The 106,329-nt window shown below is 47.1% G+C and overlaps 1 protein-coding gene across 3 annotated transcripts; it reads right to left on the bottom strand.

Annotated features, from left to right (window-relative positions):
* Positions 1 to 9,734: 9,734 nt before the first annotated feature.
* Positions 9,735 to 93,408, bottom strand: radil2a (Ras association and DIL domains 2a). Of its 3 annotated transcripts, none has more exons than XM_048555438.2 (16): positions 93,024 to 93,408; positions 73,677 to 73,991; positions 71,097 to 71,332; positions 70,099 to 70,421; positions 68,776 to 69,486; positions 67,964 to 68,001; positions 64,936 to 65,099; positions 62,858 to 62,970; positions 53,616 to 53,838; positions 52,761 to 52,933; positions 46,263 to 46,407; positions 44,887 to 45,086; positions 27,653 to 28,298; positions 16,601 to 16,701; positions 10,932 to 11,071; positions 9,735 to 10,533 (listed from the first exon to the last, which is right to left on the bottom strand). In XM_048555438.2, exons 1-16 carry the CDS (start codon positions 93,149 to 93,151, stop codon positions 10,434 to 10,436), a joined length of 3,756 nt encoding a protein of 1,251 aa, XP_048411395.2. In that variant the 5' UTR covers positions 93,152 to 93,408; the 3' UTR covers positions 9,735 to 10,433. The 3 variants fall into 3 exon arrangements, with proteins under 3 accessions (XP_048411395.2, XP_048411398.2, XP_048411396.2); XM_048555441.2 differs by lacking the exon at positions 93,024 to 93,408 and adding an exon at positions 77,320 to 77,478; XM_048555439.2 differs by lacking the exon at positions 93,024 to 93,408 and adding an exon at positions 74,902 to 75,001.
* Positions 93,409 to 106,329: the final 12,921 nt, after the last annotated feature.

Below are 106,329 nucleotides of genomic sequence, written 5' to 3'. Positions count from 1 at the left end.
CCGTACCTCTATTTCCTACCTACTAACCTCATCCCGCCCCCTTGACCCGTCCGTCCTCCAACTATCTTCTCCTCTATCCATCTTCAGTCCGCCTCCCCATCTCTCCCTATTTATTCCAGAACCCTCTCCCCATCCCCCTTTTCTGATGAAGGGTCAAGGCCCAAAATGTCAGCTTTTGTGCTCCTGAGATGCTGCTGGGCCTACTGTGTTCATCCAGCTCCATACTTTGTTATCTTGGATTCTCCAGCATCTGCAGTTCCCATTATCACTGATACTGTTTGAGAGATTCATTTGAATCCAGTTGTCTATTTCTAATATATGATTTGTATTTATTGTTGACTAGAACCTCAATATCTTTATTCATCCATTGTTCTCGAATCCTGCCAGCCTCACCTTTCATTCTCACTGAACATGGTGACTCTGAACTCTTTTATTCACACTTTTGAAAGTCTCTCAGATGTCCCTTCACCTGCAAACAGTCTACTCCAATCAATTTTGAAAGCTCTTACATAGTGAGCTTCACTCTGTATCTAACCCCGTGCTGTCCCTGCCCTGGGAGTGTATGCCGGGGACAGTATAGGGAGAGCTTCACTCTGTATCTAACCCTGTGCTGTCCCTGCCCTGGGAGTGTATGCCGGGGACAGTGTAGGGAGAGCTTCACTCTGTATCTAACTCCATGCTGTGCTGGTCTGATGGGAGGAGATTGAGAAGAGGACTGACTGTAAGATCTGGGGGGACCCAGATGTTTGAGGAGTGGAGGAGAACTGAGTTAGTGTTTGAATTCAGTGTGTTTGTTGATGCCTGGTTTCTCTGTCTGGAATGTGATCTTGCCTCTCTGATTGAGTATCTTTAATTTCAGCACTTACTGTTTATGTTCCTGATTTTGAAGGTTTTGTTTCACTTCCTGTTTCTCAGGAATGTTCTGATTGCTTTGAAAGGGCCTTTGTTCAAAATCACAGCAACTACTAATTGTTTATCTCAATACAAACAATCCTCTGTGTGATAATGGCTAGTTCATGGAACAATCATATCACATTTCATAAAATCACAGAAACATGGTGCAGGAGGGGGTCTGTTCAATGACAATGTTCAGAATGGGATGTTTCACAGTCCAATCACCTTCACTGCTATCCTGGTCATCAGGGTCTGAAGAGACCTGACTCTTCATTGGGCCGGCTGGGATTGGCTCTGGGGCATTGCCACCTGAAATGTAATTCTGGCTTTGAAGGGGATGCAGTGAATATTTGAGAGGTTACAGTGGAGATTCGAGAGATTACAGTGAAGATTTGAAGATACAGTGGAGATTTGAGAGATCACATTGAAGAGTTGAGACGATACAGTGAGGATTTGAGAGAATACAGTGGTGATTCGAGAGATTACAGTGAGGATTTGAGGATAGAGTGGAGATTTGAGAAGATACAGTGAATATTTGAGAGGTTACACTGGAGATTCACTGGACTGATTCTCAACACGAACTCCTAGGTCCACCATGAAGCAGTGATACCGGGTACTGTCACAGTTTGGAAGACAGAGGGTGAATAACCTCCACTGGGAGAGACTATTGGATACAGAACAAAGTTGAGTGAATGGATTTGGAGCACAAATTGACTGTGATCTATTGGAATGATAGAATTGGCTGGAGAGACTAAATGGCGTGTTCCTCTCAGCCTCCTGGTGCCAATACTTTGGGTCACACTGGGGTGTTGGAATAGAGTTGTGTGGACAGTTCCTCTCGAATCAGTGTCTCTGGACAGATTAGAGGTGGATCTACTGTAAATGTGAATCTGTGCTACACATAGACATTTTGTTTGTACACATGCAGCTGTTGCAGATAACCGTCACTTTGTTCATCTTGACACTGGGGGCAGAAAACCACCTCGCTACCATAAATCCAAGGAATGATCAATGTCACGCTGACAGGACAGGAACTGTGTTTAAAATCAAATTCAAAAGAATACCATACAAGGGGCAGGACACTAGGAAGCTGAGCGGAACAGGGGAATCTTGGGGTGTTTCTCCTCAGATCCCTGAACATGGCAGGATAGGTTAATAGGGTATTTGAGAAGGCATATGGGACACTTGCTTTTATCAGTTGCACAATAGATGATAAGAGCACGGAGGTTATGTTGGAACAAAAACAGAGTTGCTGGAAAAGCTCAGCAGGTGTGGCAGCATCTGTGGAAGAGAAAATAGAGTTAACGTTTCAGGTCCGGTGACACTTGCTCAGAACCTAGCTTATGTTGGAGCTGTACAGGACTTTGGTAAGGCCCCTGCTGGACTAGTGTGTGTAGTTCTGGTCACTGCACCATAGGAAGGGTGCGATAGTACTGGAGGGGGTTCAGGGGAGATTCACCGGGACATCGCCTGAGATGGAGCAGCAGGCTGGAGAAGCTCAGGTTGTTTTCTTTAAAGCAGAGAGGCCTGAGGGAGACAGATAGAGATAATTACAATTATGAGGGACATGGATAGGACAGGGAGGCAATGACCTCGTGGTATTATCACTGGACTGTTAATCTCTAGACAGGGTAAAGTTCTGGGGACCTGGGTTCGAATCCTGCCACAGCAGATAGTGGAATTTGAATCCAATTATAATCTGGAATTAAGAGTCTAATGATGACCATGAATCCATTGTCAATTGTCAAGGAAATTCCATCTGGTTCACTAATGCCCTTTAGGGAAGGAAACTGCCATCCTTACCTGGTCTGGTCGACATGTGACTTTAGACCCACAGCAATGTGGTTGACCCTTAACTGCCCTCTGGGTAATTAGAGATGGGCAATAAATGCTGCCTGGCCAGCGACGCCCTCATCCTGTGAATGAATAAAGGAAAACAGAAGAATAGAAAGCAGGTGTTCCCCTCATCTGAAGGGTCAATAACAAGGGAGCATCATTTTAAAATGAAAGGCAGGAGTTTCAGACAGGGAAAGTTTCTCCATCCTGCCTGAGGTGGGGGATTGGAATGAATGGCCCGTGAGTGTAGGTGAGGGGAATCTCACAATCTTTTAGAAGTACTTGTGTAAGCTCTTGTAAGGTCATAACACTGAAGGCGAGGAACCAAGTACTGTACAGTGGAACTAACATTGGTAGGAGTTTGTTTTTGGCAGCACACGCAGTACAGGGTCAAAAGGGCTACTTCTGTACTGTATGATGCAAAGATATTATAATAACCTCTCCGACAGTGCCCACTCCCTCAACACTGACCCTCCGACAGTGCGATACTCCCTCAGCACTGACCCTCCGACAGTGCGATACTCCCTCAGCACTGACCCTCCGACAGTGCCCACACCCTCAGCACTGACCCTCCGACAGTGCGGCGCTCCCTCAGCACTGACCCTCCGACAGTGCCCACACCCTCAGCACTGACCCTCCGACAGTGCGGCGCTCCCTCAGCACTGACCCTCCGACAGTGCGATACTGCCTCAGCACTAAACAATTTTTCAAATTCTCTCCCATTTTAAGTGGACGATTCTGCATCAAATCAATACGTGTGTCTGAGATTGCCAGATTTCTTTTGAACAGGGCACAAAGCAATGTTGAGTGGAGGCAGTTGCATGGGTACGGGACACAAATTCACCATGATTTTATTGAATTGAAGGGCAGAATGGCCTCCTCTTGGTGCTCCGCTGATCTTTTCTGATTTGCCAGCAGGTGGCAGCAGTTAATCTTTGCTCTCATCAACAAATGCATTTCGAATCAGCAGTGATACAAATCACAGGGATTGCACTGATTCAGGATTTGTAGGTGTCAGTAATTCATTCGCAGCTTCTCTGGGGCCATTGCTGTGTGAGTGTCAGGATGAGAAGCTAAATTCCCCATTGCTTTTCTTCTTTCCCTCCCTGATTTGGAATCTGTCCATCTCGGTGACAACAGGGGCTCACACAGATTTCTGGGAGTTTCTGATAGTCGCTGACAGATTCTGATAATTTCCTGCAGGAATGAGACACCTACGCTTGCCAGACAATGTGACCAGTGATGCCATTCCTGAGGCAGGAAGCATTTGTTAGGAATTTTTTTATTTCAAAGCCCAGTTTGAGGAATAGTCCAAATGTTCCGCAGTGATTACTAGGATGCAGGTGCTACTGTTTGGGTCAATGTTTAATGGGCCTAGAGAAGGTCCTAGAGAGCTGCCTTCCTGACCTGGTGTGTGTATGTGCAGAGGGTAGTGAGGGTGTGCTATTTGGTCTGTAAACATATCAGTCTCCTCTGAGGAAGACTGTTCCGATGGATTGCATTTAGTTTCCAGGGATGGGGAAGAGGGAGACTGCAAAGGCACAGTTTGAAACAGGGGCCATGGTGTGTCACAGCGTAGGCAGGACTTCAGTGTCGATGGAGAAGGGATGAGGTTGGGGTCACAGAGGAGCCAGCTATAATGGGAACTCACTTCAATACTCCTGGTATTGGACTCAAACCTCGATCAAGGCTTAATTGTGCCCTTTCATCTTCAAGCTTTTAGATCGCCACAGTTCCTAAACTGTCCCAAGGACATGGGTGATAATGGAACAGTGTAGGTTAGATGGGCTTCAGATTGGCCTGTACTGCGCTGTAATGTTCTCTGTTCTAGTCCCAATCAGGGAGGTGACGGCCTAGTGTATTATCGCCAGAATGTTAATCCTGACACCCAGGTAATGTTCTGGGGACCTGGGTTTGAATCCTGCCATGACAGAGATTGTTCAATAAAAATCTGGTGTCAAGAGTCTGATGGTGACTGTCAATTGTCAGGAAAGTTCCTTGGAGTTCACTAATGTTCCTTAGGGACGGAAACTGCTGGCCTACATGTGACTCCAGACCCACAGCATTGTAATTTACTTTTAATTGCCCTACAGGGTGGGTAATAAATGCTGGCTTAGCCAGAGACATCCTCATGCCATGAATGAATATTTTTTTAAAATACCCCTATGACAGCTACAACACTCAGACCCTACAGCCTTCTCCTTTTTCCAGGATTCAGCTAAAATTACAGCAGTTGGACAGTCAGAAAATTCCATCTTCGAGACAAATCGCCCCAGTGACAGCAAAGGGAATAGGCTGAAAATTCCAGTGCAGAAGCAGAACTGTCGGAAAATGTCTATGAGGGAGTGCAGCACCATCAAAGGGTGAATACTGGGATCTTGCTGTGCACAATTTGGCTGCTTTTTGTAAAATCAGAAGCATAACAATGACATTTTCAAAGTATTCCATTGCTGTGAAATGCTTCATGAGGTTCAGAGGTTATGACAGCTGCTATCAAAATGCAAGTGCTACGAAAAAGTGTTACCTATTTCTCTCTCCACGGATGCTGCCACACCTGCTGAGTTTCTCAAGAATTCCCAGTATTGCAGATTTCCAGCTTCCCCTGTATTTTGCTTTTCTTCCATTTATGTTTCACTGAGCAGTTATTTCAAGTTCTCCCTGTAATCCTGTTCATGATTTGATAACAATAGCTACATTCTTTCAGAAAAAAAAAACATCTGGCTGTGTATATGAATAGGAGAACTTTACAGAGATATGGGCTAAACGCGGGCCAGTGGGACTAGATCAGACTGGAATGTGTGGTCGGTGCCTTGGACCTGTTTCTGTCTAACACTATGACTCTTATCACATTTGTGAAACACTTCACAATCATTTCACGTTGCTTCTCAAATTACTGAATTCACAGAAACATTCTTCCAAAGTCATAAGTGCTGATGGGTGCACAAGGAGATGAGCAGGAGGAGCAGCATTTTCACTGCCCCTGAGCAGCTCGGCAGCACATCCCAACATCTCGCGTCTTTGAACTTCACCCAGGGGTTTCTGGGAGGTCACTCTGTAAAACAATTACAGCCTGGACACTGCAACAGGGAGGGGTCATCTATAGACCAGGCTCACAAAGTATAACTCAAAGAATAATACTAAATAGACAGTCCACGGTAACACAGGGTCGGGGCAAGGGACCCACAGGGTGTGAAAAGCACAGGGTCAGCGACTGAGGGACACAGGGAACGAGAGACAAAGAGTTGGGGAGTGAGGGACATACGGTCGGGGAGTGAGGGACCACAGGGATTGAGGGACACAGAGTTGGGGAGTGAGGGACCACAGGGTCGGGGAGCAAGGGGCCACAGGAGTAAGGGCCACAGGGTCAGGGAGCAAGGGGCCACAGGGAGTAAGGGCCACAGGGTCAGGGAGTGAGGGGCCACAGGGAGTGAGCAACGACAGGGAGTGAGGGACACAGGGTCATGGAGTGAGAGACCACAGGTAAATGATTCCTGTCTGTTACTTTTGAGCTATTGGAGCCTTTTGTATCCCTCAGGGATCATTGAAGGAAGGTGAACTCGGGAAACACCGTAGCAGAACGTGAAAATCTCTGACAGTCTCAGAGTTGTAGTCGCTCCTTTGGAGATTGTAAGGAGTGTCTGGATATCCAAGAACAGAGTGACCCTCAGTCTGATCCCGGAGTGACCGTCAGTCTGACAGAGACTAGAGTGGCCATCAGTCTGACCCCAGGCTGATTCAGTGACCTTATGATTTTTAGCTCCCTGAAAGCTCATGTGTGTTACAGCTGCAGCAACTCAAACAGTCGGAATGGAACCTGTCCTGGGAGGAAAGTGGAAGTTACTGTGAGGGAGAGTTGAGATAAGCAACGCATGAGTCAGTCACACGTGGAATTACAGTTTCTCAGTCTAATCATCCTTTCCCGACTCTGTCCCTTTCTGTAAAGCTTTTCAATCAGTTCAGAGTGTCGTTGGAACTGGGAGTGGCTTTGTTTTTCTGACACTGACCAGTATCCTGGCCTCCAGAATATTTCCCCAGTCCAGTGAAGATGGACAGGTCAAGGAGGCAGGATGAGGTGGTAGGTAGGAAATGGAGGTGCGGCTTGAGGTGGGAGGAGGGGATGGGTGAGAGGAAGAACAGGTTAGGGAGGCAGAGACAGGCTGGGCTGGTTTTAGGATGCAGTGGGGGGAGGGGACGAACTGGGCTGGTTTTGGAATGCAGTGGGGGAGGGGAGATTTTGAAGCTGGTGAAGTCCACATTGATACCATTGGGCTGCAGGGTTCCCAGGCGGAATATGAGTTGCTGTTCCTGCAACCTTCGGGTGGCATCATTGTGGCACTGCAGAAGGCCCATGATGGACATGTCGTCTGAGGACTGGGAAGGGGAGTGGAAATGGTTCGCGACTGGGAGGTGCAGTTGTTTGTTGCGAACCGAGCGGAGGTGTTCTGCAAAGCGGTCCCCAAGTCTCCGCTTGGTTTCCCCAATGTAGAGGAAGCCACACCGGGTGCAATGGATACAATATACCACATTGGCAGATGTGCAGGTGAACATCTGTTTGATATGGAAGGTCATCCTGGGGCCTGGGATAGGGGTGAGGCAGGAGGTGTGGGGGCAAGTGTCGCATTTCCTGCGGTTGCAGAGGAAGGTGCTGGGTGTGGTGGGGTTGGAGGGCAGTGTGGAGCGAACAAGGGAGTCACGGAGAGAGTGGTCTCTCTGGAAAGCAGACAGGGGTGGGGATGGAAAAATGTCTTGGGTGGTGGGGTCGGATTGTAGATGGCGGAAGTGTCAGAGGATGATGCGTTGTATCCGGAGGTTTGTGGGGTGGTACGTGAGAACGAGGGGGATCCTCTTTGGGCGGTTGTGGCGGGGGCGGGGTGTGAGGGATGTGTTGCGGGAAATGCAGGAGACGCAGTCAAGGGCGTTCTCGACCACTGTGGGGGGAAAGGTGCGGTCCTGGAAGAACGTGGACATCTGGGATGTGCGGGAGTGGAATGCCTCATCCTGGGAGCAGATGCGGCGGAGGCGAAGGAATTGGGAATAGGGGATGGAATTTTTGCAGGAGGGTAGGTGGGAGCAGGTGCCTTACCTGGTCTGGCTCTACATGTGACTCCAGACCCACAGCAATGTGGTTGACTCCTATTGATCTCTGGGTAATTAGGGATGGGCAATAAATGCTGAACCAGCCAACAATGCCCACACCCCATGAACAAATAAAGAAAAACTTCTCCCTTGCCTCTTTTGCACCTGAGCCATGTGGCCAGGCTCAACTAAAAGGGCTGAATCCCTGCTCAGTTGCACAGGAGGATCCCAGGCAGCTGACACTGTCTCTGAAAGGAACTGAGGGAATATTGTGCCCAAAATGACTGGAACAAGCCCACACTGTGAGGGGAGCACAGTGCCAGCTCCTGACTGTAACGGCGGGGGGGGGGGGGGGTCCACAGTACCAGCTCCGCACTGTGAGAGGGGGCACAGTGCCAGCTCCTGACTGTAACGGGGGGCACAGTGCCAGCTCCACACTGTGAGGGGGGGCACAGTGCCAGCTCCTGACTAACGGGGGGCACAGTGCCAGCTCTGCACTGTGAGAGGGGGCACAGTGCCAGCTCCTGACTAACGGGGGGCACAGTACCAGCTCCGCACTGTGAGGGGGGGCACAGTGCCAGCTCCGCACTGTGAGAGGGGGCACAGTGCCAGCTCCTGACTAACGGGGGGCACAGTACCAGCTCCGCACTGTGAGGGGGGGCACAGTGCCAGCTCCGCACTGTGAGAGGGGGCACAGTGCCAGCTCTCCGCACTGTAAGTGGGGCACAGTACCAGCTCTTCGCACTGTGAGAGTGGGCACAGTGCCAGCTCTCCGCACTGCGAGAGGGGGCACAGTGCCAGCTCTCCGCACTGCGAGAGGGGGCACAGTGCCAGCTCTCCGCACTGCGAGAGGGGGCACAGTGCCAGCTCTCCGCACTGCGAGAGGGGGCACAGTGCCAGCTCTCCGCACTGTGAGAGGGGGCACAGTGCCAGCTCTCCGCACTGTGAGAGTGGGCACAGTGCCAGCTCTCCGCACTGTGAGAGGGGGCACAGTGCCAGCTCTCCGCACTGTGAGAGGGGGCACAGTGCCAGCTCTCCGCACTGTGAGAGTGGGCACAGTGCCAGCTCTCCGCACTGTGGGAGTGGGCACAGTGCCAGCTCTCCGCACTGTGAGAGGGGGCACAGTGCCAGCTCTCCGCACTGTGAGAGTGGGCACAGTGCCAGCTCTCCGCACTGTGAGAGGGGGCACAGTGCCAGCTCTCCGCACTGTGAGAGGGGGCACAGTGCCAGCTCTCCGCACTGTGAGAGGGGGCACAGTGCCAGCTCCGCACTGTAAGGGGGGCACAGTACCAGCTCCGCACTGTGAGGGGGGCACAGCGCCAGCTCCGCACTGTAAGGTGGGGCACAGTACCAGCTCCACACTGAGAAAGGGGGCACAGTGCCCACCCTCCCCAATGCGAGGGGGGGCACAGAGCCAGCCCTCCGCACTGTGAGGGGGGCACAGCGCCAGCTCAACACTGTAGAGTACAGAGGGCAGTGAGTAGAGGTTGTTTCCTCAGAGTGTAGATAATTTGACTGACAGCACTACCGACAAGTCAGTGGTGTAATTTACTGGTCAGACAAACCTCAGTTACAAACAGCGAAAAAGAATTTCTTCCATCCTGCTGGTTTGAGTCACCGTGTACTCATGGGGAACAGGAGGAAGTCAAACAGGGGAACTGATTGCTGAAGTTAAATCAGGCTGAGCAGGAACCCAAGTGAAATATGTTGGAAAAGCTAGTCCTCAAATTTTTAGTCTGAAGTCATCAGATTATAGTGCATGCCATCTGTTGCTGTAGAAACTGCTCTGGATTTGGAGTTTGACCATGTCATAAAGAATAAAAAGACTTGTGTCCGGATTTAGCTTACAGCGTCTGAATGGCAGACTGACACGGTGCCGCCCGGCTGCAATGTGCTCTGTACCAGGCTCTGTGACCACTGACACCAAATAACTTGACAGTAACATTTTATTAGATACATGGGAGGCCGGGGACTGGGGATTATCAGATTCTGCGTCAGTGTTAAACATCAACATCAACAGCAGGCAGTAACAAACATGTGAAACAAGATAAACTTCAACTTTTAAAATGTTCTTCCCAAACAATTGGCACCAAACTCCAACCAAACCCACCAGCTCCGAGCTCCTGCCCACTCTCACCTCCTCTCCCTCCCTGTTACAAACTCACTCTGAGCACAGCATCGCACTCCAGGGTAATGCAGGGGGGTGGAGAGGGGGCTCAACAGGAGCCAGGGGTGGAAGGGATGTGGGTGAACAGGTGCTGGCTGGGGGGTAAACAGGAGCCAGTGATACTATCATTGGGGTGGGGTTACAAAGTATCCTGTGCTCTTCCAATTGAGAATCCTGTAAAATACCCCTCAATCCCAGGGAATGACCCCTCCATAATCCTGGGGAACCCTGCTCCCTACTTCACTGGAGTTCCCAAGCTCAGCACACTGGTTAAAGGCAGTGATACAGTGAGTGGGCAGGTACTAACACTAACCCCTCAATGGATATGCCCCAGTTCAACACAGCAACTGGACTTAAATACTGAAATATATATTTGCTCTCCGCAAGCACCTCCAGGCAGTCGCAGGGTCTGTACTGTCCCTCACTGGCTTTAGCTTTTACCATCTCTGCTTCACTCAGACTAGCAATTCAATGTTAACACTTTCCTTGCCATCTCCGAATCAGACTTTGCCACCAGGAGACACAGTTTGTTTCCAGAAGATCTGAGCAGCTCCCGACCCCTATGTTTACAAAAAGAAACTGAGTGTGAATTGAAATGCAACACAGATAAAATCAGAGACTGAATCAGTACGCACCCCCACTCAGCTAGCACCTACCCATTTAGCAGTACCATCACCTACTCAGAGTAAAGCTCCCTCTACACTGTCCCCCATCAAACACTTCCAGGATAGGGTCAGGACGGGGTTAGACACAGTAAAACTCCCTCTACACTGTCGCCACAGAAACCCTGACAAAATGACGAATGCCAGGAGCCCTCCATTTTATCACGATGGGATGTTTGTGGAAACCATAGTGAATACTTTACCCAAAGGACCTGAAGCCAGAGAGCTACTGCTGAAACAACCATTGGCTGCCTCTCCCTAGCCCCTTCCAAGCACAGCCTTCCTGAAACACTAACCGCTGGTAATCCAGGCCCACCAAGGTGGTACCATTCACAGCCAGGATCCGATCACCCCGGCTCAGCTTCTGACATCCTGCAGCTGGTGAGTCAGGCACCAGTGACTTGATGTAAATTCCACTCCGATTTAACGGGGTTCTCTGTGAGGTGAAAAGAAATAGAATATTCAGCTCTTAAAGTGTCACATTTCTCAAATGATTCAGCTGCGTAAACATGTCTATGTTGGTACAGTCAGACAGAGGGACACTACAGCCTGATACAGCCAGTCACTGAGGGACACTACAGCCTGATACGGCCAGTCACTGAGGGACACTACAGCCTGATACGGCCAGACACTGAGGGACACTACAGCCTGATACAGTCAGACACTGTGTGCACAGTATAGACTGATACAGTCGGACACTACAGCCTGATACAGTCAGACACTGTGGGCACAGTATAAACTGATACAGTCAGACACTGTGGGCACAGTATAAACTGATACAGTCAGACACTAAGGGACACTGCCGCCTGAATACAGTCAGACACTGAGGGACATTGCAGCCTGAATAGTGAGACACTGTGGGCACAGCACAGCGTGATACAGTCACACACTGTGGGCACGGTACAATCAGCACTGTCCAACCAGGTACACTTAGAAACACCAAGGGACAGCGCAGTCCAATACATAAACAGAAACATAAAGCAAATGCTGATGATCTGAAATAAAAACAGCTCCTCATTTCCCTTTTGTGCACCTCACAGCCTTCAGGGTTATCCTCCATTTTCCAGAGAGCCCTTTACGCCACTCCCCACCCACTCCCACATCCCAGTGAACTGTCTTTTTGTAAGGTGGGCACTTTGCAAGGTGGTTACAATCCAGGTGAAGTATGCAGGTTAGAACAGGTTGGTACGCAGCTACAGTAAAGGATGGGACAGTTGGGCAGTCTGTGGAACACTACAGTCTGAAACAGCTCGGCACTGAGTTACTGGGCTTTAACTCCCAAATTGAAGTGACATTGGACAAAGGTCAGAGTTGACACAACAGTCTTCATGATATTAAACAGTTAGACTTTATACACACGTCCCTCTCCTCTGCCAGAATCGTCCTCCAGACATCTGGCTCCAAGCTCCGGAAATCAGCCCCTTCTCCAGTTCCTTCTCCGGCCCCTCCTCCGGTTCCTTCTCCGGCCCCTCCTCCGGTTCCTTCTCCGGCCCCTCCGGTTCCTTCTCCGGCCCCTCCTCCAGCTCCCCCTCCGGTTCCTTCTCCGGCTCCCCCTCCGGTTCCTTCTCCGGCCCCTCCTCCAGCTCCCCCTCCGGTTCCTTCTCCGGCCCCTCCTCCAGCTCCCCCTCCGGTTTCTTCGCCGGCCCCTCCTCCAGCTCCTTCTCCGGTTTGGGTAAAGGAGAGGATCAGCAACTGTCCCTTTCCCAAGATCTTCCCTCAGGACCCAGAGTCAATTTGTCTGTCAGCTGATTATCATTTGGAGTCAGGTTCGTGGCCCTGCCTTTCCCTCAGAGAAACAGGAGACCTTCCCCAGAACATCCCAGAGATTATTCTCAGCCCTTGGCTGAATCGTATCATGGCTGATGGTCTGGAAGAGCGAGAGCAGGGGCTAGAGGGAGAGATTGAGAGAGCCTGGGGATAAGGGGGGAGGAGGGAGTAAGCGTGGACTGGAGGAGGGGTAAATGGGAGAATGGAGAGTGAGATCGGCAAGGCTGAACTGTAGGTGGGAGTTTATGGGGAGTGGGTGGCGAGGGGATGATGGCAATGGAGTGATCAGCAGTATTCCCACTGTGAAGTCTGGGTTGTGTTCCTGTGTCACATTCAGGCTGGGGATCTGACAGTTCAGTTTTCTTCCTCACTCTACCCCTTTAAAGAGCAAGCACTAAGCAAACAAACGCCCTCAGATTTTGTTGGGGGTGAAGGGTTTTTCCTCGGCTAGTTTGCTCTCCTGAGGGCTCCCGGTGTGTGGAATTTGTACAATGTACGTGGAAACATTAACTTGAGCCAGAGCCTGTCTCCCCTACAGCAGCAGCTTCTCATTCTCTCAGTGATGGGGCCAGGGTCCAGACAACCTCCGTTAGTTATGAAGCAGCTTATAAATCACCAGGAGGACGGAATTCCGTTAGATTCCAGATTCGAACTCCAAATCGGAGTGTTGCCAAGGTAACAACTTCCTCCAATTCACAATGGAAAATTTTGCTCACAGGCCAAGGTCTGGGACAGGAATAGAATGTTCTATCTGATCACTTACTCCCAACACATTCCAGATGCTGTCATCCTCTCCACCTTTTCCCATAAACCTCATGGAGCAGCTCTGGGAGAGTAGGGAGCCTGCTGTAGGTACCCAGGGAGTATTACAGAGAAAGGAACGCACAGCCTACACTGGTAGAAAATCAGGAGGCTTCTCCCCAGAGGCCTGGCCAACATTCCTCACTGAGCCACGCTGACAAAAACAAATTCTGTGGTCACACTGCTCTTTGTGGGATCTTACTGTGCGCACACTGGCTGGCACTTTTTTACTTTACCTTACGTAGTGTCTACACTCCAGAAGTACTTTGAGACATGCTAAGGTTATCAAAGGTATTATATAAATGTAAGTGACTTTGTAACAGCACAGGCCTGGAACTGAGCTTGGCTCCAACCCAAGCTCTCACTCAGAAACACAAATTTGTCCCAGTGCAGGAGGAGGCCATTTGGCCCGCTGCGTCTGTACTGGCTGTCTCATGAGCAAATCATTTAGCACAGGTCACTGTTTCTGCTCTGATCCTACTCCCAGTTGCTGCTTGCTCAGACCAAAGGAGTATGATTATCTTTGGACCAGTACTGGTCTCCATGGAGATCACAGTACTACCTACCACACAGACAGATACACACAGACACACTTGTCTTTCCTTGTACACCTGGCTCAATGTTCACATGGACCCCAATGTAGCCTGACCCTATACCCACATACACTCAGGCCCCTTACACAGTCAGTACCCGTGTACACCCAGGTCGCATATACACCTGAATCCACATATAGCCAGGCCCTAAATACAGCCGGACCTGTTCACCCCAGGCCCCACATCCTCCCAGACCCATGCACATCCAGGCTCCCTAAACACCTGGGCCCTGTACACTCAGGCCTCACACACACCCTGTCCCTCTGAATGTCTGTGGCCCAGGCATCCTGAATGATCAGCAGGAGCCTTGCACTCCCCCCCCACCACCCCACATCCTTCTGTCGGTTGGAGATGGAGTTTCTAGGGAACAAGACAAGGGCTCTGTTGTCAGCTGAGTGCACACAGCACCCACTGCCTTTAATGAAAAGATCCCACAACAACGATCTGAAAGCAGGATGAGGGAATGTCCCCAAGCCCTGACTACCCTCAACTCAAACTGCAAAAGCTGGTTTTCTGACACTGTCACACCACCATTCCTGGAAGGTTGCCATGTACAAACTCACTGCTGCATTTTCTACATTGTTAAGATAAACTGGAATGTAAAATTCAACTGGCATATGAATAGTAACAAATAGGACCAATAAGGGACATCGCATACGGGATGAGATTCCGAAAGGAAAGTTTAAGGGGCTAGGAAAGGGATGGAAAGCAGGAGCTCAATGGCAGTATTCCTGGGATCAATCCCATCACCACATGCTCACTACTCCGAAACCTGGAAGAGTGATCCAGCAACAAAATGGAGAAGGTGAAGCAGGAAGGGCTTGAGATTTATGGGGCTTTGAGACTAGTTCAGAAGCAGGTGGGACTTACACAAGGTGAATGGTTACACCTTTAAAAGATCAGGAGGAATTATTCTATATCAAAGTGATAAGTCATCATTCTGTGACCAGGAATCAAGCCGGGCCTCAGCAGTGAGAGCACGGAATCCTAACCACCAGGCCAACAGGGAAATTAAGACAAGGAGAGATATCCACACAGGTGGATTTTCAGCTATTTGAGAGGGATTCCCCTTGTGTCCTGTTAGGAAGGCAGCAGCCTGAGAGAGGATTCAGACAGGAGAAAGCTGCTTTTGGGATGGCGAAACGTTGTAAACAAAGTGAAATGCAGTTAAAACAACTGCCAACACCAAATAGAGTTAAAATATGGAGCAAGAGTATTTTTGTTAAAAAGGGAGAATTGACCTTAACATGAAGAATTTGTCATTTAAATTTGTAAATGATGTAGATCATTCCAAAACCAGGCTCCTAATTCTAAACAAGGAAAACTGTGATGGTATAGGGGACAAGCTGGCTGTGGTGCACTGGCAAAATACAAGAGCTACTGTTTAAAAAAAAGGCATTACTCCCTTTAAGACACAAAATCCAACAAGAAATGTGAGTCGACCAGAACTAACAAAGGAGGAGGTTTACAATTACACCAAACAAGTAGTTAGCCTGAGATCAGGAACAATTCGAAATACAACAGGAGGATCAAGAAACTAAAGAACAGGGAATAGAATATGAACATAGGTTATAAAGAAATCTAACAATTGGCCGTAAAAGCTTCTATAATTTTATAAACAGTTTAGCAAAGACAAATGTGTCCCTTGTAAGCACAGGTGGAATAATTTATAATGGGAAATAGCAGTAAATAATTGCTTTGCATGTGGAGAAAGGAATCTGCTAGGAATGACAGATTCAAGGAACCAGTGTGAATGAGGAACTGAAAGAAAATTACATCTGTTAAAATGAAACTGAGATACTAACGGTCTTATGGGGCGCAAGCTGAAAACCTGTTGGAACGACCTACACGTTGAAACAGGTTGCTACAGAGAAAGAAATGCATTGATGACCGTCTTTCAAAATCCTATTGGTTCTGGAGTGGTGCATGCAGAGCTGTTCATTATCATCATGGCCGTCAATCCAACTCAGTTACCAGTTCCTGCTGCTCCCTTGATCTGCGCACAGCGTGCAAAAGCAAGGAAACGATGCTCATCAGATTATGTTCAAATCATGAGCAATGCTCTTTTCAGCCTCAAATGGAGCACTGCGACCAATTCTGGACACTGCACTTAAGAAAGGATATTAGAGAGATTCATGAGGACTGTTCCAGGGATGACAGACTTCAGTTATGTGGAAAGGCCAGAGGTGGAGACATTGTTTCCCTTCGACAAGATGGGAAATGGTCAAAATCATGGAAGAGTCGATAGGGACAAACTGTTCCCATTGGTGGAAAGATTGAGAACCAGAGGACACAGATTTAGATGATTGCTAGAAGTAGCGAGGAAAACATTCACACAGCACGTGGTTAGGATCAGGAGGATGAGGCCTGAGAGCATGGTGGAAGCAGTTTCCATTGTGGCTTTCATGAAGGAACTGGATAATGAGCTGAGCAGAAGGATTTCGCAGAAATGTGGGAAAAAAGGTAGTGAGGGGGACTTGATGATCTGTTCTTGCAGTAGGCCAGCATGGACGCAACGAGATACTGAATGGCCTTCTTTTGCACTGAAACAATTCTGTGCTTCTATGATTATAACAGCGACTGCAGGTCAAAAAGTTACCCTAACCTGAATTAGGAGGAACATTTGTAACTGTGATACAGTGAGTGACACACTCTGAATAATTACAGACTGTATGCAGTTTGCCCAGTGAGTGACACTTATTCTGCTTGAGTTTGAGACATACAATTAGGGTATTTATTGCCAGATTACTGAATTAGGTCAGTCAATTAGAAAAATAAGGCTTGTAGTAATGTGCTTTTCTCACCAGCCCATCCACTAACGCCAGACCCAGGCCATGAGGCCCTCTTTCTAAGTCAACAGTGAACACCTCATCACCAGGCTCGCTCTTCTGTTGAGTGCAGCTATCTGGGGAGAAAGAACAAAGTGAAAGTCAATCTAACCACAGCTCATGGTGCAGTTCACTGCACTTCTCAGCACTCATCATGGAGTAGGATTAGAGACACTTACAAAGGGAAAGATGAATGAAACAAAAATACACAGAAAAACAGGGTAGAAAAGGCCAGATACTTCCAGGAACATACTCAGGGAGGGAGAAAAGATGGCAGGGGAAATAAAGGGGAGAAACAGAGACAGAGAGAAAGTAGTCACTGTGGGAATGCAGGAAATACAGCAGCCAACTGTCCAATGTCCAGGTCTTGCTGCATTTGGTTATGGACAGCTTCAGTATCTGAGGAGCTGTGAGTGGTGCTGACCACTGAATATTAACCGTATCAGTGTTACCACTTGAACAGCAGCTAACACTTTGACAAAGAAAGAACAAGAGATACAGAATGAAAGCTGTCTCGGACCATGCACATTTTTCAAAGTGAATCAGAGTTGAGCAGAAAAGGATGAGAGGATCAAGGTACCTGCCCTTTCGCTTTCTGGACGTATCTGTGACTCTGCAGCTAGCTGAAACCTCTAGTTCCGTTTAGGCAATAGAATGAACCAAGGTCCATCTAATGTCAGCTTTTCCAACTTTAATAATATTTCAATAACCTCTCTCACAACCCAGCCCAGCTCCAGCTTCAAATTCACTAAAACTCAGCCCAAATTCTTGGCAGTAGAAGAATAGAGATGTTCACTCAGTGTTTGTTTCTGGAATGTTCTGAATAGATAATCCCCACGATATTCTGGCAATAATGTACACCCCACTGTTTCAGAGCCTCTCATCCCTGTTGCTGTTGGCTTCTCTCCCAGGTTAAAAGCTCCAAGTTCCAGTTTGGAAAACTTTCAAGTGGCCTAATTCCTGATAATGATAGTTCTTGGGACAAGAGCACATTCCCAGCATTGTAGACATCGAAGACGAGTTCAGAGGTGAGCCTGACCTTGGCTGTACACTGTGTATTCAGCTGTTCCACACAACCCTGACAGCAGCCAGAGGCGCTGCAGTCGAAAACATTCTCTCCTTTAATCAGCAGAGGTCCTTCACTTTGGGTTTCTCAGCCTTTCTCCCTTAGGCACTTTTCACCGCTGGGTACAGTATTGGGGGATATCCCCTGAGTTCCAGTAGTAGGAGTACAGTGCTGGGGATCCCCTGGGATCCAGTAAAGGAGGTCATCATAGAGTACAGTGCCAGGGAAGTAACTCTGAGGTATAGTATTGGGTGATAAGCCTGCAGTACAATACTGGAAGGATGGGTACTTCCAGACAACAGAATTCGGTAAAGATCCTTTTCTATCTTGCCAAAGCATTTAGGACAGAGATAAGGAGGAACGTCTTTACTCAGAAGGTAGTGTATGTTTGGAACTCTCTGTCCCAGAGGACTGTGAAGCTCAGTCATTGAGTGGTTGAAGAGAGAGACTGATACTTTCCAGCCATGACTGAGTCATAGGGCCACAATGTCAAGCAAAGACGGGATGGTACAGGAACACGACGTTGAGACAGTGGGTCAGCCATGGTCTAGAATGGTGGCACAGGCTCAGGGGTCGAATGGCCCCCTCCTGCTCCTGTGAATCGATCCCTGCATCGATTCTGTGCTCACCACATTATGGCCGTGATGGGTTAGATTTTTTGGAGGCCAGCAATTGCCATGTGCCAGGACCTGCTAGTGAGGGGTTAAAGAAAGGCACAGCAGCAGCTGAGCAGACCTTGGGACTGACCCCAGTCTCATACTGATTTCTTTTAAGGTTAATGTGTGACCAAGCGTCAGGTGGGTTTTGTTGACAAATAGTTTGAGTGAGCCAGATTCTGAATATTCCGTGAAGGTACTTTCTGTATACATTTTTGCTTCAATTGCAACTGAGGAAGATTAGTTTAGCCTCGTAGTTTGATTGTGTGTTGAATTAGTGGATTGCAGACAGTACAGAGACTGACAACAGAGTTTAGGGCAGGGCCCACGAGCTGGAACATTCCTGCTCACCTACTGCTTCAGCCTGTCCATGAAGCCTCTCCTTGTGGAATACCCAGCGGGCTATCACATATGACACTGGAATACAAGCATGGGCACTTGGGAACGGCACTGAGAGGGCATTGACTAGGCAGACCCTACTGCAAGAGACTGCACCTCCAGCTGAGGTGGTGAGTCTCATGTATCATGCTGCTTATTATTATAGTTCCTTCTTATAGAGGGTGGCCAGTGTGCGTCAGTGAACAAAGGACAAAGAACAAGGAAAATTACAGCACAGGAACAGGACTTTCGGCCCTCCAAGCCTGCGCCGATCAAGATCCTCTGTCTAACCTGTCAATTATTTTAAGGGTCTGTATCCCTTTGCTCCCCACCCATCCATGTACCTGTCCAGATCCATCTTAAAAGACGCTAACGTGTCTGTGTCTACCACCTCCGCTGGCAACGCGTTCCAGGCACCCACCACCCTCTGTGTAAAGAACTTTCCACGCATATCTCCCTTAAACTTTCCTCCTCTCACTTTGAACTCATGACCCTAGTAATTGAGTCCCCCACTCTGGGAAAAAGCTCCTTGCTATCCACCCTGTCTATACCCCTAATGATTTTGTAGACCTCAATCAGGTCCCCCCCCTCAATCTCCATCTTTCTAATGAAAATAATCCTAATCTACTCAACCTCTCTTCATAGCTAGCACCCTCCATACCAGGCAACATCCTGGTGAACCTCCTCTGCACCCTCTCCAAAGCGTCCACATCCTTTGGTAATGTGGTGACCAGAACTCTACACAGTACTCCAAATGCAGCCGAACCAAAGTCTTATACAACGGTAACATGACCTGCCAACTCTTGTACTCAATACCCCGCCCAATGAAGGAAAGCATGCCGTATGCCTTCTTACCCACCCTACTGACCTGCGTTGTCACCTTCAGGGAACAATGGGCCTGAACACCCAGATCTCTCTGTTAATCAATTTTCCCTAGGACTTTTCCATTTATTCAATTTTCCCTTGGACTTTTCCATTTAGTGGTTAAGGAAAAGTTTAAAATTTCTCCTCAAAAGGCCACATTCCAAAAACTGCTCCCTCCATTGACAGACAGGACAGGCTGGAGGCCTCTCATTGTTCTTGTTTCTCATTAATCCACTTGTGGATCATGGGTGCCAGTGGACAGGCCAAAATTTATTGCTCATCCCTTGAAAAGGCAGTCGTGTGCTGCCTTCTTGAACTGTTGCAGTCTATGTGCTGTAGGTTGACTCAAAATGCCCTTAGAGAGGATATTCCAGGATTTTGACCCAGCAACACTGAAGGAACAGCAGTATATTTTGAAGTCAGGATGGTGAGTGGCTTGGTTAAGAACTGACAGGTGATGGTGTTCAAATGTATCTGCTGACACTGTCCTTCCAGATGGTTGTGGTCACAGGTCTGTAAGGTGCTGTCTGAGAATCTTTGGTGAATTTCCGCAGTACATCCCTGTAGATGGTACTCACTGCTGCTACTGAGTGTCGGTGGTGGAGGGAGTGGATGCTTGTGGATGTGGTGCCAATCAAGTGGCTGCTTTGTCTTCAATGGTGTTGAGCTCCTTGAGTGTTGTTGGAGCTGCCCCCATCCAGGCAAGTGGGGAGTGTTCCATCCCACTCCTGACTTGTGCCTTGTCGATGGTGGACAGATGTTTGAGAGACATGGGGTGAGTTACTCACCAAAGTTCCAGCCTGTAACCTGCTCTTGTAGTCACTGTATTTAAATGGTTAGTACAGTCGAGTTTCTGGTCAATGGTAATCCTCAGGAATGTGACAGTGGGAGATGCAGCAATGGTAATGCTTTTGAACATCAAGGGGCACAGTTAGATTCTCTCCTATAGGAGATGGTCATTGCCCTGGCACTTGTGTGGCATGTATGTTACTTGTCACTTTTCAGCCCAATCTGAAACATATTGTATGTGTTTGAACCCAAACCAGATAAATTGACATCAGTGTTACAGTTAACACTCACACAGAGCTCACTCCACCTTCATGGATTCTGAAGCATTAAAGCATACCTGGAAGTCCATAAGGCTATGGACCTTAAGACTATAAGATACAGGTGCAGAATTAGGCAATTTGACCCATAGAGTCTACTCCGCCATTTGATCAGGCCTGATATGTTTCTCAACCCCATTCTCCTGCCTTCTCCCAAAAACCCTTGATCGCTTACTCATCAAGAACCTATCCACCTCAGTCATAAAGACACTCAGTGACTTGGCCTCCACAGCCCATGAGTTCCACAGATTCACCAACTTCCAGCTGAAGAAATTCTTCCTCATCTCAGTTCAAAAAGGTTGTCCTTTCACTCTGATATGCCCTCAGGTTCTAGTCTCTCCTACTAGGAGAAATGTCTTCTCCATGTCTATTCGATCCAGGCCACTGAGTATCAATACAGTGTGAAGCTGGAGGAATGCAGCAGGTCAGGCAGCATCAGAGGAGCAGGAAAATTGACATTTCGGGTCAGGACCCTTCATCAGGAAGAGTCACCACCTGATAGAAGGGTCCTGACCCAAGACATCAGCTTTCCTGCTCCTCTGATGCTGCCTGACCTGCTGCTTTCCTCCAGCTCTGCACTGTATTGACTCTGATTCCAACATCTGCAGTTCTTGCTTGCTATGAGGCCTCTCTGTATTCTGTAAGTTTCAATCATCCTTCTAAACTCCAACAGAGTCAGAGTCCTCAATCGTTCCTTATATGACCAGCCCTTCATCCCTGAATCATTCTGATAAACCTCCCCTTTTTCCTCGGATGGCAATGGCTAGCACGAGGGGACATAGGTTTAAATTGAGGGGTGATAGATATAGGACAGATGTCAGAGGTAGGTTCTTTACTCAGAGTTGTAAGGGCATGGAATGCCCTGCCTGCAACACCAACACCTTCCACCCCAACCTTCAGTTCACCTGGGCCATCTCCAGCACATCCCTCACCTTCCTGGACCTCTCAGTCTCCATCTCAGGCAACCAGCTTGTAACTTATGTCCATTTCAAGCCCACCGACTCCCACAGCTACCTAGAATACACCTTCTCCCACCCACCCTCCTGCAAAAATTCCATCCCCTATTCCCAATTCCTCCGCCTCCGCCGCATCTGCTCCCACGACAAGACATTCCACTCCCGCATATCCCAGATGTCCAAGTTCTTCAAGGACCGCAACTTTCCCCCACACAGTGATCGAGAACGTCCTCGACCACATCTCCCGTATTTCCCGCAACACGTCCCTCACACCCCGCCCCCGCCACAACGGCCGAAAGAGGATCCCCCTCGTTCTCACACACCCCCTACCAACCTCCGGATACAACGCATCATCCTCCGACACTTCCGCCATCTACAATCCGACCCCACCACCCAAGACATTTTTCCATCCCCACCCCTGTCGGCTTTCCGGAGAGACCACTCTCTCCGTGACTCCCTTGTTCGCTCCACACTGCCCTCCAACCCCACCACACCCGGCACCTTCCCCTGCAACCGCAGAAAATGCTACACTTGCCCCCACACCTCCCCCCTCACCCCTATCCCAGGCCCCAAGATGACATTCCACATTAAGCAGAGGTTCACCTGCACATCTGCCAATGTGGTATACTGCATCCACTGTACCTGGTGCGGCTTCCTCTACATTGGGGAAACCAAGCGGAGGCTTGGAGACCGCTTTGCAGAACACCTCCGCTCAGTTCGCAACAAACTACTGCACCGCCCAGTCGCAAACCATTTCCACTCCCCCACCCATTCTTTAGATGACATGTCCATCATGGGCCTCCTGCACTGCCACAATGATGCCACCCGAAGGTTGCAGGAACAGCAACTCATATTCCGCCTGGGAACCCTGCAGCCGAATGGTATCAATGTGGGCTTCACCAGTTTCAAAATCTCCCCTTCCCCAACTGCATCCCTAAACCAGCCCAGTTCGTCCCCTCCCCCCACTGCACCACACAACCAGCCCAGCTCTTCCCCTCCACCCACTGCATCCCAAAACCAGTCCAACCTGTCTCCGCCTCCCTAACCTGTTCTTCCTCTCACCCATCCCTTCCTCCCACCCCAAGCCGCACCCCCATCTACTACTAACCTCATCCCACCTCCTTGACCTGTCCGTCTTCCCTGGACTGACCTATCCCCTCCCTACCTCCCCACCTATACTCTCTCCACCTATCTTCTTTTCTCTCCATCTTCGGTCCGCCTCCCCCTCTCTCCCTATTTATTCCAGAACCCTCACCCCATCCCCCTCTCTGATGAAGGGTCTAGGCCCGAAACGTCAGCTTTTGTGCTCCTGAGATGCTGCTTGGCTTGCTGTGTTCATCTAGCCTCACATTTTGTTGTCGTGGATTCTCCAGCATCTGCAGTTCCCATTATCTCTGATACTACAGTAGTAGACTTGCCAACTTTAAGGGCACTTAAATGGTCACTGGATAACCATATGGATGATAGTGGAAGATAACAAAGTGTGGAACTGGATGAACACAGCAGGCCAAGCAGCATCTCAGGAACCCAAAAGCTGACATTTCGGGCCTAGACCCTTCATCAGAGAGAGCTCTCTGATGAAGGGTCTAGGCCCGAAACGTCGGCTTTTGTGCTCCTGAGATGCTGCTTGGCCTGCTGTGTTCGTCCAGCCTCACATTTTATTATCTTGGAATCTCCAGCATCTGCAGTTCCCATTATCTCTGATACCAGCATGAGGCATGTAGCCCAGCTTTGCTGAACAGAGTGACTGCAACATGGCATGACCTGATCAGATTTCTCCAGAAGTGACCAGAATCTGGATGGCCAAGGCTATTGTTCCTGCCACTAGCATTAATGAGGGCACTGGTTCATGCCAAGGAGTGGTGGTAACCTGTTAACCGTGTGCTGCGACACATAAAAAGGGAGAGAGATACAGAATGGCAGGAAGAGAAAGAAACAACAAGAGAGATTGGGAAGACAGAGAGCAAGCGGCAGAGATCCGATCAAGAGATAAATAGTGTTGGAAGAACAGTCCGAAGATCAGATTAGAGAAAAGAAAATGGAGAAAGAGAGTAACAGAACAAACAGAGACAGAGGGGGGATTTAGAATTCTTTGCTAATTATTCAGTACAAATTGAATCTGGGATCCATCTCAGACAGAAATTTCCTCTGTATCTAATCCTGTGCTGTCCTTTCCAGAGAGTATCTAAATCTAATGCAGTTAAAATCATGAAATGGTCACAGCAGAACAGGCCAGTCAGCCTACTGTTTCCTTGTTAACGCTCTGTCAGAGAAACTCACTGTTTCCCCACAGTTCTGAGAACCTTTTCACTTCTTTTAACTGTCTGATTCTTTCTGTCTTGGTGACCTCAATTAAATTTGCCTCCAGCGAACAGACCAGACTTGAGTCCCACAAGCTGATGCACAGAAAATGCGTTACAATTATTGGAAGCAATTCCTGAACTGAGAAGTCATATACTTCAGGATAGATTGAACAGGCTGAGGATGACCTTACACAGTTCTTTAAGATTATGGGGTTAAATAATGAACTAGTGAATATTTCTGTACCCTTTGCAGTTCCTTAACTCTACCTGTTGGGAATTGTGTACAAGACTCCTAGCAGTAGTCAGAATGTGGGAAAGAAAATAAATCAGGGGATAGAAAAGGCATCTAAAAAAGATGTCATTACAACAACCATTGGAATGGTTCAACATGCAGGTGGACTGGGAAACATCAGGTTAGTAGTAGATCCCAAAAAGAGGAATTTGTGAAATATCTACAAGAGTTTTTTTGGAACAGGTACAGCCCACTAGGCAACAAACAATTCTAGATCTGGTGATGTGTAGTGAGGTAGACTTGGGTAGGGAGCTAAAGATGAAAGCACCCTGAGGGACCAGTGACCATAATATGATGGAATTCACCCTGCAGTTTGTGAGGGAGAAGGTAGAATCAGATGTAACACTGTTACAATTAAGTAAAGGGAATTAAAAAGACATGAGGGAGGTGCTGGCCAGAGATGATTGGAAGGGGATCCTCGCAGGGAAGAGGGTAGAGCAGCAACGGCAGGAGTTTCTGGGGGTAATTTGGGAGGCACAGGAGAAATACATCCCAAGGAAGAAGAAACAAACTAAGGGGCGGACACGTGAAGGCAGGGAAAATGAGGCTGGTGAAGCAGTAATGGGGAATAAAGAAATGGCAGAGGAACTGAATAGGTATTTTGCATCACTCTTCACAGTGGAAGACACCAGCAGCATACCAGGACTTCATGAGAGTCGGGGCAGAGGTGAAGCGGCCATCACTAAGGAGAAAGTGCTGAGAAAGCTGAAAGGTCTGAGGGTGGATAAATCACCTGGACCAGTTGAACTACGCCCTCGAGTTCTGAAGGGGGATAGCTGAGGAGATTGTAAAGGCATTAGTGATGATCTTTCAGGAATCTCTGGAGACAGGGATGGTCCCAAAGGATTGGAAAATGACTCAATATAATGTTTAAGAAAGGAGGAAAGCAGAAGATATAGGCTGGTTAGACAGACCTCCACCATTGGTAAGATTTTAGAGATCATGATGAAGGATGAGATTATGGAGTATGTGGAAATACACAATAAAATAGGGCAGTGTCAGCATGGCTTTGTCAAAGAGCCGTCATGCCTGACAAATCTGTTCAAATTCTTTGAGGAAGTAATGAGCAAATTGGACTAAGGAGAGCCAGTGGATGTGATCTATTTGAGTTTCCAGAAGGTGTTTGACAAGGTGCCGCACAGGAAGCTGCTAAATAAGAGAAAGCCCATGCTGTTAGGGGTAAGGTACGGACATGAATAGAGGATTGGCTGACTGACAGAAGACACACAATGGGGAAAGAGAGATTTTTTACAGGATAGCATCCTGTGGCTAATGGAGTTCTGCAGGTCCATGTTGAAACCAATTCTATTCACATTATACATTAAAGATCTGAATGAAGGAACTGAGGGTATTGTTGCTAATTTTGCAGATGACACAAGCATATGTGGAGAGACAAGTAGTGTTGAGAAAGCGGGGAGGCGGTAGAATCACTTGGACATGCTAGGACAGTGGCAAAGAAGTGACAGATGGAATACAATGTGGGAAAATGTGCGGTTACGCGCTTTGGTAGTGAGAACGGAGATGTAGAATATTTCTAAACATGGTAAGGCTTTAGAAATCTGAAGCACAAAGGGTCTAGTTCGGGATTCTCTTAAAGTTAACAGGCAGGTTCAGTTGGCAGTTAGGAGGTCAAATGCAATGTTAGCATTAATTTTGAGAAGGCTGGAACACTAGAGCAGGGATGTACTGCTCAGGCTGTATAAAGCTCTGGTCAGGCTACATTTGGAACACTGTGAGCAGTTGTGGGCCTCAGGAATGAAATACTTTCACATGAGGACTCTGTGTCTGTACTCAATGGAGTTGAGAAGGATTTGGAGAGATTTGATTGAATCTTACAGAATACTAAGAGGCCTGGATAGAGCGGACATGGAGAATCTGTTTCCACTAGTAGGAGAGACTAGGAGCCTAGGGCACAGCCTCAGAGATAACCTTTTAGAATGGAGATGAGGAGAAATGTCTTCAGACTAATCTGTGGAACTCATTGCCACAGAGGGTTGTGGAGGCCAAATCACTGAGTGTTTTTCCTTCAGAGATAAACAGGTTCTTGATTAATAATGGGGGTTAAAGGTTATTGGGAGAAAGAGGGTGATTGGGATTGGGAAACATATCAGCCGTGATCGAATAGTGGTGCAGACTAGCTTAGTCACAGGAGACAGACGGTAACGGTGGGAGGATGCTCTTTGGAGCGGAGGGATGTGACTAGTAGTGTTTCATAGGGATCAGCGCTGGGACCTTTGCTGTTTGTGGTCCACATAAATAATCTGGAGGAAAATGTGCCTGGTCTAATTAATAAGTTTGCAGATGATACAAAGATTGATAGAGTTGCAGATAGTGAGGAAGATTGTCAGAGGATACAGCAGGATATGGATCAGTTGGAGGCTTGGCCAGAAAAATGGCAGATGGGGTTTAATCCAAACAAATGTGAGGTGATGCATTTTCAAAGGTCAAGTACAGGTGGAAATTATATGGTGAATGGCAGAATCCTTAGAGGTATTGATATGCAGAGGGATCTGGGTGTGCAGGTCCACAGGACACTGAAAGTGGCAGTGCAGGTAGATAAGGCAGTAAAAAAGGCCTTCATTGGAAGGGACAACAAGGTTCTATCTCTGAATCAATTTTAAACCCCCTTCATCGGAAGGGCATTGAGTATAAGGATAGGCAAGTTATGCTGCAGCTTTATAGAACTTTAGTTAGGCCACACTTGGAATATTGCATACAGTTCTGGTCATCAGACTACCAAAAGGATGTGGATGCTTTGGAGAGGGTACAGAAAAGGTTTACCCGGATGTTGAGATAGTAAGAACTGCCGATGCTGGAGTCTGAGATAACAGAGTGTGGAGCTGGAGGAACACAGCAGGCAAGATGATGTTTCAGGCCGTGACCCTTCTTCAGAAATGGTCCATTGAGGGGTGACCTGACAGAAGTTTATAAGATTGTGAATGGCATGGATAGATTGGCAAGTATGAGGTTTTCTCCCAGGGCGGAGGCTTCAATTACTTGGGGACACAGGTTCAAAGTCTGAGGAGGGGTGAGGTTTCAAAGTGATGCGCAAAGCAAGTTTTGCATACAAAGGGAGGTGAGAGCCTGGAATGCACTGCCAGAGGAGATGGTGGAAGCAGACACAAATAGCAGCATTCAAGAAACTCCTGGTTGAATACATGGATAGGAAGCGAATAGAGGGATACTGATCCTGTAAGTGGGGACAGTTTTAGTACCATAGGGCAAAATGTGTTGGCGCAGGCTTAGAGGGCCAAAGACCCTGTTCCTGTGCTGTACTGTTCTTTGTACTTGATGAGCCAAATGGCCTAATTGTGCACCCATATCTAATGGTCTTCTGTTCTAACTGGGAGGACCTTTTTTTAAAATTGGCCCTGGGGTCAGTAACCAGGCCTGATCAGCGGTCTTACCTTCCAGAGTGCTCCCATTACATGGCTCCAGCCGGTCACCATTTACCATCCTCCTGCAGGCCAGCTCCATGGGATCATTCTCAGCCTCAGCCAGCTCCAGTATCTGTGGTGTGTTTGGTGGGGTCAGTAGGCAGGAGGGATCCAGTGCCAACTTCTTCTGACCAATGTCCTGTTGCCCAGGGAGACTGTTCTGGAGCTCAAGGCTCTTCAGCTTTTGTGCCAGCTCTGCCTGGCAGGATCGAAGGCTACCTGGGGCATGGCTGTGGAACAGAGAATGGCCCATTTGTCGGTACTTCCCTTCACACACGGAGCTGGAGCGATGGCTGGTGTCCTGAATGGCACACTGCCCAGAAACATCTGCAGAACTGGGCACCTTCACACCTGCCCCAACTCCCACTCCAATTTCAGGAACTGTTGCTCCAGCTCCTGGTGTTCCTGTTCCTGTTCCTGCTCCAGCTCCCAGTGTTCCTGTTCCTGTTCCTGCTCCAGCTCCAGGTGTTCCTGTTCCTTCTCCTGCTCCAGCTCCCTGTGTTCCTGTTCCTGCTCCAGCTCCAACTCCCGGTGCTGCTGTTCCTGCTCCAGCTCCTGGTGTTCCTGTTCCTGTTCCTGCTCCAACTCCCGGTGTTCCTGTTCCAGCTTCTGCATTCTGAAACAGAATGGATGACATTACAAAGAGTTACGAATTCATCAGTTAAACCTCACTTTCTGGAACCAGTCCTTTCAGGATTACTGGTCTGACTGCTCAGTTATGGCGTCTGAAAGCATAAGCTCCACATATCTGTCCATACGCCTCAAAAAGGGATCCTGCAAGAAATGTCAGGATCAGATGGGTGGTGGTAGATCCGCTGTGGGATCCTGTGGCCAAGACTGACCTCATTCAGAAGAACAAAAGAGGCAGGAGCAGGATTAGGCCATTCAGTCTTTCGAGCCTGTTCCACCATTCAATATGATCAAGGCTGATCTCATCTTGGCCTCAAACTCCACTGTCCTGCTCTCCATAACTCTTTAGCTAATTATTAACCAAGCCGCTGAGTAAATTTAAGGAGGAGATACAAAATGTCCCAGCATCCACTGCAAACTGGGGGAGTGAACTCCACAGGTTCACGATCGTTTGAGAGAAGCAATTTCTCCTCAATAATTAACTGATTTTGCCCTACAGTGCGGATTTTCTCCTCACTCAGATGAGTGCTTTAACAGAAGTCAGTTTTTGAGACGAGCACCAGCCATGTTTGGAATCTCACAGGCCTCATGAAGCCTGTAGGTCAGCTCCTTGCTGCTAACTCACTGACTGGGTACTACAAAGTGTGCTCAGGAATTCGATGGGTGAGGGAGAAAGGGGTCCCTCAACATCAGCTACCACATTCTCTGGTGCTGAATGACCCACAAAATCAGAAAGGGAAATCAAATCAACTCGCAAAATGCACGGCATCAGCTTCAACGTTACACCTCTGACTATCCCAGTCCAAAGTGATGACACATTAAAATGAATAGTATGAGACTTTTAAAAGATTTGCTAAGTAGATCTCGATGAAATGCAAGGTTTAGCTGTCTCTTAATTCACGCCCAATCTCTGATCGCTCATCCTGTCTATCTCTATCTCTCCCTCATGGAATAGTGTAGGTTAGATGGGCTTCAGATTGGTTTCACAGGTTGGCGAAACATTGAGGGCCAAAGGGCCTGTACTGCATTGTAGTGTTCAATGTTCTATGTCCTAACCGTTGATTTTTTTCATAGTTATAAATCTGTCTATTGTAGCTTTAAATATACTTATTTACCCAGCCTCGACAACCCTCTGCATTAAATAATTGCACAAATTCACTACCGTCTGAGAGAAGAAACGTCTCCCCATCTCTGTCTTAAAAATGCACCAGCTAAGTCTGAGGTGATACCCTCTGGTCCTAGACTCTCTGACGGGGGAAACAACTTTCCTGCATCTACACTGTCTGGTCCCCTAAGAATCTTGTGTGTTTCAATAAGGTCACCTCTCATTCTTTGATATTCAAGGCCAACTTACTCAACCGCTCCTCATTGACCAGTCCCTCAATACCTGAGATCAGCCGGGTGAATCTTCTCTGATCTGCCTCCAATGCCAGTATGTCATTCTGTAGAGATGGGGCACAAAACTGTTCACAGCATTCCAGCTATGGCAATAACTAGTGTCTTGTGTCATTTTGCAAGACCTGCCTACTTTTACACATCATTCCCTCTGAAATATAAGCCAACATTCTATGTCTTTTCCTTATCACCCAATGAATTTGGAAATTAACGTTTTGTGATTCAGGCACAAGGACTCCCAAATCCCTCTGTTCTGTAGCTTTCTGCCATTTTTCTCTATTTAACAAATATTCAGCTACTCTATTCTTTCTGCTGAAGAGCATAATCTCACATTTCCTCACATTATATCTCATCTGCCAAGTTTTATCTGTCTATATCCCTCTGCAGAGTCTTTGTGTCATCTTCAGCACTTGCCTTCCCACCTATTCTCCTGCCGTCTGCAAACATAGCTACCGTACATTCACTTTTCATCGAGCCATAGAGCTGTACAACATGGAAACAGACCCTTCAGTCCAACTTGTCCATGCTAACCAGATATGCTAAACTGATCTAGTCCCATTTGCCAGCATTTGGCCCATATCCCTCTAAATGTTTCCCATTCCATATACCCATCCAGATGCTTTTAAACTGTTGTAATTGTACCAGCCTCCACCACTTCCTCTGGCAGCTGGTCATTAATATATATTGTAAATAATAGTGATCTTAGCACTGTGTACTCCATCAGTTTAAGGTTGTCATCCTGGAAATATCCTCCAAGCCCAACTCTCTGTTGTCTTATTTGTTAGCCAATCCTCTACATCACCTCCAACACCATGGGCTCTAGCCTTATTAAATATTCTAATGTATGGCATCTTATCAAATGCCTCTGAAAATTCGTATACATTCCATGCAAAGCTTTCTGTTTGGCCAATTCTCTTTTTCTTCCCTATGTCTCAGTCTATGCTCTTGGTCTCTCTCTCCCGGCATCTCTGTTGCTCATGAATCTTCCCTTATTACAACAATGGCTACATTTCATTAACTGCCAAGTACTTTGCAGTATCCTGCGGTTTGGAAGGTACATTATCATTCCTCGACTTGAAACCTCTTCCCGTAAAACTCTGCACTGAGTGGAGTTTTTGGTTTATCTCACTTGAGGTGCTATTTCTAATATTTTGTGAATCCAAACCCTAAATCCTTCCAGTGCCCAGAGTGTGAAGATTGCCCTATCCATTATGTGCAGATAGTCCTCGAGCTGCAGTAGGTATTCCTTTGAAACATACATGTTCAGTCTGATCCAATACTAATGGTAATCTTTCAAATAAAACTGGCCAGTGTTCTCTCTATCTGTGGCCAATGCCTGAGCAGTAGCACTGAGAACTTAGAGGACTTGTCTGAGGAACACTGAAGTGAAGCTTGGAACTTGTTCAACTCATCTAGACCATCATGAAAGAAGGTGATGGAATTCCTGCTGATACAGCAGTCCAACTCCATGCCCTTATCCTCCAGATGTGGAATGAACAGGAAGCCCTGAATGATCTTAAGGACATCATAATTGTGGCAGTCTTCAAAACAAAAGCAAACAAATTCAACAATGGAACTTAGAGAGATCTTGCTGCATGTCATTGCAGGCAAGAGCATTACAAGAACCCTCTGAACTGACTCAGAACACTTGCTAATGAATTCCTCCCCAATCTGTATGCCCTAGAGCTTTAAAGAATAGTGGGGTGCAAGTAGAAGAGAGCACTTGTCAGCAAAAGTTTTAGAAATCTGCAGGCCAAGGGCGGCACAATGGTTCAGTGGTTAGCACTGCTGCCTCACACTGTCAGAGATATGGGTTCAATTCCAGGCTTGGATGACTGTGTACAGATTGCACATAAAAAGTGAAAGAACTACGGATGCCGTACATCAGGAACAAAAACAAAGTTGCTGGAAAAGCTCAGCAGGTCTGGCAGCATCTGTGAAGAAAAATATCGAAGTTAATGTTTCGGGGCCGGTGACCCTACTGCCAGATCGGCTGAGCTTTTCCAGCAACTTTGTTTTTGCACATTCTCCCTGTGTCTGTGTGGGCTTTCTTTGGGTGCTCAGTCTTCCTCCCACAGGCCATAGATGTGCAGGTTAGGTGGATTGGCAATGGGAAATACAGGGTTATGAGGATAGAGTGGGGTCTGCCTGGGAATTTCTCTGGAGGGACATGTGGTCTCAGTGGGCCAAATGACCTGCTTCCAAATGTAGGGATTGTATGGTTTGAAGTAGGGTTGTGATAGTTAGTGATTTCAATAACCTAGGGTAAACTGGGGGAAAAGGTAGAGTGGGGCATGGAAGGGGAGAAATTCCTGCAATGTGCGCAGGAGAACCTTATGAGGGCAGTGCATTTCCAGTCTTACCTGCAAGGAAGTTGTGCTGGATCTAGTCCTCGTGGAGGCCAAGTGGAGAACCTCAAATGGGGGACCATTTGGGAAATAGTGATCATTACGTAATGAAGGTTTAATAAGTCAGAAAAAGATTTTAAAAATCAGTCAACAATTAAGGACTCAGACTGGAAAAGGGCAGAGTTTAGGGAACTAAAGTTGAAAAGGAGCATGTTGATTAGAAATGCATTTTGGTGGATAAACAAGTGAGATTTCCAAAAGAGAGGGTGCAAGTTAAGTGCATACCCATAAAAAATAAATATATAGTATCCAAAGCTAGAGGATCCTGGATGACTCATGATATTAATGAGAAAATAAGGCAGAGAAAGGGAAGAATATGATGCACACCAGAATAATAACAGTAATAGGGAATCAGGAAGAGTATCTGAAATGTAGGAGAAAGGCTAAGGCTGGAATAGGGAAGAGGAAACATAAAGACAGGGTGTCAGGCTGAGCTAAGACAAATAGTAAAATGTTCTACAAACATATTAACAGTACCATATTAGTGATGAATTGAATGGGGCCCATAAGGAACAAGCAGGGTAAGCTGTTCCCTGAAGCAAAGGGTATGGCAGAGATACGAAATGAATATCTTGTTTCTGTTCTCACCAAATTAGAAGATGGTGAAAATGGCCTGTAGTGGGTGTTGAGCAATTGAGCAGTATAGTGATGGATATGGAAGAGGTGCTAAAAATGCTGGCAGCACTCCAGGTCGAGAAGTCACCAGGTCCGTATGGGATCAATCCTAGATTGCTGACAGGTAGGAGGCAAATTGTGGAGCCATTGACAGGAATTTTCTCTGAATACAGGATTAGTCCCAAGGGTCTCGAAGTTTGCTAATGTGAAGCTGTTGCTTAAGAAAAGGGACAAAGGATAACCCAGGAAACTACAGTAGTGCTGCAGATGTTGTATATTTGGACTTCCAGTGCCCCATGGCAGGTTGGTTGGCAAATTAGAAATGTTTGGGACTGGGACTGAGAGGTCCTTGGCAACATGAATTAGAAGTTGGCTAAAGGATAGGAAACAGAAGGTTAGATGTAGATGGGCATTTCTCAGATTGAAAGTGTTGAGTTGAAAGCCATATTCCCCAGTAATTGGTATTGGGACCCTTGCTTTTTGATTATTTTAAAATTTTGGAGATGGGTGTCGAGGACAAAATCTCTAAATTTGCAGATGATATTACGCTAGGGAGAATAGTGAATTGTGAGAATGATGCTGAGCCACTTCAGAGTGATATTGACTTGTTGGCAAATGTGCAGAGAGATTTCAATACAAGGAAATGTAAGGTAAAGCATTTTGGTACAAGAAACACACAGAGACAATACAGGCTTAAATAGTATAACTGTGACAGGAGTACAGGAGCTGAGGGACCTCAGGGTTCATGTACACAATTCTCTGAAAGTGGCCAGGCAAGTTGAAACAGTTGTTAAGGTTTATAGGATCCTTGTGTTTATAAATAGAGGCATAGTGTATACAATCAAGGAAGTGATGTAACACTTCTACAAATCATTGGTCAGACAACATTTAGAGTAGTGTGTTCAGTTCTGGGCACCTCATTCAAGGAAAGATGTTAAAGGTCTGGAGAGCATACAAGGGAGATTTACTAGAATGATACCAGACATTTTGGACTTTCGATACAAGAAAAGATTAGAGAGATTGGGTTTATTCCCCTTCTAGCAGAGGAGACCTTATTGAGGAGTTCAAAATGATGCACAATTTGGACAGCATAAAGAGGATATTCTGTTTCCACTAGTTGGTATGTCAGTAACCAGACAGTCACAACTTCAAAAATGTCAACAAGAGAGCTAGGAGTGAGATGAGGAGAAACTTCTTTACTCGGAGAGTTGTTAGGATTTGGAATGCGCTGCCTGGGACAGTGGTGCAGGCTGATTCCATTGGTAATTTCAAAAGAGAGCTGGATATATATTTGACAGTGATGAAGTTAGAGGGCTACAGAGAAACGGCTAGGTAGCTCTTTTGGGAGTTGGTACAGGCATAATGGGCCAAAGAGCTCTGGAACCTTCTTTACTGTAAAATTCTATTATTCTAACGAGGGTGGCCTAATTAAAAACTTACAAAATTCTTGAAGGGCATGACAGAGCAGATGTAGATGGAATGTTTTACCTCGAAGGTGAACTTAGAACTAAGGGACATAATCTCAAAATCAGGAGCAGGTCATTTAGAGTTGAGATGAAGAGAAATTTGAAGAGAGCAGTGAATTTTTGGAAGTCTCTGCCTCAAAGCTTCATGGAAGCTCAATTATTGAGCACATTCAAGACAACAGTCAACAAGCTTCTGGTGACTAATGATACGAAGACACATGGAGATAATGTGAGACATTATTGAGGCACTGAGGTAGATGATCAGTCAAAATCTGATTGAATAGCCCACTCCTCTTCCGAGAAATCTCAATGTGGATTTACACAATCAAGAGACATAACTGACATGATTTCTACAGTTCAGCAAGAACAGGAATGTCACAAACAACATCAACTTTCTGCATGACATCTTTCTCAACTTGACAAAGATTAATGTCAACTCTGGGAAATTCTGAAGTACGGATATCCTTCAAAATTCATCACCATCTTATGCCTGTTTCATGATAATATGCAAGTGATGATCTTTAGCAACTGATCCATTCCAGAGCCCTTTAAGGTTAAAATAGGAGTCAAACAAGTTGTGCCATCGCACCAATTCTTCTTCTGATTTTCCTAGCTATCAGGCTATGTCTGAATAGAGGCAAAGTCCCCTGCTGCTGTACAGGTTATTTATTAAATGGACGGTAAACTTTTTTATGTTGGACAACTTCAATCAATAACAAAACACACTCACTGAGCATCAACAGACAATACTGTAGTAACTGCTTTGTTGGACATGGATCTTCGAGAATTTCCAATGTATTTACTGAGGAAGATGAGAAGGTAGGACTCGCACTCAATGGTTAGAAGATCATAGTTTCCCAACAGCAAGCCAGAAATACATGAGCTCCAGGCCCATCGATTCGGATTCACTTTGAGGGCCAGGGAAATGCAGAAGGCTTCCAGTATCTTGGAATTTTTCCTTCACAGAAGGTTTGCCTTGACAGAAACTCTGCATCACTTGCAGCTTGCTGGAGCAGTCTTTGCCCACCTGAGGAAGCAAGTGTTTGAAAGTTGTGACATTAAATCTGTGACATCAGGATATCTCTACCCCTCAGTGTGAGGACGAAAGATGGACAATGTTGCAGGGACAAGAGGTGCCTCAAAACACTGCAGTTATACCATCAGCATCTCGGCTGGGAGAGACTACATGTGGGAGGACAGATACACCAACATCAGTGTGCTTGCACAAACAGCAAGCCGACAATGACCCACTATCAGCTTCACTGGGTTTAGTCAGGGCATATTCACTAGGGGAGGACAAATGAAGCACTTCAAGGACGTGCAGAAAACCAACATGAAAATGTTCAACATTAACGTCAGCTCCTGGGAGGCTATCATCCTGCACTGAACCAAACAGAAGCAGAATCTGTTGGAAGGACTACAGCATGTTGAAACCCAATAATTGCAAAGAGGAAAAGCAAGAACAGAGAAAGAACAAGTAATGACACGTATTCATGACACATAACCGGACATCCCACAGGACAGCAGATGTTCAATGTGGCAGAAAGTCAGCAGATCCCAAAACAGCATCGTCAGCCACCTTTGAGTAGTCGAAGACAACATTCTCACCTGTGACAGATAGCCAATTATAACAGAAGACTGAAGCTGAATACAGCTCTCTCACATTACAGTTTGGTGTCTTAATTTGTTACAGTCAGTTAACCAGGCTTTCAAAACTTCACAATTACAAAGATCAGCTGAAAAAATGCCCATTACCACTTCCTGTTCAATTCAATTCAATGCACCTTACTCAGCAACTAATCAGTGTCTAGGGTTCTACCAATCTGCTAATGCTAACCCACGCTATTCACAGTGAGGACCCTTACCCTGAATAAGGTACAGTGTGTCATCTCTACCCCAGATAAACAGTGACTCCTCGTAGTTAACCCCTTCCCTGAAAAACAGTAACTAATTCTGACCTTGCTACGTAAAAACCAATCCATTCAATGAGACCATCAACAACGGGGATTTTATTTATCTACTGTACCTTTGGGAACACCGGGAAAAAACAACGTAGATGGTCAGAGTAGACCAGGAGCTGGTGGGGTATGAGGAAAAATTGCTGGGTAGGTTAACCTTGCTATGACACATTCTTCAAGGGTGAATGACTGTTGTTGCATTGGGCCTCATTTATGGCTGGTAAAGGGTTAATCAGCATTTGTTAGAGTAGTATAATTGAATTCTGGGAGTTAAACCACAGAAACTGCTACGCCAATATATTGCTGGATATTTATACAGCTCCTGGTTGCCAAAATCCTGAGGAAGAAAATACAAAAATGTATCTAAAGTCAGATCTCGGGCTAAATGCAGCTGCTCTGGATGACTCAACAAAGTTCCGCAGACGCTAAGACAGGAAACACTGACTTAAAGGCCACAAACACTTTCAATCAGTGACAGAAACATGATGCAATGTTAATGGAATTTCAGCAAAGACAAAGCAGCAAACGGAAATCTCAGTGCACAAAGCAATTGTCATTTCATTGTTATCATTGTGAAGATAGATAACATGCTGATATGGAATTAAATCATGAGCATAAGAAGTGGGAGAGACATGTGACACATGGAGAAAACCACACTTTTGTTTGAGATGATAGCTAGAACCTGTGCCAGAGAAGGCAGAGGAAGCAGATTCAATAGGAACTTTCATAAGGAAATTGCAGACTAATAAATACTCAAACAAAAATTTGCAGGACTATGGGAAAAGAGCAGAGAGTGGCACTAATTGGAGAGATCTTTCAGAGAGTCAGTGCAGGCACAATGCACCAAACAGAGTCTCCTTGTGCTGTAAGATTTTATGATTCTGGATTACTGTGTCTCATACTCAAACCTCACATCATCCACTCACATACATTTCAGCAGCTACTGATTTCAGTCATAAACCTACACCTTTATTATTTTAAACAGTGAACAATGAGGGCTTCACTTAGAATCTACAACAAGACGTCACAGAACAATCACAGAGATTACCATCTGTCTGCGGAAATAGCGTATTATTGCAGTGCACAGACAGAAAGTCAGGGGTTTAACGGTCACTTCAGAGACTTGAACATATCAACCAGGCAGGCCATCCCACTGCACTGCACAGGGAGCATGCACTGTCAGTGCTAAGTGAGCACTACACAGTCGGAGGGTCAGTGCTGAGGGAGCGCCGCACTGTCGGAGGGTCAGTGCTGAGGGAGCGCCGCACTGTCGGAGGGTCAGTGCTGAGGGAGCGCCGCACTGTCGGAGGGTCAGTGCTGAGGGAGCGCCGCACTGTCGGAGGGTCAGTGCTGAGGGAGCGCCGCACTGTCGGAGGGTCAGTGCTGAGGGAGCGCCGCACTGTCGGAGGGTCAGTGCTGAGGGAGCGCCGCACTGTCGGAGGGTCAGTGCTGAGGGAGCGCCGCACTGTCGGAGGGTCAGTGCTGAGGGAGCGTCGCACTGTCGGAGGGTCAGTGCTGAGGGAGCGCCGCACTGTCGGAGGGTCAGTGCTGAGGGAGCGCCGCACTGTCGGAGGGTCAGTGCTGAGGGAGCGCCGCACTGTCGGAGGGTCAGTGCTGAGGGAGCGCCGCACTGTCGGAGGGTGCAACTTTCTGGCTGTTTAAATGAAAGCCATACCTGTCCTGTCACGTGGATGTGGGAGATCACAGAAACTGTTTTGATGAACAGCAGCCATACTCTCCCTCGTATACTTCTGGGTTCGATATTTATTTGTGATTGACTATCACTAATACAGACTCGCTGGTCATTATCTCATCGCAGAGTTTCTTTATTTCTTTGTGTCGTGGGTGTCACAGGAAAGGCCAGCATTTGTTGCTCATTTACTCATCATTTTTAAGATTAGTTTCTGATTTTAGATGTTTTATCTGAATTTAAATCCCACCAGCTGCCTTGGTGGGCTTTGTACCTGCCTACTCAACTCACCAGTCTGAGTTTCTGGAATATTATTCCAGTGATCTTCGCTCGATGCTCCTGCTTTCCCTGTGCCATCTTGCTGTGTAGCTGCTGCATTACAAAGTGGCTACACTTCAGTGAAGTATTTTTTTAGCTGAAAGGCTAGTTGGGACATTATAAACGCTGCTGTGGAAATTACAAGTTCTTTCCTACTAAATGCTGATGCGTTTGAATAAACAGAGCACAAGAAATTATTTCTTGCTGGAGTTACTAAAATGAAGGAAAGGTCCCAGCTTGCTCCACCACATCCTTTCTTTATTTATTCACTCATGGGACGTGGGCATCACTAGCTGGACCAGCATTTATTGCCCATTCCCTAGTTTTCTTTATTCATTCATATGATGAGGGCATCGCTGGCCAGGCAGCATTTATTGCCCATCCCTAATTGCCCAGTGGGCAGTTATGAGTCAAACACATTGCTGGGGGTCTGGAGTCACATGTAAGCCAGACCCAGGTAAGGATGGCAGTTTTGGCCCCAAAGGACATTAGTGAACCAGATGGATTTTTTCAAGAAGCGGCAATAGATTCATGGTCATCATTAGACCCTTTAATTCCAGATATTTATTGAATTCAAATTCCACCATCTTCCATGGCAAGATTCGAACACAGGTCCCCAGAACATTACCTGGGTCTCTAGATTAACAGACTAGTGATTGGTTAGGCCATGCCTCCCCTAAAGTTGCCGTTGAGAAGGTGATGGTGAGCTGCCTTCTTGAACTGCTGCAGTCCATTTGCTGTGGGTTGACCCACAATGCCCTTAGGGAGGGAATTCCAGAAATTTGACTCAATGACACTGAAGGAACAGTGATATATTTCCAAGGCAGGATACTGAGTGACTTGGATGGAAACTTTCAGGTGGTGGTGTTCCCATGTATCTGCTGCCTTTGTCCTTCTCGATGGAAGTGGTTATAGGCTTGGAAGATACTGTCTAATGATCTCTGATAGATTTGTTCAGTGCATCTTGAATGCTGTATTTGCTCATGGTTCTGAACATTGTCTAATCATCGGTGAACATCCCAACTTCCGACCTTGTGATGGAGAGAAGGTCACTGATGAAGCAGCTGCAGATGGTTGGACCAAGGACACTACCCTGAGGAACTCCTGCACAGATGCCCTGGAGCTGAGATGACTGACCTCCAAAAACCTGGAGCATACTCCTATGTGCCAGGTATGACTCCAATCAGTGGAGAATATGCCCACAATTCCCATTGATACCAATTTTGCTGGGGCTCCTTGATGCTACGCTTGGTTGAATCCAGCTTTGCTGTCAAGGGCTGTCACTCTCACCTCACCTCTGAAATTCAGCTCTTTTGTCCATGTTTGAACCAAGGATGGAATGAGGTCTGGAGCTGAGTGGCCCTGGCAGAACCCAAACTGGGCAGCACTGATCAGGCTGTTGCTGACCAGGTGCTGCATAATAGCACCGTTACTGACACTTTCCATCAGTTTACTGACGATTGAGAGTCAGCTGATGGGGCAGTAATTGGTGGGTTGGATTTGTCCTGCTTTTGTGTACAGGACATACTTGGGCAATTTTCCTCATTGTTGGGTAGATACCAGTGTTGTAACCGCACTGGAACAGCTTGGCTAGAGGAGCGGCACGTTCTGGAGCACAAGTTTTCAGTACTATTGCCAGGATGTTGTCAGGGCCGGTAGCCTTTGCAGTATCCAGTGTCTCCAACCGTTTCTTGATATCACGTGGAGTGAATCAAATTGGCTGAAGACTGGTATCTGTAATGTTGGGGACCACTGGAGGAGGCAGAGATGGATCGTCCACTCAGCATTTCTGGCTGAAGATTGTTGCGAAAGGGTTCAGCCTCATCTTGGAATGGAAATAGAATGAATAATGGAAACCGGGATGTTAGCAAAAGAGGACAGTGAAAAGAGGATGAAAAGTGTCTTTATGACAGAGAGGGTCCATACAGAACCATCTCTAATGCAAATTGAACTGAGTACCAGACACACATGAGAACGCTAAAGAATTCTGTCTTAATTCTGTCTTGTGCAGAATTGCAGAATCATTGCTTGTTTCCCACTTGGAATATCTTCAGTCCTAGAACCAGAAACCTGTGCAACTGCTCCCTTCCCTCAGTCCTCTTACTGCTTTCTACAGGCTTACACAACTTTCATACTTACTGTCTTCTCTCAGACTGTTGTTAATGTTGTCCTACCACTAGATCCTTGCCCTTTCAATTCCTGGTTGCTACGAAACAAACACAGAAAGTGATCTAAGTGTGAAGAAACATCAGGAATTGACTGCGTTAGGAGTCTGAGGGTACTTGATGAAATCTGTATGTGGTCCCTACACACTCATCAGTGAAATGTATTGAATAGATTCTCTTAGATGCGGTGACAGACAGAGACCATCAGTTCATCCGCATCTCTCCATGGACCAAGATCCACAGACGCAGGACCATGAAGTCATAACAACATCAGAACTAGGAGCAAGAGCAGGCCATTCAGCCCCTTCAGCCTGCTTCACCATTCAATTCAGTCATGGCTGATCGCATCTCAGCCTCAATCCCACTCTCCATTACCTTTCAATTTGTTACTTATAAAAATCTGTCCATCACCTTAAATTTAATGAGTGTCCCTGCATCAGATTCACAACGCTTTGAGAGAAGTTATTTCTGCTTGTGTCTGTTTTAAATCTGCATTCCTGCGCTTAAAACTATGAGCTCTTGTTGTAGGTTGTTCCACAAGGGAAAGTATTTACTCTGTCTAATTTATCATTCCTCTTTCGTGTGAAGCTAGGAATCTGTAGCATACAGAGCCAGGGGAATCTGAAATATTTGCGGTGATCGATGGTGTGTTTGCTAGATTTGCTGGGGTGGGTATAAATTAGATTGGCAGGGAAGTGGCAAGCTGAAACAGAGTTCAAGTTGGAAGTCAGCAAAACTGGAAACAGGAAATAGAAAAGTAATATGCAAAATAAGAAGGCAAACAAAGCAAAGTCAAGCATTCAATACAATGACAATACAGAATAATGTTAAAAAGACAAAGTCAAGGACAGGCAGCAATGTAACAAAGTTGATCATGTGAAGATTAAACAGTGGTGATTAAGTGTGATTTAATTGCCAATACATAGTTAGAAATTGACCAGAACCAAAAACTGAACAATTAGAGATTTTGCTCATTTAAGAATAATAGGTTAAAAAGAAAAGGAGCTGGATAATGAGGGATGGGTTTCTGGAAAGGTTCCTGTTGAGTAGAAAGTCGCAAAGCGAACCCTACTATGTAGGAAAAGGACAACTCTCCTGTTAAGTTAACATCAGTTACCAGAAAAACATCAGAATCCATTCTAAATGATATGCTGGCTGGATATTTAGAAAAGAATAGTAAACTTAGACAGTCAACATGGACTTACGAACAGGATATCATTTTTGACAAACCTGTTGGGATTTTTTCAGGGTTTTGTTTTTAGTGTATAGAAAGGAGAACCAGCGGATGTTAGCCTTTTGGATTTTCAGAAAGCTTTTGACATGTTCCCACGCAGGTGATAAACAAATTTTAAGCCTATGGGATTTGGAGAGAATATACTGGTGGGTGTTTCTAAGAACATTATGCGAAGTTAGGCAAGAGATTGCTAGGCCCCATTCTGAGATACTTGGGTCATCAATAGCCCCAGGTGAGGTGTTGGCCAACGTGGTGCTATTATTTACGAAAGGCTGTAAAGAAAAGCCAGGGAACTATAGGCTGGCAAGTCAGACATCAGTGGCAGGCAAGTTATTGGAGGGGGTTCTGAGGGTTGCTTTTCAGACTGGAGGCCTGTGACCAGTGGTGTGCCACAAGGATTGGTGCTGGGTCCACTGCTTTTCATCATTTCTGTTATTGATTTGGATATGATGTAGGAGATAATGGTTAGAGAATTTGCAGACAACATCAAAATAAGTGATGTAGTGGAAAGTGAAGAAGATTATCTCAGAGTACAACATGACCTTGACCAGATGGGCCAATGGGGCCAAGGAGTGGCAGGTAGAGCTTAATTAGACAGATGTGAGATGTTCCATTTTGGTAAGGCAAACCAGGGCATGGTTTACACAGTTAATGGTGGGGCCTCGGAAATGTTGTTGAACAAAGAGACCTTGGAGTGTAGGTTCCTACTTCCTGAGTCACAGGTAGACAGGGTAGTGAAGGTGGTGTCTGGCATGCTTGTCTTCATTGGCCAGAGCTTTGAGTCTGGGAGTTGGGAAGTCATGTTGCAATTGTACAGGACACAGGTAAGACCACTTTTGGAATACTGTGTACAATTCTGGTCACCCTTCTATCGGGAAGGATGTCGTTAAACTTGAAGGGGTGCCGAAAAGATTTACAAGGTTGTTGCCAGAACAGGTAAGTTTGAGTTATAGGATGAAGCTGAACAGACTGGGATTATTTTCACTGGAAACTCAGACACGAACAATGACCTTACAGAAGTTTATAAAACATGAGGGCCGTGAATGGGGTGAATAGCCAAGATAGTTTCCCGAAGGTCGGGGAATCCAAACGAGAGGGTATAGGTTTAAGGTCAGAGGGTAAAGCTTTAAAAAGGACCTAAGGGATAACTTTTTAACACAGAGGATGGTGTGTATATGGAATGAGCTGCCAGAGGAGGTGGTGGACGCTGGTACAATTGCAACATTTAAAAGCATCTGGATGGGTATATGACCAGGAAGGGTTTGTAGGGATATGGGCCAAATCCTGTGAAATGAGACTAAGTCAGATTGAGATGTTTGGTTGGTGCAGTTGAGCTGGGCCAAAGGTTCTGTTTCCATGCTGTATGACTCTAAGACCAATTGGTTAACAGATAGAAAGCAGACAGTAAGAATAAACAGACCATTCTCTAGATGGCAAGATGTTACTGCAAGAGTCACTGCTAGGTTCACAATTGTTCACAATCTACCAAAATGATTTGGATAAAAAGACTAATTACAACATTTCCAAATTTGACAATGGCACTAAACTAAATGGGAATGTAAGTTGTGAGAAGGATGTAAGAAGACTTCGCAGAGATTTCACAGGCAAAGTGATGGCGAGGACACAGTAAATGACATATAGTGTGGATAAGTGTGAAGTTATCTACCTTAGAAGAAGAAACAAAAAGGCAGAGAATTCCCTAAATGGTGAGAAGATTGGGAAGTGTTGATATCCAAAGGGGCCTGGATGTCCTTGTTCATGAATCACTAAAACCAAGCATATAGATGCATCAATCAGTAAAGCAGCAAATGGTGTGCTGACCTTGAGATACAGGAGCAAGGATGTCTGGTGTAGATGTGTAGAATATTGATACAATCACACTTGTGGACAGTTCTGGTTCCCTTGTCCAAGGAAGGATATACTTGCCATCAAGAGAATGCACTGGAGTTTCTCCTGACTAATCCCTGTGACGGTAACACAGAAAACTATATCTGCATTCCTTCGTGTTTCAAAGAACAAGTGATGGTCTCTGTAAGTCACAAAGTTCTTTCAGGGACAGTCTCAGGATAAGGTACAAACCATTCCAGACACATATGGGGAGGAATTTCTTCACTCAAAGGATGGTGAATCTTTGGAATTCTCTCCTCAGAGGATCGTGGATACTCAACTATTGAGCATGTTCAAGGCAGAAATCGATAGGACTCCAGAGATTAGTGATGTGAAGGGATATAGAGATGGTGGGAAAAAATGGCATTGAGATAGATGACCAGTCATAATTTGTTTGGATAATGGTGCAGACCTGTGAGCCTCCTCCTGATGTTACTTCCTATGTTCCTATTTATCAAATCCAGTGATAATTGGCTTGTATTTGTCATACACAATGATCATCAGTGGTTAGAAAACCGGTATCAAGGAAAATCAAACACTAAACAATTCTCAAGACAGGAAGTACCAGAATAATAAAGGTCAGAAATACCCTGTGTTTAATATTAGTGGACATACACAGAGTAACAAGAATATGCCATGCTTTATACACAGCGTGACAGAGCCTGGCAGAGTTTAATGTAAACACTTATAGTAACACTGCACAGTGAATTCATGACCTCTGTCAGGTGCTCCTTTATATCTGTTGTCTTGCCAGTATAAATTAAGACATCAACGCACAGATACCAAATGATTATGAGCTTTAGTCTTCTTTGTAACACAGCACAGCCCTTGACTGCTCCTAAAATGATCAAAGGGACAATGATCTGACTGGCGATTAAGGATGTAAATTCCAGATGTGCTGTTCACCTCTACACATGTTGTGTACCTGCCAGGCTAACACTATACTGCACAGCAGGTACTCAGATTTAAGAGCAGCTCACGTGGCACCGTCCTCTTCCCAATCTCCATTAACATTTCTGAAGAGGCATTCACTTCAGAGTCAACGGTGACAGGAGCACATGACAGGTATTGATCAGAGTGTTCAATCATTCACAATTCGGGGAGAAACCTGGAATGGGAAACTATGGTGATGAGTGAGACAATGCGACAATGCAACTTTCTATTGAAGCCAGAATGCTCGGGGAGGCTGTTAAAACTGTAAAGTGCATTGATAAGAGTACACTGGGGATATTATTTCCTCTGGTTAGAAAATCATCAGGAGGGAGATACCATCACAGAATGACACACAGCACACAAGGCCATTTGGTTCATTCTGACTCATAACAATATTCAAAGTAAGTTTGTTCATGAAGAACCTCCAATTTCTCTGTTAGATTCTCTCCACACAAAGTCACTGTCCTTGCTTGCTTGTATCCTCCGAATGCCCATGATATTTTACCTGTGGGGATCGGCTGCCACTGCTCAGTTCAGGCCTTGCCAGACACTCTGGTTCCTCCAGGCTCTTCAGAAACTCTTTGAAACGTTCCAACTGGGAGGTGAGGCCCAGGGAGTCAGGGATGGGCTTTCCAAGTTCGATGTGGAAAGTGCTAGAAGGCAGGATCAGGGGCGGATGATTGTCAAAGCTTTCCAAGATGTCAGCTGTGAACAAGGAGACAGAGCAGTCAGTGGGTGCAGTGTGCAGAGCAGAGCCCATCCCAACTGGGTCACAATAGCTAAGTCAGTGCAGGAATTGCATGATCCCTCACCCACTTCACTCACTCACTCAGTTACTTCCTCACTTACTCACTCACTCCATTGCTCTCTCCCTCACTCACTCCCTCCCTCACTCCATTCCTCCCTCACTCACTCCATTCCTCCCTCACTCACTCCATTCCTCCCTCACTCACTCACTCCATTGCTCCCTCCCTCACTCACTCCCTCACTCCCTCCATTCCTCCCTCATACACACCCTCACACACACCCTCTATCCTGCCCTCACACACACACTCCCTCCCTCACTCCTCCTCTCCATTCCTCCCTCACTCACTCCATTCCTCCCTCACTCACACTCCATTCCTCCCTCACTCACTCACTCCATTCCTCCCTCACTCACTCACTCCATTCCTCCCTCACTCACTCACTCCATTCTTCCTTCTCTCACTCTTTTCCTCCCTTACTCACTCCCTGACGTACTCGCTCACTCTCTCCATTCCTCCCTCATACACACCCTCACACACACCCTCTATCCTGCCCTCACACACACACACTCCTTCCCTCACTCCTTCTCTCCATTCCTCCCTCACTCACTCACTCCACTCCTCCCTTACTTAATTCAGAGCAACTGTGGCTCATGATGCTAAACCTCACTCTCACAGCATCCAAAAAAGGATTCTTTGGGACTCTGATAAGAAATTGCACAATGAGATCAGCAACCAGAACTGAAGCATGAGCTCGGTCTGACTGAGACTGGTTGAGAGTAGAGACTGGCTAATTACGACAGTACTCAAGTTCCAAACCAGTAAAGAATGATGAAAATTTTTCCTGCTACGCCAAACCACAGGAGCTTTATCTGCATCTAACCCTGTGCTGTCCCTGTCCTGAGAGTGTACGATGGGGGGCGGTGTAGAAAGAGCTTTACTCCATACCTAACCCCGTGCTGTCCCTGTCCTTGGAGTGTTTGCTGGAGGGACAGTATTGAGGGAGTTTTACTCTGCAACTAACCCCGTGCTGTCCCTGTCCTGGGAGTGTTTGATGTTGCAGTGAGTGCCTGAAGTGGAAACAATGCAGCAAGGTTTTTAGCTGATGTGGGGGTAGCTCCGTCAATGAGGTGCTCACCTGTTCTCAGTGCTGCCTGCTGGTCCTCTGGGACGGGGTTCCACACCGGTGGGCACGGCCGGCCCGGGTTATACTCCCTCAGCATGTGATGGAGCTGCGATGGGTTCAAACTGAAAAAATCACTGCGCAGAGACCTCCAATTAGCCTGCAAAGAAAGTAAACACTCATCAGTTACAGATCCGAGTGTGCGCACAGAGGGGCTGGTGAACACGGAGTACGTGCGGGTGAACAGGGAGCATGAGTGGGTGAACAGGGAGGACAGTTTTGGGGAACTGGGGGCGACAGGGCTGGCGAATGAGGCCACAGTGTGGGTGTTGGGTCTATTTGCAAAGGCTGTTGCGAAGCTGGCAGTGGATGGAGGAAGACCAGGAAAGCAGATGGGCAGCGGGCACAAGGAGTAAAGTTGGTGCAGGACAGCACTTCTGGGTATGTCATGGTGAGTGGCAGAGGTCTCTGCTGAGATACAATGGGTTCATCATGTGTGTTCAGAGCTGCTTGCAGTTAGTGCCCGCCCCTCTCTCTCTGTCTCTCTCTCTCTCTCTGTGATACTGCAACTAAGTGCTTCTGCCAATGTGTGCAATGAGATGAAAGGTCTGTGTTGATTGGATCGAGACATTGGGTTGTCCCTGGGAGAATAGTTCTGTGCTGAGGTCAGTGTGACAGCTTCCTGCTGACTGGCACTCTCCTTCCTTTCAAAAACAATGGGACAGGCTTTCCTCTCCAAATCTGATCTCTGTTCTCAACACATTCAATTCACCCTAAACCGCCTCGCACTTCCAGTGAGCCTCTCTGGCTTCCTGCTCAATCTGTTCTCCCATTGTCAATACATTCCTGCTTACTGCTCACTCACTCCCCTCCCCCCTTCCAAGTCAATCTCACCAGAACCCAATACAGTCTCTGTGGCTCCCTGTGTGGGTGAGATTGGGGGCTGTAGGGAGGATGAACAAACTGACCATAGCACTACAGGTGGCTATTCAACAGTGGGGAGAAAGAAGTGTGGTTGGGATCAGGGATAATTTAGTGAGGGAAATAGGCACTTCTCTGTGGCCAGTATCAGGAGTCCTGAAGGCTGTGTTGCCTGCCTGGTGCCCAGGTTCGGGATGTGTCATCTGGTCTATAGAGGACCTTGGAGTGGGAGGGGAAAGGTCCAGATGTCACAGTCGAAGTACCTACCAATGAAACAGGTAGAAAGAAGAAACAGGCTCAGCTAAAGGATTATGAGCAGCTCAAGGCTAAATTAAAAAGCAGAACCACAAAGGCAATAATCTCCAGATTACTACCTGGGCCATGAGTTAAATGGCACAGGGTCAATAAGATTCAAAAGGTAAATGCATGGCTCATAGATTAGTGTGGGAGAAACGGTTTTCAATTCATGGGACATTGGCACCAGTTCTGGGGAAGGAGTGAGCTGTTCCAATGGGATGGGCTCCACCTGAATCCTGCTGGGACCACAGTCCTGGCAAATCACATAACTAGGGCTGAGGACAGGGCTTGAAACTAAATAGTAGGGGTGGAGTTCAGTTACATGGAGAAGTAAAAAAATGAAAAAGGTAAAGGTAGGGCTGCAGGTTGGAGATGGGGCTGATTGTTACCAGAAAACTAAAAGAGGGGACAGACCATGTGAAAATCACATTGCACCAAGGGATCGCACAAGAGCAGGGAAATTTAATTATAGATCAAACATTAAAGTTTTGCATCTCAATGCACAAAGTATTTGGAATAAAATTAATCAGTTAACTGCGCAAGTAGAAACAAATGGGCATGATTCGGTGGCAATTAATAAGACATGGTTGCAGTGAGAGCAGGCTTGGGAGTTAAATATCGAAAGGTACTGAGAGTTTCGGAAGGTTAGTGTAGAAAGGAGAAGGAGGTCTGTAGATGTTTCAGTAAACATTAGATCAGTGTTCCAATGAGAATGGATTTTGTCCTTGGAGATCAAGGCGTAAAATCTATCCGGATATAGATAAGAAATGGTGAGGAACAGAAGCCCCTTGTGTGAGTAGTCTATAGCTCCCCTCACTAGCATTCTCTCTAATTTTCCTAGTGGTGACATGAGCCTCTGAGGTCCATGCACAGCAGCAGCTTCCGAAATCTAAAGCCAATGTCACGATCAGTACGCTGGCACTGATCACTGTACAGAAAACATCGAGGAAACATTACCTTGGGCAGCTGTTTCACAATAGGATACAGTATAAAGCAGAAAGTACGGAGAGCTTGTAAAAGAGGTGATTTTAATATGCATATCGGCTGGATTAATTAGGTTGGCAAAGAAGAGTTCACAGTGTGCATTACAGATTATTTCTTGGAGAAAAATACTGAAGAACCAACCAGAGAGCAGACTATTCTGGATTTGGTATTATGCAATAATATGGGATTAATTAAAGATCTCCGAGTAAAGGACCTTCTAGGGAAGAGTAATCATAACATGCTGAATTTCAGCTTGAAGGTGAGAGCTAGAGTTGAGCAGAGATAATTCCACAGCCACGAGTACAGACTTGGCAAATGGATTAAGTTTCCAAGATTGGTGCCATAGTAGACAGTGAAGAAGGTTATCTCAGATTACAAAGAGATCGTGATTAGTTGGGTCAGTAGGCTAAGCAGCAGGTGGAGTTTAATTTGGATAAATGTGACTTAATGCATTATGGTAGTATAAACAAGGGCAGGAACATTTAAAATTAAAACATGGTTGTGCTGTAGAACGGAGAGGCAAGGTTTTAGGTCTTCAAAATTTTTCAAAATTTGGGTCGCAGGTTGACGGGAGGGTTAAAAAGGCATTTAATGCTTGCCTTCATTGCTCAGACCTTTGAGTATGGGAGTTGGGAACATCATGGTGAGGTTGTACAGGACATTGGTGAGGTCTCTTATAGGGTGCTATGTACAGTTCTGGTCACCCTCTTACAGAACAGACGGTATTAAACTGGAGGGGGTTCAGAAAAGATTTACCAGGATGTTGCTGGGAATGGAGGGTTTGAGTTATAAAAATTGACTGGAAAGGCTGGGACTTTTCTCACTGGAGTAGAGGAGGTTGAGGGGTGATCTTATTGAGGTTTATAAAATCATAAGGGGCATAGATATGGTAAACGAGAAGGGTCTTTTCCCTAGGGTTAGGGATTTCAAAACTAGGGGGCCTATTTTTTAGACAAAAGGAGAAAGATTTAAAAAGGATGTGGGGGCAACTTTTTCCCACGTAGAGTGGTTTGTGTGTGGAATGAACTGCCAGAGAATGTGGTGGATACAGGTACAGTTACAATATTTAAAAGACATTTGAACTGGTACATGAATAGGAAAGGTTTGGAGGGATATGGCCCAAAAAACAGGCTGGTAGGACTAGTTTTGTTTGGAAACATGGTAGACATCGACTAGTTGGACTGAAGGGTTTGTTTCTGTGCTGTATGACTCCATGACTTATAGCGTCGATAGCCAGAGACGTTTCCACAGGGCAGGATTGACTGCCAGGAGCGGTCATAGTTTTAAGGTGTTAGGAGGAAGGTATAGAGGAGACGTCAGAGGGAGGTTCTTCACCCAGAGAGTTGTGAGCGCATGGACTAGTTTGCCAGTGGCAGTCGTGGAAGCGGAGTCATTAGTGGCATTTAAGCGACTGCTGGACATGCACATGGACAGCAGTGAATGGAGGGGAATGTAGGTTAGGTTATTTTATTTTTGGATTAGGAATATTGCATGGCACAACATCGTGGGCCAAAGGGCCTGTACTGTGCTGTACTTTTCTATGTTCTATGTTCTATGACTCTGAAAGGAAGAACTTAAAACAATCAGCATCACTAATGAAACAGTACTAAACAAACTGTCAGGGTCAAAGGTAGACAGGTCCCTGGGGCTTGATGACATAAATCCTAGCTTATTAAAGAAAGCGGCAGCAGAGTTACTGGATCCATTGGTTATAACATTCCAAAATTCCCTACATTCTGAAAAGGTTCCAATGGACTGAAAAAGTGTTATTGTAACACTCTTATTCAAAAAGGGAGGGAGGCAGCAAGAAGGAAACTACAGTAAAATAAAACAAAGAACTGTAGATACTGGAAATCTGAAGAAATTCAGAAACACAAATTGTTGAGGAAACTCAGCAGATCTGGCAGCATCTGTAGAGAGAAAGCACTGTTAATGTTTTGCTTCCAGAGACCCTTCTTCAGGGCTGACAGTAGCTAGGACGAAGTGGGATTTATTTTAAAAAAATACGATTTTGAAAAAAACAATACTATTCCTTCCTATAATTCCAGCAGGGCAGCATGGTAGCTCAATTAGCACTGCAGCATCACAGCGCCTGGGACCCAGGTTCAGTTCCACCCTCGGGCAACTGTCTGTGTGGAGTTTGCACATTCTCCCCATGTCTGTGTGGGTTTCCTCCAGGTGCTCCAGTTTCCTCCCGCAGTCCAAAGATATGCAGGTTCGGTTGATGGGTCATGCTACATTGCCCATAGTATTCAGGGAAGTGAAGATTAGGTGGGTTATAGTGGAATGGGTCTGGATGGGATGCTCTGAGGTTCGGCATGGACTTGTTGGGCCGAAGGGCCTGTTGCCACACTGTAGGGATTCTATGATTCTTGATTCTTTGATTCTTGACAAGACACAAAAAGCAGAACTTCAACTGAATAAGCTGATAAAAATGCTATGGCGAAAAATATAGGATTAATAGTCAGGATATAAAAGTCAAATGATATAATACATTCACAAGACTACAGTTGGAGAATTGGGCTCCACACTCCAGGAAGGATGTTGAGACAGCACAGATCATCAGGAAGCTGCCTGGTACAAGGAAATGCAATACAAAAAAAGAAGTTGGAAAAACCAAAGTTGCTTTCGTCATAAGAATAAATGATAACTTGGCGCAGGCATCTCTAAATATTATGCCTGCAGCTCTCACTTACTGAGAAGTCTAGAACAAGGGGACTTTTGTATAAGATAAATCTAAAATGTTTGGTACAAAGAGTAGGTGAAACTATCTCATACAGAGCATTGTGAGGCTGTCAAATTCAGTCCCAGAGTTAGTGACAGAAACAGAATTTCTGTCAACAATCACAAACTGGTTGGATAGGTGTCTGGCAACAAAAGCCAGCGTTGAGATACACCCAGTTTTTTTTTAAATGGTTAGCCTTATAATTCAGACCAAACAGATACTACTTTTGGTCTTTGGCAAAGAGCTGTTTATATAATATTCTGAGAGGAATGGGCAGGGTTTATGCTGAAAGGATCTTTTCTCTTGTGGGAGAGATTAGAATTGGGGGACACTGTTTAAAAATAAAGCCTCTCCTAATTAAGACAGGGATGAGGAATTGTTTCCCTCAGAAGGGTGAAGGTCTTTGGAATTCTCTTTCCTGGAAAGTGGCAGGGTCATTTAAAATTTTGAAGGCAGAGTTAGATGGATTCTTGACTAACGAGGGGACCAAAGGACTAGCTGTGGGTAGGAAAGTAGAGTTAGCCTGGAACTATCCTTTGAATGGTGAAGTCGATGGGAGGGGCCAAATGGTCCTTGCTTAGAATCAGAGAATCCCTACAGTGTGGAAGCAGACCATTTCAGCCCATTGAGTCCACACTGCCCCTCCGAACAGCCTCCCACTCAGACCCAACCCCTACCCTATCCCTGTAACACTGCATTTCCATGGCTAACCCCTTAGCCTGCACATCCCCAGACACCGTGGGCAATTTAACAATCCACTGAACTTGCACATCTTTGTGACAGTGGGAGGAAACAGAAGTACCCAGAAGGAAACCCACGCAGACATGGGGCGAACGTGCAAACTCCACACAGATAGTCGCCCGAGGGTGGAATTGAACCTGGGTCCCTGGCGCTGTGAGGCAGCTGTGCTAACCACTGAGCCACCGTGCTGCCCTAATCCTCTTGTTTGTACATTCATAAAAGGGGGCAGGAACACAGAAGTTACAAGAGATTAAAATAATGCTCTCGTTCAGGATAAGAAATAAGATATGGTGGGGGAAGAAAGCACAGTGGGAAAGTCACTGGATTGGTAATGCAGAGACCCAGGCTAACGTTCTGGGCCTATCTGAATTCAATGAAACCTGGAATGTAAAGCTAGTTTATGGCGAGCATGGTCACTACTAGTTCACTCATTTCCTTTAGGGAATGAAATTGGTTATCCTTACCGGTCTGGCCTACATGTGACTCCTGCCCCTGAGATGGCTGAGCAAACCACTTCAACAGGGAAAGGTAATGAATACTGGCCTTGCCAGAGATACCCACATCCAACAAAATTAAGAGAAAAAATTTCCTTGTTAAAATTCTATGTAATCCAGGAAAGATGATGAGAATTTGGCAGGGTATGTGAGAAATAACTGAACTCACAAAACTAACAGGGAGCCAAATTAGTTACGATTGGTCTGAATCTCTTTTGTGCAGGATGTCAACTTTCTCAATCCTCCTGCTATTGGTAGACTTTGGACTGTTGAATTACCATTGGCCTCTGCTGCTATCTGGGGTTTCCCAATACAACAAAGGGATCGTTCATGAGCAAGGGTGTTATTTACCTGCAAGAGAGTCTCCTTGGGAGTGGCAAGCAGGTTAACAGCTGTTGATAACTTGAGGAAGAGTTCAGCAGCCTGCTCGCCAAGTCCAATGCCTTGAATCCAGTCAAGCAGTAAGTCCAGGTTGGCTCGGATTTGCACTCCCTTCGTCCACTGGTAAAAACCTCCTCCTGATCCTGGAAGGCACAAAAACACACAGTGAGGAACAGACCTACAAGCAAAGTGAGGGGTTTCTCAGCCGCGCGAGGAAAGCAGCTTCTCAACAGTAGAGTGAAAGATTCCAGCTGTGAGGTCTGCGGTGGGGGTCACCACAAGCAGAGCAGGACGGGATGGGGATCCAAACTACACTGACGTGTGGACCCTGGCCACAGAGGCACGTTGTTCCCATCATCAGAATGGGATGGCTTCCTCACCCAGAGGGGTCCACACAGAAGTGAGGAATCCATTCCAATCGTCCAGCCCAAATACAGGATGATCATTACAACACTGACATTTTAGTTCAGTCTAGAATCGAATCAAAGGATTCGGGGTTGGGGGGGTGGGGGAAGAGTTGTATATAGATCAACAGATAACCAGGAGCAAGTTACAGATTGGAATCTAATCAAGGGGTCCAGGGTGGTTTACGTATAGAATAATAGATCTTGGGAGTGAGTAACAGACTTCAATCTAATCGAGGGGTTTGGTGTGGTTTATGCATAGATTAACAAATACCCACGAGTAAGTTACAGAATGAAACCTAATTGAGGGGTTTGGGAGGGGCTTATATATAGAATAATAGATGCCTGGGAGTCACAAACAGACTGGCATAAAAACGTCCAAATTTGGGCAGTGGGTCCACAAGTTATTGCCCACACTCACCTCGTTCCATGAGAGCATTGAAGAGCGATGCATTGGTGAAGAAGAAGAGATAAGCAAAGAGCTGGGAGGCAAGCTCAGGGTGAACTCGATGCTGTTTCAACAGGTTCAAAGTTCCCTGGAAGATATCCAAGACATCCTTAACTCCTCTGGGAATACGGAGCTGTGCTGTCTCAGCTGCAAAGGGATTGCTGTCCAATATTCCAGGCAGGATGGTGTACAGGGTCTGCAGGGGTCAATAATAAACACACCAGGCTGGTTAATATGACTATAGCCTTTTCTGTTTCATTACAGTGAAGAATACCAATATGGGTAATTGGCCAATCCCAATTTAGCATGCAGTATCCTGTCAAACATTCCCAGGGCAGGTACAGCATGGGGTTTTAAATAGACAGTAAAGTTCCCTTCATTGTCCCACAATGCTCCCTAGCACTAAAGCTAAATTATGCCATACTGTTGACATCAGCAAGATATTTTCATGAATGTAACCATTCAGTGTCCCAGCCAAGAGAAGCAGAGGGTATCTCCTGTGATTTTAGGCAGATATTGTCATGTTATCGACACAGGCTTGCTGTGCAGCGCTACCATCTGCTCTGCTTGGAGGTCTGCTGTTGTTGTTTGGTTTTTTACATAAGCAATAGCCAGTTGGACTACAGCTGGTAACCTAGTGATAGCCATCCATTCAAAGACAGGGGCGAATGAAAGGTGAAGGTCAATGCAGCCAGGGCACTTGACTGTTAACAGAGAATGTTTGGAGGAGAATTTCTGGAACGGTCCCAAGGATGTAGGGCTTCAGTTAATTTGGAGAGGTTGCAGAAGGTAGAATTATTCTCCTTAGAGCAGAGAACGAAGGGGAGCCTAGCAGGGAAGACGGTGCAACAACCATGACAGGGCTTTCTGTGGGTAACTCAGGAGGCACAGCAAAAATTCATGCCAAGGAAGAAGAAATATACCAATGGGAGGACTGCCACGAGGGGTCATAGTTTTAAGGTGTTAGGAGGAAGGTATAAAGGAGACGTCAGAGGGAGGTTCTTCACCCAGAGAGTTGTGAGCGCGTGGAATAGTTTACCAGTGGTAGTCGTGGAAGCGGAGTCATTAGTGACATTTAAGCGACTGCTGGACATGCACATGGACAGCAGTGAATTGAGGGGAATGTAGGTTAGGTTATTTTATTTTTGGATTAGGATTATTCCACGGCACAACATCGTGGGCCGAAGGGCCTGTACTATGCTGTACTTTTCTATGTTCTATGTTCTATTGAGAGGCCTGGACAGAATGGATGTGGAAAAAATATTTCCACTAAGACAGAACAGGACCTGAGGGCACTGTGAGTGCAGGGAAACCCTTTGGAAGTGAGGTGAGGAGGAATTTCCTCCAGCCAGAGGGTGGTGAATTTGTGATATTCACTGCTGTAGAAGGCTGTGGAAGCCAAGTTATTGACTATATTTAAGAAAGAGACTGATATGTCGTTGATTATTAAAGGAGAAGGCAGGAAAATGGGATTGAGAAACATCTCAGCCATGATCGAATGGTGGACCAGACTGAATGGGCCGAATGGCCTAATTCTGCCCCTATATCTACTGGTCTTAAGGCATAACCATCGCTGAATCCCCAACTATCAACATCCTGGGACTTATCATTGACCAGAAACTAAACCACACCAGCCATATAAATACTGTGGCTAAAAGAACATGACCCAAGGCAGTGAATTCTAAGGTGAGTTATTCATCTGATGACTCCCCAGTACCTGTCCACCATTTACCGTGCAATGGAATCCTCACTGTTTTTTCTGGATGAGTGCAGTTCAACCAACATTCAAGCAGCTCAACACCAGATCGGACTAAACAATCTAATTGACCGGCCTGCGATCCATCTTCAACACCGGAGCACATTGGCAGCAGTGCGTACTATCTACAAGACGCACTACAGTAATTCACCAAGGTTCCTTCAACAGCACCTTCCAAACCCACAACCCCCATCACCTAGATGTAACCATTGTCCACTGTGGTAGAAATTCATTCGGTTCACTCATGTCCTTTAAGGAAGTGAAATCTGCCATCCTGACCTAGTCTGGCCTACATTTCATTGCTATCAGGTCAATGAATGCTGGCCCAGATGGCAATGCCCACATCCCAACAACAGATAAAAATAAGGAGGGTTGGTGACAAGAGGAATTCAAAAGAGGTTTAGCCAGAGGTGCCAATGACAAAACATGTCTCAGGCAGTGAATTGTTACATTTGAGAATGCACTGCCTGGAAAAACACTAAAACGCGGGGCAGCACGGTGGCTCAGTGGTTAGCACTGCAGCCTCACAGCGCCAGGGACCCGGGTTCGATTCCAGCCTCGGGCGACTGTCTGTGTGGAGTTTGCACGTTCTCCCTGTGTCTGTGTGGGTTTCCTCCGGGTGCTCCAGTTTCCTCCGACAGTCCAAAGATGTGCAGGCTAGGTGAATCGGCCATGCTAAATTGCCCGTAGTGTTCAGGGGTGTGTGGGTTATAGGGGGATGGGTCTGGGTGGGATGGTCCAAGGGGCAGTGTGGGCTTGTTGGGCCGAAGGGCCTGTTTCCTCACTGCAGGGAATCTAATCTAAACAGTTCCAATAGGGATTTTGAAACTGAAATTTGATAAATACCTGGGTAGAAACATTTACAGCAAGTGAGAGAAAGAGCAGGGCATTGTGACAAATTGGATAACTCTTTCAAAGAGCGAGCACAGGCATGATGGGTGAATGGCCTCCTTGTACGAACAAAACAGTCCGAGCAAGAGGAGCCATTTGGTCCTTCTTGTTCATTTTGCTGCTCAATGCAATGGTGGCCAGTGACCTAACCCCATGCTTTCGCATCATACCCTGTTATATTTGGGGTTAATGAAAAGCTACCAAACTCCGATATAAAAATCGCTATTGATTGAGTATTAATTGCCAATTACAGAAAAGAATTCACATATTGTCAACTCTTTGTGCGCATACATTCTGAAAGGTTTGGCTTCAAATTTTTTCGGCTCTGTCCACTGGTTACGGACTCCTCAGCAGAAGAAACAGTTCCTATCCACTGAGTGTTTCTCCCTTACAATGCTGAAAACTTCAATCTCATCTCCATTAATCTCAAAGTGTCAGGGAATAAAACCAACAGTGATGTGTTCCAAGCTTAAGGGTCAAACTTTGGTGTCCACGTTTCATTCTGGCAAATCAATGCCGCATTCCATGCAAGACCAATAACACGTCCTTCACAAAGAGTGTCACTTTGAGCTGAACTGAAATCCATATCCTTTTTCAGCAGAAAGGCTGGGTGAATGGTGCAACAAAACCACAGGTTTCGCTTCATTGGAAAATATTACAAACCTTGATGAAACAACACTGAACAAACGCTGAGCTTAAATCGACATCAACAGTGGCAGCAACACTGCAGGGAATCTGTCAATCTCAGCCCTGTACTGTATCAGGACAGAGGAAATGTTCAAATGTGTATGCAATACTTTCTATCTAAAGCCCAATAGCCAAGGGTTTTGAACAGAATGGGACAAATATCTCCACAAAGTAAGCTTTTAGTGAGGAGCCTGAGGCAGCAGAGTAATGACAAAACCAGTCTTGTCTCTACAGTTGTGTGGTTAAGGCAATAAAGCTCAATCCGTTTACAACTAACCACATACAGAATTGCTCAGATTATTATAACATGCCAAAAAAGGAACAGAAGCCACAGCCACCCACCAACCAGCTACACACACCTCCTTGTTGTCTCAGATAACATTGAGCTATGTACAGCATAGGTCAGTGTGTACATACGACACAGACATGTGTGAGAGTGTGTACATATGATACGATATGTTTGTGGGTGCACACAAGTGTATATGAAACACTGAAACCAGATAGATGCGAGAGCGGGTATTGTATCAGTGATAATGGGAACTGCAGATGCTGGAGAATCCAAGATAATAAAATGTGAGGCTGGATGAACACAGCAGGCCCAGCAGCATCTCAGGAGCACAAAAGCTGACGTTTCGGGCCTAGACCCTTCATCAGAGAGGGGGATGGGGAGAGGGGGATGGGGAGAGGGAACTGGAATAAATAGGGAGAGAGGGGGAGGCAGACCGAAGATGGAGAGAAAAGAAGATAGGTGGAGAGGAGAGTATAGGTGGGGAGGTAGGGAGGGGATAGGTCAGTCCAGGGAAGATGGACAGGTCAAGGAGGTGGGATGAGGTTGGTAGGTAGGAAATGGAGGTACGGCTTGAGGTGGGAGGAAGGGATGGGTGAGAGGAAGAACAGGTTAGGGAGGCAGAGACAGGCTGGGCTGGTTTTGGGATGCAGTGGGGGAGGGGATGAGCTGGGCTGGTTGTGAGGTGCAGTGGTGGGAGGGGGCGAACTGGGCTGGTTTTGGGATGCGGTGGGGGAAGGGGAGATTTTGAAGCTGGTGAAGTCCACATTGATACCATTGGGCTGCAGGGTTCCCAAGCGGAATATGAGTTGCTGTTCCTGCAACCTTCGGGTGGCATCATTGTGGCACTGCAGGAGGCCCATGATGGACATGTCATCTAAAGAATGGGAGGAGGCGTTGAAATGGTTCGCGACTGGGAGGTGCAGTTGTTTATTGCGAACCGGGCGGAGGTGTTCTGCAAAGCGGTCCCCAACCCTCCACTTTGTTTCCCCAATGTAGAGGGAGCCACACCGGGTACAGTGGATACAGTATACTACATTGGCAGATGTGCAGGTGAACATCGGCTTAATATGGGAAGTCACCTTGGGGCCTGGGATGGGGGTGAGGGAGGAGGTGTGGGGGCAAGTATAGCACTTTCTGCGGTTGCAGGGAAAAGTGCCGGGTGTGGTGGGGTTGGAGGGGAGTGTGGAGCGGACAAGGGAGTCACAGAGAGAGTGGTCTCTCCGGAAAGCAGACAGGGGTGGGGATGGAAAAATGTCTTGGGTGGTGGGGTCGGATTGTAGATAGGAGAAGTGTCGGAGGATGATGCGTTGTATCCGGAGTTTGGTGGGTGGTATGTGAGGACGAGGGGGATTCCCTTAGGGCAATTATTGTGGGGGCGGGGTGTGAGGGATGTGTTGCGGGAAATGTGGGAGACACGGTCAAGTGCGTTCTTGACCACTGCATGGAGGGGTGGGGGGTGGGGAAGTTGCGGTCCTTGAAGAACATGGACATCTGGGATGTGCGGGAGTGGAATGCCTCATCCAGGGAGCCGATGCAGCGGAGGCGAAGGAATTGGGAATGCGGGATGGAATTTTTGCAGGGGGGTGGGTGGGAGGAGGTGTACTCTAGGTAGCTGTGGGTTTGAAGTGGACATCAGTTTCTAGCTGGTTGCCTGAGATGGAGACTGAGAGGTCCAGGAAGGTGAGGGATCCATTGTGCTCCTGAGATGCTGCTTGGCCTGCTGTGTTCATCCAGCTTCACACTTTGTTATCTTGCGAGGGTGGGTAGGTAGGTGAGTGTGCGTGAGAGAACATGTGCATGAACATGTATGTGGGTGGGCAGGGCTGTGACAGACTGTACCCCAGTGAGAGTCAGTGTGTGTGGGACCCATATCCCAGTGAGAGTCAGTGTGTGTGTGTGTGTGTGTGTGTGTGTGTGTGTGACTGTACCCCAGTGAGAGTCAGCGTGTGTGTGTGGGACTGTACCCCAGTGACAGTCAGTGTGTGTGTGTGGGACTGTACCCAGTGAGAGTCAGTGTATGTGGGACTGTACCCCAGTGAGAGTCAGCGTGTGTGTGTGGGACTGTACCCCAGTGAGAGTCAGCGTGTGTGTGTGGGACTGTACCCCAGTGAGAGTCAGTGCGTGTGTGTAGGACTGTACCCCAGTGAGAGTCAGCGTGTGTGTGGGTCTGTACCCCAGTGAGAGTCAGTGTGTGCGGGACTGTACCCCAGTGAGAGTCAGTGTGTGTGTGGGACTGTACCCCAGTGAGAGTCAGTGTGTGTGTGTGGGACTATACCCCAGTGAGAGTCAGTGTGTGTGGGACTGTACCCCAGTGAGAGTCAGTGTGTGTGTGTGGGACTATACCCCAGTGAGAGTCAGTGTGTGTGGGACTATACCCCAGTGAGAGTCAGTGTGTGTGGGACTATACCCCAGAGAGAGTCAGTGTGTGTGGGACTATACCCCAGAGAGAGTCAGTGTGTGTGGGACTATACCCCAGTGAGAGTCAGAGTGTGTGGGACTATACCCCAGTGAGAGTCAGTGTGTGTGGGACTGTACCCCAGTGAGAGTCAGTGTGTGTAAACTGTACCCCAGTGAGAGTCAGTGTGTGTGTGGGACTATACCCCAGAGAGAGTCAGTGTGTGTGGGACTATACCCCAGTGAGAGTCAGTGTGTGTGGGACTGTACCCCAGTGAGAGTCAGCGTGTGGGTGTGGGACTGTACCCCAGTGAGAGTCAGCGTGTGTGTGTGGGACTGTACCCCAGTGAGAGTCAGTGTGTGTGGGACTGTACCCCAGTGAGAGTCAGTGTGTGTGGGACTGTACCCCAGTGAGAGTCAGCGTGTGTGGGACTGTATCCAGTGAGAGTCAGTGTGTGTGTGGGACTGTACCCCAGTGAGAGTCAGTGTGTGTGGGACTGTACCCCAGTGAGAGTCAGTGTGTGTGGGACTGTACCCCAGTGACAGTCAGTATGTGTGGGACTATACCCCAGAGAGAGTCAGTGTGTGTGGGACTGTACCCCAGAGAGAGTCAGTGTGTGTGGGACTGTACCCCAGTGAGAGTCAGTGTGTGTGGGACTGTACCCCAGTGAGAGTCAGCGTGTGTGGGACTGTATCCAGTGACAGTCAGTGTGTGTGTGGGATTGTACCCCAGTGAGAGTCAGTGTGTGTGGAACTATACCCCAGTGAGAGTCAGTGTGTGTGGGACTGTGCCCCAGTGAGAGTCAGTGTGTGTGGGACTATACCCCAGAGAGAGTCAGTGTGTGTGGGACTGTACCCCAGTGAGAGTCAGTGTGTGTGGGACTGTACCCCAGTGAGAGTCAGTGTGTGTGTGGGACTGTACCCCAGTGAGAGTCAGCGTGTGTGGGACTGTATCCAGTGAGAGTCAGTGTGTGTGTGGGACTGTACCCCAGTGAGAGTCAGTGTGTGTGTGGGAGTGTACCCCAGAGAGAGTCAGTGTGTATGGGACTGTGCCCCGGGGAGAGTCAGCGTGTGTGGGACTGTACCCCAGTGAGAGTCAGTGTGTGTGGGACTGCGCCCCAGTGAGAGTCAGTGTGTGTGGGACTGTACCCCAGAGAGAGTCAGTGTGTGACAGCCCCATCTAGCACAACACTGAGCCTTTGTTAGACTTTGGCCACGTTGCGGTCCCAGTGGAAAAGATTTTTCCAGCTGTCAGCAGAGCAGAAGCCAGGGCTCAGCTGATATGTGTGATGCTGTTTCAATAGTGAAAGCACTTTTACATTAATGCACACAAGCCTCTAATTTGTTTACTTATAAGTAGCACTGCCACAAATCCTCAATCAATCCAGTTCAGGGAGATTTCGCTGTGTTGGGCGTTGGTGTTTCAGCTACAGACTGATTTCCTCAGCTGTCAAACACATCTCACCACTTAGAATCCAGACTTTCTGGTTTAATACCAGACATGCACTAAATCCTGTTTGTGAATCTGAACACAGCTGGGCTTAAAATCCACTGGAAGTCAAAAGCAATAAATGCATCTTCAATTCAGTCAGTAGCTCATGGCTAAAACTCCGTGAGTCAGTGTGCATGTGGGAGCTCTGAGACTGTGAGTGAGTGTTGTGTGCGTGGTGTGTACACCCAAGTGTGTGTGCATGTGGCATCTCTGCGTGTATGTGTGCATGAGTGGGTGTACATGTGGGAGCTTTACGTGTGCGTGCAGGCACATTTTCGGGGGTGCAGGGGGAACACAGTACCCCAGTGGGAGTCAGCACGTGCATGTGGGAACCTGTACTGCAGTGAAAGCGTATCTGCATGTGTGTGGAACCCCGTACCACAGTGAAAGTGTGTGTGTGTGTGTGTGTGTGTGTGTGTGAGAGAGAGAGAGAGAGAGCGAGAGAGAGACCCCGTACCACAGTGAAAGTCAGGGTGAAGAAGGAGAAGACATTTCTAGCGCTAGCTGTTTCTTTCTGAGCTGCTGCTGAGAACAGTAAGCTAACAAATCATCTTTCTGTCAACAGGATCTCTCCATGTTTATCATGCTTGGACAGAAACACTCATTGCTCTCAGTTCATTGAAAAGCACAGGACTTGTTGTCTGTGCCAGTCTCTCAGCTGGTGTCTGTTGTAATCCTCTTATTCCTGTGCCCTCCCTTGGCTGCACCCCAGCATTCCTCTGTGATTGAATACACAGCTCTTGCTCAGCGATGACTAGAGCTCGTACTAACTCATTCATTCACACACACACACACACACACACACACACACACACACACACTTGAGCAAAGCTCTAATTCTAAGATGATGTCCCCAGATTGTCTTTGACATTCCCAATGTGAGCATAGAAGTGATCACGAATATTAGCTAGGACACTGTAAATAATTCTTTTGCACTTGATGGCCATGACAGCTTTCATTTCCGCCTGAGACTGCACACTGGGCCTCAATTTAATGCCTCAAGCGAAGATGGAACTTCTAAAGGGACAGCACACCCAGTGTACAACATGCAGAGTGGCTCCTTGGAGCTCTGTGCTCTTGTCTCTGGAAGGGCCCTGAACCCAAACCTTCCCACCGAGAGGAAAAGGAGCTACCCATTGCGTCGCAGAGAAGCTTCTCTGAGTCTGATGTTATTGTGAATGCCTCAAACAGAAAGCTGCCCACTCCTCTGGAAAAGTCATCAAATTTCTGTGTGCGTGAACACAATTGCAATAGGTGTCACTCCTGGCTCACCATACTAAATGCATTCCTTTTAATTTATTCTTTCATGGGATATAGATGTTGCTGGCAAAGTTTGCCTATCCTTAATTGCCCTTGAACTAGATAAAAGTCAACCACCCCACTGCAGGTCTGGAATGACATACAGGCCTGATAAAGTAGGGAGAGCAGACCTCCTTCCTGACAGGACATTCGTGGCCCAGATGGGTTTTAACGACAATCAACGATAGCTTCATAGCCACTATCGCCAAAACTAACTTTCAATTCCAGATTTATTCAGTGAATTTAAATTCCACCAACGGTTATGGTTGGATTTGAACCCATGTCCCCAGAAAGTTAGCCTAGGCCTCTGGATTAATAGCCGAATGATATTCCCACCATGACCCACATCTCTCCACCTTATGGGTCATTACATTAGGAGGGGTTGGCCTGATAGAGGGGCTACTCACCTTGGTGAGGTAATAGACTGACTGCTGAAAGGTGAACATGATGACCTCCTCCAGTACTGTCATGGCCTCTTCACTCGCTGCCTTAGTGGACGACAGCTGATCATAATGGCAACCTATGGAAATAGGACAGAGGAGTTTAGCGATCAAAGTTGAAATAGCAAGCATTTTCATATCAATGCAGGCAACGTTCTAATCACATGCTCAGATGGAAAATCCAATCAAATTGATCATGGAAATGTCTGTCTGCATGATTTGTATCTTAGTGTATTTTGTATTTTGCGTTATATGTATTTTACACAAATGTATATGTTTTGTAAATGATTTAAGTGTGTGGGATTTTTGTGACTGTGAGTGAGAAAGAGAGAGTGCAAGAGTGTGTGATTTGAGAGTAACTGGTTTGGGTGCAATACAATGTTGAAATAACTTCAAAGAGTCTAGCATTATGTCACCAAGTCACACCTTATTCACATGTGGAGAGTCCTTGACACTGATCCAGCTCACTCAGAGCCAGCTCTCCGAGTGACAGAATGTGACAGATTGTTCCTTCATTTTTAATACATGAGGGAACACAAGTGCAGTCTGTGTACTGCTGCCCTCAGAATGTCACTCCTGAAGGCTGAGTGTAAGATGGGAGAGGGACAGTACTGTGACCGGATTACCTATCTCCCTCCTGCTAACCAATGTGCCTGACTTCATGGGAGGTGGGAATAGCCAGCTGTCCCCTTACTTTCTGAGCTGCCCATTTCAACTCCCCTCGTTCAAAGATTCCTTTAAGAAGGTCTCAACATGGAACGAAGTTCCAGGTGGTGTGAGGATTCACATTGCACCCAATTCACTTCGAATACTCTAACTGATCTGACAATCAGCCCATTCAGTCATTCCAACAAAAATTCTCAAAGACCATCATCACCTTGGGGTGAATAGAGTCCACACACGATAGCTCACCTCACTGGCTGACAGTTTAAATACACACTGTGCCTGTGCCTGGTGGTGGCTCCACCCAATAATTGTCCCTGCCCACAACTTGCTTTCCTCCAGGGATCTCTGGGCAGCCCAGTGGCTGGTTCGTTCAGTTGACGGCAGTTCCTCCACCCTCAGTTCAGACAGAAAACAGGGAAGCGTGGGGGCTTGGGGAGAGAAAGAGAGACAGTGAGAGAGGGAGGGAGAGAGACAGAATGTGAAAGCGGAACAGGAAGAAGGGAGGGGGGCGAGAGATTAGGAGCCATGCAGCTGGGGAGACCCTGGTGACATTGCTGGATGAGAACTCCAGAGGCTCAAGCTAGCGCACTGGATCAACAGTTCAAAACTCACCACAACAGCTGATGCAATTTAAATTCAATAAATACATCTGGAATTGAAAGCTAATCTCAGAGATGGTGACCACGAAACTCTCGTCAATTGTTATACAAGCTCATCTGCTTCACTAAAGTGCTTTAGGGAGTGAAATCCGCTGGTCTTACCTGGGCTGACTCTCATGTGATTCCAGACACACAGCAATGTGGTTGACTTCTAACAATCCTTTGAAATGCACGAACAAGCCATTGGGTTCAAGGAACTATTAGGGAAGGAAACTAATACTTGCCTTGCCAGAAACACCCACATTTCATGAAAGATTAAAGAAAGGAAAGAGGGAGCTGGTAAAGGAGTAGTGGGTGAAAGGGAGACAGACTGTGAGGGAGGGGAAGAAAACAAGAGAAGGGGAAGAAGGTGAATGGGGGTAATTTTTGGTTACATTTAATCATCACTCAGGAACTTTTGGTCAATTTCTCCTGGTTAAATGCTAAAACAGGGCGGCATTGGCATTTACTGTCTTCTCACTACACCCAGCATCGTCACATGCAGTCGCTCAATATACATAACCATGTGTGCCCACCACCCTACGTGTATACAAAGGGGTGTGTGTGCGTGCAACTGTGTATGTACGTTATCGTGCTTTAAGTTAAACTTGTGTATACGTAATCATGTATAACACAACCTGTTATAGGGAATCATGAGTACACATAACGGTGCATGTAGATATCTGTGAGCCTACACAACTGCTGACAGGTGTGACACCACATGAACATGTGCTCACTCACCATACTGCTCTGTGTGCCGATCCCACGTTAAGAGTTTGGGAACCTCCTGTTGAATGAAATGCAGCAGTTCTATGGAATTGGACATCCAGTACACAAGAGGCTGCAGGCTTGGAATCAGTTCTAGCATTCGGATTGGAGGGACTTCCTCACCATCCCTGGTCACACTGTCATGGGAAACATCAATTGATCGAGGTCAGTCACAACAGGAAAACCAGAGGCAAAACAAGGACAAGACACCTTCAACCAGATTGGGGAAAGAAGGAGAAAAGTTCATTTGAACTGCGAAAGGATGTAGCACAAAGAAGCCATTCGACCAATTGTGCTTGTGCTGACTCATTGGGAGTGCTATACAATTCAGCTCAAAAGGTTCCACACAACTGCTCTATGCCCATGGCACTGCATCTACTCCCCGGTCAAGAACTTATCTGGTTCTTCTTTTTATTATCACACTGAATCTGCTTCCATTGCCTTTTCAGACAATATGTTCCAGATCATTTCCCACTGTGTCAATTGATTTCCCTCAAGTCATGGCCATTTTTGTTCTACCGACACGCTTTAATCTGGTTCCTCTGTTCACTGACCCTGCCGCCATTGGAAACAGTTTCTCCTTAATTCCACAATCCAAATTCTAATTCATTTTCAATAACTACCAAACATCCGCTAACACGCAGTAGTCCCAAAAGTCCCAACCTCAACATTCACTGAAATCCAAAACTGCTACAAATGTTCCAGGAAACTTGCTCTGTTCTCTCTCAACATGCTCCAAAATCCAGGAACCCATGCCCTTGTGGCACAGGGTGGGGGGGGCGCGGAGAGATGGACTGCAGCAGATCAAAAAGGCAACTCATCACCACCTTCTGAGGCAAACCATGGTCGAACAATGAATGCTGACCTAACTTGCAATGCCCACATTGTATGAATAATTTTTTGCAAATTTGAACAATATGCCAAATGGAAATATTGTGCTCAGTCTAAATTATTAAGAAATGAGATGCAGAAAGAACTCCCAGGTCCATGATCCCAGCCCTGCGATCAGTGTCTTGGGGGAGCTTCAGAGGAGGTTCACAAGAATGATCCCAGGAATGAAGGGCTGTCAAAAGAGGAGCTGTTGAGGACCGTGGGTCTCTATTTGATGCAGTTTAGAAGAAATGGGGGGGTGGGGGGTGAGATCAGATTGAAATTTACTGAATACTGAAAGATCTGGGTAGAGGGGATATGGAGAAGATGCTTCCACCAGTAGGACCGACTTCAACCCAAGGGTGCAGCCTTGTGAAGTGACACCCCTTTCAGACCAAGATGGAGGAAGAATTTCTTCAGCCAGACGGAGGTGAATCTGTGGAACTCATCACTGCAGAGGGCTGTGGAAGCCAAGTCATTGAGTGTATTTACGATGGAGATCAATAACTTCCTGATTTGTAAGAGGAACAAAGATTACCACAGGAAGGTAGGAGAATAGGGTGGAGAAACGTATCAACCATGGTTGAATGGAGGAGTAAACTTGATGGATCGAGTGGCCCAACTCTGCTCCAATGCCTCAAGGCCTTACCAGGGCAAGGGCAGCTGATACATGGAAGCATCACGCTCTGCAAATTCCCCTCCAAGCCACTCACCAGCCTGACTTGGAAATATATCACCGTTCCCTTAGTGTCACTGGGTCAAACTCCTCGAATTCCCTCCCTAAGGGCATTGCCCTACCTACAGAACATGAACTGCAGTCGGTCAAGATTGCAGTTCACCACCAACTTCTCAAGGACAACTAGGGACAGGCAATAAATGCTGGGCCCAGCCAGCGATGCTCAGATCCTGTCAGTGAACTGAAACACACCCTTTCACCTTCAGGTATGAGCCTCTGAAGCTCATTGTAGAATCTGCATTTTGACAGCACCTTTCAGCAAGCAGGAAATCACAAAGTGCTTGATGGTTAATGAAGACCTTTAAAAGTCCAATTAAAGTTGCAAAGCAAGAAACTCAATAGTCAATTTGTGCACAGCAAGATTCTACCACAAAACACACTGCATCTTCAAAAATGTCCAGGTGATTCACTGGAGTACTCAAAGACACACCCGATTATGAACAAAAACAAAGTTGCTGGAAAAGCTCAGCAGGTCTGGTAGCATCTGTGCAGGAGAAAACAGAGTTAATGTTTCGGGTCCGGTGACCGAGATCTGAAACTTCTGTTTTTGTTCCTGAGTTACAGCATCTGCAGTTCTTTTAGTTTTTAACCTACACACCCAATTATGGTGCTGCAGATAAGGGCAGGTGGCTAACAGCGCTGAGGGAGCGCCGCACTGTCGGAGGGCCAGTGCTGAGGGAGGCTGCGCTGTCGGAGGGCCAGTGCTAAGGGAGGCCGCGCCGTCGGAGGGCCAGTGCTGAGGGAGCACCGCACTGTCAGAGGGTCAGTGCTGAGGGAGCGCCGCACTGTCGGGGGGGGCAGTGCTGAGGGAGCGCCGCTCTGTCGGAGGGCCAGTGCTGAGGGAGCGCCGCACTGTCAGAGGGTCAGTGCTGAGGGAGCGCCGCACTGTCGGGGGGGGGCAGTGCTGAGGGAGCGCCGCTCTGTCGGAGGGCCAGTGCTGAGGGAGCACCACACTGTCGGGGGGGGCGCAGTGCTGAGAGAGTGCTGCACTGTCGGAGGGCCAGTGCTGAGGGAGCGCTGCACTGTCAGAGGGCCAGTGCTGAGGGAGCACCGCACTGTCGGAGGGTCAGCGCTGAGGGAGTGCTGCACTGTCAGAGGGCCAGTGCTGAGGGAGCACCGCACTGTCGGGGGGGGGCGCAGTGCTGAGAGAGTGCTGCACTGTCGGAGGGCCAGTGCTGAGGGAGCGCTGCACTGTCGGAGGGCCAGTGCTGAGGGAGGGTCCCACTGTCGGGGGTGGGGGGCAGTGCTGAGGGAGCGCCGCACTGTTGGGGGGGGCAGTGCTGAGGGAGCGCCGCACTGTCAAACAGACACTGCCATGAAAGACTCATTTCTGCCCTGAGTCAACACATTTCACTGAGACACTTGAAGGCTTCTGGGGTACAGCCATGAACTTACTTTTCTCTCTGATTTGCTGCGAGCTCTTTCGATTTCTCCTAAATAAATAAAAACAGTTATTGAGAAGTTGGACTCTTCCTGAATCGCAGAAGCAATTCCAAGTGATCAATACTCCAAAAATCCAATGAGGAACATCAACCCATCTTCCACAAGAATAACACAACTAACAGTGAGTGGTGTGGGGTGTGAGATATATCGGTGTGTTACAGTGAGGAGTGTGGAGTATATCAGAGTGTTACAGTGAGGGGTGTGAGATATATCGGTGTGTTACAGTGAGGAGTGTGGAGTATATCAGAGTGTTACAGTGAGAGCTGTGGGGTACATCGGTGTGATACAGTGAGGGCTGTGGGGTATATCGGTGTGTTCCAGTGAGGGGTGTGGGGTATATCAGTGTGTTCCAGTGAGGGGTGTGGGGTATATCAGTGTGTTCCAGTGAGGGGTGTGGGGTATATCAGTGTGTTCCAGTGAGGGGTGTGGGGTATATCAGGGAGTTTACAGTGAGGGGTGTGAGATATATCAGTGTGTTCCAGTGAGGGGCGTGAGGTATATCAGAGTCTCACAGCGAGGGGTGTGGGGTATGTTAGCGTGTTACAGTGAGGGGTGTGAGGTATATCGGTGTGTTACAGTGAGGGGTGTGGGGTATATCAGGGTGTTTACAGTGAGGGGTGTGGGGTATATCAGTGTGTTACAGTGAGGGGTGTGAGATATATCGGTGTGTTACAGTGAGGGGTGTGGGGTATATCAGAGTGGTTCACTGGGTGATGTGGGGTATCTTTTGGAAACCGAACTGAACAATGACCTCCAATACTGACCCACATCACCGTTTGGATCTGGCTTGCTATCCTGAGCAGCAGCCTGCGGAAGTCTGCAGGCTGGAAGGTGCTGGCTGAGTGCTGGATGCAGAGACAGAGCAGGAAGGCTGCAGTCAGTTTGGAGTGCACATTGTCCTCACATGGGCTATTGATAATCCATTTCAGAAGTGCATCTTCCTGCGAGAGATTGTACATGAAGACATAGTCTGTGCCCTTTGAGTCTTTCAGCCCTGGAGCTGGTTTCTCTGCTGAAGGAGTTAGATCCTGTTGTTGATTCTCTTGAACGATGCAGCCACACATCCTACAGGTCAGCTCCCCGCCTGGGCTCAGGTCCAGCACTGGCGATGGGTACCAGGCCAGTTTCTGGCTGATAGCAAGTTTGCTGAGGGTCGGATCTTTGTACATGAAAAGGTAGTGGGCTCCCATGCCCAACAGATCACCCGGCTGCAGCTGGCTCTCTGTACTGAGAGGGAGCCCATTGTGAGTGACCACAGCTCCTTTGCCCGGTTTGACCAGTGTCACCAGCTCCAGGCCATCAGCACTTTCTCCGCTGGAGCTCACCTCCTGGCGCCGCACACTGCAATGTCGCAGGCAGATATCTGGGGCTGACAGCTGGATATCTACCTTCAGCTGCTCCTCCTCACCTCTTGACTCATCCAAGTAGCGACCGAACACATGATTGCTTCCATTCAGCACATAAATAACAAAATCCTGTAATTAAAGGCAAGCTCATGAGAGAGGGCTCACAAATAAAGAGACAGGAAAGAAGGCTGGAGATCAGAAAGAAACAGAAACTGCTGGAAAAGGTCAGCAGGTCGGACATCATCTGTGGAGAGAAATCCGAGTTAACCTTTCAGATGAGCGACCCTTCCTCAGATCTCCAGTTGAATCCTGTACAGCTACAATATGACATCCCAACTTCTACATTCAATGTTCTGACCTTCAAGATTAATTTCCATTTGCCACAGTTTGCCCATATTAGCAGCCAGCATACATTGGAGGATCAGTGCTGAGGGAGCGCCGCACCGTCGCAGGGTCAGTGCTGAGGGAGCATTGCACTGTGGGGGGGTCAGTGCTGAGGGTGCACTGCACTGTGGGGGGGGTCAGTGCTGAGGGTGCATAGGGTTACACTATTCCCATTTATCAGTTTTTGGCCAATTGCCCTGGGAGATATGGCTATGCAAATTAATGCCTAAATACCAGTTAAATATTACAAAAGTTTCTGTCTCGGGTGCAGAGTTCCAGACTCACCCCACCCTCTGGAGAAGGAAGCAGCGATCTTTTGAGCAAAGTGCTCGTTGATGTGGACGAACTTGTTCTTACCTTCCTGGAACTGTAGCCCTGCAACAGGAGAAAATAGGGGAACTCAAAGGGTGGGTGTATGGAATACTGGGTGGAAGTGTCATCACTGCTTTCAGTCTCCTCCTTCTCAAGACTGAGACATGGCTGTTCTGTGTCCTCCTCAGTCTCTGCAGCTTCCATCCAAGCATTCCTGTTGCTCCGTCTCGATTCCCTGCTCTTCCCCGATAGATTCACCTCGCTGACACTTCGCCAAAGTGCAAAGCTGCTTTCAATCTCTTCGTCTGTCAGAGCGGACGAGGCCCGAGCTCGGCTCATTTGCAGTCGGCGAGCCTGGGCATTGATACCTGTGACAGCAACAACAGGAGGAAACAAAAAGAGGTGTCACAGCGAGCACGGCCGGCGGGGGAGAACGGGTCACGGTGGGATGCAGCACGGGGTGGGGGGAGTGAACCAGTCATGGCGTGACGCAGCGCAGGGGGAACGGGTCACGGTGGGATGCAGCACGGGGTGGGGGGAGTGAACCAGTCATGGCGTGACGCAGCGCAGGGGGAACGGGTCATGGCGTGATGCAGCACGGGGCGGGGGGGGGGGGGGGGGGGGGAGGGAGGGAACCGATCATGGCGTGACGCAACACGGGGGGGGGGGGGGGGGACCGGTCACGGCATGACACAACGCCGGGGTGGGGGGGTGTGTGGGGGTGGCAACGGGTCACAGCGTGACACAGCACAGGGTACGGGGAGGGAACGAGTCACCGTGTGACGCAGTGTGGGGGGGGGGGGGGGGATTGGGTCACGGTGTGACGCAGTGTGGGGGGAATGGGTCACAGCATGACAGATATATTTTTGAATTACAATAGATATGCCCTCTTTCCATCACTCTTCCCATCACTCTCTCCATCTCCTTCAATCTGTGTCTGTGTGTCTCTCTCTCGCTTTCTCTCTCTCTCCATGTCTCTCTGTCCCCCCCGCTCCCCCCCACCCGCCCCCCAAACCTGGCTCTCTTTCATTCCTTCATGTTACCTGCTGTCACCGTGTCTTTCTCCTTCGCTGCAATTTCTTCCACATCGACTTTCCTGCGCATTTCAAATCTCCGGGCAAATCCCTCCTTTGGTTTCCAGAGTGACTGAAGAATAAGGGGCTTCTCATTCTCACTCACAACCCGAAAACATTCCGTGCGCCATTGGTGGTCCTCATCTGACCGTCCAATCACATCACAGAGGACATAGTCACTGCTCAAATTCTTGTCCAGGGAATATCTGGATAAACATCAAACATAAGCCAAATAATCAACGAAAACTGGGCAGCACGGTGTTACATACAGAGTGAAGCTCTCTACACTTCCCTGTCAATGTACCTCTAAAACAACTATTTCCTCAGCAGGACCTCTTGGGGAGTGAATTTACCAGTTGACTGCCAGGCACCTTGTTTCAGGAACATCTAATTTACCAAATCAATCCATTTCGGGTCTTGACAGGAAGTTGGAATGTCTTTGATTCCATTTATCCCACATCCCAGGTTTTGGATTCATGCTGTACTGTTTCCACCTAATGACACTATCTATGACTCACAGAACCTTTGGGTCCTCAGACTTAAAAACATACCAGGGCCACGAGTACCAGCACTTGCCACTGTTCAGCATTTTTTTTATTCATTTATGGGATGTGGGTCACAGGCTGTACCATCATTAACCTCCTGTCGCTAGGTGCCCTTGAGAAGATGGTGGTGAGCTGCCTTCTTAAACTGCCGCATGTCTATCTGCTGTAAGTAGACCCACAGTGCTGACAGGAGTTTGACCCAGCGACAGTGTCCAAGCAGTGACAATATTTTGAAGTTGGGTGGTGAGTGGCTTGGAGTCAAACTCACAGGGTGTGGTGTTTCTATGTACGTGCTGGTCTTATCCTTCCAGGTAGAGGTGGTTGTATGTTTGGAAGGTGTTCTCTGAGGATTTTTGGTGAATTTCTGCGGTGCATCTTGTAGATAGTACACACTGCTGCTACTGAGCATCGGTGGCGGAGGGAGTGGATGCTTATGGATGTAGCACCAATCAAACAGGCTGCTTTGTCCTGGAAGCTTCTTGTTGGAGCTGCAGTCATCCAGGCAAGTGGGGAGTATTCCATCACACTCCTGACTTATGCCCTGTAGATGGTGGACAGGCTTTGGGGAGTCAGGAGGTGAGTTACTCGCTGCAGTATTCCCAGCTTCTGGCCGGCTCTTGTAGCCACTGTGTTTATTTGGTGAGTCCAGTTGAGTTTCTGATCAACGGTAACCCCCAGGATGTTGTTAGTGGGGGATTCAGTGATGGTACCACCAATGAGTATCAAGAGGTGGTGGTTAGATTGTCTCTTACTGGAGATGGTCACAGCATAACATTTGTGTGGCGCGAATGTTTCTTATCACCTGTCAGCCCAAAGCCTGGATATTGTCCAGATCTTAATGCATTTAGACATGAACTGCTTCAGTATCTGAGGAGTTGCGAATGGTGGTAAACATTGTGCAATTATCGGTGAACATCCCCACTTCTGACCTTATGGTGGAGGGAAGGGTGGGTGACAGAGCGCGGAGGGAGGGGGCCGGTTGGGTGACGTAGCGCGGGGCGGAGGGAGGAGGCCGGCTGGGCGACGGAGTGCACAGGCAGTGACAATAGAAAATGCCAGAAATTCTCAGCATATGTGGTGCGTATGTTGAAGAATATTTCTATTGCAAATTTTGAGTAGAACTGGAAAAAGTGATAATGTAATTGGTTTAAAGGTGGCAAAATCAAGGCAGCTGCCAAATCAACCAAAGGGGAGCTCTGTATCTGGGTGGAGAAAGGGAGAGTTAAGAATCTACAGGGCAGAGCCAAAGAGTGGGAATGGGACAAGAAATAAAAGCTACATCTCAAAGAATATGCGAACGATTGACTGAAGAACAGTTGCCGTCTGAAATCAGAAACACGATTAAAACTGAGACATGAAAAACAAAATGTGGCAGAGATTCTGGTCAGAAAGAGTATGAATGTTGAATCTGGAAGACACAGGTACCAGTGCGATATCACAATGGAGGATTAAAATGGCAAAGAGCAGAGCGCTTGTGTTTAAGACAGCTCTGGTGGATTGTCTGCGATTACATCCCACTTGGATCTAAGTGTCCTCCCCCAACTAGAACAGGCTGCATGTTGAACATTGGCAGGAGTTTGTGTCTTGCAATGTCATATCAGGATTTCAGGGCAGAAATCAATCTTCAACAGTCTTAAATCAAAGACTGCTATCCCCTGATATTTTGGATGCAATGTTTACGTCGGAATCACCATTGCAAAAAGCACCACAAAAGCCAGTCACTATCAATTTGCTATCTGTGGAATCTTGCTGTGCACAATTGGCTGCCATGTTTCCTAACTTACAATCAGTGACACTGCAAAAGCAGCTCATTGGTTAAATCACACGTTGAGAGTTTGAGAGGCTCTACAGAAGTAGAGAGATTTACCAGTGAAGAGTGGAGGGTTATGAAGCATTCTGTTCATTCATTGATGGAGAAGTTATTGTCCTGTCCAGGGTGATTCTCTACCCTCTGATCATTGCTGAAACACAAAGGTGCATATCAAAGGGAACAGCATGTACCAACCTCTCCAGAGCCTCCTTGACCAGCTCCTGTGCACTAGAACACGGCGTTGCCAGCACGCTCTTGTAGTTGGCACCTGCACAGATCTCATCACCAAAGATTTTGAGCACGCCAGGGGCTGTGACCTGGGTGGAAAGCTCAGTCGGGTCATCTGTGGCTGCATCAGTTCCCTCTCCAACACCCAACTTCTCATCCTTGAAGCTGCGGCCCCTGAACACTGTGGCCAGGCCTCTGTTGTGCCGCTTGATCTTGCTCCGAGCTGGCTGCCTCACACCAAAACTTTCACTTGATTTAAATGTTGTGTCTGACGAACTGGACCTAGAAGTGAGAAAAGACCTGTTATCACAGCCATTTGTCTTTTACAGACTGAGCACTTACTGCCACACAGCGCAGGCAGGATCAATGCTCAGTTCACCGATCCTCACTTGGGGCACTGACTGAAGTGCGACATTTGGTAGGAAGAGCTCAGGGAGTCCAGGCTTCCTTTTGGCTCTCTGTGCAGTAGGGGGAATGCAGCACATGTTGGTGCCTGAAAATGTTGGACCACTGCAGCTCACAATTGGTTATTATCATCCCTTCAACTCATATACAATGAACAGCCACTCCCTGCTCATTTCTATCTCCGACCTGTCTTGGTACAAACAATATGCTGGAAGAATTGGCTTGCCGGAGCTGCCAGTCACCATTTGAACCGTGCGCTCTGTTTTATGTAAATATCAGTTCACACACTCAGTGGTTGGAATGTTCGATGATTCTCGGATCTGATTTCATCGTCTTTCACTGCCACCTCAGTTACAGTACTTGTTTCGATCACAAATCCAAGTCCCCTGTACCTCCTTCACACACGGGGCTTTAGAAAGAGGTGTGTCGCTCGGAAAATCCTGTAACTAAACTACTCTTTATCCCTCCTGTTACACCAAGGTTGTATTTTTTTAACAGAAGCTTCCATAGACCACCCCCCCTTGGTATGAAAGCTCAGTTCTGTGTTGCCAGCTCTCATGCTGTGCCTTCTGCTAACTTGCTAACCCTCAGAGTAAGCAACACAGTCTGAGCTCACACTGACCTTCTCTTCAGCACATAATCTCACACATAAACACTTAAAACTGCACAATTGTTCACACAGAACTTGCATTGATATAAAACCTTCACCATAAGCATGGTGATCAGTTAAACATAAATGGGAGAGAGAAAGACAGAGTGACAGGTAGAGATCAAGAGGGGTATTTACCCACTGAGGTGTTGATGCACAGTCCAACTTGTCCTCTCAGTTCCAGGCAGCATGACTGGCAATGCAGAGTTAGACAGACTGGTGCCCTCGGCTCCAGTCCAAACTCACCGTGCCTGACACAGGAAAGCCAATCTGTAAAGAATATTGCGTTCAACTTGACCCACTATCTTGTAATGTCTGATTCCCACTTCGTATTTTACTAAAGACGTCAGGGCTTGAGAGATAGGTCATCCTCCCTGAGGTTTATATAAAAAATAGCAAAATATTCATTTTCTTAATACGCTATAAATGACAGGGTCATCTTATCTCACACCCCACTCGCAATTCATTACATCAGAGTTCCTCTTGTTACCATCCTGGAACTCAGTATCTGTTCTAATCTCCGTCATCAACCAATTCACCACATGCTGGAGCATTAGTCACTCAAACACTGTTCCAGCACAGAAGTACAGTGCTGAGGCTGAGAGACACAAGGCAGGAACTGAGAGAAAACGGGAGACCGATACCGTTATTGGTGAGACATGAAAAGAAATGGGTCAATTTGAACCCACTCAAATGGTGTCAGACGCTTCAAACTCTGCCCAAGATTATCCAGGAGCATTCCAGCACCTTCTCACAGGTTCTGCTCGCAACTTGTTCTTAAGTGTAGGTGAGTGGGATACCTGCCAGAGATCAGCACGTCCTGACTAAGAAGACAGAGCTCCAATGAGGTTATGAGGAACGGGCTTTTTTTAAAACTGAGGGTTCACTTGGTGGAACCTGTCAGAACTCAGAACAAGATCGATTGAGTGAGCGAGCAGCAGTAGGAATAAATGAGGCCAGAACTGGTTCAGATTGCGAAGTGATTTTTTTCCAGCCAGATTGGTCACCCAGCCAATACTGCAAACTCCCTCCCCTCTCCCTTCCTCCCCATCCTTCTCTTCCACTACCTCAACCTTTGGCTTGCTCAGATCATCACTGCCCTTTTCCTGCCTAAGATTCCCTTTCTCCCTTTCCCTCTCCTCAGGCTTCCTCCTTTTCCCTCCCCACCTTCTACCCCCACCCACCTTATTCTTCCCAATTGGGAAGCCTCCCCAAAACCATAGTTCCTTACCCCATCCCACAATTTTACTTCTGCCCTTTAACTCACTCTTTCCATTCCCTCGCTCACAGATTCTCAATTCCCCTCCGTCCACCCAGTTTGCTCCCAATTTTTCGTTCTGCCCCACTCACCACCTGCTGCTGTAATGCCCATTGAGCTTGCCCACACACACCAGGCCGGGGTTGAAAATCTGCTAAGCCCCACAATGGCCAGCGTCACCACTTTCTCACAACACCCTGTTAAAACCAACCTGATAGAGACGGGGCAGTCAAACACAATGTAGCTGGGGCATCCCTTAATCCAAACGGCACCACTGCAGATCAGTATAGCCCAACAGTGAAAAGTTCTTTAGCCTTTAATGCTAACTCCAGGATGGCAGGCAGCAGAGTAGGCACTGTTTGGGCTTCTGTGCCTCTTCGAGTGCATTTTTCTTTTTCTCTTTTTCCTTCCCTCAAACTTCTCTGCTGAAGACAGGTTGTCAGCAGGAGGCGGCTTCAATGGGCTCCGGGCTTGGCAGTGTCTTCAGATGCCGTGTGGAGTAGAACTCTGGCAGCAGCATGGCATGGGATGGTGTAGCCCGGAGAGGGACACTCTCTCTGCAGCATGGCATCGGCTGGGGTAGCCCCTAGAGGGACACACTGCAGCATGGCATGGGCTGGGCTCGTCCAGAGAGTGACACACTCTCTGCAGCATGGCATGAGCCGGGGTAGTCCCGAGCGGGACACTGGCAGGGGTACACTGTAGCAGCAGAGAAGGAAAGCTGGTCTCTAAGTCACCCCTTTTTATTTTTATTCGAAGTTAATGAGAAAGGCACTTGTGTATGAGCAATGATGCACACTTTTAACTGTATTTCATACTGAATTCACATGACAATAAAGAATATGCATTTTTAAATGACACTTGCCAGTACCCCTTCAATATATCAGTCTCAGAAAAGTATGAGGTACTGCCAACCCAATCAATACAATCTTCTAACAATGGAATGGGGTATCAGTCTGCCCACATGACTGCATTTACCTTTCTATAATTCACACAGAACCAAGTTGATCCATCCAGTTTAGGAACAGGAGAGACAGAATGAGATAGAGGGAGTTGGGAGAAAAGAATTGAAGACAAGCACAAAGTAAAACAGAGAAATCTGATCGAGTACACAGGAGCAAAGGAGGAAGGACACAAGACATTAGGAACAACAGGTATCATTCAAGGCCATTTTCTTCACTGTATAGTCATGGTACCTGTGTAAATGGCACACCATCTCTTCAGCTCAATCTAGTCTGAATGTCAACAGACAAGTGATCACTGAGCGAGCAGTGCAACAAAAGAATCTCGAATCTTACCAGGACGCCAGGTGTAATTTGGTTTTGTGAGTGACCAGCTCAAACATGTCCCTCCCGGTCTGCACTTGTTGGTTTGGCTCCAGTCAGTGAGGCAGATAATTGAGAAGCGAGCGAGTCTTACATGGGAGTGTGTGAATGGCTGAGCATTGCTTAGCTGGTTCCCGGGTACAGCCCAAGTACGCTGTAACGTGTCTCATGTGAATGACGTAACAAGGCAAACCACAACACAAACATTCACCTGAACTTGTTATGCAACAAGTTAAACATTAGCAAACAAATAGGACAGTGAGGCCAGGAGATATAAAGGAGACATTAACTTTCAGATCCTGCTCTCCTGCTCCCTCAAGAGACAGCTCCAGGGACACTAGTCATACTCCACTCCACATGTGCACATGCGTACACGCGCACACGTGCAGTATCACGAAGGATTGAGAGAGCCAATCTGGAGTAAGTGCACTGCCGGCTGTGGGGGAGGCACACAGTGCAGACAGAGCCCAGGTGTAACCTTTCCACCGTGGGAGGGGTAGGGCAGTGACAGTAGGGATAAAAAAACACTACCCAAGTCACATGAAATAGGCCAGAATTCCCAGTCCTCATCCTTTGTCCAGAGCCCATGGCACCAGCACAGTCTAAAGCAGACTAGTGTGGATTTCATGGTTGAATAACCTGCTTATTTTCCTGTCATTTCTGCAATTTCAGGAGAGATTGGACCCAAACCCCAGCAAGAGCTGGCAACTTCAGAGCAGTGAAAGGCAATAGGGCTGTGATATTAATCAATTAATAATCCTGACAGCTGGGCTCACATGTAAGACAGACAAGCTCAAATCGCACCATAATAGCCCAGGGAATTTATATCCAACTAATTAATAACTTTGGAATAAACATACCAGTATGACAGCAAAAATGACAATGTCGTTATAAAAACCCATCTGTCTCACTCACCCCCTTCGTATGCCTGCATATGACTCCAGACCCAGAGCACTGTGGTTGACCCTTAACTGACCTCTGAAATGGCCAAATGGAACACTTAGTTCAAGCAAACCACTACAGACAGAAGCATAAAATGCCTAGTGTGGAAGCAGACATTTTGGCCCATTGAATCTGCACTGAACTCCTGAACAGCATCTTACCCTGACCCACCTCCTACTCTATCCCTGTAGCCCTGGAAGTCCCATGGCTATCCCAGCTAGCCTGCATATCCCTGGACACTATGGGCAATTAGCAAGGTCAATCCACCTAAATCCGTGGACCTTGGGAGGAAACCAGAACATCTGGAGGAAACCCACGCAGACATGGGGAGAATGTGCAAACTCCACACAGGAAGTCGCCCGAGGGTGGAATGGAACCTGGGTCCCTAGAGCAGTGAGGCAGCTGTACTAACCACTGAGCCAAGAAATATCTGTGGCTGCAGTTACACCGCAGCAATTCAAGAAGGGGGTCTCACAGCATCTTCTCAATACTAACTAAGGCTGAGCAGTAAATGCTGGCCTTGCCTGTAATGGTCACATCAGAAGAACACATATATATTAAACAAAGGAGAGTATATTTTTGGAAAGAGCCAAAATAGGGATGAGGGGATGTTACCATCACAGATATGTGACTGGACTAATACTTCAGGGCTTAATATAGTCAATCTCCAGAAAACAAAAATTAATTAAATTATCTGGTTAATAAAATTGAGGATCATGGTTTAGGGTTGTCTGTGTCGGCTTGGATAAAATATTAGCTTAAGGTCAGAAAGCAGTGAGTCATGGTAAATAGTTGCTGTTCAGACTGGGCAAAGCCACTCGGTGGTGCTCCCCAAATGTCAGGGCTTGGAGCACTGCTCTCCTCGGAAAATATGAAATGATTTGGATATTGAAATCCAGGGCAAAAACTCAAAACGTGCCATTGATACTGAACTTAGCAATGCACTGGCAGGAAGCTAAAAATAACCAGTTACAACAGGGCATGATAGTACAGAATCACCAGACAAATGGCAAATGGAATTCAATACAGAGCAGTGCGAGGTGATGAAATTTGGCAGAAGGAATGGGATGAGGTAAGAAAGACTTTTGTAGGGTGTACAGGGAGAAAGGAACGTAAGCGTTGATACACATAGATCCTTGAAGGTGACAGTACATACTGAATGGCAAGAAGCAAAGTTTATGGGATCTTGGAATTCATTAATAGAAATATTGAAGACAAAAAGTTATTGTGAACCTCTATAAAGCTCTGGTTAGGTCACAGCTGTTAGTGGCATATCAAGTGCAGTTAGTTATATACGGGGGGAAGGCTAGAGATTTAAGTTTCACTTGATCACATTTAACGAGATAATTACCGAAACTGTGGTGAGAGGTGGTGTATATCTGTGCTAATACGTTCTGCAAGCAAATACAAGTCTGAATTCAAGATAATGAAATGTGAGGCTGGATGAACACAGCAGGCCCAGCAGCATCTCAGGAGCACAAAAGCTGACGTTTCAGGCCTAGACCCTTCATCAGAGAGGGGGATAGGGTGAGGGTTCTGGAATAAATAGGGAGAGAGGGGGAGGCGGACCGAAGATGGAGAGAAAAGAAGATAGGTGGAGAGGAGAGTATAGGTGGGGAGGTAGGGAGGGGATAGGTCAGTCCAGGGAAGACGGACAGGTCAAGGAGGTGGTTATGAGGTTGGTAGGTAGGAGATGGAGGTGCAGCTTGGGGTGGGAGGAAGGGATGGGTGAGAGGAAGAACAGGTTAGGGAGGCAGATACAGGTTGGACTGGTTTTGGGATGCAGTGGGTGGAGGGAAAGAGCTGGGCTGGTTGTGTGGTGCAATGGGGGGAGGGGACGAACTGGGCTGGTTTTGGGATGTGGTGGGGGAAGGGGAGATTTTGAAGCTGGTGGAGTCCACATTGATACCATTAGGCTGCAGGGTTCCCAGGCAGAATATGAGTTGCTGTTCCTGCAACCTTCGGGTGGCATCATTGTGGCACTGCAGGAGACCCATGATGAACATGTCATCTAAAGAATGGGAGGGGAAATGGAAATGGTTTGCGACTGGGAGGTGCAGTTGTTTATTGCGAACCGAGCAGAGGTGTTCTGCAAAGCAGTCCCCAAGCCTCCGCTTGGTTTCCCCCATATAGAGGAAGCCACACCGGGTACAGTGGATGCAGTATACCACATTGGCAGATGTGCAGGTGAACCTCTGCTTAATGTGGAAAGTCATCTTGGGGCCTGGGATGGAGGTGAGGGAGGAGGTGTGGGGGCAAGTGTAGCATTTCCTGCGGTTGCAGGGGAAGGTGCCGGGTGTGGTGGGGTTGGAGGGCAGTGCGGAGTGAACAAGGGAGTCACGGAGAGAGTGGTCTCTCCGGAAAGCAGACAGGGGTGGGGATGGAAAAATGTCTTGGGTGGTGGGGTCGGATTGTAAATGGCGGAAGTGTCGGAGGATGATGCGTTGTATCCGGAGGTTGGTAGGGTGGTGTGTGAAAACGAGGGGGATCCTCTTAGGGCGGTTGTGGTGGGGGCGGGGTGTGAGGGATGTGTTGCGGGAAATGCGGGAGACGCGGTCAAGGGCGTTCTCGACCACTGTGGGGGGAAAGTTGCGGTCCTTGAAGAACCTGGGCATCTGGGATGTGCGGGAGTGGAATGCCTCATCGTGGGAGCAGATGTGGCGGAGGCGGAGGAATTGGGAATAGGGGATGGAATTTTTGCAGGAGGGTGGGTGGGAGGAGGTGTATTCTGGGTAGCTGTGGGAGTTGGTGGGCTTGAAATGGACATCAGTTACAAGCTGGTTGCCTGAGATGGAGACTGAGAGATCCAGGAAGGTGAGGGATGTGCTGGAGATGGCCCAGGTGAACTGAAGGTTGGGGTGGAAGGTGTTGGCGAAGTGGATGAACTGTTCGAGCTCCTCTGGGGAGCAAGAGGCAGCGCCGATACAGTCGTCAATGTAACGGAGGAAGAGGTGGGGTTTGGGGCCTGTGTAGGTGCGGAAGAGGGACTATTCCACGTAACCTACAAAGGGGCAGGCATAGCTGGGGCCCATGCGGGTGCCCATAGCCACCCCCTTAGTCTGTAAGAAGTGGGAGGAATCGAAAGAGAAGTTGTTGAGGGTGAGGACGAGTTTGGCTAGGCAGATGAGGGTGTCGGTGGAGGGGGACTGGTCGGGCCTGCGGGACAGGAAGAAGCGGAGGGCCTTGAGGCCATCTCCATGCGGAATGCAGGTGTATAGGGACTGGACGTCCATGGTGAAAATGAGGTGTTGGGGGCCAAGGAATTGGAAGTCCTGGAGGAGGTGGAGGGCGTGGATGGTGTCACGGACGTAGGTAGGGAGTTCCTGGACCAAAGGGGAAAAATGGAGTCCAGATAGGTGGAGATGAGTTCGGTGACGCAGGAGCAGACTGAGACGATGGGTCGACCAGGGCAGGCAGGTTTGTGGATTTTGGGAAGGAGATAGAAACACGCCGTGCAGGGTTGGGGAACAATGAGGTTGGAGGCTGTGGGTGGGAGGTCCCCTGAGGTGATGAGGTCATGAATGGTGTTGGAGATGATGGTTTGGTGCTCGGGTGCGGGGTCATGATCGAGGGGGCGGTAGGAGGTGGTGTCGGAGAGTTGGCGTCTGGCCTCGGCGATGTAGAGGTCAGTGCGCCATACTACCACTGCGCCACCCTTGTCTGCGGGTTTGATGGTGAGGTTGGGGTTGGAGCGGAGGGAGCGGAGGGCTGCCCGTTCTGCGGGGGAGAGGTTGGAGTGGGTGAGAGGGGTGGAGAGGTTGAGGCGGTTAATGTCTCGACGGCAGTTAGAGATGAAGAGGTCGAGGGAAGGTAGGAGGCCTGGGGGTGGTGTCCAGGAGGAGGATTTGTGTTGGAAGCGGGTGAAGGGGTCAGTGGAGGGAGGGTTAGGTTCCCGGTTGAAGAAGTAGGCGTGGAGGCGAAGGCGGCGGAAAAACTGTTCTATCAGACTGGTGAGAGTATTATCCTTCCCCTGCTCCTGAACAACTAGAATATTGTGGCTGTTCTGCCTTATTAAAATGATTCCATGAATGAGCTATAAGATAAGGATGGAAAACAGTTATTTTCCTTAGAGCAAAGGAGAATTTGGGAAGATTTCATAGAACTGTACAAAATTATATCACGTTTAGGTAAGGCCGACTAAGAAAAGCTGTTCCAATTCGCTGAAATTAAAAAGAGTTGTGAACACAGCCTAGTCCACCACACAAGCCAGCCTTCCAATCATTGATTTCATCCATACTCCCCATTGCCTCGGGAAAGCAGCCAACATAATCAAAGACCCCCTCCCAACCCGATTATACTTCCTCCATCCTCTTCCATCTGGCAGAAGATATAAAAGTTTGCATACACATACAAACAGATTAAAGAACAGTTTCTTCCTCATTATTATCAGACTTAAGAACATATCTCTCATACATTAGAGCTGATCTTTCTCTGCATCTTCTCTGTAGCTGTAACACCATATTCTGCATTTTGTTCTATTACCCTGATGTACTCATGTAATATATAATTTGCCTTGAAAGCACACGAAAGCAACACTTTTCACTGTATTTTGGTTGATGTGAAAATAATAAATCAATTCAAATAAGAGGAAGTGCTGGAGGTTGGTGCAATTACAACATTTAAAAGGCACCTGAATGGGTCTATGAATAGAAGGGTTTACAGGGATATAGGCTAAATGCTAGCAAATGAGACCCGATTAATTTAGTATATCTGGTCAACATGGACAAGTTGGACTGAAGGGTCTGTTTCTGTGCTGCATATCTCTATGACTCTATCAGGCCCTGACAGAGGCGTACAAAGTACAGAAAAACACAGCCTGTCCTCAGTTTGGGAACTATGCAGTACAGGTCATGTCTTTTTCTTTAAATCTGTTCACAGGATGTGGGCTTCACTCAGTGGGCCACCATTTACTGTCCACTCCAACCTACCCTTGTGGTGGTGAGCTGCCTTCTTGCACCACAGTGTTGCTCAGGAAGGAGTTTCAGGGTTTTGACTCAACAGTATTTCCAAGTCAGGATGATGTGTGGGAACTAACCCATAGGTCAGTTAAGTGTCAACCACATTGCTGTAGGTCTGGAGTCATGTGTATGCCACACCAGTTAAGGACAGCAGCTTCCTTCCCCAAAGGATACAAGTGAACCACATGGGATTTTCCTGACAAATCAGCAACAGTTTCATGATCATCACTGGACTCCTAACTACAGATGTTCCGAGGGTAGGATTTGAACCCACATCCCCAGAACATTATCAGGGTCCAGTGATAATACCACTCAGCCTTCACCTCCTGTTGGGATGAAATAAGTGAACATTTGAAGTGTTAGTTGGGACATCAGTCAAGCACACTGCTTTGTTCTGGATGGTGTCAAATGACTTGAGTGTTGTTGAATTGTCAGTGAAACACTGCTAAAGACTGTAAAGAACCCAAACTGAATGTCAGTGAGCAGGTTACTGCTGAGCAAGTGCCTCTTGACATCACTGTTGATGACACTCCTGTCATTTTGCTGATGATTGAGAACAGGCTGAGAGATAATAACTGACTGGTACAGATTTGTGCTGTTCTTTTTTTTGACAGTACATAACTGGGCAATTTTCCATATTGTCGGGTTCATGCCAGTCTTGTAGCTGCACTGGAACAACATGACTAGGGACACGGCAAGTTGTGGAACATGAGTCTTCAGTACCGTTGCTGCAATGTTGTCAGGCTGGCGGACCTTAGATCTGATCCACTGAATCTGTCTAGCACTTGGTGCTGAAGATGGCTGCAAGTAATCCTGTCTGATAGCTTCACTAGGTTGACACAGGAGGATATAAACAGATTGGTCAGATCAGTAAATCAGTGGCAGATGCAATTTAATTCTGATAAATGTGAGTGGAAGTGTTTTGGAAGTAGTAACTAGGCAAGGAAATGCTCAATGTTGGCAGGAAGCTCAGAAGAACAGAGGGATCTGGGGGAGCTTGTCCATAGATCCCTGAGAGTAGCAGGACAGGTTAATAGGGCAGTTAAAAAGACAGACAAGATACTTCAATTCATCAGTCATGACAGAGATTATAACAGCAAGGAGGTTATGTTGGATCTGTAAAGGATTTTGGTTAGACCACAGGATGTGATTGCACTGGAGGGGGTGCAGAGGAGATTCACCAGGACATTACTGAACTGATTAATCTCAGACAATGAAGAGAGGCTGGATAAGCTCAGGTTTTCTTCGGAGCAGAGAGTGTTGAGGGAGGACCTGATAGAGGTGCATAAGGTTATAGGAGGTAATTAAGGGTGGTGGGGATGGTCTGGAAATCACTACTTGGGAGGGTACTTGAGGCAGGATCACAACCGTTAAAAAGTAATGGAGCAGCACTCATAATGGCATAACATTCAGGGCAATGGGATAATGGCTGAAAAGTGAGATAAGTGTAAATTTAGTCTTTGGTGGTAGACACTTGACAGGCTGAAGGGCCTCTTCTGTAATGCATGATTTGATGATTTGTTCCCCTACTCCCCCCACCAACATTCTCGGTTGATGGTAATGGCTAAGTATGCCGGGCCATGAGGTTACAGATTGAGATCGGGTAGATCTTGCCATCTAGTACATTCCTTCACCATCTGTCTCAGCGCCATCATGTTGTGTGGCACAACCAGCAAGCTAAGTAAACACAAGGAACAGGAGCAGGAATGGACCATCCAGCTCTTCCAGTCCTCTCCACCATTCAGCATGTTTGTGGCTGATCTTGGGTTTCAATCCAATTTCCCACCCTCTTTCTATGTCTCTCAATAAACGTGAAATCAGGTGATCCCAGCCTTAAATATATTCAATAATGGAACTTCCAGTCCTCTAGAATGGAGAATTCCAAATACACTCAGGCCTTAGAGTGAAGAAATTCCTCCCCAGCTCAGTCTAAAATGATTTTGCTCCCATATTTTAGACTCCCTGATAAGGCCTTCCAAATCTTGTCAATCAGATCGCCTCTCGTTCTTTCTCTACAAATGCTGCCACAGCCTGCTGAATATTTCCAGCATTTCCAGTTTTCATTTTGATATCGCAGGTTTTGCACCACTTTCCTAATTTTCAATTCTATTCCTTCTGAATTGTAGTCTAGAGCATGGTTTGCTCCAACTTTTTGCCTCACTAAACCTTGGCAGAACATTTAGGAATTAATGAATTTTCATTCCGGATCCTCTTGTTCCTGGATTCCTCCTTCCCAGTAAAAAATGACCTCCTTCTCTGAACAAAATGTATGACCTCACATTTATCTGTGATAAGCACCATTTGCCAATTATTTCCCATTCTATAAATTTATTATGTCCGCCTATCACTTGTTGCTATCCACTTTAGTATTGGCTAACCTCCCCAACTTCTAACAGGACGAGACAAGTTAGAGACAGGAAGGCTGTTCCCAATGGTGGGGAAGTCCAGAACCAGGGATTATAGTTTAAGGGTAAGGGGTAAACCATATAGGATTGAGAGAAGGAATTTCTTCAGCTAGAGTGGTGAGTTTGTGAAATTTACTACCACAGAAAGACTATAACACCATAAGATATAACAGCAGAATTAGGCTGTTTGGCCCATTGAGTCTGCTCTACTATTCGATAATGGCTGATATGTTTCTCAACTCCATTCTCCTGCCTTCTCCCTAAACCTTTGATCCCCTTACCAATCAAGAACTTATCTATCTCTGTCTTAGTTACACTCAATGACTTGGCCTACACAGCCCTCTGTGGTTATGAGTTCCAGATTCACCACTCCCTGGCTGAAAAAAAACCCTCATCTCAGTTCTAAAGGTTGTCCCTTCATTCAGAGGCTGTGCTCTCAGGTCCTAGTCTCTCCTACTAGTGGAAACATCTTCTCCACCTCCACTCTATCCAGGCCTCGCAGTATTCCGTAAGTTTGAATGAGATCCCCCTCACCCTTGAAAACGCCATTGAGTACAAAGCCAGAATCCTCAAATGCTCCTCATATGACAAGCCCTTCATCCCTGGGATCATTCTTGTAAACCTCCTCTGGACGCCTTCCAACACCAGCACATCCTTTCTTAGATACAGGATGCAAAACTGCTGACAATATTCCAAATGTGGTCTGATCAGAGCCTTATGCAGCATCAGCATTATCGCTGTTCATGTTTTCCAGCCCTCCCTCTCTAAGTAAATGCTAACATTGCATTTGCCTTCCTAAATTCCAACTGAACCTGCAGGTTTACCTTAAGAGAATGCTGAATTAGGATTCCTAAATCCGTTTGTGCTTCGGATTTCTGAAGCCTTTCTCCATTTTGAAAATAGTCTGCACCTCCACTCTTCCTACCAAAGTGCATTACCTCACACTTTCCCACATTGTGTTCCATCTATCACTTTGTTGCCCATTCCCCTGGCCTGTCCAAGAACTTCTGCAGCCTCCCCACTTCCTCAACATTACCTATCCCTCTACCCATCTTTGTGTCGTCTATAAACTTAGCAACAATGTCCTCAGTTCCTTCATCCAGGTCATTAATGTATAATGTGAATAGTTGTGGTCCCAACACTGACCCCTAAGGAGCTCCATTAGTCACTGGCTTCCATCCTGAAAAAGACCCATTTATTCCCACTCTCTACTTTCTGCCAGTCAGCCAGCCAATCCTCTATCCATGCTAGTACCTTGCACCTAACACCATGGGCTCTTATCTTATTTATCAGCCTCCTCTGCAGCACCTTGTCAAAGGCCTTCTGGAAATCCAAACAGATCACAACCACCAGCTCTCTCATCTGAGTAGTCAAAGCCAAAACACTATGATTTCAAGAAGGAAACGGATATAGTAGTTGGGCTAAAGGGATCAATGAATATGGGGGAAAAGCAGGAACAGACTTTAGAGTTGGTTGATTGGTCAAGATCAAATTGAATGGCAGAGCAGGCTTTATGGGCCGAATGGCCTACTTCCGGTCCTACTTTCTGCATTTCTATGTCTCTAACTTTGTGATTTCCACAAATGTGGAAACTGTGTTTCTGATTCCAAAATCCAAATGGTCAGCGTAAATTGTGGACAGTAGTCCCAGCACTGATCCATGAGAACTGTCTGCCTTTCTAAATAACTGCCCTTTCCTGTCAATAGCTGCTTTCGGAATTGAAACAAGTGAACTAACCATTCTGTACATTTCAATACATCCCTTTTTCACTTTAAATGTAATTATGTCACAAAACATTACATCACTCAGTGTCATTTCTCTCTATTCTAAATCTCCAGTAAATACTAAAGCAAAATAATTATTAAATTTTCTGCCATCTTTCTGTTGAGTTATCCTATCTGTCCTTTAATGGTCCCATTTCCATCCCAGCTTTCTACCTTCCCCAACAATAATTGCAACGTGTTTTACTGGTCTATTTTATGCTCCTTGACAGTTTGATTTCATATTGCTTTCTTGCCTCCCAAATTGTTATCTTTCACTTCTGTTAATTGTTCAGGCCTTCAATAAGAGCCTATAATCTCATGGCATAGCACATGCCTGTATCTCCTATAACGGTCAGCCTGGGGGATTAACCCTGGCTCAATGGAGAGTTCAAGAGGGCATGCCAGGAGAAGTGCCAGGCATACCTGAAGACAAGGTGTCAAATGAAGCTACCAAACAGGACTACTTGCTAAACAGAAGAAACAGCAGGTGATAGACAGAGCTAAGTGATCCCACAATCACTAAATCAGATCTAAGCTGTGCAGTCCTGGCATATTCAGTTGGGAATGGTGGTGGACAATTATACAGCTCACTGGAGGATGCAGCTCCACAAATATCCCCATCCTCAATGATGGGGGAGATCAGCATATCAGTCAAAAAAAATCCCATGGTTGAACCCTTTCACAGCGATCTTCAACCATGCGCCAAGTCCATCTTGGCCTCTTCCAGACGTCCCCAACATCGCAGATACCAGTCTTAAGCCAATTCAATTCATTCCATGTGAGATCAAGAAACAGCTGGATGCGCTGGATACTTCAAAAGCTATGAGCCCTGGCAACATTTTGGCATTAATATTCCAGAACTTGCTGCTCCCCTAGCCAAGCTGTTCCAGCACAGTTACAGCACTGGTGTCTACCAGACAATGTAGACAATTGTCCAGGTATGTCCTGTACTCAAAATCTAATTCAGTGAATTACCTGGCCATCGGTTTACTCTCGATCATCATTAAACTAATGGAAGGGGTCACTGACAGTGTTAACAAGTGGCACTTACTCAGTTATAACCTGCTCATTGATGATCAGTTCATCAGGACCATTGGGCTCCTGACCTCTTTACAGTCCCAGTTCAAACATGAACAAAGGAGCTGAATTCCAGCAGGAAGGTAAGAGTCATCGTCCTTGACATCAAGGCAAGATTTGACTAAGTGTGGCATCAAGGAGCCCTAGCAAAACAGGAGGGTGGAGGGCAAGACACCTCTGGAGGAATCCCTCAGGGTAGTATCCAGTAACTTTCAGCTGCTTCATTAATGACCTTCCCTCCATCATAAGGTCAGAATTGGGGATGTTCACCGATGATTGCACAATGTTCAGCACCATTTGCAACTCCTCAGATACTGAAGCAGTCCGCGCTCAAATACGGCAAGATCTGTACAAGATCCAGGCTTGCACTGACAAGTGGGAAGTAATATTCATGCCCTACAAATGCAGGTAATGGCCATCTCCAACAAGAGAGAGCCATTCTCCAACAAGAATGCCCCTGGACATTCAATGCTGTCACATCACTGAATCTGCCATTATCATCACAGAGCTGTACAGCAGGGAAACACAGCCTGCAGTTCATCTGCACCACCCAGACATCCCAATCTGACCTGGTTCCATTTGTCAGCATTTGGGCTATGTCTCTCTAAACCCTTCTTATTCATGTACCTATCCAGATGCCTTTTAAATGTTGTAATTGCAGCAGCCTCCACTTTTCCTCTGGCAGCTCATTCCATACATGCACCACTCTCTGTGTAAAAAAAAATTAGCCCTTAGGTTCCCTTTAAGTCTTTCTCCTCACACCTTAAATCTACGCCCTCTAGTTTTCGATTCCCCAACCCTGGGGAAAGGACCTTGGCTCATCACCTTATCCATGCTGCTCATGATTTTATAAACCTTTATAAAGTCGTCCCTCAGCCTCTGAAGCTACAAGGAAAAAAGGTCACAACCTATTCAGCCTCACCCTGTAGCTCAAACCTTCCAATCCTGGCAACAGCCTTGGAAATCTTTTCCGAACCCTTTCAATTTTCACAACGTCTTTCCGACAGGAGGGAGACCAGACCTGAACAAAAACAGAAGGTGACCCTCCAGATCCAAAACGTCAACTCTGATTTTTTCCTTCACAGATGCATCTAGGCCTGCGTAAGCATTTCCAGCAACTTCTGCTTTTGTTCCTGGTTTACAGTTTCCGCAGTTCTTCAAGTTTTTATTTAGTATTTAACTCACTGCCACATCTCTTCTAAGCATCCCCACTTTAAAGAAGTTCTGTTCCTCTCTCCGACAGGATTTCTGTTCCAATCTTTCTTCTTGTCCACCGACAAAAAGGGTCACCGGACCAGAAGTATTAACTCTGATCTTTTTCTTCACAGATGCTGCCAGACCTGCTGAGCATTTCCAGCAACTTCTGCTATTGTTCCCGTGTTTGAGACCAGAATTGAAAGCAGTACACCAAACGTGGCCTAACCAATGTGCTGTGCAGCCACAATATCACATCCAAACTCCTGTACTCAATGCACTGACCAATGAAGGGAAGCATATCAAATGCCTTCTTCACAATCCTATCTACCTGGTATTCCACTTTCAAGGAACTATGAAGCTGCACCCCTAGGTCTCTTAGTTCAGCAACATTCCCCAGGGCTCTACTGATTATTGTCTAAGTCTTACCCTGGTTTGCCTTACCAAAACGCAACACCTCACATTTATCTAAGTTAATTTCCATCTGCCACTCCTCAGCCCATTGGCGCATCCGATCAAGGTCCTATTGTACTTTGAGCTAACCTTCTTCACTGCACCACATATTTTGATGTCATCAAACTTACTAACTATACCTCATATATTCATAGCTAAATCATTCAAAACATCCAATAGTGAGGGTTACCATTGACCCGAAACTCAACAAGACTAACCATATAAACAAAGTGGTTACAACAAACTGGGAATCTTGCAGCAAGTAATTCAACTCCTGACTCCCAAAGACTGTCGATCATCCATACGGCACAAGTCAGGAGTGTAACGGAATATTCCCCATTTGCTTAGATGGGTGCAGCTCTAACAACACTCAAGAAGCTAGACACCATCCAGGACAAAAGCAACTGCTTGATTGGCACCACACCCACAACCTTCAACATTCACTTCCTCTACCAGCGATACACAGTAACAGCAGTGTGTATGATCTACTAGGTCACAGACTGATTTGTGTATATAAGGGCAGCCATCAGGCCGGTGCCAGCCCCCCAAAATGAGCATCCCACCATGTGCCATTTTCCAGCCTTCTTCCCATAACCCTTCCCACTGTTACTTTTCATACAACCATCTCATTCCATTTTGAAAGTTTCAATCGAGACAATCTCCACCACGCTCTCAGGCTGTGCATTCCAAACACTATTGACTTGCTGCATGAAAAACATTTTCCTCAGATCATTTTTGCATCTTTTATGAATTACTTTATATCTGTGCCTTCTCATTTTCAATTTTTTCACAAGTGGGAACATTTTCTTCCAGGTTACTCTGTCCAAATCACATGATAATGAATCCGATCTTCTCTCAGACTCCTCCAAATAAAACAGTCCCAACTTCTCCAGTTTATCTTGATGACTGAAATTCCTCATTCCTGGAACTATTCTCATAAATCCCTTGTGCACTCTCTACAATGCCCTTTTACCCCTCCAACATAGTCTTCCTACTCTCTGAGCCCCTGTTAATAAAGCCCAGTGTACCCCATGCTATATTAACCACTCGGCTAACCTCACTGTGCTACCTTTGATTATATACACCCCTGCTCCTGCACCTCGTCAGCTTTCCTTGTACTGAGCTTCACCTGCCACCTGTCCATCCATTCCATTAACTTAGCCATGTCGTTTTGAAAGATCTATATTGTCTTCCTTACAATTTACAATGCTTCCAAGTTTCTTATTACCCATTAATTTTGAATTTCTGCCCCATACACCAAGAACTGAATTAATAATATATCGCCAAAAAAGCAAAGCTCCAAACAGTGAGCTCTGGGGGCCTTCAACACACACCTTCCTCAAGCCTGAAAAGTATCCATTTTGTCACTCCACTAATTGTGTCAATATTGTTGCTGAGCCTTCTACTCCATGAGCTATCATTTTCCTCACCTGTCTTTTCCATAGCACAATCTCAAATGTTGTTTGGAAGTTCATGTAGACCACATTAACAGCAATCCGTGACTAACTATCTCTGTAGCTTATCACTGAAATGCACAACAGTAACTCACCAAGGCAACTCTGAACAAACCTTCCAAACCCATAACCTGTATCAACCTGTAGCACAGGGACAGCAGGGAGAACTATCGTCTCCAAGACATTCACTATCCTGACTTGGAAAATATATCACTATTCCTTCAGTGTTTCTAGGTCAAAATGCTAAAATTCTCTTCCTAAGGGCATTGTGGATCAACCCACAGCACGTGGACTGCAGCAGTTCAAGGCAGGAGCTCACGACCACCTTTTCAAGCGGAATTGGAGATGTCTTGTCAGTGATATAAACCCAACCATATACACAATTCTGGCTATATCTTAAACACAAACTCCACGGTTAACATCACGATGAATAACTTTAGAAATAAAATACAGACGGCCTTACAAGTCCCTGAGTCTCCCCCTTGCCAAATCTCTCAACCAACTCAACTAAGCGAGAGTGAGAGGAAGAATGAGTGCAGCCTGGCTGCTGGTTAATCATTAGCCTCAGTGCTTTGGTCAGAGTGTACCAGCTAAGATCTGAGTGCCAGTCTGTGACACAGCCTTGGCCTCTTGCCTGGTTCACAGCTCTGCCTCGAACTCACAGGACAGGCTGATGCTGGAATCACAGTTTGCAGAAATCCCTAGCTCCAATTTATTTGAACACTAAAGGAAAATCAGGGCTCCACTCTGAGCAAGGCCCAGTGTTTAGCATAAACGGGCAATGTGACAGAATCTCCCTCCTCCAGAATGAGAGGACACACTCCAAAGATAAAGGGTTGTTTATTTAAGGCGAAGATGAGGAAAATGTTTTTCTCACAAAGGCTGGGGAGTCTCTGGAACTCTTTTCTTGATAAGATGATGGACATGGAGTCCTTGGATATTTTTAAGACTGGGTGGGCAGACTCTTGATAAGCTAAAGGGGGAGGGTCAGCAGTTACAGGTGGAAATGTGGAGGAATCAGATTAGCCATGACCTTATTGCCCACTGAAATGTACCTCAAGGGCTGAGGGGCTTACTCCTTGCGTACGTCTCTCGCCCCGGTCCTGTCCACATCAATCGGTCATGGTGTCGGCTGATGGGAAGCTCCCAACATCAACGTGACCAATCCTCATCAACAGGGCATGGGGCTGGATCTTGAAGTCTGCATTCCCTCACCCACTCATACTCCCACAGTCCATTCCAAACAACAACACTAACAGTTTGTAACAAACACTTTGTGCGTTCCTTGCCCCCTTTCTGCAAACAATTGCATGCCACCTCTGTGTAGATATTACACTGGCATATCCCCCATTCGCCCCATTCCCAAGCCTGGATTGTCCACACCCTCTCTCCCTGCTCCAGATATGAACTGTAAATGTTCCTGATACTTACAGCACCGATCCGTTACTGTGTTTCCTGCCCAGCTTGGGGACTCGCCTTTTCGGGGAGCTGATGAGTAAGCCCGCAGGGAAGTGGAGGCTTTGCCGGGAGAGGTTGCTAGCCCCCTCCCCGGACAGCATGCTCCGGCCCGGCCCGGCCGCTCACTGCAGCCGCTGCCCGTCCGCTCTCATCCCGGGACCTGCAGCAAGACGGAGCACACCGTGAGCTCGGGCCGCCTCTCCCTCTCCCTCTCTGCTCCCCAGCTCCTGCAGAGCCACTCACTGCAGCTCTCGGTCCAGCCTGGGACACACCTTCAGCCTGTTCAACAGCCTCCGCCACTCTCAGTGGCCCCACTTCACTCAAACTCCAACTTTCCCGTTAGATTGAGGAAAGAGTAGGACGGGGAACAGAGACACCATGTGGTGGCTATCCCGGAACACTCTGGGAAAAGTGTGTTGAACCGCAGAGACAGACTACACCCGGGACAGAATCAAGGATCAGACCCGGGACAGAATCACAGATTAAACCCGGGACAGAATCACGGATCACACCCGGGACAGAATCACAGATTAAACCCGGGACAGAATCACGGATTAAACCTGGGACAGAATCACGGATCACACCCGGGACAGAATCACAGATTAAACCAGGGACAGAATCATGGATTACACCCGGGACAGAATCACAGATTAAACCCGGGACAGAATCACGGATTAAACCTGGGACAGAATCACGGATCACACCCGGGACAGAATCACAGATTAAACCAGGGACAGAATCATGGATTACACCCGGGACAGAATCACAGATTAAACCTGGGACAGAATCAAGGATTACACCCGGGACAGAATCAAGGATCAGACCCGGGACAGAATCACAGATTAAACCTGGGACAGAATCAAGGATCAGACCCGGGACAGAATCACGGATTAAACCTGGGACAGAATCAAGGATTACACCCGGGACAGAATCAAGGATCAGACCCGGGACAGAATCACAGATTAAACCTGGGACAGAATCACGGATCACACCCGGGACAGAATCACAGATTAAACCTGGGACAGAATCACGGTTTACACCCGGGACAGAATCACGGATTAAACCTGGGACAGAATCACGGATCACACCCGGGACAGAATCACAGATTAAACCTGGGACAGAATCATGGATTACACCCAGGACAGAATCAAGGATCAGACCCGGGACAGAATCACGGATTAAACCTGGGACAGAATCACGGATCACACCCAGGACAGAATCACGGATTAAACCTGGGACAGAATCACGGATCACACCCGGGACAGAATCACAGATTAAACCTGGGACAGAATCATGGATTACACCCAGGACAGAATCAAGGATCAGACCCGGGACAGAATCACGGATTAAACCTGGGACAGAATCACGGATTAAACCTGGGACAGAATCACGGATCACACCCAGGACAGAATCACAGATTAAACCTGGGACAGAATCACAGATTAAACCTGGGACAGAAACAAGGATTACACCCGGGACAGAATCACAGATTAAACCTGGGACAGAATCAAGGATTACACCCGGGACAGAATCACGGATCACACCCGGGACAGAATCACAGATTAAACCTGGGACAAAATCACGGATCACACCCAGGACAGAATCACAGATTAAACCTGGGACAGAATCAAGGATTACACCCGGGACAGAATCAAGGATCAGACCCGGGACAGAATCACGGATTAAACCCGGGACAGAATCACGGATCAATCTTTGGACAGAATCACAGATTACACCCGGGACAGAATCACGGATCAATCCTCGGACGGAATCACAGATTATACCCGGGACAGAATCACGGATCAATCCTGGCATAGAATCATAGATTACACCCGGGACAGAATCATGGATCAAACCTGGGACAGAATCACCATGAGATCCAGCTGTGGTCTTCCTCTTGCACATTCCCTATGTCAATCTCTCCACAACCAGAGTCTGTTCCTTCACTGCCTGGTCTCAACTCCCCCTCTCTCTCCCATACCTCACTTTACAACAAGTTTTTGACAAACCCTGTAATCTTACATATTTCCTTGTGTGGCTCAATGTCAACTTTTAATTGTTGATGCATTGACAATGCCATAAAAGCGCAAGTTGATTCTATACTATCACTCACTCAATGTCTTACCTCTCTTCTTATCTCTTTCTCTTGATGGGCTAGATTACCTAACACCCTGGCAAGGATAAACATAGAACAAAGAAGAACAGGCCCTCCAAGCCTGCACCAGTGTGCTGCCCATCACAACTAAAACCCCCTACCCTTCTGGGGACTGTCTCCCTCTATCCCGTCCTATTCATGTATTAGTTTGCAACAAACTACACCTCCCAGTCACAAACCATTTCAATTCACCCCTCCACTCCTCGGACGACATGTCCATCCTGGGTCTCCTGCAGTGCCACAACGATGCCACCCAAAAGATGCAGGAACAGCATCTCATATTTGCTCGGGAACCCTGCAGCCCAATGGTATCAATGTGGACTTCACCAGCTTCAAAATCTCCCCTTCCCCCACCGCATCCCAAAACCAGCCCAGTTCGTCTCCTCCCCCCATTGCACCACACAACCAGCCCAGCTCTTCCCCTCCACCCACTGCATCCCAAAACCAGTCCAACCTGCCTCTGCCTCCCTAACCTGTTCTTCCTCTCACCCATCCCTTCCTCCCACCCCAAGCCGCACCCCCATCTACCTACTAACCTCATCCCACACCCTTGACCTGTCTGTCCTCCCTGGACTGACCTATCCCCTCCCTAACTCCCCACTGGCCTTCACCTTCACTGGCTCTAACCCCGCCTCTTTGACCAGTCTGTCTCCTCTCACCCTACCTTCTCCTTTATCCATCTTCTATCCGCCTCCCCCGTCTCCCTATTTATTTCAGGGCCCCCTTCCCCTCCCCCATTTCTGATGAAGGGTCCCGACCCAAAACGTCAAACTTTCCTGCTCCTCTGATGCTGCTTGACCTGCTGTGTTCATCAAACTTCACATCGCGTTATCTCAGATTGTCCAGCATCGGCAGTTCCTACTATTTCTGCCATTTACTGTTTATTTTCTGTCAAGAATAGACCTTCCAAAATGCATTCCCTCACATTTTTCCGGATTAAACTCCATTTGCCATCTCTCTGTCCAAGACACCAGCCGATCTATATCCTGCTGTATCCTTTGACAGTCCTCATCGCTATCCACAATTCCACCAACCCTTGTGTCGTCAGCAAAATTACTAATTGGACCAGTTACATTCTCCTCCAAATCATTTATATGTAATTCAAATAGCAAAGGTCCCAACACTGATCCCTGAGGAACGCCACTAGTCTCAGCCCTCCATTCAGAAATGCACCCTTCCATTGCCACCCTCTGTCTTCTATGATGAAGCCAGATTTTTATCCATCTTGCAAGCTCACCTCTGATCCCATGTGACTTTACCTTCATTGTCAGCCTGCCATGAGGGACCTTGTCAAAGGCCTTTCTGAAGTCCATGTAGACAACATCCTCTGCGCTACATTCATCGATCATCTTTGTCACTTACTCCAGAAATTTCCCATCCTCATCCCTCTTTTTTTTGTTTTTCTCTATATCTCTGCCACATTTTTACCCTTTCCCTCATTATCCCTCTCTCCTACCATCTCTCTTGATATGCCCGGGCACTGACTGGAACATTCCCTCTGACCTGAACTCAATGCCAGGCTGAGCCATTGCTGGGCTCTGATTGGTGCCGGGCTGTGAAACTATGAGAGTGCTCCTGGCACTTGTGCTCATTGCAGCCCAGAATCCTGCACTGACTCAGTTCAACAAAGGAACGCAGGGTGGAACCAACAGCTCAATCAATAATAGGGGACAGATTTTGGAATGAATTCTGGACCATAGAAAATTACACCAACCTGCATTTATATAACTGCCTGTCACACCCACAGGACATCTGAAAATATTCTGGATCCAAGGAGGTACTTTTGAAGTGTGGTCAATGTCACTGTTGTAAAGGAGGAAAATACCTTATTAATTTGAGCTAAATAAAGTCTCACAAACAATACAGTAACAATAATAAATCATCAATTTTTGGGATGTTAATTCAGGGATTAATATTGGCCAGGACACAAGGAAATTGCCACTATTCTTCTTTAAGAGTATCTTTGAGATCCAGGTGAGGGACAGATGAGATCTTGGTTTAACATCTCATGTAAAGGCTGTGCAGTATTCTGTCAGTGCTCAACTGCAGAACCCAAACCAGCAAACTCAGAAACTTGAGCTACCCCAAACACAATTAACAATCAAATGAGGGTGATCATTTTCACGTTTCCACAGGCTTCTCCAGTAAAGGTCAGGAAGCTCAGAGAGTGCGAACAGGCAAATTTCTAAAACTAGTGTTACAGCAGAATGTCATCCTAGGCTTAGCCAGTATTCTTCGGGTACTTTAAGGATACAGCTGGAGTCCTGGTGGATTTCCCCTCTCCTTCTCCCTCTCTAACCCAGGGATCACAGGACAGTGACCGGGAGCAGGATCCATGGCTGACATCCCTGTCTCTCCCTCTCTGTCTGACCTCAGTGTTGCTGGACAGTGATCAGGGGCGGGATCCCTGTCTGAATTCCCTCCACTTCTCTATCTCTCTCTCTATCTCTCTAACTGACCCCGGTATTGCTGGATAGTGATCGGGAGCAGGATCCCTGGCTGATCTCCCCCATTTCTCTCTCTCTCTCTATCTTTCTCCCTCGCTCTCTCTCTCTGTCTGGCCCCAGCATGGCTGGACAGGGATCAGGAGCAGGATCTTGAGCTGATTCTGTCCCTTCACTCTCTCTTTCTAGCCCAGGGATCACTGGACAGTGATCAGGAGCAGGATCCCTGGCTGATCTCCCCCATTTCTCTCTCTCTCTCTATCTTTCTCCCTCGCTCTGTCTCTCTGTCCAGCCCCAGCGTTGCTGGACAGGGATCAGGAGCAGGATCTCGAGCTGATTCTGTCCCTTCACTCTCTCTCTCTCTCTCTCTTTCTAGCCCAGGGATCACTGTACAGTGATCGGGAGAAGGATCCCTGGCTGATCTCCCTCATCTCGCTCTCTCTCTCTCTCCCTCGCTCTCTCTCTCTGTCTGGCCCCAGTGTGGCTGGACAGGGATCAGGAGCAGGATCTCGAGCTGATTCTGTCCCTTCACTCTCTCTTTCTCTCTTTCTAGCCCAGGGATCACTGTACAGTGATCGGGAGAAGGATCCCTGGCTGATCTCCCTCATCTCGCTCTCTCTCTCTCTCCCTCGCTCTCTCTCTCTGTCTGGCCCCAGTGTGGCTGGACAGGGATCAGGAGCAGGATCTCGAGCTGATTCTGTCCCTTCACTCTCTCTTTCTCTCTTTCTAGCCCAGGGATCAGTGGACAGTGATCGGGAGCAGGATCCCTGTCTGATCCCCCCCATTTCTCTCTCTCTCTCTCTTGCTCTGTCTCTCTGTCTGGCCCGAGCGTTGCTGGACAGGGATCAGGAGCAGGATCTCTTGCTGATTCTGTCCCTTCACACTCTCTCTCTCTCTCTCTCTAGCCCAAGGATCACTGGACAGTGATCAGGAGCAGGATCCCTGTCTGATCCCCCCCATTTCTCTCTCTCTCCCTCGCTCTCTCTCTCTGTCTGGCCCGTGTTGCTGGACAGGGATCAGGAGCAGGATCTCTTGCTGATTCTGTCCCTTCACTCTCTCTCTTTAGCCCAGGGATCACTGGACAGTGATCAGGAGCAGGATCCCTGTCTGATCCCCCCCATTTCTCTCTCTCTCTCTCTTGCTCTGTCTCTCTGTCTGGCCCCAGCATTGCTGGACAGGGATCAGGAGCAGGATCTCTTGCTGATTCTGTCCCTTCACTCTCTCTCTCTCTAGCCCATGGATCACTGGACAGTGATCAGGAGCAGGATCCCTGTCTGATCCCCCCCATTTCTCTCTCTCTCCCTCGCTCTCTCTCTCTGTCTGGCCCGTGTTGCTGGACAGGGATCAGGAGCAGGATCTCTTGCTGATTCTGTCCCTTCACTCTCTCTCTTTAGCCCAGGGATCACTGGACAGTGATCAGGAGCAGGATCCCTGTCTGATCCCCCCCATTTCTCTCTCTCTCTCTCTTGCTCTGTCTCTCTGTCTGGCCCCAGCATTGCTGGACAGGGATCAGGAGCAGGATCTCTTGCTGATTCTGTCCCTTCACTCTCTGTCTCTCTAGCCCATGGATCACTGGACAGTGATCAGGAGCAGGATCCCTGTCTGATCCCCCCCATTTCTCTCTCTCTCCCTCGCTCTCTCTCTCTGTCTGGCCCATGTTGCTGGACAGTGATCAGGAGCAGGATCTCTTGCTGATTCTGTCCCTTCACTCTCTCTCTTTAGCCCAGGGATCACTGGACAGTGATGAGGAGCAGGATCCCTGTCTGATCCCCCCCATTTCTCTCTCTCTCTCTCTTGCTCTGTCTCTCTGTCTGGCCCCAGCGTTGCTGGACAGGGATCAGGAGTGACCTTGCCCCTCTCTGGGTTTGTGGTCGATGGGTAAGGCCTAAGCCTCCCTGGCCAGCCCTGAGGCTATGTGCTCAGGACCTTCACCCAGCTCCTTTCGGCCTGGAGTGACACAGTGTGTGGTGTGAGGCCTTGCCTAGTTGCTGAGCACTCAGCCTCCGTGTGGCTGGTGTATATTGTACAGTAACCCCATAGGAACCCAACAGTAACCCAGACCCATGCTGCTGGCCTGCTGCGCTCCTCAGCAGGACAAGAGGTGACGTTCCCTCGCTCAGCCTGAGTGTGCCCCCTCTGCAGGGCTGGCAGGGACACTGCAGCCCTGGCACTGCCACTGAGGCTGCCGGCTTCTGCCCAAAGGAGCCTCGTTCAAAGTTAAATCATATTTCAGTAATAGGCCATTCAGCCCATCCAGCTGCTGGCATCTCTGTTCATGGCTGATCTTCCACCCCAGTGCCATTTCCCTGCGCTATCCCCATCCCAAAATGTCGCCAGTCTGCAGAAATGTGGTGATTTATGTCTTGAACCCACTCAATGACTGAGCTCCTACAGTCCTCTTGGGTCGACAATTTCAAAACCTGACCTGAGTGAAGAAATGCCTCTGCACATCAGTTTTGGATAGCCTGCCCTCATTGTGAGATTATTTCCCTGGTTCTAGACTAAAGAACCAGGCGGAAAATCCTCCTTAAATCTACCCTGCCACAACCTAAATGTGACAAATTTCCATAGTGATTATAATGAGGTCAGCCAGCTGAGCCCCATAGATTATGAGTTCCCTGATTGGGACTGTTAATCTGGTCCAATTAGGGAGTGCTGGCTGACAGATAAGAGCAAGAGTGTCAGAGGTTCTGCTTGTTCTGAAAGTTGACTCTGAAGAGCAGTACTAATGTCAAAGACCTTCTCATGTATGAATAAAGGGTGGTTTGCTGATGGAATAGTGGCCTCTGTGAAGCTATTTCAGCAACAACAGGAGTAAACGACGATCCTGAAGAAACTCGCTTGCAACAGTCATCTTCAAATTGGGGTAAGGATTTCTTACATCAGGCCTTTGTTTGAAAAGCCTGTTTCAATTGACCCTGCCATCAAAGCCTGGGCCCGGCGTGTGGAAATAATGTGTCATATTTTCCAGGCAAACAACATTGTTGCAGACAAAAAGCAACGAATAATTTTCATGACAGCCTGTGGACCAGCAGCGTTTTCTGTTATTCGAAGCCTAACGTCCCCTGAGGCACTAGGTAGTAAAACCTTTCAAGAATTGACTCTCAAAGTTAAGGAATATTATGACCCCCCCCCCAAGACTCATCTAACTCTGAGATGCTATCATTTTTACTCAGAAATTATAGAACTGGGGAATCCGTATTGGGATTTTTGACTAGATTAGAATGACTGGCAGAAGCATGTGACTTTGGGTTAACCATTAATGAGATCCTGAAAGACCATTTGATATGTGGGATTAATGATGTGACATGCAAAACCACCCACTAACTGAAGCCTAAGTTGACTTCAAAAAGGCACTACAAATGGCTTTATCATTGAAAATGCAGCAAGTAGAGCTTATGAGTTAGAGTATTCAGATGCCTGTGGACCCCCTTGTCCAGTCCAACTGAGCTTGGGGGTCACCACTTGAGTGAAGGTAATTGCACAGCCTCACTCAGGACGTATCCTGAACAGAGGGACTCTTGGTCAGCCCACAGCAAAACCTCAAACAAAACCAAGCCTGAGCCAAACAATTAACATTTTTTTCAGAATTAGGGCCAGTAAACCACTGCTGGTCTACAGACTCAAGATAGCCAAAGAGCCTCACTAGAACTAAATTAAACAAAAGACCTCATAGGCTGGTATCCATGAGAGTTCATACCCTGGAAAGTCCACCTACATCTGGTTTGGAACTGTTAAATTGCTCAGCAACATCCAAATCAGAACCAATAAATAAAGTAAAATAAACTGCTGGTTAAATGGTCTCCCAGGCCTAATGGAGGTCACAGCAGGGTGGGTGTGTCAGTGATCGCAGGGCCAGTCTTTAACAAAATTCGCGCTGAACTCCACCCCTTAGCTTTATGCAAGACAGTGTCTGGACTGAGAACCTTTATGGGGGAGGGGAACCTTTACAGATTAAGGATACAACTTCAGTTCCGGTCTCCTATGAGAAACAGCTGGTTCAGCTACCACTGATCGTAGTAAAAGGCTCGGGCCCAAGTTTCATTGGGTGAAATTGGTTGTGAGAATTCACCTAAATTGGCTCAACATTTTTCGATCAGAAAAAGACTGCCTGAGTGAAATCCTGACTAAATACTTGGAAATCTTCCAGGAAGGTCTAGGGGCTATCAACTGAGTCAGGTCCCAAGGCATTTCTCCCTGGCGGACATACATCTTAGAAGGGAATAATGTGTGTTCCAGGCCCCCCTCCAAATGACCTATTTGGGTTACAAAGTCAACAAGAACAGTTTACACCCATCGGAAGATAAAGTGAGGGCAATCAGAGGTGCCCTGGCTAACATATCTGTCCAGGAGCTTAAGCATCTCCTTGGGCTGGTGAATTATTACTGAAAGTTCATACATAACCTGGTATCCATCCTGGCACCTTTATATCAACTCCTAAAAGAAGGGCCAGGCTTAGAAATGTTTGCACAGATAAGCCCCAGTTTTCAGGGAAGTGAAGGAACAGCTGTCACTCTGAGGTGTTAGCACACTATGATCCCAAGTAGGGTCTGGCATTGACATGCGATACCTCTTCGTATGGCATCAGGGTAGAATTAGCTCACAGGTGGCCAAGTGTAGAGGAGCACCCAATAGACTACGTAGCCAGGACTTTGGCCAGTGCAGACTGTAAAAATGCCCAGATAGAGAAGAAAAGTTTGGAGTCAGGAAGTTCCACCAATACATTTATGGATGAAAATTTGTGATAATCACGACCATAAACATCTGCTCAGTTTACTTAAAGAGGACGAGGCAGTGTCACCCATAGCTTCAGGCTGAAAATAGCATTGGGCTCTAATGCTAAGTCTGTATAATTACACGTTGGAACACTGTCCAGGAGCCCAAGTAGCGAATGCAGATGCATTGAGCTGCCTCCCACTGGCAGATACCCCACCAATGGTACTGACTCTGGGAGAGTCCGTAATGGTTTTAAATTATCTGGACACACTTCCAATCACAGCTGACACAGAATGATCTGATCCTGGCAAAACTGAAACAGATGGCGGTGACAGGGGAAACCAAAGGGCTGTCACAAACAGGATCAAAATCTTTTTGGACCTGGAGGGACAAGATCACAGCAGGGCACAGCATTTTATTATCTGGAGCAAGTGTGACTGTCCTGAGCAAAGGTCACCACCAGATACTGACTGAATTCCACCAGGGTCATCTGGGGGTTTCCAAACTGAAAATGTTGGTGCAGGTTCGTAGTTCCTTGAATGTAGAGTCACAGGTAGATAGGATAGTGAAATAAGACATTTGGTAGGCTTGCCTTCATTGGTCAATGCATTGAGTAATAGAGTTGGGATGTCATGTTGTGGCTGTACAGGACATCGGTGAGGCCACTTTTGGAATACAGTGTGCAATTCTGATCTCCCTGCTGTAGGGAGGATGGTGTGAAACTAGAAAGGGTTTGGAAAAGATTTACAAGGATGTTGTCAGGGTTGGAGGGTTTGAGCTACAGAGAGAGGCTGAAATAGGCTGGGGCTTTGGAGGCTGAGGGGTGTCCTTTTTGAGGCTTATAAAATCATGAGGGCCATGAATAGGGTGAATAGACAAGGTTTTTATCCATGCAGTCAGGGAGTCCAAAACTTGTGCCTAACAGCAATGATCTGATTGGTTCCCTGGCAGCTCAAATGCTTGGCGGTGTGAATGAAGTAGAGAAAGCATCAAATTTCTGGAAGGAAAGGTGATATTTTTTCATTCGCTTCATTCTGTAACTCTCTCTCTCTCTCTCTCTCTCTCTCTCTTTTATTCACTCCGTGTTTCCACATTGTTCATTGCTCTTTCCTGCCCTGGGCCTGTCACTCCAGGCTCAGTGGCTTTGTGTCAAACTTTTCTCCTTCTGTTCTGTCCTGTGTTGCTGATGGATGGTTTTCTGGCCAGCGACAGTTACTGCAGACTTTTCTGGATCATTTGATGGACAAGGTGAATTTTGCATTTCATTTTATTGGGTAATAGTCTCTCCTAGTCTGTTGTTGAACAGAATACGTTAACATATGTCAGTGATGGCAACATAAGCAGTTCAGGAGAAAACAACATGAAATCTGATGATTTTTGTAATGGGCGATGAGGCTTAACTTTACAGCCTACACTTCTGGGAATTTCTTTTTTCTCCTTTATTCATTCACAAGATGAGGGTGTCATTGGCTAGGCTACCATAGTCCATCCCTAATTGCCCATAAGGCAGTTAAGAGCCAACCACATTGCTGTGGGTCTGGAGTCACATATAGGCCAGGCCAGGTAAGGATGGCAGATCCCTTCCCTAAAGAACATTAGCGAACCAGGTGGGTTTTTCCTGACAATCGACAATGAATTCGCAGTCGTCATTAAACCCCCTCATTCCACATATTTTATTCAATTCAAATTCCACCACCTGCCACAGTGGGATTTGAACCTGCGTCCCCAGGACACTGTCTGAAACTCTGGATTAACGGCGCAGTGATAACACCACTCGGCCTTGGCTCTGGGAATGATTCATGGGAAAGGCATGAATGTAACTCAGTCCAGACCACAAATATTTATTCAAAACTCAACACATTTTCACCTGCACACTGACTTGGTCTCCTCCCCCAGCTCTGCCTCTCTCTCTCAATCTCTCACTGTTCTTCACATATTCTTTCGCTATCTTTCTCCTCACTATCCTTGTGTGTCCCTTGGTCTCTATTTATCCTTTTGTTATCTCACTCTTTCTGTTCCTTTCTCTCACATTCTTCTCGTTTTTTTAGTCTCTCCTATTTTACATCTGCCGCTCTCTCTGTGTCCTGTTTGTAATTTTCTGTAGCTCTGTATTTGTACAGAAGGTGGCGCACTGAGCCAGTGACAGAGACAGCAGATGGAATTAGTTCAAAATGGGAACATCTGAGAGAAAGGGGAGGAGATCCTGTGGATTAACCGAACTACAGGGGCTGCTGCTGGTTCTTTCGAAATGGTTGCGGGCTCCTACACCCTTTATTAGCCGCATACATCAATCTCGCAGCAAGAAACAGAAAACTTCTGATGCCAGTTCGAACAAGCCTGCCCTACTTAAAGAGGATTGAGACGGCGACTGGAGCAGATGCCATGCAGTAAGTGAATCAAATATGGGGAACATGAAGGAATGACAGAAAACGGGAGAGTGTGTACACCAAGCTTTTAAGTTGCTGCAATGGAGGCCATAGAAGAAGATGGAGAAAGGAAGAGAGATGTCCTGTAGACCCAGGAGGCAAGAGGACTCTCCAGGTACATACTGTGAAGGCACCGGCAGCAGCTAGCCTTGCCAGCCAGTGCCAGGAGTCAGGCACCAGGGAGCAGGGCAGCATGAAACTCAATGACAAGTCATCAAGGTGGGTGAATGAATAAATGTCATATCACAGCAATGGCAGCACACTGTACCTCATCCCTGACTAACAATCTCGAAACAATCAGAACTCCCACCCTCAGCCTCACTCACTGAGCTCTGCTTCTCACCTCGCATACTCACATGCTTAAGGGAGGTGATGGCCTCGTGGTATTGTAGCTGGACCTGTTAATCTAGAGACACAGATAATGCTCTGGGGGCCTGGGTTTGAATCCTGCCACAGCAGATGGCGGAACTTGAGTTCAATAAATATCTGGAATTAAGAATCTAATGATGAATGTGAATCCATTTTTGACTGATGTATTAAACCCACCTGGTTCACTCATGCCCTTTAGGGAATAAAACTGCCATCCTTACCTGGTCTGGCCTATAGCAATGTGGTTGATTCTTAGCTGCCCTCTGGGCAATTAGGGATAGACGGTAAATGCTGCCTGGTCAGCGATGTCTTCATCCTATTGATAGAAAAAGGGGATCCCACAGCGTGTACATAATGGCAGGATGCTTCAGCATGACAGCTGTATCATTGCACCAATTTACTGCAACCCCTCCCTTACTGCACACTCCCCATCCTCTTCCTTACTGCATACCTCACCCTCTCCTTATTGCACATACCCCTCTCCCTTACTGCACACCCGCCCTCCCTGTTACTGTACACACCACCCCTCCCTTACTGCACCTCTGCCTCTCCGTTACTGCACACCCCTCCCTTCCCGCACTCTCCCTCTGTCTTATTTCACACCCCCCGCCTTACAGATCAATTTGGCACCTAAACAAATGCAGCAGCAGTTACCTGGGGGACAGTGGCCCTGACTGAGATTGTGATAATATGACAAGTTTTAATCTGCAGTTTGAGAGGGAGAAGGGAGAATCAGAAGTGTCAGTATTGCAGTTGAATAAAGGGAACTATGGAGCTATGAGGGAGGAGCTGGCCAAAGTTCAATGGTTCAATACCCGAGCAGGGATGGCAGTGGAACAACAATGGCAGGTATTTCTGGATATAATGCAGAAGGTGCAGGATCAGTTCATACTAAAGAGGAAGAAAGATCCTAAGGGGCGGCCGTGGCTGACGAGGGAAGTTAAGGACTGCATAAAGATAAAAGAGAAGAAGTATAACATAGCAAAGATGAGCTGGAAGCCTGAGGAGTGGGAAGCTTTCAAAGAACAACAGCGAATAACTAAAAAGGCAATATGCAGAGAAAAAATGACGTATGAAGGAAAACTGGCCAAAAACATAAAGGAGGATAGTAAAAGCTTTTTTAGGTATGTAAAAAGAAAAAAAAGGTTAAGACTAAAATTGGGCCCTTG

The sequence above is a fragment of the Stegostoma tigrinum genome, chromosome 22 (assembly GCF_030684315.1).
Source record: "Stegostoma tigrinum isolate sSteTig4 chromosome 22, sSteTig4.hap1, whole genome shotgun sequence".
Classification (NCBI taxonomy): Eukaryota; Metazoa; Chordata; class Chondrichthyes; order Orectolobiformes; family Stegostomatidae; genus Stegostoma; species Stegostoma tigrinum.
This window is presented reverse-complemented; position numbering and strand designations above follow the sequence as displayed.

Bases quoted from the DNA above. Each gene is read 5' to 3' on its own strand.
- radil2a (XM_048555438.2), bottom strand. From the start codon at position 93,151: ATGCTGTCCGGGGAGGGGGCTAGCAACCTCTCCCGGCAAAGCCTCCAC. The intron at 71,333-73,676 runs GTTGGTACATGC...ATGTTTATCCAG, and splicing joins GTCAAGGAGGCTCTGGAGAG to ATATTCCCTGGACAAGAATT. The intron at 28,299-44,886 runs GTAAAATATCAT...ATTCTGTTTCAG, and splicing joins GTGGCAGCCGATCCCCACAG to AATGCAGAAGCTGGAACAGG.